We start from the raw sequence: 143,252 nt of genomic DNA, 5'->3' as shown, positions 1-143,252 counted from the left end.
CAGTGGTTGAGGGTCGACCTGTGAGCCAGGAGGTCACAGTTCGATTCCCAGTCAGGGCACATGCCCGGCTTTCAAGCTCGATCCCCAGTATGGGGGGTGTAGGAGGCAGCCAAGCAGTGATTTTCTCTCGTCATTGATGTTTCTATCTCCCTCTCCCTTCCTCTCTGAAATCAATAAAAATATATATTTTAAAAAATAAGTAAAATATATTTCATACCAAGGTAGGGGGAAATAACATAGCTGTTACGTAACTGATTGAACTTTGAGAGACACTGTATTATGGCAGGAACTCTTCATCAAAGCTGTGGCATCTCAGGGTCTTTGACGCAGAATCATGCAGAGCTCTGTAGTCTGGCCAGAATGGGACCCGTCTGGACTGTGTCATGCGGCCTGGGCAACACCAAGACAGGGAAGAAACGGGAGCGTGGCAAGTGCAGGTGACAGGGGCTGCATTCCCACTACTAGAGGCAGGTCTGAGGCTGCCGGATCCACCCCGGGACCCCCAACCCAACTAGATCGGGTCTCACCTGCGCGAGGGCACAGAGGACTGAGCCACAGAGCCGGAAAAGCCCGAGTCCTCAGGCCACGCGTCCTGCCTGCCTCCTGGCACAGCCCCCTCTCGCTAGGTCTGCTTCACCCTGGACACTGAACTTTGGCCTCTGCTTTCACCTCCCTCTCCCTGCTGCCCAGATTGCTAATGCTGACTGTCCATCTACCAAGCCCTCTGTGCCAAAAGCCAGTCTCCCAGGCACCTACCTGCCAGAATATACGAGGCTGTCCACCTGCAGGTCAGCACTGGCTCAGAGACTCTTCTGGAAGCTTCCTAGAGAGGCATTCATACTCCCAGGGTTACTTGGCCTTCAGCCCCTTGTCCTGGGTCAGATGCTGCATTGCCTGGGATGCCCATTTCTGACACAACAAACCCTACGTGGTTAGGAAAATGCGCGAAACTCCCAAATGTACAAGCTTGCCCTCCAATGTGTTTATCCAACGGGCCCAACATTTAGCTCTGAGGGTCTGAGGAAAGCTGGGGCACAGGAGGTGGCAGGGGTAGAATGGCAGAACCTCTCACTCGAGTTTGTCTCCTGGGGCCCTGCTGTTTTACCCGGTGTTTGGGTATTTGGGAATAAATTCTTCAAATTGCATGTTAATTACTGCATTTGCAGCATCTGTAACATCAGATATTTTCAGGAAATGTTACAGTTATAATTTCCAGATTAATAAAACTGGAGACAAAGTTGACCCAGTGGACATAATTTACTGTACTTTTCAGAAAGCTCTGATAAGACCCCTCATAAAAGGCTACTGAGAAAAATAAGCAACCATAAGATAGAAAGGAAAATTTGTAAATTACAGGATGCAAAAGCACTGAGGCCAGCACAGAGATTCACAGAGACCTGGTTGCGTTGGGTTGTTTACCTAAAATATATGGGCAATTGGTAGTGAAGAAATAAAAAAGTAATAGCCCTTGAGTTTCCATCTGATTGGCCTCGAAATTGTCCGACCCTGTAGAGAAATAAACTAAGTGGGCTCTGAGGGTGCCGCAGGGCCGGAGGCGGACTGCCTGTGAGTGAGGAAGCTGCCTGCGGGGTGGGCCAGGAGGAAATGTCTCTCTCTCTCTCTCTCTCTCTCTCTCTCTCTCTCTCTCTCTCTCTCTCTCCTGCAGGCTGGGAGGCAGGTCCAATCTGGTAGGAGTTTTATGGTCAAGCTCCAGATAAAGCCCCTCAGGAAACAGCACTTTGAGGAGGAATGATGAGCACACACAGAGAAAGACAGGAAAATCCCGGCCCATAAACGTGCCAAGCAGCCCCAGGGAGCCCTGGGAGCCCCGTGCTGCTGGCCTTCACACACGGGGGGCCAGCCTCCGGGACAACCCCGGGCCAGGCCAGCCGCCCTCCACTGCCTGCCACCGTGGGCTTGGGGGTGATGTTTAGACAGTCTGCTTTTTACTGACATGGCCGAAGCTCTCTCGGAAAGCCTCTTGCTGAGTAGCTGTGTGTGAACTCTGCCCAGCCACCAGCCAGCTCCTCTGGGGCCTGGTCAGGGGGCGACTGAGTGGCTGAGCTGGACTAGCACCCTCTCCTTGCCCCGCGGTGGATGCAGACCCAGCAGGTGGCCAGTGCAGTGAGAGACTTGCCACCATGAACTGTGTGACCAGAAACTCTCCAGAACACACCATCGTATTTTTTTTTGCCTGACAGTTTAAATTATTGGCCCATGTATGTCTCAGGGATTATGGGAAAAGATGAACTAATACTTTCATGGAAGGACCTGAAAATGGTTTTAGAAGTTAAACCATTAGGGTAACAATCTAATGTGACCATGTGGTAAACACAGGGAAGGGGGATTCTGTGTAGAAGTACTGAGTTAATAATAAAGCTTGACATTAATCGAGTGCCTGCTGTGTGCTGGGCAGGCACTGCTACACATTCCTGATCCCACTTACCCCTCGCAGAGACTTTCACGGAACGCGCTGTGCACACAGGGATGATGAGGCATAGAGAGGTTGAGGGACGGGCCCAAGGCCACGGGGTTCATTGGCAGAACCAGAATCTCAACTCGGTCAGTTAGATCCTAGAGCCTGCCCAGTGACCCACCTTTACTGGTCCCTTCACCCGTAGACTTCCACATACAGTGACATGTAACTAGGCCACAGGAGCAAACCTTACTTCACATGATGCAGGTACCTGCTTGGTGAAGTCCTACACCTCTCAATCCTCATTCCACTTGGTGATGTTGATGCAGTTATCACTATGCAGAAAGCTATGCAGATGGCTTAAATGGTTATTCTGGTCCAGACTTTTCTTTTCCTTCAGTAGACCACCCACTGCCCTCTGCAGATTACCCACAGATCCTCAAGTTCCCTGCCTAGCCAAAGCCCAGCGGCTTAGTTTTGGTCTGGTTCTGTTTTCTCTACAGTCCAAAGAGCTGATTGGAACAACTCCCTCATTAGGGTGATAGGTAAAATCAGGCTTTTTCAAGGTAAAATCCAGACCCACAGTAGTGCAAAACCAAGCCATCCTCCTAATGGTGGACATGTCATAGGGGATCTTAATCTTTTTAGGAGTGTTTCCAACTCCTCTGTGCCAACCTGTGTTTATTTCACTTTCATAAGTGAAGCACATTGTCGAGTGACTCCGGGGGTCTGGGAATTCAGCTTCATGCTAGTGCATGTGCAGGAGTACAGTGCGTATATCGTCCATCGTCTATAAGACTTAATTCTTTGGAGTGACCCTTTCCTTACACATTGGAGGTTTTCTGTGAGAAAATGTACCATTTTAATTTGTAGTTATTGTTGTTAATCCTCACCTGAGGATATTTTTCCTTTTTTTTTTTTTTTTTTTTTTTTTTTTTTTTAGAGAGAGTGGGATAGACAAGGGGAGACAGAGAGAGAGAAACATCAATGTGAGAGAGACACATCGATTGGTTGCCTCTCGCATGCATCGGATTGGGGCCAGGATGGAGCCTGCAACTCAGGTATATGCTCTTGACCAGAATCGAACCTGTGACTCTCAGTCCGTGGGCCAACGCTCTATCCACTGAGCCAAACCAGCTAGGGCCAAATTTAATTTAATGAAATAACATTAATGTCAATGACCAATTCTTGAATCTAATCACATAGTAAAAATTATATGTGCAGGTAAACTTCTCAAAGAAAGCAGCCCTCTTCCACCTTCATTATTCATCTTCTAGCATATGAAGCTGAAGCATGGATCTCCTAAATGGCCAAGTCTTCAGACCTGGGCTTATTTTTTGCTTGTTTCTCTTTGTTTTTGCTTAAGGCATTGGGTAGGCTACTCTACTTTGCAGCTGGACCGTCCTGGATGCATCATTGGTCTGAAACTAGGTCCAGTTCCCTTACAGCTGTAAATGGGCCGACCTTGGTTGGTGCTGTGCCGATCTTCATTGGTCTGTCTAGTTCTCTCTGTGTGTCTTTTCCTGTGTCTTTCTATGTATCTCTTGTCCCATTTCTCTACCTCCGGTTTCTCTTGCTTCCTTTGGGAAGTGTTAACAAGCTAATGTGGAGAGTTTTTACTGTGATAGGATAGAAAGAAGGATATCACCTATTAGCCCAAAAGACACAGCTCTTCGTGCTGATTGGAGATATTTTATTGGTATGTTTTTTCTATGTTTGCTAATCACACTCTGGTTCTGGTCTTTATGAGAGAAGACTTCTGGGTCTGAGGAGGAAATGTTTTTGCTAGCTAGGTTTGTAAAACCACCGAGCTTATTAAATACTAGCATGACTTGAAATGCTCAAAAGCTATAGTTCGTCTAAATATGCCACCGACCGGATGCATACACCTGGGGAGACATCCTGGGTTTGATGCAGCTGGTTGTTCTTTCCCACACTGAGGTAACGACATTCCTGCTCTCCCAGTGGGTCTTCACCGTGGAGCCCAATGACAAAATCAGGGTCAGAATGTTAGAAAGTGAGGCACTCCATCCAGTTTGCCATTTGGTAGGTGGAGAGTCCATGGCCCATATGCAAAAGGCTCAGCGCTCACTGGGGCGTCCAGCCCAGGTGTCCCCTCTGGCCCTCCGGCTCCAGGCGCACCTCAGTGGGCTCGATCCGAGCACAGATGTGCACTTGAGTCACCGATGGAAACATTTTGCTGGTGATATTCCTCTCTATCCCAGGAAGGCTGCGATCCTCAGTGAGCTGTGTGCATAATGTGCTCTAGGCTGTGTCTAAATGAGGTATTTCTCCAACCAAAGACTGACACATTCAGATGGTTTGCACCATATTTTTATATACTTAGAAACAGCTGGTTGATTGACTGAATTTTTAATTTTTCTCAGAATGTTTGATGTTGGGGAGATTGGGCCTTTAAAGTCCTCTGAGGAAAGAAAAGATTTATATAGAAGTTTCTTTTTCCATAAATATTTTATATTTCACTGAACGACTATGAGCAACAAATTACACGATTGATGAGATAATTTTTTTTGTTTTGCAGGGTCAGAGAGCTGTCCACTCCCACTTTGGGAACCTGCCCCTAAACCCTCTCCAGATTCAGGGGTCATCAACCCGCTATCACATTTTAGAATTGGTTTGCTGCTACCATATTTTGAATAAAAAAGCCTGGATATTCATCAAGATGCTATAATCACCTGACCTGCTAAACACAGGCCATTACTGATCTTTACACCTTGCACCTGATAGACACTCAGTATAGACATTAGTATATATTCCATCAATATTACATATTTATTAATTTTTAATATACTAAAATATCAACATATAATTAGTGTTACATAGAATATATATTCATAGAAATTAACATCTAATTAATAATATAAAAGACATTAAATTGAATTGAATGTCATTCCTCAGGGCAGACACATATGGACAAGGAAAATGTCTCAAAGAGCGACCAGGCCCCACGTGAGAAGGAGCTGGTACTTGCTGAATATGGAGGAGATTCCAAGTGTGGTGCGAATGCTTCACAGATGATTTCCTTTAATCTTCGCAAAGTCCTAGGGGGTGGAGCCCACTTTCTCCAGCTCTCCGAGAGGGACTCAATGTTCAGAGAGGTGAAGGCTCTCCCTCACGCTGCACAGCCATCGTCGAGGTAGCCTGAAAGTTAACCTAGGAGTCTAGCTCCAACGGCCAGGCCTTGACCCCTTTGTGTTCCCTCGATCCAGCTCTCTCCTAGGTCTCCAGTCATCATTTTGCCCTGTGCTGGAAGTTCTACCATTAGGCCTAGTTGCAGGATCAAAAAGCAGCTTTTGGCGTTGGCCTCAGGAAGGTCATGATAAACATATACCCACGTGGCCTGTTCCAGCTGGAACAGGTAGGGCAGGAATCTCCCTGGCTGTCACCCCCCAGGTGTGGAGGAACATATCGGATGGCTCAGTTGTTCCCTCACACGCTTGCCAAGGCCCAGCAGGTTAGAAATGATGGGCTCATAGCTTCTCAGAGTAGTTGAAAACACACTGAATCAGAAGGGCTCAGGAGACCCAATCGAGCCAGAGAATAACATCCAAGTGTTTGACACCATATACTTGGTACTTAGAAACATTCATAGGATGTTTCTGATATTGTACCATGGTCATGAGAGGAAGAAGGAAGGGAGGAAGGAGAATGCTGGGATTGGAGTCAGCCACAAGTTAGCACATGTGGAGGCCGCTGGCAACACTCAGGGTGCTCTCCACAGGTCAGGAGGAAAGGGCCTGGGCGTGCCATTCCCCCCCCCCCCCCCACCTGGGCCACCACGGTCCAGTGTCACCTCCCTCTACATAGCCCGTTTGACAAAATTCAAAACTCACAAGAAAAGATGAGTTAATAATGTTTGCTATATGTTAGCAGTATCTATTAATCAGACATGTCAAACTTCTTTACTTAGTCGTTAATTTTAAGTTGTAAACCAATTCAATTTAACAAGCATGGAGCTGGCACTTGCTATGTGTCCTCCTGTGTGGTAGCAACACCCAAGTGAGGACCAGCTACCTGCTGGGGAATTAGCTATGACGATGCCCCTTCAGTGTGGGCCAGGCTTAGAATTCCGGATCATCTTGGGACGAGGCTCTGAACAAAGGAGGGGACTCCACATGTGACAAAATGTCCAGGCTTCAAAGATGGGGTCCCAACAATTAACTCTGGTACTTTGGCCGAGTCACTTAACTCCTCTGACCTCATTAATTTTTGCACATACAGTTGAGGATTCAATGGGATCGTGAGTGGAAAACACTTAGTCTCTCGTTCCTAGAAGATGCCATTGGTACCCTAACAGCAGAAGAGGTGGGGCCCTGCTCCTTGAGTTCCACAACAGTCAAATGGAGCGAGGCCCCAGCACAGGTATCAGAAGCTGGGCTCATTTCTTTAAAATAAAAAGCATTATCATGATTTGATTGAAGGCTAACGACTAGAACAATTGAGAACACACGTTGCAGGCCTTTGCAGTATTAATGCACACAGGCCCCTCCCTCTTTCAGGGCCATAATTGGGGAAGAGCTGACTCCAAGCCTGTGGATCAGTGAGCGGGAGGGTGGTGGTGGAGGAGGAAGGAGGGAGGTCTCTTAGTCAAGATTGGCAGGTGTTAAAATACAAACCCCAACTTGGCTACTGTGACTCTCTGGAGAGAGGGCGGGTGGAGTGGCAAAGCCAAGCTGGAAACCCAGGACGCCGTCCGATGCCTCTCACAGCTATTCCCTCCAGACTTCCTTTTTCTCAGGGGGTGGGATCTACATAAGCATTTTCTAGAGTCCAGGAAACAAACCCGGCTTTGAAAGACATTTCACTTTTTTTGCCCATAATATGGGTCAGCGCCTTCCGAGATTCCTTGATCAACAACAAGACACGTGCTCGCAGCCTCTGAAAGCCGCCCAAGTCGCAGGGCAGCGAAGGCCGAGGCGATGGCAAAGCCTGGCCAGCCTGGCACCTCCGCGCCCTTTGTCCCGGACCCTTTTCATCCCCCCGCGTGGCCTAGTCAAAACCCCCGTGGGCTTCTTGATTTCTTGCACCACAGAAAGGAATCCGTTAGGCCTTTCTAATAAACCCTGCCCTGTGAAAAGTGTTTGATGTTTGCCCCCGAAAAGCCCGTGAAAATATGCCCGTTTCACACACATGGGAGGCTGCGCACAGAGGATGAAGGGGTGCTGCTCGGAGGAAAGGCGCCTTTTTCCAGGGCAGCGGAGGCACCACGCTTTTCCTATCTCAGAGGATGCGCCGCGGCGGGCAGCGCTTCCTTGCTGTCCGCACCCGCTCTCCACTCAGGACAAGCGGGCTCTGTCCAGCCTTTGCAACCCTACAAAAGACAGAAGTTAAATGATTTAAATACCCAACAAATAACTGTTACTCGGAATAAAAGGCTGTGCTTGTTAAGAGCGCTGCTTTTTAACACTGTTTTGTGTCTCTATTTACAGCCTGAGAATGCAGAGCTGCGCGTGCAGGGGGCGGGTCTGGGTGGCGGTGGCCTGGCGCTCCGCATTGGCACCGGGCAGCGCACCCGGCAGCGCACCGGGCAGCGCACCGGGCAGCGCAGGGCTGGGAAAGGCCTGTGGGTCGTCCCTGCCCCCGCATTCCACATGTGCTGGGCTGGGCTCTGGGGGGGGGGGGGGGGGGAGGCGGGGGGGGGGGTAGTACAGATCATAGGAGATTGTCTGCCTAAATTTGCGAATTCGAAGTTTCATTGCCAAGATATAGTGGAAGCATTCCACCTGGTCGTCTTGTTTAACCTCACAGGGAAAGTGGCCCCCACGCAAGTGCAGCCTGTGCTCCGTCTTCCAGGGGCTCTTCCACGGCGCACAGTCCCCGGTGCCCATGGAGCCGCCGCCCCCACCCCGGAGGCTCTCCCTCCTGTGCACGTGGCATCGCAGGGTGGCCGAGCTCCCAGTTCAGGATATTCTACCATTGGGTCAGGGACAGGCGTTTGTTGGGGATGTAGAGTTTAACCCTTCTGCTTAATGCCTCTGCCCATTAAGGACCGACATCATGCTTCTTTGTGTGAGAGCAGAGACGTGCGGCCCGCAGTTGTGTTCTGACTTCCTCTGTGAGCAGGTTTCCGGGTTCCCCTGACTGGCTCCGGGCTCACAGAGAAGCTCTGGGCTCGCAGAGAGAGAAGCTTGGGGCAGTGGACACACAGTCGCTGGGGGTGCTTAGGGAGCAGCAGGGTCCCTCAGGGTGACAAGACGAGTGCTGCCACCTCGCAGAATCAGAACAGGCAGACACGGGGCTCCTGGGCTTGCCACTCAAGCTCCGGGCGTCTCTTCGAGGTTCTGAGGTTCCTGGGCCTTGAACTCCCAAGTCCCCAGGCAGCCACTGTCCGGGTTGCTGTTCCATCGCTGCTCACCCGGGTGTTTGCTCCCAGTGGGTTCTTTGCAATCACCCTCAGAGGAACACATTTGGATGTTTGCCACTGTTCCAAACTGATGTCGAGTTTAATGTGTCCCACCCTTCAACTGTGCACTGTCTTTCCTGGCACCTCCCACAGTCCTCTCTGCCGGTCCTGCCAGAGGTGCCCTTCTGACTGGATGAGCAGGCCTCTGGCCCAGCCAGCCTGGCAGGGGGAGCGGTGTCCTCGCAGCAGGTGGAAGCCGAGCCCGAGGGTCGCCCAGTGGCTGCAGAGGGCTCCTTTCCAGCCTTTCCCTGCCCTTGTCCTGGCTCCGCGCCTAAGCTGCCGGCAAGCTGGGCAGTTCTGAGAAAGGATGCTCCGGGGACAGAGCTCGCCACAGCCCCGAGTCAATTCTGACTTCCTGTCTGTGGAGGGACAGACTTCCCTGTGGTCCTTCCCCTCAGTCCAAACCTGATGACCTTCGTTCCTAAAAGGTTGTGACAGGACAGGGCAACGTGCTGATTTTCTGACATCACACATATGACTGGCAGGGAGGGCCCTGGACATAAATGCATTGGAGGTAGAGAGTTGCATTTGTTAGCGACTTCCAGATGCTAACAGGTGAACTGGGCTGAGAGCGCGGAGCCGGCAGAATCCAGAGCAGCTGAGTAATCTTTCTGACTCACCTTTGCCAGATCTTTGCAAATGATAGCACATGGCACAGGGCTCCCACCGAGGGAAGACCACCCGCTCCAGCCCTGCCCAGTGACAAACCAGGGTGCCTCATGCCCAATTTTAGGGGGGAAATCAACCTGTCAGTGTGCAGCTCTTATGGCCCAAAGCTAGTCCAGGGTCTTCAACTGCTTCAAAAAGCCCCAAGGCCAAGGTCGAGGTAGGCCTGGGGCAGGGCGAGGCATGGCTGGTGCACTAGACATCAGGGGAACTCGCCCCTCTAACAGTCCTGGCTACTTGGGGTGGGCCTCTCACTGACCACAGGTCACAGTGCAGGCTCTTTTTCTTCAGTTCTGTCCCCTAGACCCATGGTCGGCAAACTGTGGCTCGCGAGCCACATGCGGCTCTTTGGCCCCTTGAGTGTGGCTCTTCCTAAGCCTTAGGAGTACCCTAATTAAGTTAATAACAATGTACCTACCTATATAGTTTAAGTTTAAAAAATTTGGCTCTCAAAAGAAATTTCAATCGTTGTACTGTTGATATTTAGCTCTGTTGACTAATGAGTTTACCGACCACTGGCCTAGGCCATCGAGGGGTAACCCTGCAAGTCTCCACAGCAAGCACCTGGTTGGAAACTGATGTGGGGATAATGGTCCCCTAGGACCTGCCCAGGTGCAGAACGGCATTTAGATGCTGTTATGTCTGGTATTTGATGTCCTTGCTTATACTACCTGTCATTTTCACCTGTTGTTTTGGTATTTAATTCTCATCCTCAATACACTTTGCAAAGCTTTCACTTTATTCTGTGGTATTTCTTCTTAGTTCTCTCCTAGAGCAAGATAGTCAAATTAAAATTTATAAAGAGGTGAAAAGAATCACATGAGAATGTATGCATAACTCTCAAAGCGCTTAGAATAGCAATTTGGTTCTGAATTCAGATTTTGAGTGTTTTAGTCACACAATGTCAGATGAAGATGGTGAAATTCACTGGATTTCTCAGACCATCCATGTGTGGGATCTTAAAGTCGGGACAAACACCATTTTTATTCCAATATTCACTCTATGGAGAGACTAGGTGAGGCCAAAGCCAGAAAAGAGTAAGTAAAAACATCCAGGTCTTCTTTCCAACTGAAAAGATTGTGCGTATTAAGTCAGGCGAAGTCTGAAATTTATAAACTCAGATAAGACTTGAAAATCATACAAACAAACAAATAAACAAAGCTTTCCCTTTGAAACACCATATATCTCTTAGAAACCCAATTCCTAACAGCAGATTTTATTTTATTTTATTTTATTTGGGGATGGAATGAAAGCAGACACTCAAGAAATGTGGTGGGTGCCGAAACCGGTTTGGCTCAGTGGATAGAGCGTCGGCCTGCGGACTGAAAGGTCCCGGGTTCGATTCCGGTCAAGGGCATGTACCTGGGTTGCGGGCACGTCCCCGGTGGGGGATGTGCAGGAGGCAGCTGATCGATGTCTCTCTCATCGATGTTTCTAACTCTCTATCTCTCTCCCTTCCTCTCTGTAAAAAATCAATAAAATATATTTTAAAAAAAAAAGAAAGAAATGTGGTGGGTTTATTAGTTTCCTGTGCTGCTCTATCAAGTGATCACAAAGTTGCTGACTTAACACAACAGAAATGGATTCTCTCGCCAGTCTAGATGACAGAACCCAAAATCAGCATCACTGGGTACAAACCAAGATGTTGGGAAGGCCTCACTCCCTCTGTGACTCTAGGGTAGCCTCTGCCCTTTGCCTCTTCCAACTTCGGGGGTTGCAGGCATTCATTGGCCATGGCTGCCTCACTCCACTTTAGGACTCCTTCTTCACATCACCTCTTCTTCTGAATCCTAACAGCAGATTTTTATCTGCTTTAATAAATCTTTTAGTGAGCCAATAACTCTACTAACTAGACAATAAGCAAGAGATCGACTTGCTTATTAGTTTTCTCATAAGTATGAATTTTTTTCTTCTTCTCCCATTTTCAAAGGGTGAAGAAAAGAAGAGCAATCCTGAGATGCAGTAGAGTGGAAGGAGCGCCAATAAGATAGTCGCAGATGTCCCAGGTGTGAGACACCTTAGGGCATGCCCATGCACACTAATTATAAAATAGAGGCCCGATGCACGAAATTCATGCTTGCCAGTACCAGCTTCCCTCTAGCACCTGGGACCCGGGCTTCCCTTGCAGCCCCAGTTTCGTCCATAAGGTCGTCCGGAAGGACATCGGGTCTAATGAGTATATTATGCTTTTATTATTATAGACTAGAGGCCTGGTGTACAAATTCATGCACTGGTGGGGTCCCTTGGCCTGGCCTGCGATTGGGACCTATCAGGGCTGACCGGCGGGCGGGAGGCGTGGAGGGAACCATGGGAGGTTGGCTGTGGCAGTGCACTGACCACCAGGGGGCAGCTCCTGTGTTCAGCATTTGCCCCCTGGTGTTCAATGCGAATCATAGCTACAATCCAGTCATCCAGTTGTGCAGTTGTCCGGTCATAACAGTCGCTTAGGCTTTTATATATATAGATTACTAGAGGCCCAGTGCATGAATTTGTGCATGGGTGTGGTCCCTCGGCCTGGTTGGCAATTGGGGCCAATGGGGACCATCTCAGCCAGTCCTAATTAGGGATAATTGGGGCCAGCTGGCCAGGTGGAGGACCACAGGAAGTTGGCCAGCCCTGGGAGGTTGGCTGTGGGAGTGCACTGACCACCAGGGGGCAGCTCCTGCATTGAGCTTCTGCCCCCTGGTGGTCAGTGTGCATCATAGCGACCAGTTGACCAGTCATTTTTTTGACCAGTCTTAACGGTCACTTAGGCTTTTATATATATAGATATTTTGTACAGATTGCACTCTGATGTATATGTATCATCTAACACACACACACACATATATATATATCTACTTATATAAAAACCATGGGTGGTGTTCATCATGTCCAGAACCTCCACAACCAAGCGGAAGGAGTCAGTCCTGCAGGCAGGGGTTGTCTTGGCAATGGCTGTGCCCTCCCCCAAGCTGTTTCCCGGAGCTGTTTCCTGTAAGGGCGGGATTTGAGGCAGGAACCCGCCCTTGGAGCGTGGAGGCATATCTTTCTAAAGTGTGCCGCGCCAGCACGGCCAGAGGTGAACCTGAGTGGGGGCGGCCGAAAGGCTTAGAAAAGACAGACAAGAGAATGAAAGCCAGGTCTTGGGGGGACGCTGCTTCTCTGAGAGACAGAGATCATGCCCACAGCCATGCCTTTATTTTATAGCAGATGCTACGAGGCAAAGTAAGGGCGTGACCAAGATGTTTACAACATTCTCCTGGGTTTCAATCCTACTCAACTACATGCACCTGAACTCTATCAAGCCTACATCACTCAGGCACGTGGGTCCATATGTTTGGAACATAGGTTCAAGTTTACAACTATAGCTGTTGGCTATAATTGTGCTGGGAGGGCCCTGACCTCTAAGCTGGGACTTGCACGTGGCAATGAGAGGACTGTGCCCTCTCATCAACCAAGGCTTGAACCTGTCCAAAACACTATAGCAGCTCCCCACATAAAGTTTTAATTCTGTTTCTTTGTTACTAATGTTGTGGCCCCACCCCATAACAAAGAAACAATTCTGGAGGATGGGGCCCAGGAATCAGGATTTCAAAAAGATTCCCAGGTGATTCTAGTGTGCAGCCAAGGTTGAGAACCACTGCTATAGATAATATTAAAAATATATCTAAACGTGCAATTCTTTGTCCAAAAAATGAGCATGTTCAAAAATTAAATGAAGAAAATTTGGATATACTTGATGGAGATTTTCACACATGTTTGACTGATGATTCCATTGATTCCACAGATGATGCTGAAAAGGAAAATTTTCCCGTCGAATTTCTTAATAGTATTACTCCTTCAGGAATGCCTTGTCATAAATTAAAATTGAAAGTGGGTGCAATCATCATACTATTGAGAAATCTCAATAGTAAATGGGGTCTTTGTAATGGTACCAGATTTATTATCAAAAGATTACGACCTGACATTATCGAAGCTGAAGTATTAACAGGATCTACAGAGGGAGAGGCTGTTCTGATTCCAAGAATTAATTTGTCCCCATCTGACACTGGCCTCCCATTTAAATTGATTCGACGACGGTTTCCCGTGATGCCAGCATTTGTGATGACTGTTAATAAATCACAAGGACAAACTCTAGACAAAGTAGGCATATCCCTACCTGAACCTGTTTTTTCACATGGTCAGTTATATGTTGCTTTCTCTCGAGTTTGAAGAGCATGTGATGTTACAGTTAAAGTTCTAAATACTTCATCACAAGGGAAATTAGTCAAGCACTCTGAAAGTGTTTTCACTCTTAATGTGGTGTACAAGGAGATATTAGAATAAGTTTAATCACTTTATCAGTCATTGTTTGCATCGCTGTTGTTTTTATATCATGTTTTTGTTGTTTTCATATCATGTTTTTGTTGTTTTCATATCATGTTTTGTCATTTTTATATCATGCCTCTGTTGTTGTTATATCCTTTTGTTACTATTTATTAATAAATTTATATATTATTTTCATATACATTTTACTAATTTCCTTTCATCTCTCACACTTCTATTATAGAGAAAGGGCAAATAGCAATATTAAAATATCTCTGCTAATTAATTCCCTTTTTAAAAAAATATATTTTATTGATTTTTTACAGAGAGGAAGGGAGAGGGATAGAGAGTTAGAAACATCAATGAGAGAGAAACATCAATCAGCTGCCTCCTGCACACTCCCCACTGGGGATGTGCCTGCAACCAAGGTACATGCCCTTGACCGGAATCAAACCTGGGACCCTTGAGTCCGCAGGCCGATGCTCTATCCAGTGAGCCAAACCGGTTAGGGCAATTAATTCCCTTTTAATGTGCATGAATTTTGTGCACCGGGCTACTAGTATATATATATATATATATATATATATATATATATATATATATATAGAGAGAGAGAGAGAGAGAGAGAGAGAGAGAGAGATGGAGACAGAGAAGGCAATTGAACTTTTGTGTAACAATTGTATATAAAAAGATCAGATATAAATAAAAGAAGATTCTATGGAAATAAACTGATATAAAATAAACTAAATGTGAAAGAAAAAAGTTATATGTGAAATAAACTAGTTGTCCTCCATCCTTTAAGAGTCTAAAGCATATAAGAAAGAATATTTTTACCCTATTAATGTAATAAGTTGTTTTTATGTACTCTTTTTTGCCTTATTGACTTTTTAGAGCATTTAAATGATAAACTGAGTCAAATTCTACAACCTCTGCTCAGGATAAAGGGCAGCCTGGTATTGGTTTCTCTGGTGGAACAGCACCCAACCCATTCCTCCCAGAGCAGATAAACCCTGCCCCAGGCCCTGGGCCTAGAGAAGCGGTGGGCCACGTGCCCACGGCCTCTGCCCTGGAGCACGGTAACGGCCACAGTTTGCAGAGGACTCGCCAAATATGCCCTGATCTCTGGGAGGGAAGAGGAGAGCAGAGCGGAGAGGTTTTCTTTCTCTGGCTCCGCAAGTTCCTCGGCATGGAGAGGCCAGCAGGTCAGGATGGATTCGATGGCACCGCCTGAAGAACCAAGAGTGGGCTTATGTGAACACTTTCAGGAAACAAATCAATGACACCAGCCACAGATACAAATGTGGCGCCATATCTCATGGGGAGTGTGGCCAGCCACCACGCATTCCTGGGAGCAAGCAGGCAATGTGAAGGTGTTGGGGACCCCTCCTCTATGACCCCTAGAACAACAGGTCTCTTATGGGCGTTCATGGTCTCCCTCCAGTCAGTCCCACTGAGTTCATCGTTTTGCAGACTACACTCCATCCAAGCACAGAACCTGGGAGTGGAGCCGACGGAGGCCTCTCCTCCCGGCTGCTGAGAGCGTGCTGTGTGCAGGAGGCAGGGAGCGGGAGGGTCTGGTGGGGTGTGCAGTGAACAGGTGGCCCCAAATCTATCTGTGTGGGGTGGAGTATGAATCTGAAAATATGCTCTGAAACTGAAATCTGAACCACATAAAGGAGGGACACGCTCTAAGGTAGTCTTCTCAAAAGTTCCCGAGCAAACCTCCCTGTCAGGAGTACCTGCGTGTGCGAGCACCAGAAGACGGGCGACAGGCGTGCTGGTCCCCCCACCCTCTCCACTCGCAAATGCACCAAAGTCTTGGTCTGAGGTGTTGATCATATGATAATGTTGTATGCTTTTGTATAATCATCCATGCTAGCTTTAACATAAATGTGTAGTTTGAAATTATCAGTTAAATTCCTTAACTGGTCCCTCAGAGAATCATGTAGTAAATTGCTGCTTCAGGAAGACACACTGTGACTTGTTTCTGTGACCCAGCCCTGGCCCCTGCACCCTCAGCAAGTCTGGTTTAACCAGAGTGGCCGCGGGCAGGCCTTCTGCCAAGAAACCAGCCCAGGCCACCATGGAGCAGGCTCCGCAGCCAGGGCCACCAAGCGCCCTCCTCCCCCCTACCCTTCCTTCACCCTCCCCCACCCCCCCCCCCCACCCGCTCCTCACCTCACGATCGATCGATCACCAAAGGACTGAGCAGCTAAAAAACTAAGACCTGAAGAAAAAGGGAAAACAAACAGCAAATTAAGTACAAGAAACACAAACGGGCACCTTTCTTGCCTCTTTCACTTGCTCTCACCTGAGGTCTGAGGTCCAGAGTTTTAGCTCAGGACTGGCCGGGCTTGCTGCCATTGCCCCCCTCTAGGGCCTGGTCTCCCGGACACCCAAAGAGGAAGAACTGTGGTCAGAGCCCACACATCTGGGACACAGAGCAGTGAATCTTGAGATCAAACAGCTCGTTTATCTTTGCGGAGTGGAGAGTCTCTTTCGTTTCTGGGCTCTGACATCCATTCCTTCCTATGGAGAGACCAGCAGATCAGGACGGATTTGATGTTGCTTTCTGAAGAGACAAGAGTGGACTTATGCCCTAGCCAGTTTGGCTCAGTGGATAGAGTGATGGCCTATGACCTGAAGGGTCCCTGGTTCGATTCCGGTCAAGGGCACATGCCCAGGTTGCAGACTCAATCCTCAATGGAGGGTGTGCAGGAGGCAGCTGATCGAGGATTCTTTCTCATCATTAATGTTTCTCTCTCCCCCTCTCCCTTCCTCTCTGAAATCAACATATACACTGAGTGGCCAGATTATTATGACCACCTGACATTTGTAGGCAAATTAGCTGTACACTGCGTTGTATGGGATATGCAAGCCGAAGGCCTGTTTAAATACCTTCGCTGTCTGTAGTTACCAAGATAAAATGTCTCCAATTCGCACAGGAACACACGGATTGGACAGTCGAGCATTGGGAAAAAGTCATGTGGTCCGATGAATCACGTTTCCAGTTGCATCATGCAGATGACAGAGTGAGAATTTGGCGGAAACAGCATGAAAGCATGCAACCCACATGCATGAGTACAACCCTTCAAGGTGGTGGGGGCAATGTTATGGTTTGGGGCATGTTTTCCTGGCATGATTTGGGCCCTTTAATTCATGTGGAACAACGTCTGAATAGCGCAACATACCTAAGTATCGTTGCTGATCAAGTTCATCCTATCATGTTGATGGCGTATCCCAATGGAGATGGCTTCTTCCAACAAGACAATGCGCCATGGCACGGTGCTCATATTGTGTAGGAGTGCTTTCAAGAGCATGAGGGAGACTTTACCTTGCTTAGGTGGCCCCCACCATCACCAGATCTCAATCCAATTGAGCATTTGTGGGACGAAGTTAAAAGAGCCATCAGGCAGCTGGTTCCACAATCATCAAATCTCACAGAACTGGACAGTGCTATTCATCAGGCATGGTGTTGGATTCCTCACATCACCTTTCAACATCTCGTGGAGTCAATGCCAAGAAGAATTGCCACAGTACTGAAAGCAAAAGATGGCCCAACGTAGTACTGATGGGGTGGTCATAATAATCTGGCCACTCAGCCGATATCCTACGTTCAAAGGCTGTTAAATCGCATTGTTTACCCATATCCTCAGGGGAAAAAATCACTTCTACTGTCGTGGTAAACAACCTGCTTCCCTATTTATAATGATCTGGCCCTCTGGCAACTTCAGTGCAAAATTATAGCTAATTTGCCTACAAATATCAGGTGGTCATAATAATTTGGCCACTCAGTGTATATATAAAGAAGGGACTTACATGAACACTTGCAGGGACGAAATCGAGGCAGCAGCAGGAAGTACAAAACAGCATCCGCACCTGGAACCCTCCTAGCACTGGATCTGCGGGGTCTGTTCCGTCAGGACATGGCAAGGATGGGGTTACTGGCAAACTGAACAGTCCCAGATGAAATGCCAACTCCGCTATCAGGGTCTCCTCAGTCCTGTATTCTATCAGGTGTAAAATAATGCTGAGTCACGCAGTGAGCACGACACTCACACGTGACTCCACTGTGGGCCAGGAAGAGGGCAGCCTTCCCTCAAAGGCACGATGCAGAGCCAGGCACCCAGCAGCCCTGACAACCTGGGGGCAGTGCAGAGCGTTCATTCCATTGCAGTCTATCCCGATATGTGCAGGTGGACAGCATGTCTATGGTAATATACACAATATGTCTGAGGTTTCCCTCTTCGTCACTGTGAAGAAATTGGCAGCAAGGATCCAGAATTCACTTAGTTGGAAATAATTCATCCTCAATTCCAGGACACACATTACAATTGAATTCAGCCTCTGAAATTTGAGTAAATTGCATGATTTTTTTTCCACTGTGACCTTTGGAACCTGGCTGATGAAGGGTGGGTCTGCAAGCACAGCCAGTCTGTCCTTACCTACACTGACCTGCTGGAACCCAGCGGTTCAGCCAGGCGCGGCTACTGATCAGCCAGGCTCTGGTTAATCTTTAGTGCTGAGAAGCTGCCAGATTTTTCAGCTGCCTGCACCCAGGTGCATGGAGGAACCTTTCCTTTCATCCTTGTCCTGTTTCACAAGGGCAGGAAGGACAGTCTCCTGTGGGAAGGGTCACTGAATAACTTAGAAAAGATTTGGTGACAGCAACTGAACTAGAGGCTGCAGAATCCCAGCCAGGAACACAGGCTCGCCTCCATCCAGTCGCCCCCAGCTCTCCCTCTGCTCTGAGACTGGGCTGGGACTGTTTAAGTAAGGGTGCACCAGTGTCAGCACACTCTACCCTCAGCGAAGATCCTCCGTACCGACTATCAAAACGCCCACATTAAGCGCGAGCCTGTCTGTGGTCCCTGGCTTCACGGGAAGGACATTTTGCAGGGTAACTGTGTGTTAAGGATACACTTTGACGATCTCCCGTGGCAGGGTCAGTTGGAGGGAGAGCTAATCACTCAATAAACAGAAAAAAGAGAGATGCTTATACTTAATAAGCCATTGCAAATGGAAAAAGCAAGCTCCTTCCCAACGTGATTCTCTCTAGAAACAAATGGCTTGGATCCAAGCACTACAAAGCCCTCTCAGAATACCGAGAGGCCTCCAGGCCCCAGCGCCCAGAACATAATCCTTCCGCATCTTCTTTCATATGGAAGTAGCTTCACCCAGGGAAGAGGAAATGATTGTGTGTGCGCTCACGCGCCTGTGTCACAGTAGTGATTTTTTCTTTTGTCTTAAGTTACAGAGCTCCTGATGTGCCACCCGTCCTTCTCTCTGGGGAGCAGACCAGCAATGAAAGGGGAGGGCCAGCCAGAGGCGTGAGCCCAGGTACTGGGAATCGCCTCCACAAACTCCCCCCCAAGGGATTCCCAGCCCCTTCCTCCATGGCCAGGAATCTCAACGAGCTAAACACCACAGAGTCAGCAGTTCAGCAAGAGGCACAGTTGGCCTGGTGGCAGAAGGGAGGTCGCGGTCTCTGCCAAGGCTTGCTGCTCTGGTTTCTCCCATCTCTGCCTGGTGCCAACCCTCCTGTCAGAGGAAAGAACCAGTGTGGTTCGGTGGCCAAGGAAAAGCTCAGGCTCGGAGCCTCAGCCACGACCCTGTCACCACAGTCCTTTCCACTTATCATCTTGTACCCACTCTGGATATTTTCACTTAAAATGTAGGAGGAAAGAAAACTAACCTGTTTCCCCAGGCTGGGATATAAAAAGAAAAAGAAAGGATACTAGAGCACTTTGTAAATATAGTACACATGACCAGTAAACAAGGCTGGCCTGGGGTGACCAGCAAATAGGGCCACGTAAGGAAGTGGAGGGGCGCTTTGTAGGTGAGAGAGCTCCCAAACTAGGGAATTCAGGGGGTAGAACGACAGCCCCTCTCCCCGCACTTGGACACTTGCTATTGCTCAGCCCCTTTCCAAAAAAAAGGGCTTTACAGATTTCTACCAGCCCACAGCCCATGTCTGGGACACTGGCTTCTCTTTCAATTGGAATAAATTAAAAAATCCAGGAAAAAGTCAAGCATGACTTTTTTCTCTGCTCTCTACTTAATGGAGGGTGACTCTCTGGTCTCCTTCTAGAAACAAAGAATGGAATAGGGCTCACTAATGTGACAGCCCCTCTATTTTCCAGCTTGCGATCAGAAAGAGAGGCCAAAACATGATCACCAAACAGTGTTAGTTCTGCATACCTTTCTGTCTTGGCCATTTCTCCTCTTTTCTAAACTCAAAAATTAAACATCAGAAATTTGAGATAATTGCCACTCTGCTAAAACCTGGCCTTATTAGTAGTATTTCATTATGTTTGTATATTTACACTTACAGAACTGTTTCAGCTCTGGCCCGTATGGCTCAGTTGGTTGGAGTGATGTCTCATACACCAGAAGGTGGTGGATTCGATTCCTAGTCAGGACACATACCTCGGTTGCAGGTTTGATCCCTGGTTAGGATCGTACAGGAGGCAACTGATCAATGTTTCTCTCTCACATTGATGTTTCTCTCTCTCTCTCTCAAATCAATTTTTTTAAATGTTTAAAGAAAAACTAGTTCAAAACCACAATTGTGTATCACCCCTTAGGCTATCATTTCAAAAAACAAAATGGAAAGTAACAAGTGTTGGTGAGGATGTGAAGACATTTGAACTATGATGCAATGCTAGTGGGAAAGCAAAATGGTGCAGCCACTGTAGAAAATGGTGTGGACGTTCCTCAAACAATTAAATGCAGAATTACCACAGGGTACAGCAAAGCTAACTCTGGGTGTGTATTCGAAAGAACTGATGGTAGGATCTCAAAGAGATGTGTGTTCATCACTTTCATGGCGGCATTAAAACAACAGCCCAAAGGTGGACACAACCCAAGGGCCCATCAATGGGTGAATGAATACCTAAAATGTGCTCGATATATACACTGGGATGTTATCAGGCCTTGAAAAGGAAGGAAATTCTGACACATACTACAACATGGATGAACCCTGAAAACAGGCTAAGTGAAATAAGCCAGACACGAAAGGACAAATGCCGCCTGATTCCGCTTATTTGAGGTCCCTAGAGTGCTCAAACTCAGAGAGAGAGAAAGCAGCAAGGCGGTCGCCAGGGGCTGCAGAGGGAGGAGGGGGAGGCGGTGTTTAATGAGTGCAGAGTTTCATTTTGGGAAGACGAAAATGTTCCGTGGATGGATGGTGGTGATGATTGTACAACATTGGGAGGGTAGCTAATGCCCCGAACTGTACCCTTAGGATGGCTAAGATAGTAAGTTTTACGTGTGTTTTAGCACAGTAAATTAATGTGTATGTCCGTCTTCATGTTCTACCTCAGAACATACTTGAGGGAGGAACAGGTATTCTCACCTCCATCCTGTAAACCCAGGAAGGCAGGGCAGAAGGCTCTCAGTCTCTCAGCTACTCTGGGTCCAGACTGGTGAGAGCACTGCTCTCCCCTGGCATCTAGACTCCAGCCCGGACACCTCAGGGGCATCGCCAGGCAACGACTGGCTGCCCACTGGCCTTTCCTGCTCCGGCCCTTTGTCTGGAGGGTGGAGGTCAGTCACCCATCCTTTTAGTCAACAACACAGACGCAGATGTTGGGACCCAGGGGGATGGGGGGGGGGTGGTTGGAGACACCAGACCTTCCGCCACCTTCCCAGGCTGCAGAGATGCCCTGAGCTGACAGGGGTGATGCCTGGATGTATATCTTCCATGACCACTGCCCGCACAGCGGCCTAGAACTTTGGCCGAAGGCCTGGGTCTCCTCAAGCTGCAGCTCACTTTCTGGGTAGGAGGGTCCCGGCCCTCCATCCCTTCCTGTGGCCCCGCCTTTGTCCTCCAGGGTGCACCACTGCCAGGCTCCTCCAAACAGCAGCTCCCAGTGTCCAGGGCAGCTCCCCAGAACCCGACCCCTCCCGCCCAGGAGATGCTGTCCGAGGCCACAGCGGGACCAGATCCCCCAATGGGCCTGGCATCCTCTGGACCCTTTTTGGGCTGCAGACCTCTTCATGAGGGGGCTCATCCTTCCGGAAGAAGTGCACCGCCTGGCGCTACTTAGGACTTTCCATCACAGGCCAAGAGAAACAAGAGAGCTTGAAGGACTCCAAGCCCTATAAGGCAGGTGCAAGAGCTTCTCTTCGGTGGCCTGGGGAACGCGGGAGGAAGGGCAGGGCAGGGGCTGGCCCAGCGGACAGACGGGCGCAGGTGGCAGGCTCCCGGCCCCTGGGAAGGCGGGCTTCGGGGAACCCCGGAGAGCCCGAGAGCGTGTACCTTCTGTGTGGGGCGCTGACCGGTCCCCGAGTGGGGGGAGTGGAGGAGGGTGCGGAGAGGCCCCTCCGCGGGACCGCGCCTCCTTGGTGCCAACCTCCACCCTGCGGCAACTTTGTGCTGCTCCCGTTAGATGGCGCCCGAGACTTTCTAACCACTTGTGCCAGAGCTCCCGCCCGGAACAAAAAGAGCCGCGGTGCAGAGTGTGTGACCGAGAGGGCTCCGTGTCGCCTGGCACCACGCGTGGCCTGGTCACGGGTGGGCCGCCCCGGCGAGGACGCGCTCCGCAAGGGCAGCCTGTGTCCCCCCACACCCTCCACCTCCGACCACCGCCAGCGCCGGGGGAAGCCGCAGTGGGCGCCCGCGGAGCCTCGGGCGTGGGGGGCCGGGCTCGGGGGCGCCCCGAGGCGAGAAGTGGGGCGCAGACAGGAGCCTGGCGCCCAGCAGCCCCTGTCTCCGCCTCGATCGACCGCCACAACCGGCTCACTTTCTAAGAGCGGGGCAGGTGCCGGAGTGATTGTTGTTTTAATTGTTCAAACGAAACCGTCGCTCGGGGCGAGGTTTGCTGAAGTTCGTGCGCGCGTGGGCTCCACACACAGGCCGCCTCGCTCGCTGTCCCGGGGCCGCTGGGCCTGGGGACCAAACAGACTCTAAGAACGGCACCCACCGCCGCAGGCCGGGAGCCTCGGCGCAAGACGCGGAGCTGGTTCGAAAACAGCTGTTCGGGGTTCAGGGAGCGCGCTCTCCCTCCTCCGCCAAGTTCATCGCTCCTTCCACTCCCTCCGGGAGAGCGGCGAGCGCTTGGGCCACCCGGTTCCCGGCCCCCTCGGCCGCACGGGGGTTCGGAGCGGGGCTGCGCGGGAGGCTGCGTCCCGGCCTCGAGGACGCGCGGAGCCGAGACCTCCTTTGTGCGTCCCGGCCCCGGGGCGGTGAACGTCCCCGCGGCGGTTCTCCTTTAAGAAAGTAGCGATCGCCATGAATATTTAATACCGAGGCGGCCGCGGGCGGAGGGGCGCCCACCGCCGGCGGCCCGCGCAGCGCCCGGTGCAGAGCCCGCGGGCGGGGGCCGGGCCGGCGGGCCGGACTCGGACGGGGGGTGGAGGCGGTCATTTCCCGAAGAAAGCGGAGGTCGCCGGGCTGGAGGATGTCTCGCCCCGACCGCCCTTCCTGGCCCCCGTTTTCTGCAAGAAGCGGGCCGGGGAGCTGAGAGCCCCACGTGTGCGCTCTTGGCGTGGATGGTTTGATAAAAGGTGGTTTCAAACGGTGCCTCGGCCGAGGCCTGCTTCCTGCCGGTGCAGAGTGGAAGGCCGTCTCCGGGTGAGTCCAGAGCGCCCGGGCCGCTGGAGCAGCGGGGCGAGGAGAGGGAGGGAGGCGCTCCCGTGGGTTCTGGAAGGGGCGCCGGGTGAGCGGGGCGGAGGGGAGCCGGGGCGGGGGTCGCGCAGTCCCCAGGGCCCTCCTCAGAGACCCGGCACCCTTCTCTCGCGCGGCTGACCCTCTTCCTGCGAAGGAATAAAGCGAATTTACTCAGATACTTGATTCCACGAGCGGCTCCGTTCCTTTGCTTTCGCATTGAGCGTCTCGCAGGCTTCCCTGTGAACAGCAGCCACGTGTCCCCAGTTCTATGACATGAAAAACATCCTAGGTGCGTTATGCTCCCTTCTGGATAGATGAAAACCTAGGCCTGTGCTGTTTATATTTAGATGGTTTCCCAAAAGCAGGGGAAATGTGTGAGACTTACTCTGCAGATGCAGCAAAAGTACCTTCCTTTCTGCTTGAAAAAGTTGTCTGCGGATGGCTTTCCCTTACTGATTCTGAACCACCTCTACCCCTCTCCCCGCCCCCCAAAAAAACCACCAAAAACTAAATCAGGTCATGAATAAAGCAACAGTCAGATCAAGCAATTAAATACCAATTATGACTATTAATGGCTTTATTACTAATGATTGGAGCTGAGGACTCCAAAATCACTTAAGGTAATCAAGCTGTTCTAAAGTTCTGCTACCCAAGATTTTTACAGCACTCCATCCCGAGAAGAGAGGTAGAAGATAGGGATGTTTTCGGGAGTTCTCCAGCAGGTATCCCAGGGTCAGTGTTGAATTTATTTATTTCAGTGAAGTTTATTACTACTTCGATAAACAGCGGAGTCTACACTGCTGGAGTGCCAAGTATGCAAAATGTAATTGATGATGGTGGTTACAGTGTATTTGGTTTGGATGCAGAATTGAGCTGGGGAAGGTACTTCTCCCTCCAAGTACCCTGGTAAAGCTGGAAACCTTGAGAGATTTTAAGGAAGTGTTTTAAATCTTCAGATGGGGTATATGGATAGCAAGACAGCCAGGAGGCGAGAAAGTGAGGGATGGTCAACTCTGGGAGCAAAGAGAAACCGGAACTTGGCCTCCACTTGAACAGCTCTTTTTGCTCCTGGGTTGAAATGGTTTTGGCCCTTGGCTGAGTGACTGAAAAGAAAAAGGTCCGTGAGAATAGTCTGGGTGTGGAGGTTACTGTGGCTGGATTTATTTATTACTGAAGATTCTTCACCACCCTGCCCTGCCTCTTTATTGACACCCCTTCTTATCCCAAGTGGAAACCCAAGCTCCATTCTGGGAAGGGAGGAGCACCCAGGCAGGAGCCACAGGGAGGGGTAGATTGCTGCTGGCAGCAGGAGAGCAGGGGGCAGCTCGCAGGGGCTCTGGTCACCAGCACATGCGATGCGGGCAGGCTAAGGCACCTGGCCATTCAGCTCAGGGCAGTCCCTCTGTTCATTGGCCCAGAGGTCAGCCCCTCCTAGTGCCTGTCAGGACACTGGGTGGGGTGGGGCAGTGAATTTCTCCTGTCTTGCTGGGGACATCTCTCATACCTCTGCTCCTGTACGGAAGCCTGCAGCAGCACCCCTCTGCTGCGATGTGCTTACCGGGCAGGATGGTGGTGTGCAGGCTGCATGGCAGAAACCTGAGCCGGTTGTGACAAGGGAGCTCCTCTGCTAAGCGGTGTAAAGTTTGGGTAGTTTCCGAGTGCTGGTGGCCCCTTCTCTTGGTCTGCAGCACGGCCCTCCCTCCCCACTGGTTTGTGAGAGTTAATTGTCCTTCGGTGAGGGCATCTCACACCTCAGCCAACGGTGCATCCGAGAAGGAATTCCCCACAGGTAACAGGAGGGCACAAGGAACACGCCGTGGACACCCGACGGGTGTTCTCACCTGGAAAACCTCACCTCGAGGAAATGGGCCTGGGGTTTCCCCCTTCTGTGCTTCCTGGGTACAAGCCTTTGTGCCTGGCCCCGCTGCCAGCAGCCTACCCGAGACCCTGCCTGCGGACCATAAAGCTACCACAGCCTCTTTGGGTGGCAGCCACCCCCAGAGTCAGATCTTAGCAGAACAGCTTCATATGTCAACAGCAAGTTCCCTGCCATCCCCAAGAACCCAGAGGGACTCTGAGAACAAATCCCCTGCCGAACCCGAGAACCCCGTGAGAGAGGGGCCAGGGGCTGGCACGCAGCTCCCATAAATCCCAGCAGTTTGGACCCTGCCTGCCACTGGGCCTGGCATAGGGGGAGGGTCGGGGCTTGGGAAGAGGGCTAAGAAAGTCCCCTGTGGCCCTTCCTTGGATCCACTGCAGACAAGCCCAAGGGCAGATACCTGTGCACGGGGCAGGGTGGGGTGGGAGCCACCAGGCCTCTCTGGCAGTTGCAGCCTCTGAGCTAAAAGCCCAGAGCTCTCCCAAAGGGCCCCTGCGAACTGCAGGCGTGGCCCAGAGCAGAAGGCCAGAGGCCATTTGTCCCTCAGACCCTCACCAGCCCCCCCACCTCTGTCGTGACCTGACAGAGGCCCACATCACCCAGTCTGAGAGGGCTTGCACTCAGGAAACCTGGGGGGCGGGGGGGGGGGGGGGGGGGCGGTGAGAGTTGGAGGCACGTTTCCCCCGCACAACTCTTTGGGAAATTGACATGTAAAGAGGAGAGCCAGGCCCTATCACTCTGACAGGGGCTCCGCCTGTCAGAAAACCTCCTACTTCCTGGTGGATTCCTGAGACCGGCCCCCAAGCAGCCGACACTGCACTTTGTTCAAGATGTCAGGTAAGCTGGGAGGAGTTTGATCTGCCCCCATCCAAGTAAATACAAGTGAATTTTGCTTCGTAAAAAGAAATGTATGGCTTTAAAGTTTCCCAGCCAGAATCCACGTAGTTTCCTCCAGGTCCCTTGTCAGCAACCACAGCCCTCTCCCCCTCCTTTTTCCATTCTTCTTTGTGGCCTAAGGTTGCATTTAGGAGGGTTGTTTGTGTGAGCAAGCCTCCCTCTCTCCACTCTCACCCCATCTCCCTGGATGCAGTTGCAGTTGGAAACCACACACACACAAACTCTTTTAAAATTTTCTGCTATTCTTCCTGACTAGAAGAGTTGACAAGACATAGACACATTAAGATGCATAAAGTACAGTGGACTGATCAGCCAAAATGCATCTCATTTGCACTTGTATATAGCCAGGCGTAGGCGTTTGTGTCACTCAGGGCCTCCAGCCCTCTCTGCCATGCTGGGCTGACTGGCTGGAATTTCTGAGAAGGGCCCAGTGCAGGGGCCATATGTGAGGTTGAGGTCGCAGCCCCAGCCCCAGTCCAGCCCAAGCCAGCAGGGTGGGGGTGTTGTGTGGAGGGGAGATCTGCAGACCTGGCCAGCTTTGGCAGACTGCTTTGAGCAATGCAGGGAGCTAGCAGCCTGGCTGGGTGGGCAGGCAGCTGGATACCCAGGTTTACAGCAACTCTGAGGGGCCTTCCCCTGGGCTGAGTTAAAGAAAGAGGACCATAAAGTAGTCCCTGACGACATATTATACCCACTTCCAACGCCTCTCCCAAAGTTTTGTTCTCTTCCCCCGGGTGCCTGGTGCAGGGCCACCTCTGCCTAGTGGGTTGCTCCCCCTACTCCTAGTCCTGAACTTTGACTCTAAGCTTCTCCTTCCCACAGAGGTCTGCACTGAGCCCTGCTCCTGGGCCCGGGTTCCCAGACCAATGTCTCTCTCACCAACTGGAGAGGCTCATGGGAGCTGCACCAGAGCCTTCGGGAACCCACTGGGCTGAGGGCGAAGTTAGGGGTCTCGGGGTGTTCTCCTTCACCACCCACCCATCATTCTCCTGCCTGGGTCTCAAGTCTTCCCATTCCCAGGTGCTGGGGTACCAATTCCTACCCACCAGCTGGAGGTAGGAGCTACATTCGGGTTCTGGCTCATGGCCAGGAGATGGGGTGCTGGGTAGAGGGTCCAGAGGAACCGGGGTCCTCCAAGAGCCTCAGCGGTGCCGGAGGAAGTGCCCTACTGGCTGCTGTGAGCGGCCACAGCGCATCCTAGGGTCATCCTTTCCACAGTGTCCTGCTTGTTTTCCTTGCAAAGGCCATGGTGACCCCTCCCACCAGCTCCCCACTTCTCCAGGGGACTTCCTCTCGCCCAGCAAGCAGGCTGGTGGCTTGCTCTTGGGCCTGCATCTCCAGGCCAGATTCAGCCCACGACTTTCCCAGGACAACCAAGGGCAAGTATGCTGCTCAACAAGACCACCACCTCCCCGGGTGGCGTCTGGACAACAGCCACTGACTAGGGCCTGAGGACCCAGACGCAGCCACCACCCACACCCAAGGTGGCCTGCAGGAGCGCTGGGCCCAGGCCGTGAGGCCAGGCAGCGAGCCCAGCACCATTGACAGCCGGGGCACGTCTATGCAACCCCAGGGAACAATCAACAGACTATGCCCTGAGAGCTGGTGACAGGCCTGTAAGGTGTGCGATCCTTTAAAGATCCTTGGTACTACTTTTGCATGAATCCTTTGTTACAGCTTTGTCAGCCTGCACGCCTTTAGCAGCTCCCCCTCCCAGGACTCTCCCCCCTCCTCATTTCCTTCCCACACCCCCAAAGCAGAGAGGGTCTGGCATAGGGAATCTGCCCAAATCAACTGCCCTGCTCCACATCCCCTCCTGCCAAGTGCTTGTGCCTGGGCACGCTCCCCCTTCGAGCTTGGGGCACACGAACAAGGGTTGCACTGCCTTCGCCATTTGGCGGGGTTCTCTGGGAAGAAAAGGCTTTCTGAATGTGACCCGGGGCAGTGGCTCCTGCTGCTGGTGAATGAGTAGCTCTCAGCCACAGGCAGTGACTGGGGTGGGCACAGCAGAGCACGTGGGGAGGGGGTAACCTGCCCTTGCACAGGAAGGCTTGCAGGATTCTTGCAGAAAGAGCAGGGTGAGGATAACACAGCTCTGAACTCACTTGGTTCCTAGTGGCTACAGGGCAGCCAGCTCCCACTGTTCTGGGGTGGATTGCATCCCCTTCGCAATTTAGGTCTGACTTCTCTACAGCCAAAGTACAGCCCTGGGCAGATGTTTGAAGGAAGATGCCTGGCACACAGGAGGTGCAAGTGACGGCTGTCTCCATGCACATAAGCTTAACATGCACTGTCAGACCCAGCTACACACAGCTACACATCTCCCATTAGTTTTCTATTTAATTTGTCTCCATTCCTCCTTCCTCAGCCTTGCTGCCTGCACACAGTCGTTTGGAGAAAGCTCCAGTGAGCAGCGCCCTGCAGAAGGCCTCTCTCTTATGTAACACACTCAGGGAGTCCTCAGTTACCATTTTGCTCCAAATCAGCTGACACAAGGGTTTCTGGCTGGGGTGGGCTGTGGGTATCAGGGTGTTACAAATGGGGTGCAGGCCTCATTCTCTGGGGGCTTTTATTTTCCTCCTTCAAGCCCCCATTCAAGAGCCAGGAACAAAGGGGATAGGTAACTGATCCATCTTTGGGTCTCCCTTCACTTCTACCCGCCTCCTGGGCAGCCCCTCTTCTTTGAAAAGTCGGGGAAAGCTTGTGGGACCAGGTACACGTGTAAATAGTGCTGACCTCGGCCAGCCCCTCGTCCCGAAAGGCAGGACGCCCATGTCAGGGGCAGGCTGTGCAGAGCCCTGGAGGGCTCACCTCTTCCATTCCCCCAGACCTCCCTGCATAGAGCCAGTGTGATCTCCCAGGAAGGCTCCCTGCTCAGCATGCCTCTTGTTAAAAACATCCAGGACAACTATGAAATACTTCTCAGGAGAGTTAATGACGTCTCTCAGGTTTGAAACATTCTTAAAGCCCTGTTAGGAAGAAATCATCCAGGAGTACAAAGTCTAGTCAGTAGGATCGCCTAAGCAAGTGTGAAAGGTTTCTCCTCCAAAAGGTTAATTAAAAATAGTTCGTAGGTGGTACTTGGTTCACGGATGGGTCTTTCCCTGCTGTAACTTAGGCATTCTCAAGAACACGCTAGGAAGACATTTATTTTCATTTTGTTAGTTCTTGGATGGTACTGTACTTTCTGATTAGACCTTTTTAATTTTTAAAACTCTGCTGGAGGGTTTTCAACTGTGAAAATGTAAATGAAAAATAGACTCTCCCTTTCAGACTCCCATAGGGTCGGTCAGAGTGAGTAAACCTGCCTGGCCCCCACTCACTTCTCCAAGTAGCCCTGTCTGAACTCAGGGAGAGTGATGGTGGCAGGTTTTGGCACCTTTAATGCTGGCACAAGGCGAGCTCTTTGAAATGAATATCTATCCTAGTGCAGTGTGCAGTGTTCCAGCCGACTAAATGGGCTTCCCTTCCGCCGGGAGGCAGTGGCAGTCCTGGGGGACAGAACGAATGTGATCTCCCAGGAAGCGTTTCCTCAGAACATCCTCTGTGCTTTTGTTTTTGTATTAAAAAGATGTTTTTGCTTTCCTCTCATTCCTCCACCTTACTCTGTAGCTACAACAATGGACAGCAGTTACCGTTTGTGTGTGTGTCATCTGTAAACTCGTGTCATGTTGGGACTCACAAAGCCCAGACATACTTCAGGTGTGTCCTGCGCTTCTGGCTCAGCGGGTCACCTGGAGACTCACAGTGGGGTCTGCCAGTTCCCTGGGACAGGTCTCTCCCCACAGTGCCCCTCTCCCAAGTGGCAGGGGAAGGGGGTTCCCTTGGAGAAAGCTCCCTGAATTAGAGGGGGCCAGACTCAGGTTAAGCAGGTAAGGGGTACTGGCTTAGCGTGGCCACTAGCAAGCCCAGAGCTCATTCTGTCCCCCTCAGCATGACTCCTTTCAGGAAGGGAGGCGGCAGCAACCTCTCCACGGACATTTTTGAAACTATGACAACTAAGTGAGTTTACGGGTAAAATTCTGGTGTAGCCCCAAACAACCCGGGTTATTTAAATTTGAGTTTATTCCACATGTGCACACAGGCATACGCACAAACACACGCCAACCAGGGGTAACTACCAGTGCATCCCCACTGGCCCGCTCTGGTAACAGCAACCACAACCAACAAACTTCTTTTCTGAAGAGTAAAAAGGGGGAAAAAACCCTCCATATCTTGTGAATGGTCATCTCATACTGCTTAACACCGGGAGACAGCACTGGCCAGACACCCTGCTGCTTTCCTAGGAACAGGTAAAGCAACCCCTCCTCTTCTCCCCCAAGACCCAGCTATTTTTAAAAGCTAAAATTTTTCTTTCCAAAGGGAGGAGAAGGAATGAATTCCATTAATGAGTTAGGTACCCGGAACCTGGCTTGTCTAGGGCCACTGTATCTGTAAATAAATGACTTCCTGTTTATTGCGTGCATTTTTGCTAAACAAACAACAGCAACCTGAACTCCAAGGCCTCTGGAGGATTTAATCCAGCAAATATTCCGACGTATGGTTTGATTTCCACTATTTTTGTTTTCTTTTGTGTGTACTCACTGGAGCCGGGCTGAGGGTCATCGTCCTTGGGCGTCCAGGCTGACTGGGGAGGAGTCACCTCCCAAGTTCTCCGGTTGCCACAGGGTGCTGGCCGCCCGGCCCGGAGGCGCCCTGGCAACGCCACTGGCCTCAACCTGGGGCGTCTCCGTTTTGCCCCAATCTTTCTAACGCTGACCACGCTGACCACGGCTCCGTGCAGCTCCCACCGCGAGGCCGCGTGCGAGGATCCTGTTGGCGCCGAACTGGGCCCACGCCCGCTCAGCACCCCGCGGGCCCGGCTCGCGTCCCTGGGCGGGGACGGGGCGCGGGAGGTGTCGTGCGCGGCCGGGCCCTGGCCGTCACCCCAGGGTTCCCTGGGAGCTCGAGTTTCCGTCCGCGGGGAGCGAAGGAGCACCCCCAGGCGCCTCGGGCTCCCCAGGGTGTGAGCAGCCAGCGGCCTCCGCCCGGCCCCGGCCCCGCAGGCGGGTTGGAGACCCCCACGCCCTCCCAAACGCGGCGACCCGCCGCGGGCCGGCCCTCGCTGACCTCGGCTGCCCCGCCGCTGAGCGGCAGCAAAGGGCTGGACCCTCATCCGGGCAGCGCGCCTCCTTCCCTGCGGAGACCGCGGGGAGAAACCCCAGGGGCCCTAGGGCGACCTGGGCGCCTCCGGGGGTCCCGCTCCTTCCCGACCGCGGGGTGGGTCCCAGAGCCGCAGGGAGCCCGGTGCGCAGCGGGAGGCCCGGCCCGGGGGGACAGCCCGGCGGGTACAGCGCGCCGGCGCCTGCAGTTCCCACCGCGCTCGGAGTGAGCGCACAGCCTCCGCGACCCGAGCCCCTCCGCCCGCCTCCCGCCTCCCGGCAACTTCCCACCGTCCGGCCCGCTCTCCCCTCCGCGCTCTGATTCCCTGGCCCCGGCTCAGGACGGCTCTGCCCCCCGCCCCCCAGTCTGCTGGCCCCCAGGCCCGAGCGTTCCCACGATTGGAACAACTGTTCTTGTTGGGCGGAGAGGCGAGCAGCACGGAGGCCGCGGGCCGAGGGGAGGCAGAAATGGTGGTGCAGACGGCTATTTCGACCTGTGTTTTAAAAAGTTTCATTGGACAATTATGGTAACCCCGCTAGAAAACTCCTTTAAAAAAAAAGATTTACTCCTGCTTCTGGAAAGCCGTTATTTTTCACATTGCTTTTAGGAAGATAGAGGAACAAAACATCGCGTTTCCAGCTATTTTGATCTGTAATTAAATGGCAGGATCGGTTTGTATTCTCCTACGGCTTTTACAGAAGTTGCAGTGATCCAAAGTCGGGCTGCTGTGTCAGAGTGGCATTTTTATTAATGAGAACACAAAAAGCTTGCATATTCTTAGCCCTGCTTGAATTTAGTTGCTAAGCAACCGCTGTATGGTAATTCATCCGCGAAATTTAAATCTTGGAGAAAGGATCTTGCGTTTTGCTGAATGGTCGCCACGAGGAAAACAACTTGTGGGACTGGCCAGCTGGCCCGGCGGGGATGCCACCCCACCGGCCAGGGCCCTCTGCAGCACCCTCCGCAGCACCCTCCGCCACTTGGACCTCCCATCTCCCCTGGAGGCAGGCCCAGCACCCGCGAGCCTTCTGCGTCCCCAGGGCTTCGGAGATCTGGCTGCCACTTTCCGCAGCCCCCACCCCCCGCACCCACAGACGCGCGTGTACAGACACACACACACGGTGCACACAGCGTGTCACCACGGGAAGGCCAGTCGCCCAGAGCCCTCCGAGGTCACTCCCAGAGCTGGCTCATCACAGAGCGCAGCCCCCAGCCCTCCAGAAGGCCAGGCTGCTGCCCTGGCCGGCAGTGACATCATGGCCTCCTGCTCGCCACGCGCGCCCACATTTCAGGATACTGGAACAAACACGGATGTGAAATCAAGAATGAAAGAGAGTAATCTAATTAATAGGCCATGAGCCAGGCTAACAAAATCAAAGAATCTGATTACACAAGTACCCCTCCTGCTATCTCCGCTGCCCCCACCCCTAGCATCTCTGCAAGCCTCCGCAGGACTTCCTTTCCTAGACTGGAAAGTTCAGGAGGCAAACCCAGAGCTCCCTGATTTCCTTACTGAAACCAAGATCAAGCCCAGGGCGGGCTCCACAGCCAGGTCACAGGGGAGTCCGTAGGCAAGGAACCGAGATGAGAAGAGACCACAGAGTTTGAAGAGCTGGCCCCACACTCCTTACCTCTCACTCTCAACACAACAACACCTGCACTGGCTGAGGCTTATGCTGTCAGTAACTGGACAAAGAGAGGGAGGCTTTTCACTCACAGCCATTTTAAGAAGACACTTTAAAAAATAACACAGCACAACTCGTTTTACTACATTACCTGGTTTCTGGGTCACCAATAACCTCAAAGTCTTAACTTCCTTTTAACACCTTCCCCAGCATGGTTGTCTGTGCACAGCCAGGGACTAGGTTGTATCGTGGATACATAGCATCTGTTTTAATCTGTCCAGTCAGCCACTGCATTTCATGAAAGAATTCTGTAATTTCTACCCTTCTGCCTTGAAAAAAACCAGGTCCACCTCCTAAATAATTAATTTCAAGTCTGTATCCAGTGCCAATACTTGTTGCATCCATTTGAGAGTTTGATTAATTGCCCTGGAACTTGGGCAAACTAAACTCCATGTGGAGAGAATGCGTCTGCCTTCAGTTTAGTTCTGAAAGCTACACATTATTGATGGATCTTACTCTATTTACATACAAATCGGTGCAAATATGCCCATCTCTTCAAATGCGTTTTGTATAAATATATAAAAGTGTCATTTTTGATTTAGCTTGAGCGGTTGATCATTTATTACAAAAATAAACGAATAAATACAACAATATATTGTTGCTTCCAACAAGATAAATACTTTTACAAATATATAATTTTAAAACAAATTTAATTGTTAAAATTATTTAAAATATTACACTTATCGATAAAACTATCAATAGTATATACTGCATTTAATATTAGAACCAATTATTCTCTGAATTTTGAAACCATTCATACAAAACATTATGAGCATGGTAGTGAGCAAACACTGGAGGCTACAAGGAAGCAGAGGGACTCTCTCAGATCAAGAATGAACAGTTCTGTTTGCGAACAAAGAAGCAGTCCTTGGCTAAGGACTAAAAAAAAAGGGCAGAGAAACAACAGCAAAACGACTATTTTACATACACCTTGAATGATTTATCGCCCAGACTTGCGGGGAAGATGGTTGGGTGAATGAGATGGCTGAGGCGTGGACCACAGGTCGGGAGCCACAGGAGTCTGCAGACTACCAGTGGGCCTAGTTTGGGATTAGCAAGATTGATAGGACAGAACTTTGTCACTTTCCTTTGGGTTGGGAGGGGAGGAGGGCTGGATTGAAATGGAGGAAACAAATGGCTACTTTACAAAGCACAAGACACTTGCTCTGCAAAGAAACACAATGACCAAATTCATTAAAAAGATCTGGTGATATATAACAATATTTTCATTATTTACGTGTATAACAATATCAGCCTAACACAAACCTCTCAGTTATAGCTGCTCTCTTTTGTTTTCCAACCATGAATTTCATTTTGTAGATACATTCAAAGGGTTGATTTTCAAAATATGGAGTGGCAGCTTAGCTCACTTTAAAAATGCAAAATAATGAAATAAAATGGTCTTGCTTTTCCAGCTTCTCCAATTAAAAGTTACTCTGTTACCCCTAAATCAGGACTTCTTCCAAAGTAATCAGCAAAGGTTGCTCTTTAATAGGAAACAGTGTGAAATCGAATGGTAGTTCTTTTGTTGTCAGCCAAATCAAGTAAGCAAATAGCTCCTAAAATTTTATACAGACCCACTGTCTAATCGACCACTGCCATTCCTGGTGGGGAAACAGGACTTCATCTCACGTGCCAGTGGTACCCATCATTAAAAACAGCCACACCCAATCCTCAGCTTTCCAATAAGGCCTTCTTGGCTTGCCCCTGTAGACCCTCAAGAACTGATGGAGTTTATATCCACTCAGGTTTTAAATTTGCTGGGCAGGGAGATTACAATAGCAAGAGAAAGAAGGAAACAAGAAAGCCAAGAAAAGTAAATCGTGGTTTCTTATTTTCATTTTTTCTTCTTTCTGTTTAATAAATATGGCCTTTTTCAGATTTCACAAATCAAAATGATTGTGATTTTTAGTACTATCTGGTGTTTAAAATAATGCAACCCAACACACGGCCATCTGGCTAGGCTTGATTTATGAAAGTGACACAGGGTCTGTCTGGAAGAAATAACTGCTCCTTGTTGCTCGCACAGTTTTCCGGGTTTTTTAACCCCTACATTGATATCTTAGGGGGAGGAAGTGAGGATGAGAGAAGGCAAAAAGTGAGTGACAGCTAAATGGGATTAGGGGGAAATTACCCTATAAAATCACTGCTTTATCACCCCAAATACTTTTAAAAAGTCCAGTGTGAAAGGACTCAACTAAGCAGAGTCTTTAGTACTCACAACCTGAGGCATCACACTTTCGCTTTCCCACATGGGAAATATTGATACATTGATGTGATAAATGTGACCGCTCTGCAGGATATATCTAAGGAGTGATCCAAAAGCTAAAACCCCAGGGTCAGTGAAGATACAGAATCACACTGGAGAAACACCAAAACACAGGCATGTAGACTTTTAGGTCTGAGCTGGTAATCACACCGAGGGTAAAGCAGTGTGGACCCAGTCAGGATTTTGGAACTCCATTCTTTCATTACAGAAACAAACAAACAAAACAAAACAAACCCTAAACCAGCTTAATAATTTAAACTTAATTACATACTATCAATGGAATAGTTGTAAGCTATTCTTCACAACTATTAGTCTTCAGAAAAAGAAGAAAGAAACGTAGCAATGTGGTGGGGGAGGAGAGGAAAAAGAGAGGCTAAACTTTGGAAAAGGGCTCTGTATTAACCATTAATAACCAGCTGGCACGTTTTTCACTGGTGATGTAATCCAATCTTTTGATAAAGATGATGAAGAACACAGGTATCTCCAAGAAAAGTAGTAAATACTCCCCTAAAAACATCCATTAAAATTACAGGAAAGGAAAAGACTGTGAAATTGACAGCTTACCAGGGAGTGCCGAGTAGTTAGAGCACTAGCAATTTCTGTCAAGCCTGTCCTTTACTCTAGATTCCCAAACACACCTTAGCGCCCCAGTGCTACTGGGCTTCCTCAGCGCTAGCACTCAAGGATATGCATTAGTAAAAAAATATTTTCCAACTATTTCTTCCCACACAGTGTTTATGCATCAGACACAGACTATTTCATTCTAACAAATTTATTTTCTCGATCAGCTCTTACGGAATCACTACTCAAATTAAATTACAATCAAATGATCACATCAAAAGATACCCTTATTACCTAACAACTGTCCATATTTTCATTTCATTTTGATTTGTGCTCGTCTGAAAAAAACACGTAATACAAGATCTGGGGAAAAATAAATTACCATTTTGCAGCAGTTCATAAGTATTCTGAATAAAATATTAAAAGAAGTCATTTAATGAAAATATAAAGCAAATATTTTTAGATCAGCAACGGATCTAACAATCTATATTGCCGTCTTTTGAAAAGTCTGTTTATTAAAACCTACCAAAAACACTGCTTGGAAATGGCAGTATTATAATCACAGCCGCAGCACCCATTCGATCAAAGTTGGCAACGGGTTGAGGAGCGAAGTCCAAGAAGTGCAGCGGCTGGTGCTCAGTCTTTCTAAATCCCTTTATGAGTCAGTCCAGAAATAAAAAATAAAAAATATTAATAAAAAATTATTAGCGGTGGAATCCTTAGGCATCCTCCGTCCCAGAGGCAGCCCTGGCGGCCGGGCTGCGGTGGGCCTCCCTCCATGCCCAGACTTCGGGCCCGCGCCGGCCCTGGGGGCCTCTCCCACTCCGCGACGGGTGAGCGGATGTCCCCTTCGCCCCGGCCCATCCCTCTGCTCCTTCGTGATGTTTTTATTTCCAAGGTTATTTGAAGGAAACGTGTTCTTTTGGCTTTGCTCTTCAGCTTGTTAATTTCAGAAGCTGTGGATATTATTTTTGCTGGAGACTGTTCTTTTTTTCTCCTTCCCGTTTCATAGTCAGTTTGTCCCCAAATGACTTCATATGGCCAAGAAGAGCTGGTTCCCGGCAGAGGCGTCCCTGATTCAGCCCGGTGCCTCTGCTGCTTTCAGAGGCTCCCAGGAACCAAGTCCCGGTCGGTCGGTCGGTCACTTTAGGCAGCCCTTTAGAGGGGGGGAAGGGGGCTTTTTTTTAAGGGGAGAAGGCGAGGCAGGTGCTAGGTGCTGTCCACCGTCGCCCTGGGGGCTTCTCAGGGTGGGCAAAACCTGGCGAGTGCAGTTTTGGTGCGCTAGGCCGCTTCACCCCCTTTTTTTTTAAAAAAAAAAAAAAAAAACAAGAACAAAAAACGAAACATCACCACAGTATAAATGCGATCCCAGGATCGCCCCCTTTTTCTCTTCCGGTTTTGCTTGTGTATACCGTTTGGGTGTTTATTATATTTTGTTTGTTTGGTCCCTCTTCTCTAGGACTCAGAAACCGTCTCGCCGGCCAGTCTCTCTCTTCTTTCCTCCAAGGGCGAGCATGCCTGTCTTTGGGCGGAGGGGAGGGCGGCGGACCGGCGGGGACCGGGCAGGCCGGGTGCGGGGTAGGCGCGGCGTTGGCGTTGGCGTTGGCGACTCTCCGGTCGCTGCGCCCCGGCCTTCACTGCACGCTGGTCTGCAGCCCGTGGTGCGGCGGCGGCGTGTCGGCGCTGACCGTGCCCACTTGCGAGTAGACATCGTCGGGCGTCTGCTGCTGGATCCCGGGCGGCGTCATGCGCTTCTCCTTCTGGCGCCGGTTGCAGAACCAAACGCGCACCACCTCCTTCTCGAGCTGCAGGCTGTCGGCCAGGTTGGTGATCTCCTGCGCCGAGGGCTTGGGGCACTTGAGGAAGTGGCTCTCGAGCGCGCCCTTGACGCTCACCTCGATAGAGGTCCGCTTCTTGCGCTTGCGGCCCTGCGCCGCGATCTTGTCGATGCTCGTGGGGCTGCCGGTGCTCGAGTCCGCCTCCTCCAGCCACTTGTTCAGCAGCGGCTTGAGCTTGCACATGTTCTTGAAGCTCAGCTGCAGGGCCTCGAAGCGGCAGATGGTGGTCTGCGAGAACACGTTGCCGTACAAGGTGCCCAGGGCCAGCCCCACGTCCGCCTGCGTGAAGCCCAGCTTGATGCGCCGCTGCTTGAACTGCTTGGCGAACTGCTCCAGGTCGTCGGACGTCGGCGTGTCCTCGTCCGAGTGCGGGTCGTGGCTGTTGAGTCCCGGCCCCGCGCCGCCGCCGTGGTGCGGAGGCCCCTGGGCGTGGTGCGGGTGCGGCGGGTGCGCGTGGTGGTGGTGATGGTGGTGGTGGTCCGCCAGCTCGGGGGTGTCCCCGCGCACCAGCCCCGGGTGGACCAGGCTCTGCGCGCCGCCGCCCGCGCCGCCGCCGCCTCCGGGCCCGGGGGGCGCGCTCAGCATGCCGTTCACCGTGAAGCCGCCGGGCTGCGAGTAGAGCAGGCTCTGCGGCGGCGGCTGCTGGCCTCCGGCCATGGACGGGAGGTGCGCGGCGGCTGCGGCGGCGGCGGCAGCGGCGGCGGCGGCGGCGGCGGCTCCCCAGCCCCCGGGGTGGCCCTGGTGCGGGGGCGGCGGTGGGGGCCCGAGGTGGGGGGGCCCGCGGTGGTGCAGCGCGGTGCCCGCGTGCAGGTCCTCGCGTCCGGCGCCGCCCTTCACGTCGGGGCCCTGCGGCGGCGGCGGCTGCGGCGGCTGCTGGGGGCTGCCGGCCATGCCCACGGCGCTGCCAGACCAGGGCGAGCTCGCCTCCACGGCGGCGGCGGCGGCAGCGGCGGCGGCGGCGGCGGCGTGGGGCAGGGCCGTGACCCACTGGTGCGCGTGGCTGAGCATATGGCCGCCGTTGCTGGCGGCCATGGCCCCCTGCATGAAGTCGCTCTGGACCATCTTGACGGAGGACGGGTCCCCTCGGTAGGCGCCGGAGGTCACAGCGGCGCTGCCGGGCTGCATGCCACCCCCGCCGCCCCCCGCGCCGCCGCCGCCCCCCCCGCCGCCGCCCCCGCCGCCGCCGGCTCCCGCCGCGTCCGAGTGGACAATGGAGCCGGCCGCCAGCAGGCTGTTCCCCGGCAGGTAGGGGTTAGAAGCCGCCGTGGCCATGCCGCTCCGCTCCCGCCACCCCACCGCCGCCACCACCGCCGCCGCCGCAGCAGCCGCGGCCGCCGCCGCTGCCGCCGCGCCCCCCGCTTCCCGCCTCCTTCCCTCACTCCTCCCCCGCCCCCGCCCCGGGCCCCAGTCGGCCCCCAGTCGGCCCGCCGCCTGGGCCGCCTCCTCCTCCGCCCCCGCCGCCGCCGCCGAGGCCCCCGGCTGGAGCAGCAAGGCCGCTCGGCAGGGCGCGGGGGTCGCGGGCCGGACTCTGGCAGCAGCAGCAGCGGCAGCAGCGCTGTGCAGAAGGGGGCTAGCTTCTCGGGGCGCGCTCCTAGGCCGCCCCCTTCACGGGGGGTCTTGGCCGCCCCCCAGCCCGGGCGCGTTCGGCTGGCTCCAGCGGGGCTCGCCGGGCCGGGCGCGGGCCTGCGCTCGGGCTCCCGGGCTGGTCTCGGGCTCCACTCCTCCTCCGGTCCCGGGAGCGCGGACTCGGCCGGGGCGCGGGGCTCGCTCCACCTGCTAAGTGGCGACTTCACAGGAGACAACAAAGAAAGAAGCCGCTCCTTTCTTCTTGCACCAAATTACGGATGACCCACAGCCAGCCGGCCTGCTCCTTCCCCGGCCGCTCTCCTCCCTCCTCAGGCACACATTTCGCTGCTCGTCCTCGGCAGCAGGAAAACTTTTGGAGTCCTTGAAGGCGGGGCGGTGCTGGCTGCCGGCGCGTGCGGAGCGGAGAGCGGGCTCCTGCTCTCCCTTCGGGTCCGCGGCTCAAGTTTTGTCCTGTCCTAGGAAAACTTCCTGCGATGCTGCATGTCTCTGCAGTTGCTACTGCCGGGGCTCTTGGTTGCCTCTGAAACAAGAGTCCTTTTCCATCCTCCTCGCAACAGCCACCGTTTGATGCGACATCTTTCCTTTTGGGCAGAAATGAGGAAACAAATATAACAAGGAAAAACACTGAACAGGAGAAAAAATGAGGTCGAACGACTGTTACCTTGTTGCTGAAGGTTGGGGTTGGTGTTTTATTTTTTTCCCAGCAGTTGTCTGGAGGAGGAGGAAGAGGAGGAGGAGGAGGAGGAAGAGTGCATTGGTGGAGATGGAGGGGTGTGTGTGCATATAGGGGATCCTTGGTACACAACCAACTCCAGTGGGCACGCTGTGCGGCTCGTAGGGTGCACGGCTGGCGCTGGCGCGGGCGCGGGCCGTGCGGAGCGGAGTTGCAGCGGGCGCTCGCTCGCGCCCTGGTTTGCGCGCTCTCTTCCTCCCTCACTTTCCCTCTTCCTCCCGCTCCGCTTTCGCCCGCCCGCCCGCCGGCGCTCGATCTGACAGTTCGCTCTGCGTCCCTCCCTCTCTGAGCGGGGACTGTCGAATGTTTACCCTCCGCCGCGAGCGCGCACCCACCACCACACTTTCCCAAATACAAGGAAGTCGAGCACCAGGGCCCCCGCTGATTGGCTACCTGCTGGGTGATTGGCAGGCCCGGAATGACTGGCTCCGGACGCGAGGCCCCCCTTCCGGCCGTTCCGATTGGTTGCTTTTTAATTTAGGCAGCGCGTCGTCGACGCTGGAAAGCGGCGGTCCCCCAGGCTCCCGCCCCCTCGCCACTTTCTCCGCCCCGCCCCTCTCCCGCCACCCCTTCCGCCACATCTTAACTCTTAGTGTCCGGCCGAGTGGTAGGCGTACCCTCCGCGGCTCGGGGCGTTCGCTGCAGGCCTGGCAGGAGGGAAGGAACGGGGAGAGAAAAGGGACCGAGGGGGGCAGGATCAGAGGGAAACAAAGAGGGAAATCCATGCAATACAGCCACCAGCCCACTCCACCCAGGACTGCGTCGCGTTGCAGCCCTCGCGCCCCCTTCCACCCCGCAGACTTGGGAAGCGCCCGGCGAGGGTGCACCCTTCGAGCTAATACCTATAGACAGAGGTGTCCCCAGTGGTTTCAAAGTTTCCTCTTTCCGTCGCCAGCCGGCCCCGGTCTCCGTCTCAGCGAGGGTGGGAAAGGGGAGCTCGCAGCGCCCAGAGCTCGGGTCGCGGCCAGGCTTCTTGGAAATCCGCCACCGCAACTTTCCGCAGTGGCTGCAAGCCGGAGGAGGCCCCCTTTGTCTAAGGTCTCGGATGCCGTCGTCTGGGGAACCTTCAGCCGGGGATCCGCGCAGTGCCTGCGCGTGCGGGACAGACCGCTCGCCGCCGCCGTGGCGCTCGCCCCCACTCCTCGCTCCCCTCCCTCCGCCCTCCCCCTTCCTTCTCCGGGTCAGGCAGGTAGCTGGCGAGACCTGGTGATTTTGGAGGGAGCGGGTCGGCGGAGCCGGGCGAAGTGTTTGAAAAGCAGCCAGGCCGGCCTTTCCCCATAGATACATCGCGAGTGTATCCCGTCCGAACGGCCGTAGGATTCGCCGCTGCCGCAGGGCCGGCCTGGCGCACCGGGATGCACTCGCCGCGCCTGCCGCTTACCTGCGTGTGCGCACTGTGTGTGTGATTTCATGTGGCTATTATGGCGGGTGTGCTTGCTGGCTATTCTTAGGCACGGTGGTGCTTTCTTTCTTTTCTGTCTCCAAAGGGTTTGTGTAGTGGATGGGGCTGGCGGCGACAAACGCTTTCCCGGCCCCAGCCGGGCTGAAAGGGTTAAGGGGGACGGGCGGGGGAGTGCAAGGGGTAGGCTGGAGAGCCGGGGGTGGGGAACGCGACCAAGCGGAAACGCTGCACAGAGGAACCTCGGCGAACCGAGCAAAAAGAGAAAGTGGCAACGAAAACAAGGGCAAATTGAACCGTCCTCGGGGATTTCCAATGAACCAACCCAACTCGGACATTCAATAAATACACCGTTCCTAATGAGTGTGTGCGCGCGTGCAACCCGCACCCCAGCTCTGCGGCGCGCCCGCCTGCGCCGGCCTCCCCAGCTCGCTCCCGCGGCGGGCGCCCGGCCGCCGCCCTGGACCTGGATGCTCCCGTTCAATTGGGAACGGGCCGTCCTTCCACCCGGGAGTGGTTCCTCTGCTGGGCTTAGGCAGGTGAACTCAGGTCAATCCAGAGCCCCGCCGCGGCCACGCAGCCTGTGCGTGATGTCCGAGTAACAGTGGACGCCGCAGGATTTGTGCAGGATCTCGTCCAGCTCTTGCTTGCGCGGGGAGAGATACCGGCGTAGGTAGGTTTCAGCGAAGCCATTATTGCGAAGGTATAGATGTGAAAAGCAGCAGAAACCAAACCCCCAACAGCACGGATTTCCCCTCCGCGTCCCCCCAAGGTCCCCTTTTCTATTTATGTGTGCGCATATGTACATATAAAAGATGGAACACAGATTTCATTGAATAAATCTGAGGTCTCCAGGTGCAGACGTCTGCAGGGTCGGTGCCAGCACCCCGTGTTTCCCTTTCCTGCCGATTTTGCTTGGATCCGGCTCAAAAACCCAGAGTCTCGTGGTTTTGTTTACACTGAATGGGGAGGATAGGAACAGAGCCATGGGCCGTCTTTCATTAATATACAGTGAGGATTTTGTCTAAATTACTGCTATGAATTTCACAGTACACGCTTTCAAAAGCAGTCTCAGGTGGCCTGATGAAACGCGATAGCGCCTCTGCAAACAGATCCGCTTTCTTTCTCCTCCAGGAGGGCGTGCGTGCTGTGGGAAGCCCCCCGAACGAACGCAGCGCTCCTCCGGCAGAGAAATACACTGCTACTCTGAGGTTCGTCCCCGCTGTCCCCCCTTTTCTCCTACTTAGTTCTCCAGTCGCTCCCGAGCCTCCCCCAGCCTCACTCCACTGGCCCCCTCCCTCTGCGAGTGTGATTGTTTTGTCTGGAAAAAAAAATCCAAAGTATATAACAAGGGGAGAACAGTTAGTGCTGATTTTCATTTGCATACATTTTCATATATTTTGGTGAAAATAATAGACTAGTGGAGAGCTGGGCTCGGAGGAGTCAGTGTGAAGGGAAGGCTAAGGATGCATCGTTCTGGGGAGTTGAGAATATGCCTTCACCGCCTCCAGTCACTTGATTGAAAAAAAAAATCTCTTATTTTAAAATCTAACCCTGGAAGTTTGTTGGGTAAGTGTTTTTCATCTTCTCTCCCTGCTTTCTCTTTCCCTGCCCCTTCTTTGGGCGTGTGAATGCTCGGGTCGGTTTGGGAGCTTGTTCTCATTGCTTGGGACCAGAGAGGGTTCACAGAGTGATCATTTGCAGTAGGAGAGGGAAGTGTGCTGGGGGGGGGGGGGGGGTAAAAACCACCCAGCCCTGCTAAAATATTATATAAAAAGACGCACTCATTCCAAAGCTCCCGCAGCAAGGCACTTTGGGGGTGGGGGAGAGCGCTATCAGTTTTAATTGTTGATTGTGACGGGGCAAAGGGCCCTAGAAAAGAAGCGCGTATAAAGCGCGCAGTATCATAAACATTTCTTGTTTGGAGAATTAAAAATAAAAAAAGAGGACCAGAGGGAGAGAACTACCCTTTCTGTAGCCCGTGCTGTGGGGTGAACTGTGTGCCTGCTTGGGACTGGGGTGAGGGGATTCCTGCTGGGAACAGGGGTGGAGTGGAGGGGGTTCCGCAAGGGAGGGCAAAGGGCTGGAGATGGAGGAAGCAGGGGAGGAAGAAGAGGCAGGAAGTCCCGCACCGGGGTTAGAACCACCGCAGGGAGCTGGCGGCTGTGCAGCTCCCAGCTTCTGGTGAAGCGTTGGTCAGCAGAGGGTGATCAATCAAAACTAAGCAGGGCACCCTACCCTTTACTGCCAAAGGCTGGAGCTGGAGCATTGAACGCTGGGTTTTACTCTCTTTCTCATATTTGACAGTCGGCCTGGCCCCCTCCTAGCCACAGCCCCGGGGTTTTGTAAAAATTAAGGGTGCAGTTACTTGCTAGATGCAGTTAATTAGATAAATATGGCTGGAGGAAATGGCTAGGCCGGTTCCAAGCCGGAGGGGGCACCTTACCTTTGAGAAATAGGCTGGAGGGAATTCTCAAAGCTTCTTGGTTTTGTTCTTTTGAAAGGAAGCCTTGCCTGGGTGGCGAGGGGGGTAGCGTCAAATGGCTAGAATTTTATTGCACTTTTGTATCCAGAACACCTTGTGATTTAAAATTTGTAGTTTCTTTGGCAACAGTTGATGCCAAATCAATGAAATGGTTTGTAAGGAGGGAGGGAGAGGTTGCAATTGGGGAGAGGGCTAAGATCCGCCGGGTTTCCACTCCTTGTTTACTGCTTGGCAGCCTCGCTTTTGACTGGGGTTAACTCTCTGTGCTCCATTGGACCAGATGCCATATAGAGCTGCTCCCTGAAGATCATTTGTTTCCTTGATGGGGAACATTTCTGAGCAGAGCATATTGGTTGCCATAGAGAAAGAAATAAAAGGAAGAACACTAGTCACATTAAGCTATATGTTTGTGCACTGGGCTTTAGATAAAAGGGCCTTGGTTCAGCCGCGGAGAAGCCAGGCTAGAGATCTCTAGCGCCACGAAGACTAGCTTTACTTTGTTTTGGACTTTTACAGTTGAAACATATAAGCTAATTTTATTGGTGGTTGTTAATTTTATATGACACGGTTTACTGAACAAAATAAACTTTGGAAGTGCTCAGGAGTCGCACTAGGGACTTGTCAGCAGGGGGCGCACTGACTCGCTGTAGCTGGTACTGAGTAAAATGTAGCCGTTTCCAAAGCAAATCTGCTCATTCAAACTTGCCAAAGGAGCAAACCTTTCTGTGCAAATTCACCACGACGAGTGAATTCACTGCATAACACAGGGTTTTAAATACGAGTACAATGACTTCCCCATCTCCCACCCATCCATGTCTGTGAAATGGCCTGAAAGAAACAGTTAAAAAAAAAAAAAAAAAGGATTCGTCCATTTCTCTCAGTGAAGTGTACATAGGGCTGGAAAACAGATTGGGCTGTGAAAGCAAAAAACCCTTAAAATTATTAAAGGTATGTAATAAGCTACTTTAGGAGCAACCATTCAGGTTGCAGACTTGGGGAAGCAGTCAGGAAAATAAAATGCATCCTAAGGCATGAACGATTAAATAATGAATGCTCTTCAACTTGATACATGCTTTGACTTCTAAGTAAAACTCAAGATCCTGGAGATTTAGTCAAGGCGTCGGTGATCTCTTTTACTTGATTTTATATTTAATGGCTGCTTTAATCTTGGTACCTCCTATGGCTATGGGAAGATTTTGGATTTGTCTTTGAAGGGCTTGTTGGGGAAAAGAAACGACAAAATAGTCGTTGGTTAGAGGTAAGTGGGAGCTTGAAACTTCTTAGCAAAATATTACTTAACACAGTTGAAGAAAATTTTTATACAGTACCAGGTTTCTGCCCCAGAGAGCTTTAGCTATCGCCGATGAAGATGGAACTGTATTTTGGATAGGATAAAAAAAGATTCGTGAAAAACTTCTAAAACCGTGAAGAGCAAATTCTGACCGGTTTTGAGCAATTAGTTTGTTGCTGACAATTTTCCCAAGGAGATTTAGAGAGCACCACTAAGAAAGGGAAGCCGTGAGTGACTGGAAGTGAGAAGCTAGCGTCCACAGTTCAGCAGTTCGAGGCACCTGTGACTGCCACAGCCTGTTAGGAGGGGGCCCGGACACGAGGTTCCCTGGAAGAGGGGAAAGATGCCCTTTTCTAACTCAGCCCCAAGATCAACCAGCTGCCGCCACGAGCTTTCCTTTGAAACTAAGTTTGAAAAGTCCAGATTTGGCTTTACGTGGTGTTCAATCTAGGAGGTTTGAAAGATTTTTGGGAGTAATATAAGCAAAGGAGACACTTTAAAAAGCATTTTAATTCTGTTGTTTTCATCTGTGAGCTCTCACATTTAGACTTAGAAAATGCACTGTCAGGTTTGTACTAATAAAACAAAGTGGAAAATTGAGGAAACTGTAATTTGAGCCCAAACATTGCTTTTTCTTCAGTTCTCTGGACAAAAGACTTCTGGGGGAAACCCACATGAACTGGACAAACGCCTCAAAGCTCTACCATACTTTGCATGCCTGCGCCGCTAAATGCATTTATCAATTATTATGGAGAAAGAGAACTTTTCTATTTAGCCAGACATTTTGCAAAACACTAGTTAAGCAGTCATTGTATATACATATTTAAACATACTTATTTTTGTATCACTTTTCACGAAATCTGTGACTGTTACTATTTTGGCAGCTACTTACTTTTCTGTTTTGCAAAAGTACTTACCCCCCACCCCACCGCAAAAAAAAAGTTTGCTCCTCATATCTATAGTCTTAGGTTACCTAAAATGAAAGAAATAGGAAATAGTGATTCTGAGTAAAGCAACAAGTTAACTTGAGAACTGATATATTATATATTAGAAACCGCTAGCATTCTGTAATGATTTGGAGGTGGAAACGATTGAGCTGGGTATATGAATTAAGATTCAAAGTGCCGGGCAAAGCTACAGACTTAATTGTTGGGGCTGGGGACCTGCTTTTGCCAAATGGGAGAATGAAGAACATTACCTGGGTCAAATGCACAAAACACAAAGTGGGTACTTACTCATGTGCCTCCATTTGAGAATGACAAGGTGCTGGGTGCGTGGAGGGGCAGAAGCACGCTTGCCATGATCATTTACAAATTAAAATGTGCAGCATCCTCACAGCCCGCAGCATGTGCTGTCTACAAAGGGAAGGGCTTCTCCGCGGTAGCTTTTGGGTGGAAGGGGTGTGTGTCTTCTCACAGTGGAGGGTTTCTTGGTCGGGCTGAGAGTTTTGAAGCATGCAGTGGTCCCCCCAGTTCTCTGTATCGCGTTGGTCACTAGTTTATCTGATCTGTAGGGAAGGAGCAAGCGCTTAGTTATTTAGATGGGTTCGAAGGAGCAGTTGTAAATTCAGACACTAGTTTCTCACCCTAATGTAAGAAGTTTTACTTCTGATTCTTCTAGGACAGCTTTAGCTGGATTGAGAAGGTGTGATAAGTTGGCTGTGGAGTGCCTGCTTCTGAAACAACCCGTTTCCAACAGTTCGCCCCTCTAGCTGCATGTGTGCACCGCCAGGCCTGTGAATGAAAGCCCCCAGCCGCTGGGGAAGCCAGAGCTGGCACCGCGTGACAGACTATTCTTGCCTGTCCCCCTCACCTCCACACCTCACCCCCCATCATAATGGTCTTCTTCGAATTTACATTCATAGGGCCCATCTGACTGACCAGAGTGATGATAATGATTTATTAACAAAAACATGTGGGCATGTCCTCGCCAGAAAAATACTCCAAGGTCAGTTTGGTGTGTGTGAGTGTGTCTGTCTGTGTTTTAAAAAACACAACCAGAAATATTAACGCAGCTTTGCCAGAGAGGTGGTTGGATCTCTTGAGGACACCAACCATTCCCTGTGGGCTAGATGGCGGCTCCTTCCCAGGTGGGAACAGGATGGTCTCATGCTGTAGAAGAGGCCTTGTGTCACATTATGAAAAGACAACCTTTTACATTGGCACCTGTGTTTTTATTATACTTTTAAAGATTTAAACTTAGCTATTGTCTGTGACGCTGGGCACAGGTTGCGGCTTACCAGGCTGAAGGCTGCTCTTTTGAGCACCCCCCCCCCAAATGGTGCTTGTGTGGGTTGCTGAGGCCCCCCATTCACTGTCCTGCTCCCGTCCTAGGCCCACCCTGGACTGGTCAGCTTGAGGGGGGTCTTCAAGAGAGTGTGGCTATTTTGTTCACTTTAAAAATACAGTATCAATATACATGGATACTTGATACTCCAAATACTGCATGGTTTGCAGCAATACAATTTCAGCTCTAAAATATCTGGTGAAGAGACCTTGGTGTAGAACTCAATGACCTTGCTCTTGCCCCTGGGCTTGGCAGTCCCAAGTTGAAAGCTATGTGTCCCTGTTTGCCTTGAACACTCACCCCTCCTCCCATATTTTCTGGTTTTTCGATAAGCCCACAGGGAGGCTTCCAGGCTTGAGTGGTGGCGCCTGACAGAGGGCAGCTCTCATTCAGTTTTATGTCCGGGTGCATAAAGCCCCCGGAAGCGAAGGCCTGTATTGCTGGGAGGGCGTTGGTTGTGTTCTCTTCATTTTTAATTCGCATCGCAAAAACAAACAAAATTTCACTCAGAAAAACTGGCTATTAAAGTGTCCTAACTTCGGAAACACGAAGACTGCCCTGCAAGGCTCTGGCAAGTGATTCCTCAAGTCGGATTGGAACTTCCCCTAGAAAGGCTGGCCTTGGGGGCCGCACTCAGGCCTCAGTCCCGCAGCGGAGGGGCCTCCTGCGAGAAACCTCCCCCGAATAGGCGGCGGCTTGTGGGGCCTCGGGCACCCCCACTTCCTCAAATCGCATTGTTTTATTTAGAGCGCGGCTCAAACCCAAAATTCAGAGGGCCCATTGCTCCTCTTTTCTCCCCCAGCCTAGGCACGCAGGGCGGCCTTCGGAAGTGGAATCGGCATTGCTTTTCAGTGGAAAAGAATAATAGAAATAAATGAAAAAAAAAAGGCAAAAGGAGAAGGGATAAGATAAAAGGAATGAGGTGGAGAAAAGAGCAGGGAGAGATGGAGGAGACGGGACAGAAAGGGACAAGGAAGAGCGAGCTGCGGTGCGAGGCCGCCAGGGTAACCGCCGAGTCACCCCAGCAGGTCACTGTGTCCACAGGCGCCAGATGTCGCGGGCGGGAGGACCGGGCGGGTCGCAGCCCGGCGTCCGGGCGGCCTTCGTGTCCGGCCTTCGGAGCGCGGACTGGGCGCGGCGCCTCGGGCCCACGCTGACCCGGCGCGGGGCGGGCCGCGGGCTCGCGCGGGGGGCTTTGTTCCGGCGGAGCCGCAGGACCCCGCGCTCCGCCGCGTCCCCGCCTCCGGAGCTGGGGACGGTGGGGGTGGGGACTGCAGGACGGGCGCCGGGACCGGAGGGGTGTTGCGGGGAGCCTCCGAGCCTGGGCTTTCGTTCCTTCGCGCCTTTTCGTCACAGAACCTTCTCCCTTCGGGAGGAGGCGAGGATGCGCGGGAGGAGGGACGCGGAGAGCCCTCCCCTCCGCGCTCAGCCGGTCAGGGGGGTGCGGCGCTCCGCGCGGCCCGCGGTGGGCACTGTGCGCGCGGACGCGTGCCCGAGGCGGGCGGTGAGTTCCGTCCCAGGTTCGAGGTTTCTGGACGAGGTTTGGTAGCTGCAGGGCGTCCCAGGCCGGTGCCCGGTTATTCCGATCTGCTCTCGAGGTGCTTTGGGGCCGCGGGTGGGCGCTGTGGACGCGCCCTGGGTCCGGGGCTCCTCGCTGAGAGCGCGCAGATCCCCGTCGTGGAGGCGGTGGCAGGGGACAAAGAGGCGCACACTGGAGCGAGCAGAGGGCAGGCGGGCCGGGCACCCACGCGCGCTGCCGCCCAGGGCTCCTCCCGCGGGGCCGGCGCCTGGGGAAGTCCGCCGCTCGCAGCGCCCGCTCACCCCTCTCGCCACTGCGCTCAGCAACGCGTGTCACCTTCCCCCGCCGCCCCCAAAGGTGTGGGCAGATTGCAAGAGTTGCTGCTCTGTTATTGTTGGTCAAACAGGCCCTTTCTCTTGGGAGAGGGGCGCGGGGCATGTGGCGGATCCCGGGCAAGGATTATATTAATCAAAGCATTATTTCCCCAGAGAAGCCGAGCACAAATCAGAGTAAATCCTAATAAAATTGGATCGTGGAGAAACGGTACGCTTTCAGTAATCTGTGCTGCCTGATAAAAATCTCACGTTTATAAGATGTGGGTTTAAAAGAAAACCCCGCACACCTCTGGCCTGGGGTGGCTGCTGGGTCGGGATCAGGACGGGGTCAGTCACCACCCACAGCTCAGCTGAAATTCCGGAGGGAGAAAGGGACGCGGACACCCTGGGTGGAGGTTCCGCAAAATCAGGTTGACGCCAAAGGCACTGTTGGCCCTGGGCGCCCCCTCCCCCGAGTGTCTGCAGGGCCCCTGCCCTGGATCGAGTCCCCTTAGGCGCCTGTGGGGAGCGAACCCTGCTTCTCTGGGAACGTAGCCCCCATTTTCCTCCCCCCAGTAAGGCTGCAGGGTGGGCAAGTCCCCGTGGATGGGGGCGCAGAGCCCACCCAAAGGGCAAGGGCTGGGTGCCCGGCGCGGAGGGGGCAGATTCCCAGATCTTCCCAGGCCCCAGCCCTCGTCCCTCCGCATCCGCGGGGCCGGGTCGTGGACGGCCTCGGGCCCCTTGGCCAAGGAGGGGCGTGCGTTTGGGGATGAAGCTGGGGACGCGAGGCGGCAGCTCGCAGGTGAGACTTCTGGCACTTTCGGGTAGTAGTCCCCGACAGGAAGCAAACTTCATCTGCCTTCCACCCCCCAGTTGCGCTGCGCTGTGAGGACAGAAAAGCAAGGCTCCCCGTCCCCGACCCCAGAGCAGAGGTTGAGCCAGCAGCCGGGAGGCAGCTGAGGCCTCTTGCAGCGGCCGAGACCGGAAAGCGACGCCCCTCGGTCCCTGGAGGGTGACAGGTGTGACCACCGTCCCCACATGGCTGCGCACCAGCCTCGGGACTCCGCCTGACCTTTCTGAGAGGCGCAGAGACAGCCCACTTCGGTCCGGGTCCCCCGCCGGCCCCTCCTCTGCGCCGGGGCCGGCGGCAGGTCCCCACCGGGCGCCAACCCGTCGGCGCCCCCTGCAGGCTAGCGCCAGAGGAGCCCGCGCGCCGTCCCGGGTCGTGCGGGGCCGCCTGGGCTCCCGCGCCGCCCGCGTCCTGGCCCCACCAGCGCGCACCCACCCCCGCGCCGCGGGCCTTTCCGAACGGGACCTCCCAGCGGCGGGAGAGCGGTAGGTGCCGGCAGAGTCCCAGCGGGCGGCGCGGGGAGCGGTGCAGCGGCGTCACCCCTCCTCGGACCCTGTCCGCCTTGGGTCCCCGCTGCGTTCCCGCCCACTCTCGGGTCCGAGCCGGGCAGCCCCCGCTGGTGCCCGCGGCCGCGCGCCTCGTCCCCTGTCCGCGGGCTCTGGAGCTACGGCAGCCGCGCCAGGCGCTCACGGGGCTGGGCCGCCGCACCTCCGGCGAGCGCACCTCGGAGGGGCCACTTCCCCTGGAGTCCGGCGAGGACGGAGGCTGGGAGCAGTGTGCGTGTGCGAGTGGGGGCGGGGGCGGGTGTGCGGGTGAGTGCAGTGCGCGCAAAGGGCAGGGCAGGCGTGCAACAGCGCGCTCCGGTGCCGGAGTCACCTTTTTAGCCTTCGGATCCGAATCTTCAACCCTAGAACTTATTCCACCCGCCCCCATCTCCTCCTCCTCTATTCTCTGTAAGTGCGTCTTTTCCCACCTGCATCCCATCTGCTTCCCAAAGAGGTCCCTCTTGTGGTCCCGGGACATTCTTGGACACCCAGACTCACGTGAGCGAGGGTAAGGCTGAAAGGGACAGTATTCCAGAGAAATGCCACTGAGAGCTTTTCCCTCGTCCAGCCTGCTCCTTAGACCACATTCCCCCACAGGGAGACCGCGTTTCAGGGCCTGGAATATCTGCTTCCTCCGTCTTGGCCTTAAAAATCGCTTGCATGGAGGTCGTTTTTATTTTGGGGGGCAGAGGAAGGCGGCAGGAGCCAGCTAAAATCGCTTTGGGAGTCTCTTTGGCTGCCCTCTTGTGTGCCACTGCCCCAGCCCCTTTCCAATGCGCTCGCTCCTTTTCAGTTGTGAAATTTGGAAGGGGGGAGTGACGACACCCACACCTTTTCAGTTCTGAAATAATGACTCCCTTTCCCTCCAGTCTTGATTTCCATAATTTCATTACAAAACGGCTGTCAGTTATCTCTTTGGAAAAGGGAAAGCGGACTAGCAGGAGAAAATTTGGGCCGAATGAAGTTCCTCCTTTTGAAAACTTTAACCAGGCCCACCTGGACTGCTCACCTCTCAAGGGGAAAGCAGGGCAGAGAGAATTCAGGAAAAGGTGACATAGTTACATTCTGGGGAATATGAACCCAACTGCCAAGTTGTGTTTTTGATAACATGAGATCCTAAAAAGATCTTTATACTTTTAGTTGTCCCCTTGGGGCCCTAATGTTTGCATCTGAGGATTTTCAATAACTTAGAAATACTAGTGGCATGTATTTTGTGTTTCTTGGACTGATTAATGTTAGACGGTTCTACTATTAGCCACGATTCCTTAAAAGACCTCTTTAAAGTCCTGGACACCGCTCTCAGTACAATTTGCAGACATTCACCTCAAGAGACCATCGCCAGCTAATATGCCGGTCGAACTTTGACCAGGCCCTTCCATAAGATGATTTGTAGACAGCTAAAGTTTAATAAAGAATGTCAATGATAAAATGTTAATGTTTAAATAGATGAGCTTTTGTTTTTAGAATCTAAGTTTGGCTTTTCTTTGAATTGTTTATCCAGCCGTTTTCCCACAGGCCTTCCTGAAGGAAGGGAAGGATGGAGGGGAGGATCACTCATTTACTTAGGGCATATGTGAGCATAAGGTTATCAAACTAGCCTTTTGGAAAACAGCAAATAAATAAACCTTGTCTATAAACACCCATCTCTGTGGCTGTGAAAAAAAGAAAAACCGAATGATTTTCACGAAACAGTTAACGAAAATAGTGTATGGCAGCCCTCAGGCTCCTCCTCTTCCTTCAGGGTAGCACCCTTTGGTAATATACACATATTTATACATGATGTAAATATACATATGCACAGGGTAGATGTTTATGTACATAACATAATGAAATAATATACATACCCAACTGAATTCATTTGCATATAAAAACCCATGTGTAATATACCAAACTTCTGCAATTAACAATATATTCTACGTCTTAAGAGAAGAATGAATTTATCTTAATATTGACGTGAACTTCAAAATTTCTTTTGAAATCTGAATTGTGCCAACTGTACGTGACACCAAAAAATTGATAAATAATATATGCCTCGTATTAATATTTTAAGCACATCCCATTTAAAAGTATTGTGAACTTAAATAACTTGTTTTATATAAAATAAAAGGGCATCATACTTTGAATGCACATTTAAATATGCACATTCTATCAAAATCCAGGGTTTATTTTTTTTGCCTTTTTCTCCTCGAAAATTAAATACTGTTGAAATTAAATTAAAATTAAATTCTGAATGTGGTAACAAAAAACATTAATTTTATTTTTCCATTCTACTATGTAGGAAACATTTTTAAGTAGTTAATTTTATGGGCCTCTATATCATTAAAATACATTCAGGAGTTTAGTGATAATTCAAAATGTAAAAAGAAATTGAAGCACGTATTTATCATTGAAATGATGTATAATATGGGATGACATGTTACTTGTTTCTTGTTTAGTTTTTTAAGTCTTTCATTTTCAAAGGCTTTTTTTGTTTTGTTAAAATAAGAATTCATTTTGGGTTAAAATGAATACATTGGCAAGAATCCAATGCTCAGTTTGGCTGAGCAAATGTAGATAAACGTTATAATTGAATGTTATACCTTAACAGCTATTTGTCCTAGTTGATAAAGGAATCAAAAAGTAAAGTTTTGAACTGTTCTTGAAAACCACAATAGGCGCTCTCTCACGTAATGGGACTTACTTTTATTATAAGATTATTTTGTTGACTTTTCTATATTTATGTAAATGTATATTTCCTTACTGAAAAATCATATACAATATTTATGGTAGCATTTATTCCCATATGTAATCTATTGGTTATTGATTTCAGAGACAGTATTTGAAAGACTGATGACTCACTCTAAATATTAGTGATGAGCTTGTAAAAATTAAAATCAATTTTAGGCTCAACTGCTTTTTTGAGGTTTGTTTCTTAATCTCTTAAAATGCTTGAAGTTAAAACCATGGAAATACAAGTGAAAGTCTTTAAAAAGACTATAACTTGGAAAGAGGTGAAAACATTTTATTCTAGATGGGCTTTAAAGTCAACTGCAAAAATAAGTTAGTCTTCTATTTTAGGAAGTTTTCCATGTGATGGTGTGCTGTGACTTAAGGAAACACAGGCTATATAACGATTTGCACAATATTCATTCAAAAATTTGGATGAAGAATTGAAATGTAAAATAATCTTTTTGTCGATTTAATTAATGAAGGGGGTAAAGGCCTATTTTAGTAGGCTCAAGTTACAGACATAGAAAGATTTGTATGAATAAATATTTTGGCATTCTGTAGCCTGCAAGCAGACAGAAGTATAATGTAGCAAATAAGACTCCCCAGAACGTAGGCATCCAAGATTCAATTTCATTTAAAAATTTGGCAGTTAAAGAAAACAAGGAAAAATGCTTATTAACTCAGGGCAACTGTAAAATGTTGACAGATTTCAAGTTTCATATCTAACTAAGCCCAGAAAACTGCTGGGAAGTTGGAGTAAAAGTTATTCTGTCAAACCATTTTTCATAGTGAATTATCATTTCAATACTCTCACATTTAAACTCCAACTTTATAGACTACCCATTCCCCTGTCCTCCTTCTCTCCTCTCCTCTCCTCTCCTCTCCTCTCCTCTCCTCTCCTCTCCTCTCCTCTCCTCTCCTCTCCTCTCCTCTCCTCTCCTCTCCTCTCCTCTCCTCTCCTCTCCTCTCCTCTCCTCTCCTCTCCTCTTCTCTTCTCGTCTTTCTTTCTTTTAGTCTCAAGTCTGTAAGCAGTTGGGTGAGGCTAGTTCAGTGAGGTTCAGAGAGACATCATGGGGGAGGTCAGTTTTAAACCTCAGTGTTTAGACATTATCAGTGCCACATCGAGTTGAGATGTATCTGTTCTCTCAAAATGTTTATTTTCTTCCCTCATCCAACTACTAGTGCCTTTTAATGAGAGAATCAGGCCATATCTACTAAAAGCAAAATAAATTGGAGAACTGAATTATTTGGAGAACTCAGGCCTTGCTGCTTTCTCTTCCATCGACATGTTAAGAAGAGAAAGATGGACGTGGTGAAATTGGAATAATCTAGATTGGCTATCTATAGTGATTCCGTTTGTGAGAGAGCAACTCATTCTATAAGCTATTGCGTGACTCCACATTCTCCCAGGGTTATGAGAGATAAAACACCTGAATGGACCTCCAGTTGAGACCTTTACCAGATTTAAATAAAGAGAGTTAAGGGGCCTGACTTGCCAGGTTGGGCTGAGTACAGTGATTAAAGTTAGTAGATAATTGTTCACCTTTCTACTTAGCCCCACGAGAGGAGCCATACACACACATTATAAAATACTTTAAATTAATATTAAACAGTCCAACTGGGATTCCTAAGTTATTTACATTTAGCAATAGATTAAAATGTTAACATTATACATTTAATGAGTGGGAATCTTGGCTGCCTTGTATTCTCTGACTTGGAAATGGTAGTTGAACACATTTTCAAGGATCTTTCAGGGAGGACAGTTTTCTCGGTGTAATTTGGTGAATTGAAAGATACAATCCTTTTGCTTCCTGTCGGGGACAAAGATCCAGAGAATAAGAGAGGACAATGTTATCAGTTGTAGGTGGCTCTTAGACCCAGACACGCGTTTAAAGTAGTCTTTGGTAGAGTAGGATGAGAGTAAGCATGATTTGGGTGTAGTCTAAAGATTATTAGTAAACATTAATTACAGGCAATTTTTAAAAAGCTATCTAGTTGCACCTAGAACGAACCATATTAATAGGCTTTCCTTTTGCATATATTTCTGGAAAAATATGTCAGTACATTTTGCATTCATCTAATTAAACAGCTGAAGTATTATTCTAACACAAAGCATGAATACTCGAAGAACAAATAAATTGTATGCCAGATAAAAAGGAAATATTGCTGACTTCATATTTGCTGTAATTCTGGGAAGGAGTGTCCAGGTGAAATCTACTGACTGGGGCTCTTCCCCAGAGCGGCCAGAGGTGGCCTCTGAAGATGGTTCGCTATTCACTAGACCCAGAAAAACCCACGAAATCATGCAAATCAAGAGGCTCAGGTCTTTGTGTTCATTTTAAGAACAGTCCTGAAACTGCCCAGGCCATCAAGGGCATGTTCGAAAAGCCACCAAGTATCTGAAGGAGGCCCCTTTGAAGAAGCAATGTGTGCCATTCTGTCATTACAGTATGGAGCTGGTAGGTGTGCCCAGGTGAACGTGGGCTGGACACAGGGTCGGTGGCCCAAAAGGAGTGCTGAGTGTTTGCTGCACGTGCTTGAAAACGCCGAGAGCAATGCTGAACGTCAGGGTTTAGATGAGACTCTCTGGTGGTTGAGCACATTCAGGTGAACAAAGCTCCCAAGATGCAACATAGAACCTACACAGCCCTTGGGCAGATTAACCTGTCCATGAGCTCTCCCTGCCACACAGAGCTGCTCCTCACTGAAAAGGAGCCATTTGTTCCTAAACCAGAAGAGGAGGGTGCACAGAAGAAAAAGATACCCCAGAGGAAACTGAAGAAACAAAAACTGATAGCCCGGGAGTAAATTCAGCATAAAATAAATCTAATAAAAGTAAAAGCAGAAAAAAACAACAACAACAACCCACTACTGACTGGGAATACTTTATATTTAAAAAATTGTTTTATTATACCAACAGAAATTATGTTCTTTGTATTAATCTTAGAAAAAGTGAGGTAATCTTTTGGAATTTTTAATGATTTCTGATTTAAGATGCACATAGAAATAGGGAAGTACCTGATAGCTTTAATGTTTGCTCGCATAGAAATTGAACAGATAGAAAGATTTAATGAATAAATGAATGAAAGATGTTTAACAAGTGGGAAGTTAGACTGAAGATTTTACTTTTGCTGGTTACAACTGTTAGTTATCCTACACTATTTTTTTTTTTTAATTTGAGCCTTCATAAACTTACCCAATATGAAATTTTTACAGAATTGCTACTTATTCTTCACTCTAGGCCCTTTTCAATAAATTGATGCCATCCACTGAAGATTTATGGCAAAACAAGGTAATAGACTTATTATTAGGAAGTTCTCCCATCATAAGAATTTACAAGATTTTTTGGAAATAATACCTACAGAGCAATTTATTTTGCTTCTTTCCTTTCTCATTTTAGAGTTATGGCCTAACTCTTGAAGTTGGCTGTTGATCACGGTACAGGCTGGTGAGAGGTAGCCATGTAATTTCTTTATCTTTCACCTGCAAATTACACACATTATTTTGCAGCTCAAAATAAGCATTGGCACTGAGTTGCATTCAGTGAGTGTCTTTCACAGCATTAGTACAGAACTGAGGTACAAAAGAATATTAATCTAATACATTCCAAAATTCAAATACTTGTGATTAATAAGCATTATTATCTATAAATAAGGCCCTAATGATACTTTGGCAGTGTTGTAAACACAAGAATCAGAGGCAATTATTGTCATTATTGTTCGGCAAGTACTTCCATGAATACCAAATGGGTATTGCTGTCCAGCTACTTGGCAACTAGGTTCCTATAAAGAAACAGATGTTGGCCAATCAGGACTGGCTGCTATTAACTGCCCTTAGCCCCACATGCAGAATCCTTGAAGAAAGAAAAAGAAACCCAAGACATTAGAAACAGTTTTGACATGATCTTTAAAAACTGCCCTTTATAATAAATATAAAGCTTCTTGAAAATAATGCTGTTTAAAATACTGACTTTGGTGAATTGGCTCCATTAGCAACCATTGTGTGAGCTGGAAGCAAAGGTCTCATTTATGAGGCTGTAGACCCAGTGTGATGATGAGATGCCCTTGAAGTCAAATCAGTGGACAACAAAAACTAGATCGCGGCCGCACGGGTAGTCCTTTAGAGAGCATGGATGTGGCCACATCTTCATCTTTTTTTCCTTCCTCAGGCCACCCAGAGCTCGCTCATTCCTGCCTATTAAATGGGACTAGCCTACCAGGCCCAGCTCCAACACCGGGTGTGTGTGTGTGTGTGTGTGTGTGTGTGTGTGTGTTGGGTGTGGAAGTTGCTGCAGTGCAAGTTAAAGCAAGTGCCTCACGCTCATAGAAAACTGGCCACAGGCCCCTGGCCACACACTTACTTTGTGCTCTGTGTCTTAGAGCCAGGGCAGACCAGCTTTGCCTGTGTCAATGAGCAGATCTTCGCTTGCAGTCTTAGTAAATGCAATGGCATTGGTAACAGCTAATGTGGTTTTGTGGAGAAAAAAATGTTTCATATACATTTTCCTAAGGGATAGGTGCCTTAAGCATTGAATACAAATTTATTGTCTATTTTTAAAATTTTCTTGTGCTAAAATCTTATGCTTTAAATGTCACATGTCTGTACGGGGGTTGAGAAAGCATTGAATTGGTTTCCCAAGACTTTGGGGAGGAGGAGTGGGTGGCGTGGGGTAAGTGATGTTGAGAAGAAACAACCTCTTTGCCAACCACTGTTGTTGGCTCTCAATTCTAGTGGGCCATGTTCTTTATGGAGAATGAGTTGTTAAGTGGGACATACCTATTGGAGGTGAGTGAGATTGCCTAGTATGGACTCCTCCCCCCCCACCCCCCTCACCCAACAGACATCTCTTTATCATCACTTTAAGTTTGACGGGATTGTCCCTTTTATCCCCAGAGAACCAAAACCGAAGGGATTCCTGGGAGGGGAACCAGAGGGAGGCTCTGAGATTTTCCTCCAGCTCCTTCTGAACATACTCTTGCCACCTCAACCTGAACTTTGTCATGGGAACAAGGTAGCCACACTCAGGGCAGGCAGCTGGACTCCAAAGCCGTGTCCGACAGGGGCAGTGGGGCTTTCATCTGGACCCTCTCCTCTCTCTTCCCTGAATGGGCTGGAAGGAGAACAGTCCACTGGTGCCATCTCTGGGTCTGGGGAGGTCAGAAAAGTGAACTCTTCCAAGCAAAGCTTTTCTCATTCTCATGCCTACTGACTCAAAAGAGAATTTCTATAACAACAACAAAGATAACAATAATCACAATGACACAGTATTACTGAAGACCTGCTATGATTAGGTATGAAAACATGTGCCATGTGGACGTTGTCCTGTGTGAGCCTTTAAGCACCCTTTGAAGTTCTGCTCGCACCCTGGTTTGACAGATGAGTCACCCGAGGCATCTGAGGACTAAGTCACCATGTGGTGGTGGCATCCACATGGAACCTTGGTCCTATCTCTTAGAGACAATGTGCTTTTCAAAACAAATTTAAATGTTTTTTATTTCTTTTTAGAGAGGAAGGGAGAAGGAGAGAGAGATAGAAACACCGATGAGAAACAAACATCTATACTCTCTACTGGGGGTTGAGCCCACAACCGGGCATGTGCTCTGACTGGGAGTCAAACCAGGGACCTCTTGGTTCTTGGGTTGACACTCAATCACTGAGCTACACTAACAAGGTGAAAATGTGCTGTTTTTATTTTATTTATTTTAGAGAAAGAAAGAGAGGGAGATAGATAGATAGATAGATAGATAGATAGATAGATAGACATCCCTGACCAGGGATCAAACCTACAACCTCTTATGAGAATGATGTTCTAACCAACTGAGCTATCCTGGCGAGGGCAAGACAATGTGCATTTAATAGCACTGCTTTACTGTTTTCCAAACGTTGGAGGCCCCTGCTGCTTTCTCCCCTTTAGGGACACTCGTGCTAGCTGGCAAAGCAGCCATGTGATATTTGTGAGTGCAGTGCCCTGCTAGTCTTATTCACAACAATATCGCCAAGGCTCCCAGGCTTGCTTACCCACTGTATCACAGTCAGCCCCATGGCCCAGCCCTCTGAGCTGCTGAGAGCAGGAACTGGCTCACCATGCTAACCTGAAACGATGAACACAATTTGGTCTGGACGATCAATTTCCACTGAAGTAGAGCAAGTTACAGGGCCTCAGAAAGCGCATGTGTGCACAGCTACAAACTCCTGCGTTAAGTATACACGCGGTAGTTGCCAGCTCCGCTGATAGGAGCGCCCTGGGAGGCACGGCCTCTGAGCAGGGTGGCTACTGACTCTGGTGGGACCGCCTGGGGGCTGCTTCCGCTGGTTCACTCCTCAGGTGCTCAGCTCACCAACACCTTTGCAGAAACGTGTGACACCTTCGCAGCCATGGCCAGGGCCACTGCCTTATTTGGGGGCCCAGGATAAAACAGTGCTGTGGGTAGGAGTGCTGTGAGGTTACGTGGGCTCCTCACAATGCTGGGGAGGGGCAGGGTGTGCAAATGCCGGTTCCCAGACGGAGGGAGCCAAGGCTTTGCTCGGGTCTGAGAGGAGAGTCAGTTGTGCTACTTTGAGAAACATGGGTTCTCCACTCACAGCCGGTGCCCCAAAGGGGAGTAAACCTCAATGACGATTTCTCAAAATGAAATCATTGCTGCCACTCACTCCTAAAGAGCAAAATGTTATCTGTAAAAATCAAAATGAAAAGGTTACTTGGCTCCCAGCAAAATGACTCTCACCCATTAATTAATTAGTTATTAATGAATTAATATGCTGACTCACTGCAAGAAACCAGGGCAGTTTATAGTAACCCACGACAGAGAAAAACCACGGTGGAGAGGGAGCCGGTAAACCAGAGGCGGCTGACACATGCCCTCGGTGCTGCCCTCTCGGGGAGAGGCCAGAGCGCACAGTGGCCCAGGACGGGTTTACTCTCTTTGTAGCAAAAACATAAAAAAAATTAAAAAAGGGTTTTACAATAAGCTATCAATGTTAACTTTTATTTAAAAAGCCACAGTTTTCAAGATGAACTGTCAATTACATCTGACTTGAATATATTTCCCAAATACCTTTGATGTATCTAACCTCAATGAAAATGTTCTGAGAGGAACTTACTAGGACATCTTTTGTACTAAAAATAAAAAAGTGGATCTTGAGTCCATCAGAATTTAATATTAAAGAAACAGCATGATGATATTCTGTGACAATTTTTAATGCTAACAGTTGGCATTTTACTGCCTATATTTACTTCCCATAAGATAATTTGACAGCTTCTTCCCAATATGTCCCAGGAAATCAATAAATTATGTTTTACTGTTTCTTCTCCTTCTTTTGTTTAGGTAGTTAAGAAGACAGTATAGAGAGCTCAGCACAGTTCCTTGCATTCAGGGCATGTGAATCCATACACTGAGCCACAGCTAACTCAGCGATTGTTGTTTCATGTCGCTCTTACGGTATCAGTTTTCTCATCTGTTGAATCAGGGTCTGGGATTTAGTTGATTTTTAAATTGCCTCTAGTCATAAAATTCTGTGCTTTGAATTTTCTGTCATCGAGGGAATCCATTAATGTAAGCATGATTTTTAAATATCTAGCTCTATTTTATTTGAGATAGAACTTACATGTGAAGAAGAACACAGGGCATTCTGTTATGCGGTGTAAATCAATAAAATGAAAATGTATCCATTGACAACATTTGTATTTTCACCTAATACGGAGCTGTGCCATCTCTTTGAATACAATGCACTTTTATGCCCCATTAAAGCATGCTTGACGTAACTTTCAACTACTTGCAAATGCTGAGAAGTTGAAAAACATAACATTTACAAAAGATACATCTGGTGCATATTTATATGACTTTGGATAAGGAATCATTTAAATACTGCTGAGCCATCTCCATATTAGGAGAAAAGATATTCCATGTCTATGTGAACTCACTAGTAAAATACATGGAGGTTTAAATTTCTACTATGCATTTCTTAACTTGACACATGTTAAAAATATGGAAATATTGATCAGGGCTTAAGTTATGTGAGTTGTTGAAATTGCTTCTTCCCTGAAGTTTATAGATTACATCATTAAAGCTAGTGTAGATTTAAGTTTTGAAAAGGGTTAAAAGTAGTACTTTCTATTCGAATAGAGGCTTTTTCAGGGGCAGAAATTCTTAATCTGGGGTTTATGGGCCCGTGAAGCCACAGAGGTGAGCCCACAGAGGTGAGCTTGGGCTCCGTGACCTCCTGAGTTTATTTGCAAACATTTGTGTACGTCTATATGCATATGGGTGTTTTTTCCGGAGAAGACCTAACTCACATCAGTATCTTAAAGAGGTTTATGACCCTGGAGGAGTGGGAAGACTTGGACCATAGGAAGTACTTGGGCTTTCCCCTTACTAGTCAGTCGTCTAACCGACATTCTGCAGTGCCTACCTCTGCAGGCCTCACCTGTGAAACACAAGGGCTGCACGAGGACTTCCCTAGTCCCGAGTCAGAACCTCACCTCCATCTCCTCCATACTTAAGCCACCAACACCCTCAGTGTTGCCCTACTGACTGCCTTCGCTGTTAGGTTGCTCCTGCACAGTTTCTGTGCAGAGTAGGGACTGGGTCATGCGGGAAGCGTGCAGGAAGCAGCACCCTGGACACTGCGCCCCCTCTGGAATGCATGTGGTGTAGCATCTGAAACAGAGCTGACACCCTCCGGCTCATACACACTTGAATGAATGTTACAGGCCGTGCTTTAAGCTGAGAAACGTAAGAAAACCAAGGCGAAGGACGCTCTGTTCCTCACTGTGTAGAAGGGAAAAAAGACAGCCATGTAAGTTAAGGCGTTCGCATCTCCTTGTCAATTTCTTATCTGTTGTCAGCTTGAATGATTTCTAAATCAGAAGAATGCTGAAGATCTGTTTTCCCATCACTTCTGAGTCTAAGGAATTTGGCGCTGGAGTTCTGAGCCAGGAAACAGCCCTGTTTTGAATTCAGAGGCTCTACTGCTGAGCGCAGATGCCAGGCTGATGATAGGCTCAGCGTGAGACTTTCACTCTGGGGGTCAGAGCGGGCCGTGGGGTGGGCAGATGAAGAGGTGCAGCGTGGCCGGGAGTCTTCAGGTGCAGGGCAGGCTTCGGGGACGTGGTCAGCGAGGAGAGACCCGCCGTTATTAAGTAGACTGTTGTAGCGGGCACTACTGGCCTCAGGGTGTGAGGAATCTCTGAATTTCTGTATATTTGACTTGGTGTAGCTTCAACATCTACCCGGCTTTCTAAGGGTTTCGCTTCCCAGTTCCTATGGAGTCATATGGACCCACCTCTCAAGTGATCTGACCCATTGTGAAGAAGGTGGTATCTGAGAGGACCGAGTGGGGGGTGTTCCCAGGATTCTTTTCCGAGCCCTTCAGGTCGGCCATGTCAGTGCGGCAGCAGCGGGACGGGACTACCCGGCACCACACTGCAAACCAGCCCAGCCTCAGGCAGGCGCCACCCCCTGGGCGTCCTTCTCTCGCCCCCAGCCATGTTCTGTATTGCAGATCCGGTAGAACTCTTCCAATACACCGAGAGGTGGAACTTCTTCTGACTTCCAATCCCCGTGAGACTATATTCCTGGGAGGTGGCTTGAAAGGGTCCTATAGCTGAGCTGTCAGCTGTCGTGACCTCCATAAGAAACGACTTAAATCCCATACAGTCTGATGGACTGGCCATGCCGGGACATTTGACAACATTGGGATTGGTTTATTAGTAATTCATACTTCTAATAGTAGACAGAACTCTTTACAACCAATTGGAATGACAAAAACAAATAAATAAAAAGACGCAATTAAGGATCGAGACTGTCACAGAGCAAATTTTGATGAGGAATGAAAACAAAAGTATATATTTTTTTTCTAAATGACCATCACAGCGTGCTCCAAAGCCTTATCGAAACCAGACATGCATCCAGCACAGGGGGTTCCCCATGCGATTACATTATTGATCTGCCTCTTCCCGTTACTCACCTTGATGGAAACCGCAAGATACCTTGACTCAGCTTGAGTGCCACATAATGCCTCGGGTGGGAGGTCAGAGTAAACCTGGCTAGTGGTGTTGTGTTTTCACTTTGGGAGAAGGGGAAGAAAGGATTGCCAGCTTTTGATGCCATTTGCCTCTGTTGGGAGAGCTGTCTACTGCGTCTCCCAACCCACCCAGCAATTCAGGCTTGGTAACGACATTGAGCTTTCTACCCAGAGTGTCCTCGTGGGAAACCCGTCTAGCACACTGAGAAAGCAACCGCCATAAACGGAATGTCATGCCACTGATAATTCTAGCTGGTTTAGATTAGCTATCGCTCCTTCAGTCAACAATACACCTGTTTACTATTTGACTTCAGTATCGTAATGACTTTGGAAGAAGAAACGAAATAAGTGTGTTAAAAGCTCCTTAGGAAAAAACAGTCTCACAGGTCAAAAGTGTTCACCTTCCCAGTGAATCTGCAGAGATTGTAAGACATCCATGGGAGGGCAGGTGAGAAAGAAACAAACAAAAGAAAGATTTCTGATCCTTTTTGGCAGTCTCCTTATTCAGATTTTCAAGTCCCTTCCCGGAGGCCCTGGTGTTCCCGTTATATTTGACATTCATTATTTTGACTTGAAAACAAACACCATTTATTTGTCAAGATAAGTGTTTGGTTGAGTAGTAGTATCAGCCCTGGAACTGGGGATGACACTCTACCTTGGAGACCTGACACACCTGCCTGGGTGAGAACTGAGACCCCTCTACTCGGCTTACTGTCTGGGCTCAGCCTAGAGAATCCTTGCTTAGCTCTCTTGAACTTCTATATGTTAACTTCATTAATTAATTTTTTATGTGACTTCTAAGGCAGTTTTACTAAATAAAAATGAAACAAAATAGATGAAAAAAACCCAGATGTTCTGCCACCTTGCTGCCCTCCAGCGAAGGCATCATTTAGAAAACCCTCCATAGGCGTCATTTAGAAAACATGACCACGACATCACAAAAATGACCCAGGGCAGTTTGGAAACTACATTCTTACGTGCTGGGCTGGAAAATATTATCATTTGATACATAGAAACATTTCTTCTTTTTTTTAACCAGTTGTTTTGAGACCAGTATAGAAGGTCTTAAATGTACTCTTTCCTCAAGTCATCAACCAGGAAGGTTTTTCTGATGAAACAGATCACTAAAAGGTCAGGGAAAGTGCTTTTAAAGATAAAATTCTCCATAATAAAAGGCATGAGCAATTAAATCATCCAAGTAATGTGGCATGGGCTATTAAATTATCTCTTCAACTTGGGGACCAATGGGTGAACATGCACTACGCAGTTCTGAGTTTTCATATTATAGATCCAGAATTTAAGAAAAGCCATTTTGCTAATAATTTGCTATGAGGAAGCAGTGCAAATTAATTTTCACATTGAGGAACGCCCATCATGTATCTATGTTCTTAAACAGCTGGCCTGTTTGGACCGAAATGAGTGATACTCAGCTATACATTTCAGTGAAGTTGGTAAACCAGTTAACTCAGTAAACTGGGTGAAGCAGGGCTAGATTTTAAAACATGAATTGAATGGCACGAGTATGTTGAAAATCCAGAATGCCGTGAGAACATTTGGACATATCCCCCAAGACGAGGAACTTCTTGTGATGCCATTTGCAAAGAAGTGAAGGAAGAGATTGCAAACTTTTTTTTGGTAATTATCTGTGATGAATGTGCGACTATGGAAATGTAAAGTAGGAAAGTAATTGGGGGAAAAGACTGAACTATAAATCTGGAGGTTTGCAACAAAAATATGTTTAGAAACCTGCATATGTTTTGAATATTAAAAGGCAAGGCATTTCTTTCTCTCGCTGTGGTTATATTCTTAGCCGAGCCAGGTGACGTGGCCCCGGGTGACGTGGCCCTGTCGCTTCTGGTGCCTGTGTCAGCCTGTTTCTCAGGAGACAGTATGTGTTTCCTTCTCACAGAAATAATTTTGACCATTTCAAACTGCTTAATTTTAGTGTTTTTTTTCACCCCCAATTTGGTCTTTGGATTTCCCCCCCTTTTGTCTTGTTTTCCCTTTTAAGGTCTAACGTCACTTCCCACAAATCTTTCCACATTTACTCTCTGGCCCCCCTTTCCCTCTAGGATATTTTCTCTGCCCCATCAATGAATTTCCCTGTCACTATGGACTCTCCTTTCCCTGTATCACCCTTATCTTTCCCTGGTCTCTTTGCTTTTTGGCTACAATAGGTTGTCTTCTTCCTGTAGAGACTTCCCCAGCTAGTGGACATTTGAACCAATGTTTGTTAACAGGCAGCTAACTTCCATAAATTTTCACTGAATTTCACGTTGGCCTTCCCTCTCCCAGTCTCCCTCTCTTCCGGACGGGCACAGCCCTGTGTTTTTCTCCTCACCGCCTGTCTGCATCCTTTTGTCTGGTGTCTGTGCTTCCATCTAAGATCTCTAGGCTGAGAGCTCGGCCGGCAGCTTTGCTCGGGCAGTTTAGTGCCTTCTTCTCATCAGCCAAATGCTCGGCACCTGCACACGCAGCCTTTTTGGTCCAGACGTGGCTGGTCGCAGGGAGGCCCCTCAGATAGAGGTGGCCCTGTATGCGTTGACTCAATGGACAGTCAGGGTTCTGGCCGGGCTCTCCACGTGCCCGTTTGCGTCACCCTGGATAGACCGCTGACTGCCCTGCACCTCTCTGTTCTCTCGGAGATAACAACTCCCAACTCTAAGGGTTTTGTGTAAATTTTGTACTTGAGATATTTCCAGCAAGTGTTCATTCCCTCTGTACTTCCCTACATAGAGTCCTCAGGAGACTAAACGCGGTTCGACACAGCAGACGCAGAGGGCGCCGTGGAGGTGAGGTGCTGGAAATCAGGCCACTAATACAGCACTGCCCGAGGCAAGCACACTGACCTCGCCCGTTTCTTCCTGCACAGTTACCTGGGGCCCGGTGGGGGCCCCGCCCCGCAGCAGGCAGCGGAGCCTCTCTCCTCTCCGGCCACTGCCACCATGGGATTGACTTGGGAGGAAAGCAATGCCCAGTAGACAGCCACATGGATATTAGGGAAGTGATAGCTGGTGAGAGATCATCCGGAGTGTGGAAAATCAGACCATTCAGCCTCACAGAAAGAGGAAATTTATGTTTCGTTCCTAGTCCCGAGAAAAGAAAACCTTCCCTTTTCTTTCCTCTTTGTTGTTGTTGGCAAGACACTGTAAGACGGCAACTTGCCTGTAAGGCACACGGGGCCAAATTCTCAAAGAACCTCTGTGCTTGGCCTGTTAGGTTTTTGTGCAGAGCTGCAGTCTGGGCGGGTGGGGGAGGTGAGGGGAGGGGAGGTGGGCGCAGGTGGGCCCTTCACAGTCACCACCTCACTTGGAATGTGATCATGTACTGACTGTGTGAGATTTGGTTTTCCTAAAAGTAGAGCTCCTTACGGCGGCTGATCCCTGGCACAGTGCAGTCTTAAGTGAACAGCTCTGAGGATGACAAGGAACCCGGACCTGTCTGCTGGGCAGTGGGAGCGAGAGGCTTGTTGTTTGAAACAAAACTTAGAGGAGCACTCCAAATGATCCCGCGGTCCGTGTGGAACGAATGGGTGCTCAGTTCTTGCAGGTCATGGCGCAGCTCTTTCCCAGTACTTTTGTCGAAAGTAGACCTTCGCTAGGGAATGGTTGATGTCTCCGAGGCAGTGATTAGGCAATAGAGAGACTTGTGGTTCCTGTTTCTTCTCAGAAAGACCTAGATCCCTTCTTTCTGATGTGATGACTCATGACTTTAAACCCCTGGTTTTGGTTACTTGCCACCTGTATCTATTAGAATCGAGAAGGTTAGGCTGGGGTAGCAAATAGCCATTAAAACTTCAGTGGCTTCAAATAACAGCTGTTTACTTCCTGATTCTACTGTGTGTCCACGTGGGTCAGAAGGGGTGTCTGCTGCTTTAGACAGTGGGGGACTCAGGATGGTTAGCCTGCTCTGCACACCTGCGGGAAGGGAGTATGGCGAGGCTTGTCCTGGCTCTTAAGGCTTCCGCCCAGAAGTGACACCTGCCATTTCTCACATATCACCGGTCGAAACAGTCACATGACTATGCCTAATGTCAAAGTCATTGGGGACACTCTATCCTTCTGTGAGCCTGGAAGGAGGAGAGAGACGTATTTAATAAACTGCCTATGACTACCTCATTACTCATTAAACGCAACCACGCAGGTTGCTTACAGTAACTTGCACCAGCAGCAGCAGAACTTCTCTGGCCCAGACATTCATGAGCATTGGTGAAAAGTGTTGTCACATGTCTCCACAGCAGTCCCCGGGGAAGTGAATGTTCTACATCCTGGGAACTTGGTGATACAGAAGGTTCAAGGACTATTGATACTTTAAATACTTTCAGTGACAATGATTATGATGAAAATAATAATGAAGCATAAAAACTCAGCCACAGAAAGAAGTACATCCCTTCAGCAGTTGCTTTAACTCCATTTTTTGGCCTTTCTTTTGAAAGTACCTTTCAAGTCTTAATCAAACAACGACATCTTTGTGATCAAATTAATCAACATTTGGCAGATATGGAAATTAAGACTAAGAGAAGATAGGTAGAGTAGACTTTTCACATCTCAAATACATAAGTTAAAGTGTTTAATTCAATTTTGAGCAATTGGACTGTAACCACCCGTACCACCTATCAACACCTATCACCACCACCACCACCATCACCATCACCACCACCACCATCACCAGCACCACCATCACCATTATCATCACATCCAGCACCATCACCACCATCACTACCATCATCACCATCATCAACACCATCACTATCACCATCACCATCACCACCACCATCATCACCACCACCATCACCATCACCACCATCACCATCACCACCATCACCACCATCATCATCACATCCAGCACCATCACCACCATCACCATCACCACCATCACCACCACCACCACCACTACCACCATCACTACCACCACCCCCACCACCGTCACACTACTGTCACCACCACTGTCACCCTTACTACCATCACCACCACCCCCACCACTGTCACACTACTGTCACCACCACTGTCACCCTTACTACCATCACCACCATCACTACCACCATCACCATCACCATCACTAGTACTTTCATTACTGCCACTATCATTATAAACACACACATGTGTGATCCATATACTATTTTTTTTCAGATCATCATGGAGACCAGAAAACGAGGTAAGATTTTTAGCAATTGTTTCTTTTTTTCTACATATTGCATAATCCAGGAATTAAGAAAGTCAGGGGAGAAAAGTGGCAACTTAGAAATGTCTTGGAGACTGGGTTTGCACTAAACCTATCTTTCTCCTTCTTCGATTTTTTTCCATTTGAATTTTCTTCCTGTGGTGCGCTCTCCTTTAAACTCGGAAGAGAACCAGAGATAAAAAAAAAAAAAAAATGACACACTCTATGACGTCATGACCTTCAGGTCCCAGAAAGGGTCTGTGTATTATGGCGGCATGCCCTTTAACTCGACGTGCCCTTTTGAAGTGCCCAGGTGTGGCCAGGATTACCAAAGCTAGGGCAGTTTTTCCTGCCGAACTCTGCTCAGCCGCCATCGGGGGAAGCTTGACGGACCAGTCCAAAATGAAGTGGCACCATGAGCCAGGGAATCAGAATAACTCGACAGGTTGCAATCTGCAGGTCCCACCTCAGGAACCCATCGGTCTGCTCTGATTTGGGTGTGATGCGCTCGGCCTCTGGGAACAGTGTTCGGAGCAGGCATCCTGAGGGGATTTTCAGTGCCTCCTGAGCTTAGAGATCAGGTTCTGTCCTGACCTCTGGCATGGACCTCACCCAGGGCCTGTGTAGGTTTAACAAACCTTTGAAAGCCTCCAGGCATTTGTGTCTTTAACCCCCCTTGCTGGCTGAGGTAATGGTGCAGAGCTAAAGCCCTAGAGCTTAATTCCCCCCACCCCCAATATTAACAAAACAAGGATATTATTAAATTACCAATCCTGGCTCCAATTGGATATTTGCCAAGAATTCACTGCTTCCATCTCATATAATATGTTTTATTTTTCTTTTGGGCATTTGTTTTCTGAGTCAGTTTACTTCTTTGTGGTTCCTTAATTACCGAATGGAATTCTCTCCTTCTTTCATCCTTCATCATTAGGGGAAAAATACAAAATCATTTTCTGGCAAGAAATAAATATCTTAAAATGAAAGACAATATTTAGTGACCAAAAAAATCCCCCAAGAGTACCACATTTCTGATGAATCAGACTGGAAGCGATTAAGGGCTCATTGCATTAAAACAATGAGCACTCACATCCTGCCCTTCATTGTCATACGACAATCAAACCTTCTCTTTTAAGCAAGTTGGGGGCTGCTTCTCAAATCCTTTAAGTGAGCCGTAGATGAGTGCATTGGCATGGTTTGAGGAATAACATAGAGGAAATTAAAAATGTTTATTTTATTGAACTAATATTCCCTTCTGGAGATTAGAGTGGCAAATCCAGCCCACAACTCTAAGACAGATACAATTCAACAATTTAGTTTCTATTTATCCTAACTGTCAACTTGAACTTGAGTAGAAGTTTTAAGTTGCAACTTATAAAATGCTTATAAGCCTGTTCCTTCAATATAAAATGGGGTTGTCTCAGATTGTATTTTCAGATAAAAATATACTTAGTCTGATTTTATTTGAATTGTGGAATTTTTTATAGATTCAAAATTTGAAATTCCTGAGAATCCTTAGGTTGACCAAAATGTTGGTATGTTGTAGGGAATTATGATGCGAATATCAGATATTTTGATCATGCCAATTTGGAAAGCTCCTTATGCAGTATCTTAAATGTGTTTCATAAAAAACATTTATTTTTATTATTATTTTAAAAACTTATCTTTGTTGTTGAGATGTCCTCCATTTCCCCCCTTACCCTCTTCTACCTGGCTCCTGCCCCACCCCAGGCCTTCCCTGCACTATTGTCTGTACCCGTGGGTTATGCATAGATGCATACAAGTATAAGAAAACATTTTTAAAGGCATTATTTAGAAATCAGGGCTAGCTATTTTCATTTTAAGCAGCTACCTCTTAGCTATTTGAATCAGTGCACTATTTTAGCTTGGTTGTGGTCAGTGTAATCCTAACTGTAGGACTTCATTTTCATTTGAGATTTATAAAGGAAGGGCAGACACATTCCACAAACAGCCATGCTTTTCTCAGGAGGCGGGTAGTAGCGACAGCAGTTAAGTTTCCATAAGTCGCTCCTATGTTCCAGGCGATAGATAAAGAATTTTCCGTCATTATTTCATGTGAAGACAGTTACTGTTTTACATTTTACAGGTGAGGAAACTGACAACTCAAAGAAGATGCCTAACTTTCCACAGGCCCTGTGGCACGTGGCAGAACTGGGGTGCTCCTGAGACGCAGGCTGGTCTCGCCCCCAGCGGTGATGGGTTTCTCTCACAAAAAGCAGCGGCGAGGGTATTGAAAGATGGTCTTCAAGTTCCTGGGACAGAAGGTGATACATGCAAAATGCAAGGGTAGATTCTCTTCCTTTTCCACTTCACAGAAATTCTCCTGCAGAGCAGCCCTGAGGTTGCAAGCCGCTTCTTCATGGGCCCACGCTCAGCTCAGTTCCTAGGGCGCCTCTCACAGGGTTCTTTCCTCAAGATTACAAAGACTGGGAACCTAGCCCATTACTAATATTTTTAAAAAGTTATTCTGGCTCTTTCAGGGCCATATCAGTTTCAAAGATCGCTGTCAGGGTGGGAGCAACTGGAGCTGACATAGCCTCAGAGCGGAAACTGTTCTTTAGAGCTGAAAAGTCAGTGGAATATTCATAGAAATGTAATATGAGCACAGGATACCGAGTCAGTGTCAAAACTTTGTTCCAAACCATATTTGCTATTTCTAAAGCCGGCCGGCTCCTTGGGGACGGCTGGGCTCAGGGAAGAGGGTGGGGTGGAGCGGGTGGCAGCAAGCCTAGAGCCAGGCTGCGGGGCGGGTCTCCTCTCCCCAAGGGAGGCAGGGGTCTCTCTCCACAGGAATTAGGGTTCTGAGGATGGGGAGGGGGACGGGGTCTGGCCCTTCCCTCTCTAACAGGGCCATCTCTGGCTAACTATGAAAACCTTTCCTTCATGTTGCCACACGGGTTTTGTGCCTGATTTTGAAATAGAAACTATGGTGGAATCAATATGAAAATCACTGTGCAGTGCTTTGCAAGCCCAGAAATGACACCATTTGCTTTTTCCTTGAAAGTCTCCTGCTCAGGATATCGCTAAAAATCCATGGCAGTACAGACCCCAAGGAGTAGCATCTTCAGATGCCAAAATTATGTCTTCAAGGCAACCAAAGGGATCATCTGCAGATGACCTAGATTTCTTTTCAGGAATGAACAAATCTCTCTCATTTCCCCCATGAGGAGCTCGACTCATTTGTAGTTAATCTAAGAATTAACATTTAGCAATGACTGCTTCAGTGCTGTGGGAGAGATGGGTGCCTGTGGCTCAGCTGATTGGAACCCTGTGACCAGGAGGACTGGTTCACTCCCTGGGTCCCCTCCCACCTCCAGCCAGGCCTCCAGCCAACACTGGTCACAGGCGGCCTTCGCTTCGGGGAGGAATTTCCTGTGGGAAAACCAACGGGACCCTGGAGTGCCACGCTTCCAAGCTTGCAAGTTAAGGGGATGATCACCCAGGAAGAGTAGGAGGCCCACGCTTATCCAAGGGACAGACTCAGAGGGACACTTTGGGGCGGGGTTGTGTTTTCACTAATCACTTAGATATGAGATGGATCATTTTGGGCCTGCCAATTACTGTCTGTAGTCTTATAACCCATGGGACCGATCCATTTCTCCCACAGCCAGGCCACTGCAGCCAATTGTCTCAAGTTGGTCAGAGACACAGTAGCTATGAGCTTCAAGAGCACCCGTGAATCTCACTCTGTGCGTTCTCTCCAGTGTCCACTCTCAGAAAACACTTTTTCAGATCCAGGTCCCTCCCAGGCAAGGTCTCTCCAGAATGACCAGATGTATTGGTGCCCTCTGAGGCCCCTTTTGGGTTCAGGGGAGAGAATGCCTAAGAGCTCCCCTTATACCTGATGTGTTCACCGTTCCCCCCCTGCCCCCGGCCCTGGCTCTCTACATTCACCAAGAACGCCTGCTCCATGGCATAGGCCACCTCTTTTTATACTTCAGTTTTAAAAAAAGTTAATTACTGGATCCTTATCACTCAGAAGAATGCTTTGTATATGGTAGGAGTTCACTAAATATTTGTTGGAAGAATGAGTGAGTGGATGAAAGAATCAAATGTAGAACTGATTCCACTGAGACAAAGGCAATTTTTCAAATGTTATCATTTTCTTATTTTTCCCTTTACAAAATTATGCATGCTTATTGAAAATAATTTAGAAGATAGAGGTGAGCAGAAATTAAGAAAATAAAACCACCCATAATATCATCACTTGGACATAGCCTTTCTTGACATTTGGGGATGTGTTATATTTATATTTATATGCATCTCTATTATGTATGACTTAGGGACTTAAACAATAAGTATTATTGTGTAATTGTTTTTACTTATATCAGAAAGTTTTGAAATATAGTATGGACTCTTCACATTATTTTAAATTTTTTTCAGAGCATTTTATTGCATGACTTCAACTTAATCAGTCACATATTACAGTGTCCTTGCAGCTGAACTTTCTCCCTAGCTTTGTTGATCTCCTTGGGATAAATTCCTACAAGAGGAACTGCATGCTCCATGGTCTTCTAGTTCACTCCATGTTGGCAAGCTTTCGGTCAGAGCTGTGCCCCCATGTGCGCACTCCTACCTGGAACGACCTAATGTACTGCCCCTCTCCTTGCTCAACAGGCCGTATTATCATTCTTTTAAATATTTGTTAATTCATAGGCAAAGAGTATATCAATGTTCTTATGCTTTGTATTTTTTAAAATATGTTTTTTAAAATTGATTTTTAGAGAGAGAGAAACAGAGAAGGAAAGAGACAGAAACATTGATTGGCTGCCTCCTGCACACCCCCTACTGGGCATGTGCCCTGCACTGGCATGGAACAGCTGGTCTGTTGGTGCATGGGACGACGCTCAGTCCACTGAGCCACACCGGCTGGGCGCATTCCTTTTATTAACAGTAAAACAGTGATTTTTCATGTGGTGATTTTAATGTTTTCTTTGCAAATTGCCTGTTAATATCTTTTAAGGCCCATATAGTTTGGGGATCAACATACTTCCCCTCTCTATTTCATAGGGCTGTTGTAAGAATTAGGTGAAGTAATCTATTTGTATATGTTTGAAACCTACAAGGCAATACACAGGTGTGTTGAGGTAGTTTGTGACCTGGTAGGGTGAGGGTCAGTAGTAACAGGCACTTGCAGACAGATGGGCTAAGTAAATGCTACCAAGCAAAGGCATAGGTTAGCTTTAAGGAGGAGGGCTGGGGAGAGGCACCTGTAGAGAAAGGGAAATAGGCCTTGCCTGGAGATTTGTTATTTTGAGAAAGTCACTGGAAATAGACAAGGTCAGAAATAATACAGGGGCTGTCAGGCTTGAAATTTGAGCCAATTAGAAGCAAGGAAGCAAGGGGGCAGGAGGAATGGGAAACCAGTCCACCCGGGTGGTCTGTGCTCTGGGGGTGGGGTGCAGGGAGAGGGGAAAAGGCCTCCCTGAAATGTCCCCAAACCAGCAACTGAGAAGAGAAAACAGCAGCAGTGTCACTCCTCAGAGGACTCACTTGAATTCCAGGGTGACTATGCAGATGTGTTTAAGACAGAAAGGGAAGCTGATGTCCTGACACAGGTGTGGTCCTCGGGCCAGGCTCACCTGTGCTCTCCTGGAAGTCCTGGAGTAACCATACCTGGAAAGGCAAGCAAGATACAGAGATGGGTGGTGATTAAATAAGATAAAATGCTGTCCTAAAATTCCTCACTCGTGTAAAATTTTACACAACATAATTTTATATTCATATGTATTCACATATGATTATAAATGAATACATTATGCATATATTACATTATATCTATAATAATAAAAGCATAATATGCAAATCGACCGAACGGCCGAACAGTGGAACAGTGGAACGACCGTCTGGATGACCACGCTATGACATCCACTGGCGCCAGGCCAGCCAAGGTGGGTGCAATGCGCTTGGTCAGGGGCCCCGCCATTGCCCCATGATCGCCCCGCAGAGGGAGGCCCAGGCCACTGGCCAGCAGGGCGATCAATCAGGGGGCTCCATGATTGCCCCAAAGAGGGAGACCCAGGCTACCCCACGGCGGTGCTGCGGCGGCTGGGCAGGTCCTCCTCTGTGGGGGTGATCCATTGCAGAGCCCCGGCTGGGTGGCCAGGGCCTATTTCTTTGGGGCAATCCATCACGAAGTCCCTGCCTGGTGGGTGAGGCATACCTCTTTGGGGCGATCGATCGTGGAGCCCCATGATCGATCGCCCCGTAGAGGGAGGTTCAGGCAACCTGGCCAGCAGCGCTGCGGTGGGTGAGCAGGGCCTCCCTCTGGGGGGCAATTGATCATGGGGCTCCCAGACTGTGAGAGGGCACAGGCCGCGCTGAGGAACACTCCCCCCCCCCCCCCCCCGCATGAATTTTATGCACCGGGCCTCTAGTCTATATATATAAAAGCCTAAGAGACCATTATGACCAAATGACCCGAACAACTGGAGTGACCGCTTGACCAGTCACTATGACACTCACTGACCACCAAGGGGCAGACGCTTAATGCAGGAGCTGTCCCCTGGTGGTCAGTGCACTCCCACAGCTGGAGCGCCACTCAGTCGGAAGTCAGGCTCACAGCTGGCAAGTACAGCTGTGGTGGCAGGAGTCTCTCCGGCCTCTGCAGCAGTGCTACCAAGTGAGCGGTGGCGGGCGGTGACGAGCGGTGGCAGGCACAGCAGGCTGGGGTGAGCAGGAGTGGCGCAGTGCCTGGCCCCCGCTTGGGCTCCTCTCCATCTGCCTGCCGTTTAATGCTACATCCCTTGTACCTCATAAGCCTGCAGTTACAATCTCTGGAGTAACCAGGATGAGCCTGATATCACCACTGGACTCCTGGAACTCTGCCTAGGGCATCGAGATCAAATCTCATCCCTTACCAATTGCCCCAGAGCTACAGAGGAAGGCAGCAATATGACAGTGGCCACAAGGTGGCGACTGACAATGGGGGTAAAAGTCAAAGAGAGATGAACCTGAAGGGTGAGGGCGTGGGCAACAGAGCACCCGGGTCCTCCAAGATCCCCAACTTTGAATTGTTCACCTCTGAATGTCTCTTATCTGGCTCCAAGCGGTGCAAAGCATCAGCATGGCCCAAGGTGTCCACTGGGGACCTCCCGGCCGGCAAGGTGCGACCCAGGCCGCAGAAGGGACATTTGGAAATATGTTTTCAGGAAGCTGCAGGGGGAGGACAGACTCTCCACGCGAATTCCCAGTAGCTCAAGGGAGTGGAAACTCCCTGGGCAGCTGGGCTCCTGATTTCCTTTCAATGTGCATGAATCCGTGCACAGGGTCTCTAGTAATTATATAAGTAACATGAATACAGGCATGGTACTGAGGTGGGACAGGGACAAAGAATCATCTTTGCTTTTGTTCACATTTTTAAGTGTTGTGCTTGTTACAACTAGTATATGTTACTTCTCTAATTTGAAAATGATCCAATATTTAAGACCAACAATGATGTCCACGTGGTACCTGCGCTCCCCAGGCTGCGGTGCGGGTGGGATGGCTCAGCCGCAGGCGCCGAAGTTCTGGGCTGTCACTGGGGCCCCAGCTCAGACAGAGGCCCCAGGAAGCACGTAAGATTCACTCATGGGCCCACAGGGCACCGGCCATCACCACCCACCGCACCTGTAGGATGGAAAGCAGTGCCTCCGTGGCGGCAGGACCTGGCAGCAGGCAGGATGTTCACCAGGCCAGGAGTGCGCAGGCCTACCCTCCCGGTCAGGCTCCGCACCTGGTGGGGGTGGGGTGGGAGGGAGGAGGCTGGGCTAATGCCAGAAAGCATTGGAGCTGGGGTGGGGGCGGGGGAGGAAAAGTGAGAACTCCTCCTCCGGTCAAGGGCTGCAGCAGAGCATCTGACTGGGCTTGTGTTCTTTCACAGCAGGTGAAGCTGTTAGGCAACGTGGTTTGCGTGTCCTCCCTTGCCAGGCCTGTGCTGGGCTTGGGGACCAAAGGAGGGGACAGGATGATCCTGACTTTCTGGAGCCCACAGCTGAGCTGCGGCGGGAGCGGGAGCGTCACGGTGATGTGGCAGCAGAGGCAGTGGAAGGAGCCTGCCAGAGGCCCTGTGAGCCAAACCAGGAGGGAAGAGCTGGCGCCATCGGTGAACACCAGGCCCTGGACGGAGACTCCGTGGACTCCAGCTCGAACTTTCCCAGGAGCGCTCAGAGCCGAGCGGTGGGGAGCTGGTCTGGACACGGTCCGAGAGGCCAGCAGGCATGGGGCATGCCAGGCCTCAGCGTGGTGCATGTTTAGGAGTTCGCTGTTGCCCTACGTATGGAGGCCAGTGCGTGTGCTCAGAAAGCCAACATCAGGCGGCGGAGGCTGAGCCTCAACTCAGCGTGTGTCAGGGTTTGTTGAGTGAGTGCAAAGTCTGTTTTAAAAGGCGATGTTCCATGCTCAGAACACATCTTACTTGATTTTTAAACTCTGGTTTTGACTTCTATCACACAAAACATCCTTCATGTAGTATAATTTTCTCAGAAAGACCGCGTCACAATGATGAGAACACAGTCCCAAGTCTGGCGCTGAGCACCGTGCCTGGAGTCACAGCAAAGGTTAATGAGATGCCCTGCTGCAGGGGTCGCGGGAAGCGCTGTTACACACGGTCATGTCCCACCTTTGGCATCACCCAGCACACCAGGCTGAGCTGGCGGCACCGGCTGTCTCCCTGCTGAGGGTGGCGGAGAAGTGGGAAGACCTGGCGGCCCCGCGAGCAGTCCCAGGAGCAGGGCCTCTATCCCAGTGAGCTGTGGGCCCAGGGCCGACGGTGGCCGCCGTGGCACAGGGAGCCTTGTGGTTCCTGGGCCTCAGGGGCTCCTGTTGCCGGCGTGGTGGGACAGGAAGGAGCCCCTGGCCGGAGAAGGAGGCCCTGGCCGGGGTCTGCGCCCCAGGGAGATAGGGAACAGCCCGTGGATCTCACTCTGTGGCCCTGAATCCCACACCTGATGAGGCTCCCAAGTGTCGAGGAGCCTGAGGTGGTCAGTGGAAAGTTCCCTGTTCTCCCCCCATTCCAACAGTTAATGACGTGGAGCTGTAAGGATTTTGCAGGCGTCACCTCTCCGTAGATTAGCATTTGGGTCCTTTGTCAACCTGGATCCCTTACCTGTTCTCCTCCTCTTCCTTGAACTTGCATCCAATGAGCCTGCTGCGGTCACTAGAATCACCTTTGTTGTCTGCGGTTCAGAGAGCCATGTTAGCATTTGGGACACACACGTGGCATTCAGACTCGCTCGTGTAGATCTGCGTTTCCTCTCAGAATCCCACAGACTGTTCTTGGGGCAAAACCATTCCTTTGCAACTTAATTATCAGCACATGGAATACAGTATTCCCTGTCTGAGCTGGAATGGAAGGAACCCATGATCTTTGAGTCCTAGCTCTTCAGAAAAATGGCAGCTGCCGCCAGATGTGAACTGGACACTTGAAATTGGCAAACAGCTGGGAGTTAGTGCGAGGGAGAGAAATGGACATAGGCTTGGGGCTGGGTACAGGTGGGTTCCGGATCAGCTCTGCACTTACTGATGTGGGACTTCTGAATAGACACTTTTCGTGATCACTCTGAGACCTGTTTCTCCATCTTTAAAATGGGGTGGTGCAGAAGCAAGCTCATGGAGTGTTGGTGACGATTCACAGAGGGGAACTGAAATGTCTGGCACACAAGGGACACACAAGAAACATTAGTTTCTATGACCCTCTACAGTCAATAAGCTAATGAATCCTCCCCAAATAGCTTCTCCTCTAATTTAGAGTAGAATCCCACTCATTTTCACCACGGGACACCCGGAAGGATGTTAGGGTCCTTTGTTTGGTTTGTGGTGAGTTGACTTTGCACTTTAAAAGGGAAAGAAGGAAACCTGTGGTACCTCAAACAATGAGCCTTTTCAAAGCCTGCATTGGACTCCCATTTCAAAGAATATTCTTATTAACATACTTTCTTATAAATAGAACACTACTCATCAAATATTCATAAGCCATGGCCCGAGAAGCCAGTGCAGCGCCGGGCCAGCCTAGGACATCTCCTGTGCCCCGTGGGGTGGCGGAGGCCGGGGAGCCGGGGGGCTTGTGGCCTGGTTTGGGGGCTCTGGCATGAGCCTGTCCTGGCCTGGTTCCTCCCGGCGCTGGGCCTCTTCTGGAGCCTGTCGGACTCCCACGCAGCCGGCTCTGTAGGCGACTCCCTTTGAAGTCCACGGGAGCTCTTTGATGCAAGAAAGAGTCAGGCCTGATGTACAAGGGGGAATAGTGGTGCTTCTCACCCCAAATATTTGCTCTTTAGCCCAGAAAGTACGGTTTTATTATTAAATAACCGCCCCCCCCCCCCCCAAGAAATCCCACCATCTACCTCCCAAGCTCCACCGTCCATTCGCTGGGGAAGTGATGCGCCTGCTAATTGCCTGGGAGTTTAATTAAGCAGCAGATGCGGACAACGCAGGCTCTGTTTTTACTTTAAACACATCAGTAAAACAAACATTCTCAATTCCAGGGCAACTTGCTAAATAAAAAATAAACATTACTATCCTTTGAAATATCACTCATCGAGTGTGATAATTTTGAAAAATATCTCTATTACAGATAGTTGCAGATATTTTTGGTTGGAAATGCAATCGCCAATTGAGCACAAATCTGCAATTTGTAGACAGGTTAAGTAAATTATATCACTCACTGTCTTTTTTTTTTTTTTTTCCAGTGGCTTTAAAAGTTAAAGTAATTTGCAAAGAAAATGCTCAATTTGAATTGGTTTGTAATATCTGTTAATGATCTTTTAAAAACCCCACTTATTCACAACTCTGTCCCTGAGGGAACTCGGTGAGCGATCAGAAAAATGTCTGAAGTCTGAGGTGTCATTAGCTAGTATTTCTTTGAAATAAAAAGCCCTAAAAATAAATTATACAAGGTACACAAGTGCACAGGACAATCACCTTGATGAATGATCTCGGTGTTTTTCTTTCCTAAAAATGCGCCTTTGAAATTCAAGCTGCTAAATGTTTTCGGAATTACCTCAGGGTAGGCATACCTGCTCTGTTTATTTCACACATATATTGAGACCACCCATATATTTCTGGGTTGTCGATGCAAAAACAGTTGTGTGAGGAACAATTTTGACGCTATTCATTGTGTTTCCTTTGGAAACGCAAGGCGTTGCCTGAATACAGGCCTACAGGTGTTACCACCCCGAAGTAAAACAAGAGCCCGGTTCAGTGCAGCCCCTGCACCCCCAGGCCAGGTGCTGGGCGGAGGTGCAGACGCTGCGAAGCCCCTCCGATGGGCCAATATTAGGTAGCAGAGCTGTGAAACGCTACACCAAAGCGAGCCTTCCTTCCTGGCCCCAGCCAGCCATGGTCGGGCCTGGAGGCTGGGGAGCCTTTGTAAGACAATATTGGTCCGAGTAACTGAAGATGCCTGTTTGGCTACTGTAAATACTATAAATAGCTTCTTCTTTTTTTTTTTTTTTGAGGGAGGAGTTGGATTTTACTAACCCATTGGCTACAGGTTAATTATACTTTTCATAAGACAGCATTTCCTTGTAGCCAGTCTAAATTTATCTTTAATCCTTCTTTATATAATAAGGCGAGGCCCTTCATTGTCATTATTTCACACATTGGGCCTTCAACTTTTCTTTTTCCTCCTCACACATTACTCACCTCTCAGCGAAACTGCAAAGGGGGCCAGTGACATTCATTTTCACCCCAGGGGAGGGCAGCCTCTTAGCACAGCCGACCTGCCATCCTGTGTGGTTCTTTCTCTCTTCTGCTCTGTAAGCGACGTCCGGGGAGCCAGCTGAGCACAGGAAACAGCCACTGACCGATTTTCATGAAGATCTTCTGTGGTATGTTCTGTGCAAGCCCTCCATTTACTTCACGTCAGAAATAGAAATCAACATTTGAAACTTGTTTTCAAGCGTTACTGGGCTCCAGGATTGCGAAGAGCAGAAACTTGGACTTGATGCCTTCCCTGCACATCCTGCAACCACCGGGGCAAGGAGAACTGAGCCAGCACTCCCGTGGCTGGGATGGCCTCCCCTTCCGAGTAACCACTGTCCTGATTTCTGACGCCAGAGCTTTGTTTTGTTTTGAGCGGCTTATAAATGGAGTCCTAAGGTAGGTGCTCTTTTGTCTGGTTTGAGTCTGTCAACATTATGCTTGTGAGTTGTGCTTGTGCTGTTGGGTGTAATGATAGTATGTTTTCCTTCTGCTGTGTCAATAATGTACCACAGCTTACCTATTTCACCCTTGACCGGCATTTGGGTTGTTTTCAGTTCTCGGCTGTTTAGACAGTGTGGTGGGCAACTCCCCCGCAAGCCTTTGGAGGGTGTGTGCGTGCAATTCCGTTGGGCTCGTTGACTGCCCGGGAGCCCACTGAGTTGCACTGTGTGACTGCGCTCAGCTGTAAGAGTGTCAAATAGCTTTCTAAGAAACTTGTGTCCATTCCACTCCCCCCAGCAGTGGGCAGAAGGCAGGCTGCTCTACATCCTTGTTGACATCTGATGTTCTCAGTCTTTTTTATTTTGGTCTTTTTGGTGGTTTGGAGTTGAATCTCATTATGGGTTTAATTTGACTTCCAGGTTATTAATAAGTTGAGCATCTTTCATGTATATTGGCCATTTGGCTATTTTGTGAATGGGCTTTTCAAGTGTCTTGTTAATTTATCTATTGTATTGTTCATCTTACTGATTTGTAGGAGATATTTACATAATCTGGATATAATCCTTTTTTTAGATATATTTATTGCAAGTATCATATATCAACCTGAGCTTGACTTTTCACTCTTTATGGTATCTTTGGATGAACAGAATATTTTTAATTTTAATGTCATCTAATTTTCCAATTTTTCTTTATAGGTAGTGCTTTCTATGTACTTTTTAAGAGAAATTTGCGGTCATGGAAATATCCTCTTACATTATTTTCTGGAAGCTTTATGGTTTCTTCTCTTCCATTTACATCTATATATTACTTATTGCAGTGGTTCTCAACCTTCCTAATGCCGTGACCCTTTAATACAGTTCCTCATGTTGTGGTGACTCCCAACCATAGAATTATTTTCGTTGCTACTTCATAACTGTAATTTTGCTACTGTTATGAATTGTAATGTAAATATCTGATATGCAGGATGTATTTTCAGGGGTCGCAACCCACAGGTTGAGAACCACTGATAGGTTACATTTTATTTACTTATAGATTATAGATTATATCTATAATCCAGTGACATTGATTTTGTATATGATGTGAGGTTGGGATCAAGTTTTTTCCCCCCCAAGATACCTACTTACCTTATACCATTAATGGAAAAGATTTCCTTTCCCCAGTGTTCTGAAGTGAGACTTTTGTCATAAATTAAGTACTCACTTATTTGTAGAATGATCATATGACTTTTCTCCCTTATTCTGTTAGTGTGGTGAATTATTCAATAGGCTTTTGAATGCTAAACCAATCTTTTTTTTTAATACATATTTTTATTGATTTCAGAGAGGAAGGGAGAGGGAGAGAGAGTCAGAAACATCAATAATGAGAAAGAATCATTGATCAGCTGCTTCCTGCATGCCCCCCCCCTGGGGATTGAGCCCACAACCCAGGCATGTGCCCTTGACCGGAATCAAACCTGGGAGCCTTCAGGCCTCAGGCCAAGGCTCTATCTACTGAGCCAAACCACCTAGGGCGTTAACCCAATCTTGAATTTCTGGACTAAACCCAACTTGGGTGTGATGTATTATTTACTGAATGTATTACTGAATGTTTTGATAATATTTACAACACACGTATGAATGAAATTTACCTGTAATTTCCCTTTAGTGTAATGACCCTGTCAGGTGTATTATGAAGGTTTAGCTGGTACATAAAATCGGTAGAGACGTATCCTCTTTATATTCTTTAAAAGCAAAAATATAAATGAGTCTAATGTAAATATGGTAATTAAAAAATATATAGCTTTTCTTAAGTATATTAGTCAGGGTTCTCCAGAGAAACAGAGCCAAGAGGATAGATATAGGTATGAGGAGATTTATTGCAGGAGTTGGTTAGCACAATTACAGAGGCGGGGAGTCCCATGATATGCTGTCTGCAGGCTGGAGAACCAGGGACACTGGTGGTATAACTGAGTGCAAGTCTGAAGGCCTGAGGATAGCGGGCTGGGGGGCGGGGGTGGGGTGATCAGGCTGTGCGGTGGGGAGATAGAATCAGTCCTGGTTGGATTCTGAGGGCCCAAGAACCAGAAGATTTGATGTTCAAGGGCAGGAGAAAATGAATATCCCGCTTAAGCAAAGAGAGAAAATGCACACTTTCTCAGCCTTTCTGATCTGTCCAGGCCTTCTGTGTATGTCATGATGCCCAACACACTGGGGAGGCCATCTGCACTCAGTCCACCAGCTTAACTGCCAGCCTCCTCCAGAGCAACCTCCCAGACACACCAGGAATAATGCTTAACAGCTACCTGGGCATCGCCGAACCCAGTCAAGTTGACAGAAAATTAACCCTCACAGTCAGTATTCACCATATTTCTTTCGTTCCAGGCTTCTGTTTATTTTGACTTAGACTTACAGCAGGAAACTGTTTCTGTGTGAGTTTTGCAGAGGAACGTCAGTACAAGTTGCACTCTATTCTAGGAGTTTTCACATGGCATGCAGCAGTCTGCTCGTGGGCCCAGCTGAGATTTCTGCTGCATCTCAATCCTGGAACCCATGATCAAGGCCCAACTGGGTTTAAGGAGAACCTAGAAGAGGGGGAGCTTTGTGGACATATGACAAGCATTCAGTTGAAACACTTCCTCCCCACTGAGAATCTCCAAAGCCAATTTCATTTCCAACTTTTGACCACTTCATTCACTGTTCCATAGAGGTTCTCCTTCAACACTGTAATCTCATACCTCACCCCATCTCTCCATTCCTACTTCACCTCTCGCCTGGGCTGTGGCATGTGTGGGACACCGAGTCTCCATTTCTTCCTCTTGTCAGCATTCCAAGCACTGAAAATGAAAAATTGCCCATTAGTCCCTGTGGAAAACTAGTGGTTCTGCATTGCTTTACAAGATGCAGCCAAGGCTCATGGATGTGGTGCCCAAGTTCTTGGCCAGCTGTCTTCTGCTTCCCACTCCAGCCTGTTCTCTGCCCCGCTCCAACCTTCAGCTTCATCACCCAGCAGCTCCATCTGCTCGCAGTTCCCGTATCACCTGGGATTGTTGGTGTCCCAGCTTTTGCGTATGCTGCTCTTTCTTCCTGGAACAGACTACCCATGTCTTTCTCCTGGATAATCCATTCTTTAACGATCAGCTCAGCCCAGATCCCTGGGCTGTGGTCTTCTTTCTGCCCGTCTCTGTCTCTGTGATCAGACTGGGAACTCCTTGCAGGGAAAGTATAGGTTGTAGTCATCCAGGAGTGTCCATAACTTGCTGTGTGCTGGTGGACAACAGGTGCTAAAAGACACTTACAAATTCAAACAGAAGGAACAACGTCGACTAGTTGACTAGTTTGAATTTCACTCCATCTCTTTTTGAAAGCTTGAGATGAGATAAAAAGGCCACAATGTCACGCATGACCAGAGCGAGGCAGGAAGACAAAGGCTATGGACAGTCGGCAGGTACAACCTCTTCCTATGTGACTAAACCCAGTTCAGGTGATTAAAAGTCTCTATGGTGGAATCTGCTTTTTGTAGAATAGATGAGTAACAAGGCTTTTCTATAAAGATGGATTCTTCCAGAGAAATACATCTGAACAATTTACTCTAAAATTTAAATGAAAAATAATCATATTTAAAGGGTGAATTGACTAATATCCTTCTTTTCTGTGATTAATAAAAGAGTTTACACAGAAGCTCTGTAAGAAATCGTGTGAGAGATTCAGGAGGATCATTAAAGCCTCTACTAGACATTCACTTTCACATTGTAAAATTGGCTATACTGTCAGAATGATATCACATAAAAATGGAGTTTCTGGGCTCTTACATATGAATGGGTTTTAGTTGCACAGTGGTGCCATTCATTTTATTTGGACCATTTATTGCAAGTACATTCTAAATTTGGCCTTAATTATTTTTCCTTTCACAAAAATATTTTGTGGGATCTTTTTGAGCCCTGGCTACTTCCTTCTTGCCCCTTAAAACAGAATCCAGGAGCATTCTAATTAAAATAATTGCTTAGTTTCTTTTAGCTAGATTCATGCAGTGATTAGCATAATGCATGGATGGGTGCCATGGGTGCTTGAGAAACAAAATGAAAAGTGGTTGTGTAGCTGTACATGCAAAAGGTTCCGTGGTGCCAGGCACATTGTCTCCTTTGAGTCGGCGATTCAGGGAGGCCTTCAGTGGAGCGGGCCCTCAGGCCCCACTAGAAGACTGTTGAGTGAAATAAGTGTCCTATTCTCTTATTAGGTTTGCAGAAAACTTGGTGCGATTGGAAGAGAGCCCTGCTAGCTGGGTATGGCACAAAGGCCTGGGGTCCGGCTCAATCTCTGCCCTGCTTTGTCTTTCAGAAGAATTGCAGTCGAGGGGAATTGCTCCAGGTTCCCTCTGCAGGGGGGTCTTAATCAGAGGCCGGGGGAGGAAGAGGGATAACCATGCCTGGGTAGATGTGTTAATGAAGAGTTGCTGAGACCCTGCCTCTAAAAGGAAGTGTTAATGTTTTTGACTTCAAGACTTTTCTCAGAGTTATTGCAGCCCAAGGGTTTGGCAAACAAAGGCCCATAGGCTAAATCTAACCTGCTGCCAGCTTTTGTAAATAAAGATTTATTGGAACGCAGCTGCCCCATTTGTTTGTGTATTGTCTACTTGGGCGTTTGTGCAGCAGTGACAGAGACCCCGTGGCCTGCAGAGCCTATAAGGTTTCATCTCTGGCGCTCTACAGAAAATGCTTGCTGACTCCCAATGTGGTTCACCAGTTCAGAGTGTACTAAGTGCCCTGTCCATGCTGGGCATCTATTTGCAGGATTTTTACCGTGGCCCTCCTTTGATGAGGACCTTGGTAATGTGCAGTGCGATGGGTGTCCAGTGCAGGTGTACAGATAGCAGGAAGTGAGAAGGGTTGGAGGTAAGTAAGAAGGATTCGAGGCAAGAAGTCATGGTTTGAGAAAGGTTCTGCCGTTATGGTCTCAGTGGCAAGTAATTGATCAAGGCTGGGCTCTGGCTTTGTCTGTTTCCTGGAGGAGAAGGTGTGGACATGGCTGGAACTTCTCACCTTATTAACTATTAACTATTCAAGGTCAACATTGTGGACCTCTGCTTCCAGACTAAAAGATGGGCACCCTTTGCCACTAGTTGGTGGTTGGGAAGGTCAAGTGAGAGAATATAAGCCCAAGTATTTTTTAAACCATAAGTTGCTACATTCGTAGTATAGAGAATATCTAGAAAACATTAGAATAAGGTCTACTTGGCATGTGAAAAATGAGACTCAGATAGCCTATCCAAGATTAAATAGTAAGTCAACATAAGAGTTGAAAGCTAGGTCTCCTGGTTTTAGTCACTGCTCTTCCAGTATACTACATGCTTCTCTGCATCATGCTTCTTCCCATGGTTTCAGAAACGCTCAGTTCTTTAGTTCATTAATCCATTCATTCACTCACCATTCAACATTATTTAAGAGCCTGCTATGAACTGGAAAAAGAGATAAATTTTCCAGGGAGTCTGATAACTATGTAAAGACAAGTTGGAAGACAGAACAATTTTTTTGTGTGTATTTTTTAAAATTCTATTTTATTGTTTAAAGTATTACCGGTAGTAGTACTATCTGTATTACAGATAGTCTCCTTTTTTCCCCCCATTGACCTTCCCCCAGCCTCCCCCACCCCCCAGCACATGCCCTCACCCCACCCCAGCAGTGTCTTGTGTCCATTGGTTATGCTTATATGCATGCATACAAGTCCTTCTGTTGATCTCTTACATGCCCCCGCCCCCAACAACACTCCCCAGCCTTCCCACTGTAATTTGACAGTCTGTTTGATGCTTCTCTGACTCTGTATCTATTTTTGTTCATCAGGTTATAATGGTCTTTATTATCCATAAGTGAGTGAGATCATATGGTGTTTTTCTTTCACTTCCTGGCTTATTTCACTTAGCATAATGCTCTCCAGTTCCATCCATGCTGCTGCAAATGGTAAGAATTCCTTCTTTTTTACACCAGTGTAGTATTCCATTGTGAATATGTACCATAGTTTTCTAATTCACTCATCTGTTGATGGGCATTTAGGTTGTTTCCAATCTTGGCTATTGTAAATTGTGTTGCTATGAACATAGGGGTGCATATATCCTTTCTGATAGGTGTTTCTGTTTTCTTGGGATATATTCCTAGAAGTAGTATTACTGGGTCAAATGGCAGTTCCATTTTTAAATTTTTGAGGAAACGCCACACTGTTTTCCACAATGGCTGCACCAGTCTGCATTCCCACCAGCAGTGAAGGAGGGATCTTTTTTCTCCACATCGTCTCCAGCACATAAGATACATCCTTTTGCATGTATCTGACCAAATTTGTCGATTTGTTGATGATAGCCATTCTGACAGGTGTGAGGTGGTACCTCATTGTTGTTTTGATTTGCATCTCTTGGATGATTAGTGACTTTGAGCATGTTTTCATGTGTCTCTTGGCTTTCTGAGTGTCCTCTTTTGAAAAGATTCTATTTAGGTCCTTTGCCCATTTTTTGATTGGATTATTTTCCTTTTGTGGAGTTGTATGAGTTCCCTGGAGATTAAACCCTTATCGGAGATAACATTGACAAATATGTTCTCCCATGCAGTGGGCTTTCTTGTTGTTTTGTTGATGGTTCCTTTTGTTATGCAGAAGCTTTTTATTTTGATGTAATCCCATTTGTTTATTTTCTCCTTAGTCTCTCTTGTCCTAGGATCTGTGTCTGTAAAGATATTGCTACAACATATGTCTGCAATTTTGCTGCCTATGGAGTCTTGCAGAATTTTTATGGTTTCCCATCTTACATTCAAGTCCTTTAGCCATTTTGAGTTTGTTTTTGTGTATGGTGTAAGTTGGTGATATAGTTTCATTTTTTTGCATGTATCTGACCAAATTTCCCAGCACCATTTATTAAAGAGGCTGTTTTGGCTCCATATTATGTTCTTGCATCCTTTGTCAAATATTAATTGAGTATAATGGCTTGGGTCAATTTCTGGGTCCTCTATTCTGTTCCATTATTCTCTGTCTGTTCTTGTGCCAGTACCAGGCAGTTTTGAGAACCGTGGCTTGGTAATATAGTTTGATGTCTGGTATTGTGATCCCCCCAACTTTGTTCTTCTTTCTCAGGATAGCTGTGGCTATTCAGGGTCTTTTTTTATTCCAGATGAATTTTTGGAGAGTTTGTTCTAGATCTTTGAAATATGCCATTGGTATTTTAATAAGTATTGCATTGAATCTATAGATTGCGTTAGGTAGTATGGACATTTTAATGATGTTGATTCCACCAATCCATGAACATGGTATGCTCTTCCATTTTTTTATGTCTTCCTCTATCTCTTTTTTTTAATGTCCTGTAATTTTTCGAGTACAGGTCTTTTACACCCTTGGTTCAGTTTATTCCTAGGTATCTTAATTTTTTTGTTGCAATGGTAAATGGGATTTTTTTTTCATTTCTTTTTCTGTGAGTTCATTATTGGTGTATAAAAATGCCATAGATTTCTGGGTGTTAATTTTGTATCCTGTTACATTGCCATATTCATTTATTAGGTCTAGTAGTTTTTTGATGGAGTCTTTGGGGTTTTCTATGTATAATATCATGTCATCTGCAAATAAGGACAGTTTTACTTCTTCTTTTCCAATTTGGGTGCCTTTTATTTTTTTCTTCCATCTGATCACTATGGCTAGTACTTCTAGTACTATGTCAAACAGGAGTGGTGAAAGTGGGCATCCTTGTCTTGTTCCTGTTCTTAGGGGAAATGGATTTAGTTTTTGCCAATTGAGTATGATTTTGGCTGTAGGTTTGTCATATAGGGCTTTTATTATGTTGAGGTATTCCCACTTTATTATCCCTCTATTCCCACTTTGCTGAGAGTTTTTATCAAGAAAGGGTGTTGTATTTTGTCAAATGCTTTTTCTTCATCGATTGATAGGATTATGTGATTTTTGTCTCTCAGTTTGTTTATGTGATGTATCACATTTATTGATTTGTGGATATTGAACCACCCTTGCATCCCTGGAATAAATCCCACTTGGTCATGGTGTAGGATCTTTCTAATGTATTGCTGAATCCAATTTGCTAGTATTTTGTTGAGGATTTTAGCATCTATGTTCATCAAGGATATTGGCCTGTAGTTCTCTTTTTTTTGTGTGTGTGGTGTCTTTATCTGGTTTTGGGATTAGGGTAATGCTGGCTTCATAAAAAGAGCTTGGAAGTATGCCTTCCTCTAGAATTTTTTGGAATAGTCTGAGGAGGATAGGTTTTAGTTCTTCTTTGAATGCTTGGTAAAACCCCCCTGTAAAGCCATCCAAACCAGGGCTTTTATTTGCTGGAAGATTTTTGATCACTGTTTCAATTTCTTCGGTAGTTATCAACCTATTCAGGTTTTTTGACTCTTCTTGGTTGAGTTTTAGGAGCTTGTATTTTTCTAAGAATATGTCCATTTCATCTAGGTTGTCCATTTTGTTGAAATAGAGTTGTTCATAGTATTTTTTAATAATCGTTTGTATTTCTGTGGGATCGGTTGTTATTTTACCTCGTTCATTTCTGATTTTGTTTATTTGGGTCCTTTTTCTTTGCTTCTTGGTGAGCCTGGACAGAGGTTCATCAATCTTGTTTATCCTTTCAAAGAACCAGCTCTTGGTTTTGTTGATCTTTTGTATTGTTTTTTGGTCTCTATGTCATTTATCTCCACTCTGATCTTTATTATTTTCTTCCTTCTGCTTACGCTGGGCTTTTCTTGTTGCTCTCTTTCTAACTTTTTGAGTTGTAGGGCTAGACAATTTATTACCATTGTTTCTCATTTTTTTGAGGCAGGCCTGTAGAGCTATGAACTTCCCTCTCAAGACTGCTTTCACTGTGTCCCATAGATTTTGGATTGTTGTGTTTTCATTGTCGTTTGTTGCCATGATGCTTTTTATTTCTTCTTTGATTTCTCTGGTAACCCAGTCATTGTTTAATAGTATGCTACTTAGCCTCCAGGTGTTTGATTTTTTTATTGTTTTTATTGTAGTTGATTTCTAGTTTTATGCCATTGTGGTCTGAGATGGTACTTGATATGATTTATATCTTCTTGAATTTGAAGAGACTTTGCCTGTGACTAAATATATGGTCTATCTTTGAAAATGACCCATGTGCACTTGAGAAGAATGTATATTCTGTGTCTTTGGGGTGAAATGTTCTGAAGATGTCAATTAATTCCATCTGATCTAGTGAGTCATTTAGAATTGATGCTTCTTTGCTGATTTTTTGTTTAGAGGATTTGTCCAATGGTGATAGTGGAGTATTAAAGTCCCCTACTATGACTGTATTGCTATCAATCTCTCTCTTGATATCCTCCAAAAGTTTTTTTATGTATTTGGGTGCTCCTGTATTGGGTGCATATATGTTTACCAGAGTTATATTTTCTTGTTGGATTGCTCCCTTTAGTATAATGAAGTGGCCTTCCTTATCTCTTGTTATGTCCTTCACTTTGAGATCCAATTTGTCCAATATAAGTATTGCTACCCCAGCTTTTCTTTTCATTTCCATTCACCTGAAAAATCTTTTTCCATCCCTTCACCATCAGTCTGTGTGAGTCCTTTTTTCTGAGGTGGGTTTCCTGTAGACAGCAGATATATGGGTCATGTTTTCTTATCCACTCAGCTACCCTATGTCTTTTGATTGGGGCATTTAATCCATTTACATTTAAAGTTATTTTTGATAGGTACTTGTTTGTCACCATTTTTATTCTTTACTCCTGTGTTCCTTCTTCGTTTCACATTTCTTCTTTTTACAGCAGATCCTTTAGCATTTCTTGCATTGCTGGTTTGGTGGTAATAAACTCCCTTAGTCCTTTTTTGTCTGTAAAGCTCCTGATTTCACCCTCAATTTTGATTGATAGCCTTTCTTTGTATAGTATACTTGGATTCAGACCCTTCCTTTGCATGACTTTGTAAATTTCATCCCATTCCCTTCTTGCCTGATGTGTTTCTGTTGAGAAATCAGTCACTAGTCTGATGGGGGATCCTTTGTAGGTAACTTTCTGTCTCTCTCTGGCCGCTTTTAAGATTCTTATTTTGTCATTGGTGTTTGCCAATTTAACTATAATGTGCCTTGGCATCGGTCTTTTGGGGTTCATTTTGTTTGGGACTCTGTGAGCTTCTTGGATTTGTTTGAGTTTTTTCTGCCCTATATCAGGGAAGTTTTCTGTCATTATTTCTTTAAACAGGTTTTCTATCCCTTGCTGGGTTTCCTCTCCTTCTGGCACCCCTATTATGCAGATGTTGTTTCATTTTGCATTGTCCCAAAGTTCCCTTAGGCTCTCCTCCTGTTTTTTAAGTTTTTTAAAAAAATATTTTTATTGATTTTTTTTTTTTTTTTTACAGAGTGGAAGGGAAAGGGATAAAGAGTTAGACACATCAATGAGAGAGAAACATCTATCAGCTGCCTCCTGCACACCCCCCACCGGGGATATGCCCACAACCAAGGTACATGCCCTTGACCGAAATTGAACCTGGGACCCTTCAGTCTGCATGCCGATGCTCCAACCACTGAGCCAAACTGGTCAGGGCTAAGTTTTTTTTTCTAGATGCTGCTCTGCTTGGGTATTTTTTCCTACCATGTCTTCTAGCTCACTGATGTGGCCCTCTGCTTCTTCTAGTCTACTGTTGATGCTTTCTACTTAGTTCTTTATAGCAGTGATGTCATTTTTCATTTCTTCTTGGTTCTTCTTAATTTCCTCTTGGTTCTCACACATATTGTTGAATTTGTCTTCCATTCTTTTCAGCCAGCTTATGACCATTTCTCTGAATTCTTTCTCTGACATATTGCTTGCCTCCTTTTCATTTACTTCCTTTTCTGGTGATTCCTCTTTTTCTTTCATTTGTGGGCTGTTTCTTTGTTTCCCCATGATCTCTCTTCTCTGGGTGTCTGGTTATGTAGCCCTCTCTCTTCTGTGTTGATTTAAAGGCATAAAATACAACACAACAAGGCACAACACACAAGGCACTGAACACAAATGTATTCACGATACTAATAACCCCAAATAAAGGTGACCACCTGAGAAAAGAGAATTAGGGGATAAGAAAAGAAAAAAAAAAAGGTGCAAAAATGATATTGAGAAAAGGAAAAAAAGTAAGTGAGAGAAGAAAGAGAATAAAAAATAAGGGGGGAAACTATTTATATGGGGAGAAAACTCTAGTAGAACAACAACTAACCCCTAAAAATGCAAACAACAAACACCCAGAGATGAATGCAAACTACAAACAACAACTAATAACAAGTGAGGAGAGGAAAAACAGAAGCAAAAAATAAAGACAAAAACAAAACAAAAAATGGAAACAATCTCACAAACAAGCAAAAAAAAAAAAACCCCAACAACAATCTAATCAACAATCAAGCAAACAAGAACAACAGGACAGAGAGAAAGCAAGGCAAAAATAAAACAAAATAAAACAAAAAAACCTAGTACAAAAAACAAAACCAAAACAAAAAAAATAATAACAACTACAGAAAAAACAAAAAAAGGGAAGAGAGAAAAAAAATTTGATAGTGAAGAAGGTGAAGAGAGGTGTGTATGGACTTGGAGCAGGAGATCAGAAATTAGATTTATATAAGTAGGATGAACTTTTAACAGGTGGTAAAAAGAAGGAATGGGGAAAATCTAATGCAAGAATAGAGTAAGAGAACAGGACAAAAAAGGGGGAAAAGTGAGGGATGGAGTGTTGGCATAAAGGTAAATTTGAGATAGAGTAAAATGATGCTAAAGGAAAAATAAAAATAGAATGTAGAACATTAACCCCAAAATAAAATAAAGAGAAAATAAAATGACACTTAAAAAAAGTTACAATAGTAATAGTAATAATACTAATTAAAAATAAAAATATAATAATTAAAAAGGTAAAATCAAGTGAGGAAAAAAAAGAAAAAAATAGTTTTTTAAGTAAAAGGTGAAAAAATAAAAATGTGCTTCAGTGAAGGTCATTCACTTCTTCTACTCTTCTGTTGCACATGCCCTTTTCCTGTCAGGTATTCAGGACAGTATTGAAGTTCCCTATGATACACTGCTCCTCCGTGTTGTGAACCACAGTCCTGATTTTAAAGCAGGCAGTATTTCTTTGTTTCCCAGACTGCTTTTATTTGTGTTTACAGAAGAGTCAATTTGTGATTCAGCCCCTGGGTGGCAGTGTTTCTGGATTGACCTCCGGGGCTATAAATCCTCTCCAGCCAGTATTTAGGTTTTGTTTTCCCTATTGCACTTAATACTGGTTTGGGGGAATCGACTGCCCCAGAACTGGTTCCCTGATCGTTAATTTCTACTCTGATCCCAGGTTCCACAAAAACAATTTTCCCCTGTAGTCTCTGTGAGTGTCCCTAATTGGGTGATCCTATGTATTGGGTTTAGTAATCAAAAGCAAGGATTTAAAGAGAAAAAAAGAGCTAGAGTAAGTACGTGAGCTCGCAACTTTTACTGTCCAGCTCTGCACGCAATTCTCCAAAAGTCTCTTCCGCACGTCCTCTCTCCCCTGGCACTAAGCAGCTGGCACACTGGTAAAATCCAAGGCTGCCTTTTTGTGCCCAGTCCAGCTATGGGCTGACTTTTAGAGTTCCCTTCTGCCAGCAGCCCCGCGGATCCCCTTCTACACTCGCGGATCATGCTGGCCCCAACGGCCGTGGACTTTGTGGGGCGCAGACTTCCCCCATGCACGATCCTCTCTCCAACCTGGATTGCAGACCTCACCTTTCCCTAGGCAAAATCTGACCTTTCCGTGAGGAGGAGCAGGGCTCATCCGAGTCCACGTATTCACGCTGCTTGAGATCGGTATTCCTGGTTCGTAGCTGGTCCCTGGGTGTCATGGTTGCAGGGTTCCTGCATGTATACGCTTCTGATAACAGCCACACTCCCCTTCAAGATGGCGCGGTCTCCGTGGCAGTGGAGGCTGCCTGGTTAGGGGAGCCCGATCTGGCAGTCTCCAACAGTCCCCTGGAGTATAGCTATTGCTCACCCACAAATTTACACTCTCCATACGTCCACACCCTCTCCTTTCGTTCTCTCACTCACACACTATCTTGCAGTCTGCCTTCCCGTCAGCAGCCATCCTCTTCTCCTCTTAGAACAATTTTGTTCTCAAACCCCTCTGGCTGGAATCCTCCAGAAATATATAGATTTTCCTTTTGATTTCTCCCATGCTGCTCAAGGAGTTGGCCATTATTTATGAAATGAAACAGGAGAGAGTAGGTGGGATGGGAAGGGGAGAGCAATCCTGCCACTCAACAAAATGTTGCTTGACATGCTGTTTTAGGTAGCGTGTTGTGTGTGAGTGTGTGTATGTGTGTGTGTGTGTGTGTGTGTGTGTGCATGCACCCATCTGTATGTGTACATACCATGAAAGGGAAAAGAAGGAGAGACACTGAAATGTTGATAGCAGATTGTACCAACAATTAATCAAGGTTTGGGAAATTTGAAAGTTACGATTTTTGTGCATAGAGTCCAAGGGAATTCTTTCAGAAAAAAATTTCAGATAGGAATTATCCAATTAAATGACAAATCTTAAAGAAGCCAGATGTGAACTTGCTTCACCATACTGTTAATTACAATCTCCATTCAGGATGTATTTGTTCAGTGAGTTTTCTTGAATACTGAATTTGCCTTCTCATGGTAGGAGAGCTGAAACTCTTAAGTTTTTCACTGTTTTTGGTATTTCCCTTTTAACAGTGAAGTTTGCCAATATTTTCTTATATTCAATGTCAGTGGCTACTGGTTCTCTTCAGGTTTATCTGGGAATCTAAAAGTCATATGATTTTCTGAAACAAGGGTGCCAATCAAGTTGCCCCATAAAAAAACAACCTTCCAGACTCTTCAATTTTACAATTGTCACCTGCAAAGACCTCTGAGAGGCTACAGTAGAAAATCTTGCTTTATTCTCCTCTTTCCCCCATGTAAGTTGGCTACAGTCATCTGGGTGGCGTCATCTGGATCTGCAATTTATCCACAAAGCTGTGCTACTTCTCAGATATGCCAGGACCGGGACGCTGCTGTTTTAAGAAATGTAATTTTCTCAGCTCACAGGAAGTATATTCATGGCAGGACTTAGTGTGTTACAGGAACTTTTCATCTGTAAGAAATTTGTAAGCATTAACTCATTTATTTAACTTTCCTCTAATAGAGTGAATATTCTTCCATTGACTGTGGGAAAACCCTTCTTTTACTAATTCCAATCTTTAGCAGGTATTCTACTGGAAAAGTGTCACCATGCTGCAAATGTTTTGTAGAAGGGAAAGACAATTTTCAACATGGTGTAAAATTTTGCTGAAATAGTGAAATAGATGACCTCCGCTGCCTCAGTGTATATTTTTAAGTGATTCAGCAATGCTCTGAAAATGTAGGAACTGCTATTGTAACACCACTACTATCTACCATCACTGTGTGCAGTGTTCTTAATAGTTTACATGTATTACTTGGGGTTTTCCAGAAAGGAGAGCTTGAGGGAAACCTCATGGCTGTCTCTTCAGGGAAAGTTCACGCCAAGAGTGGGGGAGTTGGAGGAAGGGGAGTGAGGCAGAAGTAACAGGAGCAAGACAAGGCTGTGTGACGGTGTGGTCCCAACTTGGCAGGAGGTGGAACAGCTCGCCCAATCCTCTGGACTGACTGTGGGCCTGCGAAGAAACGTCTGCATCCTAGTTCCTCGAACCTGTGACCATTCCCTTATATGCCAGTCTTTGCTGATGTGATTAGGGTTTTGAGATGCAGTGATTAGCTTGGATTATCTGTGTAGGTCTTAAACCCTATTTCAGAGAGGAAGGGAGAGGGAGAGAGAGAGAGAGAAACATCAATGATGAGAGAGGATCATTGATCAGCTGCCTCATGAACATCTCATACTGGGGATCAAGCCCACAACCCAGGCATGTGCCCTGACCTGGAATGTAACTGTGACCTCCTGATTCATAGGTTGATGCTCAATTGTTGAGACACACTGGCCGGGCATAAGTGTCTTTATAAAGAGAAAGAGGCAGCTTTGATCACAGAGGCAGTGGTAAGAGAGGTGTAGTCACAAGCCCAGGAAGGTCAGCTGTTACCAGGAGCTGCAGGAGCCGAGGACTGGCCCCCAGAGCTCTGGGGGAGCACACCTCCCCCCCACTCCACCGCCACCTTGCTGAGGACCTGCAGTACTGATTGCAAACTCTGGTCTCCAGAGCTGTGGATAACGCATTTCTGTGCTTAAGCCCCCACATTTGTGGTGATTCGTTACACAAGCAACCCACACAGACACCATCCTCTCAGCATGAACTATTAGGTCTCAGGATAGACTGGTTGGGGAGGGAGAGGAAGTGGGGAAAAGAATTTATGTGCCAGTTCTAACCTGTGATTAGCCTACGGATTTCCTGATGGGGCATGGGCACCCTTCCCTTCCCCTCTAACCGCCACTGCGTGTGGCTGGCCCTGAGTGTGGCTGGCCACGGAACAGGCTGCATTGGCTGTGCCCTATGAAGTCTGTTGTGTAGACACGGGGGTGAAACAAGGAGGGGACAGTCCAGAGCAGTGTGACCAAGCCCCCCTGAGAGGTGGCATGTGAGGGGGTCTGAAACCATGGTCCCCTTGGCCCACCCCGTCTGGGACACTGAGCTTCGGGCTCAGCGTGGCTCAGGGTGTACGTCTCTCTCAGAGGCAGGAGCTGGCATGTCTGCCATCACGGGGCCCATGCTTCCTGCACATGAAATAAGGCTCATTCTTACACATGAACGCTCTCTCCAAATACCCGAAGACAGCTTTTATCCTTTCTTCCCATCAGGCCAGGCGCTCCCCATTTCCTCAACTCTGGCCTTGCGAGGCGTTTGTCCTTGTGGCTGGTGTGTCCCACCCGCTTGTGGGGACACAAAGCTGCACCGATCCCCAGGCCTGGTCTGCTCAAGCCCACGGCAGCCTTGCCTCCTTGGCTGTTATATCATCATGTAGCCAGAGGGTATTTGAATTTAATGTAAAGTTTGGCAAGTGCACCATTTTCAGTTGTACTGCACACAGTGTTGATGGAAGTGCCCTGTCCTTACCCTGGGCACAGGGGAGTGTGTGTTAATACCCAAGGTGTCCTAAGAGCCCCCAAATAATTCACCGGGTTGCAACTGGTGCTACCACATGGCAGAAATCAGAACGCCAACCCACATCACGGCACACAGATTTCCAATTTTATTCATAATCAAGGTCAACGGGTGAATCCTACAGGGTAGTACCCATCAGCCATGCCAACTGAGATAGGCTTTTAGCCGTCCTGCCCTACCTCTGCCCTCCTTCCACAAAATGGCCCATCAACTTGCCAATCCACAACCAAACCCAGTTCTTCGGCTGGAGACCTCCCAGCAGACCGCCCCCGCCCCGCTATCTCTCGGCAGCATGGATTTGGGTCTGTCTCTGGTCCAATCCAAGCCTCTGGGAACTTCTGCAAGAAGAAGGGCCATTGCTGTGGACTAAATGGGCCAGTCTGCTCGGCACCGTGCATCCTTGTGTCTCCTCTTCACAGCAGCTCTGCAAGGGACATAGGAGTGTACAGATAAAGAGCTGTCTTACAGGAAAGAAATTAAGGGTCGGTTTGAAGTCACTTTCCAAGGTCGCTATGTAGCAGACCCCAGGTTCTGATTCTGGCAGCTGACTTCCTGCTCCACCTGGTGGCAGACTGCTTTTGAAGCGTAAGAGAGGGATGGGACCAGGGCCGGGGACCTCTACAGAAGGACCCATCGAGCCTTCGGGCCCCAAGGAGCTGGTAGCACCCAGTCTACAGGCAGTGGCTCAGCTCTGTAGGTTCTCTCTGGGTGACGGGGTCTCCTCGTATCACACAGGCAGGCCCAGCCTCCACAGTTCACACACATGGGCATGTTTTTTTAAAAAAATATATTTTATTATTGATTTATTACTGAGAGGAATGGAGAGGGATAGAGAGTTAGAAACATCAATGAGAGAGAAACATCGATCAGCTGCCTCCTGCACACTCCCTACTGGGTATGTGTCCGCAACCAAGGTACATGCCCTTGACCAGAATCGAACCTGGGACCCTTGAGTCCGCAGGCCAATGCTCTATCCACTGAGCCAAACCTGTTAGGGCATGAGCGTGTTTTTGTTTGCTTGTTTCTTTGACCCATCTGGTCACTGAGTGCCCTCTGGGTGTCCTGGGCCATGTGCAGGCCATGTGTAGGCCATGCAGCCTGTGAGTAGGGGTATGAACGGAAGCCCTCAGTGCCTGCTTTGTTGAATCTGGTTTATGTGGAGGAACTAATAGCATTTGAACTTCTCTGGGCTCTCTTCCCAGACCCTTAGGTTCTTGAATCTGGGTGGTAAGTATTTTATGAAACATTATGCAACATTTACATTTAGTTTCTCTTTTCACCTTTACCTCATTCAAGCACCAGGCCAGTGCCTACTTTGGGAGAAGGAAATGGCAGTGATAAATGAGTCTTCTCCTGGCTGTGGAAGATTTCCTAAGCTGACACCCTCAATCCCCTCTTTATCCCTCTGCTAACCGCAGTGGGGGCTCGAAAGCTACAGCTCACTTTCCAGACTACCCTCCACATTGGAGCAGGCCGATGTCCCCAGCGCTGACTGGGGTCTGCTGTAGCCACTTTCCTTTCCGGTTTCCTCTTGCTCAGATGAGGGGACAACTGCCTTGCTGAGTGGTGGCCTGGCTGGAGAGAGGAAGAGCCTGGGTCTAGGACTGCATGTCTGAGCTGTGCCAGACTTTCTGTTGTGTCCCATGATAAACCCGTGTTTGGTCAAGCCTCCGCTGCTGGGTTTCTGGGGTGGTGGTCCACGTGTAGGCCTTACCCAGGATCTGGCTTTGATTTGCTGTAGCTTTGGATCTTAGGAGGACAGAAGGGCCCTAGGACCCAGCGAAAGAATTGAGAGACCGAGTCTGTGGGGACATCTCACAGTCATGATGGTGAGTGTGGAGGGAGATCTGTCCTGGTTCTCTGGACACCTGGGAAGGCGCCAGGGGTGAGACAAGAGCGTGCCCAGGGCAAACTGATGTCTGGGAACCAGGTGGGGGGACTGAGTAACATCTCAGAGCTTGACGAGTAGACATGTGACATCAAACACAAGTCTTAGAACTAAAGATCCCACAACTTGGTCATGACTTAGGGGAAGGTGAGACCCTAAGACTGAGTTTCTGCCACCCTTGAAGAATGCTTTTAAATAGGCATTATAATGGCTCATAAAAATGTGTATTTTTAGTCTACCTGAGTTGTGGACCAAGATTTATTTGTATTAGGATGGTTAGAACACAGAGAAGCAGTCTTCGAAAGACTTAAGGGCTGAGTTGCATGAGGGAGGCCCTTAGGCGGTCCTGTCCACCCACTCGGGCGGGGCCTGCCCAGGTCAAGGTCACAGGGCTGCGGTTTGGGGGTGGGGGGGTGGGGCGGGGGGTGGAGTGGTGCTGCTGGAGGCCAGTTTCCAGGATCTCAAAGCTGTCCTCTGCGACTGACCCCTCTTCTCACAACCTGTGAAGTGCTTCTCAGTTCCAGGGCTGGTCCCCACCCCCCCTCCCGGGTAGATTTGGGGTGAAGACCTGGGGAGGGTGGGCAGGGAAGGGTGTTGTCCTTCTGTGTTCCTGGGGAGGCTGCTGAATACACTGAGGTGGGGGGAGGAGGGGGGAAGGAGCTGAGCCAACCGGTTTTATGTTGGAGATGATGATAATGACGCCAGATCATTTCCTGCCTTTTGTAAACCCACCGCTTTTCTGACTTTCTACTCAGTTAGATTCAGTCTCTCCAGCAGCAGGTACTGGTCTCAGAGTGGGCTGCCTGCTTTGCTGACCCTCCAGCACCTAATAGCCATGCGACCTTGGGCACGTCGCTTCATGTAGGTCTGCGTTGCCTGTGGGAGGAGCCGAGGTGGAGGGCACAGGCCTCGGCACAGGCTGGGCCAGCACCCATCAGTGATCAGTGATCAGCCATCAGCCGGGCCTGACCTTCCCCACCCCCCCCCCCCCCCTCCGGCACCACGGCCTGGAGACCAGCCCTATTGTTCCCAGGAGCCAGCGGGCAGGTCTCTATAAAGGGGCTATATCACCAGGCACAGATCTGACACCTCCTCCACCAAGAGTAGTGAGCAGCAAGTCCCCTTGACAGCTCTGCCCAGGCCGTGTTGGCCTTACTTCTCGCGTCTTGTTTGAGAGGAGGACGCCTGTGTTTCCTCGAACTCTCATCAGTGACCCCCACGCAGGAACCTCTTCACCCCGGCAGGGCCTTCCCCAAGTGGCTGAATTGTACTGAGGGTTAGACTCCCCATCAGAAAGTCAAGTGGAATAAACCTTTAGAAAGAAAACTCCTAACTGAATCATTTATAGTTACACTTTATTTCCTTGGTTCACTTCTAACAGTGACCTACTGATGATTATCCTTCTCCTCCTCGTGGTCCTCACAGTAGGGGAACCCCCCCCCCCGCCTCCCCCCCCACCTCCCCCCCCCGTCCCCCCCCCCCCCCCCTGCAGGGACGGCTGGTTTCCCTCTATTGCAGAAGACTGTTCCCAGGCGCTCCTTCCCTCATTCATGCGCCCAGACCGCACTTCCAGGGACAGAGACGGACGTACCGGATTAAACTACCTGTTGTTTTAAACCCATTTTCACAGAGACTTTTCCTGAGATAGACATTTAATGGCACAAAACATTACAAATTATATCTGTCAGTAGTTTCCGCTGTTGTATTTGTGTAGCGTGTGTGTGTGTGTGTGTGTGTGTGTGAGTGTGTGTGTGCGCGTGCGCGCTAACCCAGGGATCCCTTGTGAGGATCAATGTGTCTTCAAAAATGTGAAACAATTGCAGCTTCAAAAAACAAGGCAGGGCATGCATTTTACTGAGCAGTTAAGCAAATCGCAGTCACAGTGTGTAAAACACCAAATATACAAATTACATTAAAATGAAAAAGTACAAGAAAACAGTGTTAACCAAAGGCTCTCTCCCTGAGTGACAGACTCTCCAGGTGGTGGGCGGCTCAGCAGGTCTCTCCCAGGGAATTTTTCTAATGTTTTTGCATCAGCAGCGCCTGGGGAACAGGCCTGATGCAGACACCCCAGTCCTCGGCCACCACTGTCGGCAGAACCTCCATTAATCTTTGAGCTCTTTGCCCCCACTTTACCTACAGAATAATGCCTTCCCCAGAATTTCACAAAAATCAATGGTGGAGTTAATTGAAATCTGGATCCCTTAACGTTTTCTCTTTATTAAGTGATTGCTTGGTTTCTGAAAAGTGGGGTTTGACTCAAAGGAAGGCTTTAACGGAGGGTGAGTGGGTTGGTAAGAGAGAAAGTAGAGGTAGGTAATTTCCCAGATAACTGAAAGATGCTGTTGACATTTAGGATTTTATTTCCTTTGAAGTCCTACATTGGGGCTTAAGGCATGAGAGGAATGACCAGGGCATTTCCAAGGCCCAGCCACTGCTCTGTGTCCCGGGAAAGGGCGGGGCATGCCCTTTCCTCCCAGGGCCAGAGAAAGCAAGAGGGAGAGGGGAGCAGGGAGCGGGGGAGGCCTCATTGACCGCTGGGAGGTGGCCGGCGCCTTTATTTTAATGCCTCCCCCCTTTCTGACCATCAAGGCATTCATATCCTAGGACCTCGGGCCTGTCATTGGCTTAGTAGCAGCAGTACTTTTGTATTCAAGCATTTTATAACCTGCACAGTAAACTCGACTTCACTAGATTCTCACAGCAACTTGCTGAGAAAATGGGGCTGGCATTTTCATCTTTACTTTGTAGAAGAAGAAACCGAGGCTTGAGTGGTTTGGAATTTTCCCAGGACATCCCAGCCAGGGATGGTACAGGGTGCTTACAGGTTCTGGCTTTAGGGGAAGAGAGAGTGGGTCGAGGGCCAGGCATTTTCTTGATGGAGCTCCGGATGGCGGGCTGGACCGGCTCACCGCAGCCAGGGGCACCCAGGCGGCATCCCTCAGCACCCTCAGCGGTGCCCACCCACCCCGGGCACTGCAATTCCGAGTGCTGGTCCGACTCTCATCCGGTAGCTTCCCACCCTCTCAGACCACGGACTCCAAAGGCATCTGGTCGCGCTTTGCGAGGGAGGAAACGTAGCGGCTGGCTCCCCAGCCCTGCACTCAGGGGCCTGGTTATCCTCCTCCCGATCTGGCTTCCACGGCTCCAAATGGGATCCGTTTGCTAATTAGTTAATGTCATTACCTGTCATCAAATCCAGACCATGTTGGCTTCTAAAACCTGCCGTGGCCCAGAAACCCACAGCTGACATCTCTCCACTGCTTAGCAGAGTTTCTTTGATGAGCCAGGCCACTCTCCCTTCATTCCTAGACCGCGGTCTGAAAATTAGGAGAAAGATGTATTTCTTGTATTTTTAAAGCCAATTCAAAATTCTTCTGTCTGCTTTCTAAAACCTTTCTTCACTCCCAGCAAAGCATAAATATAAGTTTTCCAGCAAATCTTACACCCATCATACTCTCCTTATTCTGTTGCTATATTTTGTTTTGGGCAGAATGGCCCAAATAGGAACCAGCTTACCCTCGCAGACACCGTTACGGACTGTTCTTACCAGCGATGACATGCTGCTTGTCCCGCTATTTACTTTGTTAAGTGCTGGGCAAGTGGTTCTCTTCCCTCTCCTCTCCGGTCATCCCACAGATGCGCTCTGAGTGACTGGCGAGCAGGTGCTGCGGCCCAGCGGGGACCAGGCCAGCCGACACCCGCTCCTCCGCTGGCTTCTGTTCTAGGGGTGGTGGTCAGCGGGCAGAGCGTGGAGGGTCCGGTGTACAGTGTGTGGCTGCATTTGCCCGGGGCCCGCTCTCCTCTTGCACCTGCTGCGTGCAGCCCGGGGAGGAAGTCAGTGAAGGTGGCATCAATGTCTCCTTTGCCCTTGGGGTCTGGCTGGGTCGGGAGCCAGAAACTGAGGCGCGGGGCAGTGAGCTCAGGGTGCCGATCTGCGGTCCCTCCTGGTGGCCCGAGGGTGACATGGCTGCTTCTCTGTCCGTGGGAATCACCCTTCGCAGTGCCTCTTCCAGCCAGCGTGGGGACCGCTCACCACAGTTAGGTTTCCTTCACCCTGACTACAGTTCTGCAAACAGAGCCCAGGCCCTCATGGCCTCCCCAGTCCCTGCGTGACAGCCATCTGCTTGTCACCGGGACCCAGGCTGGAGGCAATGCATGGAGAAATGCACTTCTCCCAGGCCCGTTATCGCCACACTGTTGTCACCCGCACGGCTTTGGGATAAATGTCAGCAGGCTTCAGGCTGCATTGCTCCCTGTGACTCGGTCACTTCTTGCTACCCCACGCAGTTCACTACCATCGCCCATCAGAGAGCGGGGCACCGCCTCGCAGGCTCTCTGAAGGCAGCAGCTGATCTGTGATGACTAGCTAACCCTCAGCACCCAGTGCAGTGTGTGTGTGCGTGTGTGTGCACATATGTGCATGTGTGCATGTGCATGTGTGCGCATGTACGTGTGTGCGTGTGTGTGTGAGTGACAAAGATCTGCTCCTTCACAGACCAGTTCAGCAAGCTGCCAACAGCCTCAGGAAGGTGCCCTGGCCCCAGTGTGGTCCCCGAGACGCTCCCCACCCAGCCCTGGCTCTGTGCTCAGCCCCCCATGGGGAAGTCCCACTCAGGAATCATCTCGAAGCCTTCTCTGGTTTCATCTGTTTGAAGAAGGGGGGGGGAGGGTCTTAATTTTTTCCTAAAGGTTATAATTTCAATTAAACATTTTTCTTAGTTATGAAAGAAATGCACGTTGACATAGGGAACAGGAAATCCAGAAGTTCAAATATCCACCTAACTCTCCTACCTTAGCCCTGCGGGTGTGGGGACACATCCAGGGAGCTCATCTCGGGGAAGCACGCCTGGGTGTCTCCAGGCCCCTCCGTCCACGGGCTGCCTGTGTGCACCTCGCCCGAGCCCACCTGCCCCTTAGGCCATGCTGAGCCTTCCTCACCGCCTGCAGCCCCGTGGACCTAGCTCCATGCGTCGCAGCTCATGGCATCCTCCTCAGGGTCTGGAGTGCGCCCCACGCTTCTCACTTCCTTCTGGGAGCCTCTCGGGCGCCCTCGGGCAGGAGGCTTGGCTCCTGTGGAGTGTGGCGGCTGACGCCATGGCCCCTAGAGACGGCTGTGTGCGTCAGGCCACGCAGGGCTTCCTGTCCAAAACGCCCTTGAAATGCAGTCCCCAGTCCCCTTGCTGATAGGGGTGACAAGGAAAGGACAGCGTCATAGCCTCATCACCTGACGGCACTTGCAAGGTAGCTCCCCTCAGAGCCAGCACTGAGCTTGTGTGGATGTCAGCCACATGGGGGGATGTGGGGACAAGAGCCACGCGTGGACGGCATTCTTGTGAGTTTTTTTTCTGTAATCGATGAACTGAGCATAATATTCTTCATCTGATAGTGCACTCAGAGGCATTCACTGTAAGTCTGAGTTAAAGCCTCGGTCTCCAGCAGCCCGTCAGAGAAAGAAACAGTCAGGCCGAAAGGTACCCCAGGAAGCAGTGGGAAGAGAGCGGGCGCAGCATGAACGAGCTATTTAGCTTTTCTTGGAAAATGGCGTGATTCTCAGAGGACCGGGAGGCTGAGCATTCCCCAGATTTTTGTCAGGCGCATGTGCCAGCCCACAGAGTGCTGGCACCCCACACAGAGCGTCTGGACTGGGTTCAACCTCAGTCATTCAGGTGTTTGTGGCGTAGAATAAACACCACCCAGAAGGCAGCATCCTGAGTTACCAGAAGTTCCCGTGTGTAATGTCATTTTAGGCAGCGTTTCCAGCTTCCTCCGCACAGGGATAGTAAGTTAGTCATTCCGTTCAATAACAGGGTGTTTTTTTTTTTTCTATTTAAAAAAGAAATTCGAGTCAATCAATGTTTGGGACTAATCTGCCTAATTTATTTTCCAGGTCATGGGGCTACACCCGATAGCTCAGTGCATCGCGTGGAGTGGATGCGCCGCTGTCCCCGGAGTTGGGTGTCAGGAGCTACGGAGCCCGGCGTGGCATTTACCACTTTCAGAGCTGGCCGCCTGGCCGAGGAGACGGGACAAGGACTCGGGAAGCAATCCCTGTAGCTGCTAAACTGGGATTGTGCTGAGGACACCAAAGAGGCTGCCCTCTGGCTCCTCCCTTCAGACTGGAGCAGCGGGTACTGCGCTCACCTGCTTTGTGCACGTCCTTCTCTCACAGCGAGTGAGGAGCTGAATGGGAACATTTAGATGCAAAAACAAAAATGCGTTTGGATGTTTCTGGGCTCCAGAGCCAGCAAGGAAGGAAGGATTGGGCTTGTGGTGTCGGTGCCCAGGTGGGGCACTCCCTGCCCCCGAGGCCGGCCGCCCCCTCCGGCGCCCACAGTGCTGTAGGGCGGTGGGGATCCTGGGCCAGAGGTCTTGGTCTTCCCATCCAAGATAGAGTCTGCACAAGGCTCCGCACCCAGACAGCCCTAGGAAACTTCCTACTAAGAGAGGCGTCTAGAAACCTGTGGCGGACAGCCAGCTTCCCCAAAGCCCCTTTCACTTGCTCCTTAGACATGAAGCCAACTAGCTAGAGACTCTACTTCAGGACAGAGACTAAGTTATTGCCTCTGAAATGTGAGTAGAAGTGATATGTGCAGCTTCTACTTCCTGTTTTAACTGGAAATCGCTCTTCCTAGACTTCCTGTGGTCTGGGACCTGGATGTGCCGGTGACGCCATTAAACCAGGCAGCGGAGCAGACGAGCAGCCCTGGAGGCAGGTCTGGCCTCTTCTTCTGGGAGAAACAGGCCAGCCCGCAGCCGGGCCAGCTCCAGGGCGTTCCGAGAAAGGGAAGGCAGTCCAGTCTTGAGAGCCACTGTATTTTGGGATCTGTTGGATCAAAGAGCAAAGTTTTTTACCTTGAAAAATATAGACCATGTCTGGGCGTGGAAGTAGAGCACTGGCTGCAAGTCAGTAGCTCGCACCCCTTCATCCTCCCCTGCTGTCCTTCCTCCCGCACATGTTTATTGAGCATCCACTCTGTCTGAGCAACATGAAGCTGCCGGTGATGGTAAGCAACAGAGCCATGGCCCTCTCCTCCTGAAGCCGGCATCCTCGTAGGGCAGACAGACAGAAACAAGCAGGCAGACTAATTAAAACACCCACAGACCTGCTTTCTGGAGAAAGAACTGGGAAAAGGTAACAATTTCTTTCCACAGGCTACAGTAGTCCTGGCAGGGGAGGCTGGGAAAATGTACAAAAAATCACAGCAGAATTTCTCTAATCACGTAGTATTTGAATTCAATGAAAAATAATAAGTCTCAGGAGTTTTAAGAGTTAGGAAGCGGGTTTCTGAGGCATCATGCTGTCCACTTCCGAGCATGCTGGAAACGCTGGTTTGGAGGTTAGTGGTGCTGTCATCCAGGCAACACCTGGAGTGTGGGTTGTGGGTGAGCTGTTGAAAGGGGTCTCCCCGAGCCCCCGCACACTGCAGTTCTGTGGGCTGTGAGTGGTGTGGCCTTGGGAATTTCTGGTTTAGAGATAGTAAAGCAGGAAATTGAAATATTTTAATTCATAAAACTTCCCAGACCATTAAAGCTACCTATTCTGAAGCAAGTGAGGTCCATATTGAAGAACCACGATTTTATTCCATATTAATTTTTCTAAGTGAGATTTTGGATCTTATGAAGCAATATCCTGACTCCTTTTGAAATATCTATTAACAAGCAAGTTGTTTCTGGAACGAAACGATACGGTTTTCAGACTGCAGATGTCAATGGGTTTTCTTTCTAAGGTTCCCTTTCCCCTCGGCTTAAGTGAGATGTAAGTGACATATCACACCGTGAAAGCGTAGGTGTACAATATGTGGACTTGATACACACATCGTGCAGATTTCTAAGGATTTTAACACTGATCTCAGAAGTAGGAAATTTTATTTCTCTCTCTATTCTTTTGACTGAGAAGAAGAGATGGCGGGGTTTGAAACAGTCCACGGTGAGGATATTGTCAGACTCCCCTTTGTTGGGTTGGTTTTCTGCGTATCTAAGAAATCTAACAAGGGTCCAGGTTTCAGCTTTTGCACATCAGGAAATGGTTAGTGTGCCCCAGTCTCGCCTTACAGACCTGCTGAGGACGGAAACCTTCCCTTCTCTTCCCTTCCCCCCGCCCCTCCCCCCATCCATCTCTCACCCGAAAGGGTCTCTCTCGCCCAGAGGGTTCCCTGGGAATCAGGGTATGCTTGGCTGCCCCTGGAGAATGGCCGCCCATCAGCGCAGCTGCTCCCCCGTCGCCAGGAGTCAGGCTCTCCTGGGGCAGGAGCAGGCAAGAGGGAAGTGTGGGTCAGCCATGGCTGGATTTCCCGTGGCCAGGGTGCCTTGTATGTGCTCTCCTCCTCTGCTCCACAAGGGCCTGTGAGGGGCCTGGGCAGTCCCATCAAAGGGGCTGGCCTAGAGCCAAAGCTTGACTTCTCCCTGCACGGCTCGGCCAGGAGCTGCCGGTTCTCAGGGCTCCATTTCTGTCTGCTGAAACCGATAGGGAAGGTTAATGAGATTAGCATGGCCAAGCACCCGGGCTCCTGGGGAGGAGCAGCCAGGGATGAGCTGCCGCTGCGGAAACTCTGGCCAGGCCACGGCAGCTGGGAAACGCAATTGTTTTCAGTAAACCATTCGGAATGGCACTCAGGGCGAGCCTCACCAGTGCTGCCCCTTAAACGCTGCTGAGGCCACGAACGAATGAATGAATGTCTTATTTAATTTGCTTCCGATTTTTCACCAGCTTGGTCCAGTACTTGCTGCCTTTCCAAATATATAGTGATTAAGTTTCCTGGGGTAGGTCCGGTTTATGATAAAATGTGGTAAAATAAAGCAATAGTCAAGTACAAAAACTGCACCCTGCATCAAGCTTAAAGATGAAATATCTTTTTGGATGGAGATTTCCTGAATAAAATATTGCTGAGAAAAGTGGAGGAGATGGCAGTGTGTGTGTGTGTGTGTGTGTGCGCGCGCGCGTGCTTAGGAGTATTTAAAAATGCAATGTAAGCCAAAAGAGGAAGAAATTTGGGTAGATCTATAAAAGCACCACAATTTATGAGAGTTTAGAAGGCAGTTTCTTTTTAAGGGGCAGGTTCCTAATTTCCCACATGCAAGCATGGGAATTGAATAGTAAATCCTTCTCTCGCAGACAAGACCCTGAAAAGAGGAATGAAAAAGAGTTACTGTTCCGTTTCCATTCATGTCCCTTGAAAGCCGTGGCTGTGGAGCTGCCTGGCACACACAGCCTGGGTTTCAAAGCTGCCGGATGACTTCTCAGAAATGATCTATTGTGGCGCTTTGTTTCGTCCGGGTCGCCCTCGTTTTGTTCTGGGGGCCGCCTCGCTCTTCTGCCACGGCCATCAATCCCCCGTCACTCCCCCTTCACTCCCCCATTCAGAGGCGCAGCGGCCAGGGAGGGGAGGGGCGGCAGGGCGGGGAGCTCACCTGGCCTGGGCCTCGCAGGCAGGACCGTGGAAGGAGGGGCGCTCTGGCCCCAGGAGTTGGAAGGAGCTTTTCTCACACTTGAGAGTCTGGCTGAGCTGCTCACTGGAGGACCTGGGGCTGCCAGCCTGTGTCGCCTGCCAATGAGCCGCCCTTATTTTTCAGTTTTGATTGGATTCACTCACTTGAGCTGGGTATCTAGGCTCCTTGTGGGTTAAGGGTTGTCAGACTGGGACTAAATGGCAAAGGATACGAATTGTAAAAATGAAAATGAAATCCGAAATCTCTCGTTTGGTTAGTACCTCAAATTTGATTTCCACCCTGTGTTCTGTCCAGGAAATCTCCTGTTCAGTTAGATTTTCAGTAGGAACGATGCTCCCTTTCCCTCCCTCTGCCCTGGGCATCACTTGTTGTTAACAGTGTGAGGGGACTGTCCACAAGTCCCAGGGGGTTCCTGTGACATGGGGGGCCAAGGGGGTAGCAATCATGTCCCAAACATCAGCAGCTTGACATTCCTGCTGCTCTTCCCACTGCACAAGTGGGGGTGCACCTCTCAGAAGGAGGTGTTGGCTCCTGTGATGATTCCCCTGAAGACGAGTCAGTCCTAGGGCTGTACCTGCCTCCGGGGCCCAGGGAGCGGAGCCCCGGCTGCCTGCCAGGACATGTCCTATCCTGCCATGCCCTCAGGGAGAGGCTGAGGCCGCACACACACACACATGCACTCACACCACACACACTCACCTATGTATGCACACACATGCACACACACGCACACACAGGCACACACACGCAGGGCAGCAAAACATTTTCAAAATTTAACTGAATAATAAAAGTCAGGAATGAAATGTTTGAACACATTGTGGTTCGCTCCAGCCTCCACGGTCATTTGAGCTGTGTGACTGCAGGCAAATTAGCTGACTTACCAGCTTCCATTTTGTTGTGACGAAGTGAATCGGTGGGGCTAGGTCAGTGCTTCTCAGAACCGGCTGGACTTCAGGTCACTGAGTGGACTTAAAGAGCGGTAATTGCAGGCCCTCACCCCCAGAGATGCAGCAGGCGTGGGGCCAGGTCCAGCTTTCATTTTTAACGAGTTCCCAGGTGATGCTGCTGCTGGTCCAGGGACCACATTTGCGACGGTCTTCAGATGAACTTCTGGGTCTGATGCAGCCAGCAAAGCCAGCCCTTCCCTCAGGGGATGAGGTGGAGGAGTTGGTGGGTTGACTGAAGCTATAGTAAAGTTTTCATGTTTAAATTTGACTGGAAAATGATTCACCAGGGTGTCACAACCCTTCACTTTTTTTGACAGCATATTTGCATGTTGGGTTGACACATATAGTTTAAAGACACATCTCAATTACAAGATGTGGTCCAGATAGCTGCCCTTGTGGGGACAGAGGCGGCTGCTAAACTCTGAGCAATTACTTGAAATTAGACTTGTCAAGTTTGTTTAGGGTGACCAGGCAAGTGCATACAGCGACCTAGTGTCACTCTTCCTGGAGAGTTTTGTAATGATTTTGCATATCAGTCAAACTATTCAAATACTAATGCTGCCTTCATCACCATTCTAGTCAGATGTCATTTCTAGAAGCCCCGGGGGATTTGCATCCCTTAATTATTCTTCAATACCCAAACCAAGCATCTTTAATTGGTGTAAATTGGACAGTGTTACAATGCAAACAAGGAGAGGGCGCACTGATCAATGATTCTGTGCGTGTCTATTGGAAAGTCCTTGCTATCAGATCAAGTAACAAATCCTTACCTCCGGTTGCTTCAGTGGAAACGCCAGCTCATGGAGACTCCAAACCTGGGTCTGCTTGTCATCACAATTCGGAAGCTTGAACTAGGCTAGTAAGCTGTGATTCCAAAATATCAACTTTTAGGGAAAGGATTAAAAATCATCCCAAGGTATAGAAATGTTGAATCACTTATATTCTACACCTGAAACTACTCTAATAAATGTAATATTGTATACCAACTATAATTAAATACAAATTTAAAAATCCAGTCATAAAGATACTCAGTTCCAATGCCAGAAACGATATCTAGGAGCCCTTTTTGAGAACTTAACTAGATATATAAATGTCTAATCACCACATTGTACACTTGAAACTCACATGATATTGTATGTCATCTGTAATTGAAAAGTTAAAAGAAAATAACAAAGGGAGCACTCAGCTGGAGACAAAGTGTTTCTATCCTCTGGAGATTCAGTCTGTCTCTCAATTTCTTAATTAGAAACAATATAAAATTTTGGTTAATTTGTGAAGCCATTCTTTCTCATGGTTTTTTGTTTGTTTGTTTCTGATAGTGTATGATCCACTTAATCATATATCCAACCTGTGGTCACGTAACATGAAACAGGTATTCCCTTCTCCTTTCGTGTGATTGAAAAACTCCAATCATGGCCCTTCTAGTAAGTGTGTCACACTCACTTTTCCCTCTGTCTTATCAACTCCTTCACACTGACTATTTATTCCTGGGGTGGGAAGAAAAGGAAGCACAGGCCCATCACACACCCCAGATCTGACGTCTTCAGCTCCCTGGGCTCAGAAAACTATGTTCTGATGTTCTCATGTGTAGGAGCCATGCCTGTTCATTTTTAATCTATCTGATTTTTGACAAAATTGGCTGGTTATCACAGGGAAACTTTCAAGTTGATTTGCGTTTAGAGCAGTCCAGGGCAGAACACTTAAAATGAGTGGTGAGGAGGAGTGAGGGAGCTGTCAGCTTTCTGGACAATCTTTGTTCACTGGCTTGGATTTAAAGGGGAGCCTTTGGTTTGGATTTAAAGGGGAGCCTTTGGTGGGGAAGCTCATTTGAGTAGCCTGTCTCCACAGGCTGGGCTGTGATGTATACACATCCAGTAGAATGCACTGCTTAGTTTTCAATGATCTGGCCAAGGGTGTTGAGGACCTTGGGGTAAACTTTCTGAAGACTTTGGGGACATGGTGGACCCCAGAGTCACCTGTGGAGCCCAGCTGGATGGATGCAGACAGAGCTGACGCCCCATGGCCATCTTCCTGCACCGCCTCGGCAGGTCTCACAAGCCGGAATATCACCCTGAATATAAAGCACACTGATGCCGGGAAGACAAAGCCCATCGGTGTTTCTCTGTATGTGTCAACTCTGAGAGTCCATAACAAAGAGCAGACTTGAGAACGGGTGCAGCGGTGCTCTGTCCTCCATATTTCTGAGGGACCCTTCAGAGTCTGCAGTGGTGTGGCTCTATCATCTGTTTTATCTTTGTCACCTTTTCTTTCATGGCCACTGTACCTGGCCTTCCTCTGCCCTGCGATGGGCACACTGAATTTGAGAGTAAATTTCTTGGTTCTGATTTTTGCTTTTCCCCTTTGAAAGCATGTTACCTCTCTGGGTTTCATTTTCATCATCTGCCAAGTGAAGCAGTCAAATTTGGTGAACTCTCAGATCCCTTTGAGACCTAACAGGTGACGAGTTATTTTCTCCAATGCCAACTCCCATGAAAGTCAAGGGAAAGGAGCCCACGTTCTATTTCTTTGGAGCCCATGGTCTGATTCATAGAAACAGGCATCTAAATCAGCCTTCCAAAACTTTAATGTGCATCCAGGCTGCCTGGGATCATGTGAACTGGAAGATTCTGGAATTGCGAAAAGGAAGGTTCCGGCTCCGTGGGTCTGGGTGGGGCTCAGACCCTGCTTTTCTGACAGCTCTCAGGTGATGCGGCAAGACTTGGAGTGACAAGACCTCAGACACTGGGGAAGTGAGGCCCAGGGGTGGTGTGCTTTGCTCCGAGAGGGAGCCCTGGCTCAGAGTGCACACTTACAGCTGACATTGCTTTTGAGTAAAGGAGCACTGAGGGAAGGGCAGAGAGGGAGGGGTCAGCTGTGGACTCCTGGTCCTCAGTCATAACTCTCCTCGACAACTCCCATTTGACTTCTGATTGGATGGGAAGGCTGCACCACAAAATGGGCCTCTTGCTCACTGGGCCTTGTGGCCCTGAGATCTCAGGGGAGGCGCTGGTGGGGAAGCAGGTGCCCCGGCCCCCTTAGTCCTGGCTCCTGACCCATCGCAGAGGCCACAGCGCTCAAGCACATGCTCTTACACACTTTCAGTTTCTCTTTGATGTCCATTTCACTGCAAATTACTTAGTGGCAATGAAGGGTGCCACACAGCATGACTATGGCTTTAAAAATCAACATTTTATGGAAGGAGCACCGGTCTGAGGGTGACTCTATGGGTGTAATTCTGGCTGGCTCACTGACTGGGGCCCAGAATGGCACCTTCAAATGCTCTGAGCTCTTCGAAAGGATAGCTTTCCCAGCCTCTTTGTTGCGGGAGACAATGTTCCTGAAGGTCCTGTAGAAGCAGCAGCAGGTGGGATGCATGTGAGTTTGTGTTTTGCTGTTCCAGGGATGGCCCTCCATGGAGGCCAGAGTCCACACCTGTGCTTCTCTCATCCCCAGGCCCCTCTCACCTCTGAGCACAGAGCAGGACATTTCTCTCTCTCTTGCACATGCACACACACATGTGGGCTTTCACATGTAATCTATTTTTAGCACAGAGTTTCCCAGACTTTACTGATAAGAATAACCCTGGCCCCCCTGAGCTGCAGGTCTGGGCTGGGAACTGGGGCACTCCTGCCACCCTCTTTCTCTCTATCTTTTAAAAGAGTATCCTTGATTTTTATTCCCAGAGACATTTAGGAAACAGTGTTTAGCATTGGGTTTCCCAGTTGGCTGCCCTTTGGATCACCTGGAAAGCTTTCATAGGTCCCTGTGTCCAGGCTGCACCCCAGACCAGAAAGTCTGGGAGGGGGCCAGGCAGTAGTAACCTTTAACGTCCCCAGAGGGACTCCCACACACAGTGGGGTTAAGCACCTCTGTTGTGGTTTCCAGGGGCTCGTCTAGCCCAGGGGGGAAGCCGGGAAGCCCAAAGCCTTGTCGGTAGGCCATTGATTCTGCCACATGAGTGCACAGTAGGGCCATCCAGGCCCCGTGTGAAAATCCTGCTGCCCAGGTCACATTTGATGCCAATGAGGCCAGAATGTCTTGGAATGGAAGCTGCCTCCACAGTTTTTTAAGGTTCCAGGTGGTCCCAGTTGCAGCTCAGATTGCACCTGAGTGTAAACTTTAATGATGACCCATTGGGCCCGTGCCCTCCTCGCTGCTGCTACTGGGGACCTGCTGCTTATCACCCTTATTTCCTGAATTACCCCGAGGCCATGGCGAGGCCTCTGGCCTTCACAGAGACCCCTCAGCACCAGGCCGGAGGCGCCTCTGTCCTCGCCGCTGCTCTCCTCCCCTCCCACAGACACCCAGACACCCAGTAGGAGAGCGGTTTTCATAGCGTACAGTGCTTTTCTTAATAGAGGTGAAATTCACGTAACATAAAATTAACCACTTTAAAGTGTACAATTTAGAGCAGTGGTTCTCAACCTTCCTAATGCTGCGACCCTTTAATACAGCTCCTCATGTTGTGGTGACCCCCAACCATAAAATTATTTTCGTTGCTACTTCATAACTGTAATTTTGCTACTGTTATGATTCATAATGTAAATATCTGATATGCAGGATGTATTATTGTTACAAATTGAACATAATTAAAGCATAGTGATTAATCACAAAAACAATATGTAATTATATATGTGTTTTCTGCTGGTCTTAGGCGACCCCTGTGAAAGGGTTGTTCGACCCCCACAGGGGTCGCGACCCACAGGTTGAGAACCGCTGATTTAGAGGCATTTAGAACCGCTGCCCCCCTGAGTTATGTTTCTCTAATTTCAAAACTTTTTTATTAACCAAGAAAAACACAACATGCCTATTAATTCCTCCCCATTTCCCTTCCCATAGCCCCCGACAACCACTAGTCTGAGCTTTGTCTGGATGGACGCCCTCCTGGGCATTTCACATCAGCGGAATCCTACAACATGTGGCCGCTGTGTCTTCTTTCACGTCCCAGGATGTCCTCAAGGCGCGTCTGCAGATCCCTTCCTTTGCAATGCCGAGTAATCCTCCATTGCACCTCCATTGCCTGTATTTTTCTAAATAAAGTTTTCACCAACATAGCCACGCCCACGAAGTCTCCTGCTATTTGTTGCTGCTTTCCCCGCGTCAACGCTGGAGTCCAGGAGCAGTGACAGAGGACATGTTCCCTATTTGCCTCTCACGGAAACTGTCTGCTGGGCTGGCTCTACATCATCCTTCTGGGAAACCTTGTTATGATACTACGTGTGGGAAATTAGTTTCAACACAGTTTATTTTTAATAGTGATGTGATTTAAAGTTCAGGTGGAGGAGCAAAAGTGACAGGAAGGTGGTGACAATTTTGAACGAATGGTGGTGGGGAAAGACTGCCCTGCGAGGTAGGGCAGCACATCAGAGGGTGAGATGCTGGGTGCTGGGTGCCGGGTGCCGGGTGCCGGGTGCCGGGTGCCGGGTGCCGGGTGCCGGGTGCTGGGTGCTGGGTGCTGGGTGCTGGGTGCCGGGTGCTGGGTGCTGGGTGCCGGTGCCGTAGGCGGGTCCGAGGCCTGGGGAGGGAGCCGGCAGGAGCCATGCTGCAGGCCGCGCGGAGGAGCTGGCTGCTGGGCCGAGTGGAAGCTCTGGGACACCAGCCGTGTGGCTGCGAAGCGGGTTCCCTCCACTCCTTCGAGAAGACGTCCAGAGGAACAAAATATTGAAATATGTAAAAAAAGACACTAAAATATCAGAAGAAAATGTGGATGGCTATCTTAACAATATTGTAGCAGAAAGATTCTTTTAAGCTTGATGAAAGATGATATAAAGCCAAAAATTGACTAATTTAATAAAACTGGGTAACATGTAAAATTTTATATGGCAAAAGCAGTATAAGTAAAGATTAAAAGATAGGACCAAATTAACCTGGGGGATGTATTTTTTTTTTTTGTTATAGACAAATGGCTAATGTCTCTAATAATAAGAACTCTGGCAAATGAGTGAGAATCTGAACAGTACAAAATTAAGTCCTTACTTATTATGGGAAAATACAAGGTGTCCCAAAAAAATGTATGCACACTTTGAATAATTATTAATTTCAATGGATTGAATCTGAGAAAAAGAAACATTTGAATTAATTATTCAAAGCCTATATACATTTTTTGGGATACCCTGTATACAAACTAGCAATAATGCAATAAATGCAAAGGGTTGGAAAGCATGATACCGTGCATGTTCAACCTTGTAAATAATTAATGCAAATATAATGTAAATTTAAATAAGATGTCATTTTTGCAATTTGATTGAAAGAGGTTGAGGATCCCCTGTGACAGGGAGAGTGGAGAGAAAGTACTCTCTAATGTGTATTCAGTATTTCTGGAGGGGTATCTGGTGGTGGTACATACAGATCATATTTTTATTTTTATTTTTAAAAAATGTTATTTATTACATTGTTTGGGGTGACATTGGTCAACATGAACATATAGGTTTCAGTGTGGGTTTCTATGCTGTAAAATCGGTATATTGCACCATGTGCCCACCACCCAGAGTCACAACTTCTCCTGTCACCTCACATTAGGACTCCCGTCTCTGTCCCCCACCTCCCTCCCTCTGGCGACCACCACTCTGCTGCTTGTGTTCATGAGTTCCAGTTTTATATCCCACATATGAGTGAAATCATGTGGTTCTTAGCTTTTCCTGACTGCCTTATTTCATGGAGCATAATGTTCTCAAGGCCCATCCATGTTGTTGCAAATGGTGCTATTTCATCCTTTCTTATGGCTGAGTAGTACTCCATTGTGTATATGGGCCACGTCCTCTATCGCAAGGCATTTTGGTTGTTTCCATGTATTGGCCACCGTGAATAATGCTGCAGTGAACACAGGGGTGCATATATCTTTGTGAATATGTGATTTTGAGTTTTTCAGGTATATACCCAGCAGTGGGATTGGTGGGTCATATGGTAGCTCTATTCTTAATTTTTTGAGGAATCGCCAGACTGCTTTCCATACTGGTTGTACATCTACATTCCCACCAGCAGTGAATGAGGGTTCCCTTTTTCCACAACCTCTCCGACACTTGTTATTGCTTGTCTTGTTGATAAGGGCACTCTAACAGGTGTGAAGTGGTATCTCACTGTAGTTTTGATTTGCATTTCCCTAATTGCCAATGAGGTTGAACATCTTTCCATATATCTATTGGCTATTCGTATGTCTTCTTGGGAGAGGCATATTTTCAGGTCCTCTGCCCACTTTTTGATTGGATTGTTTGTTTGTTTGGTGTTGAGTTTTATGAGTTCTTTATATATTTAGAACATTAAACCTTTGTCGGCGCTACTGTATGCAAACATCATCTCCCATCTGGTTGGCTGCCTGTTTGTTTTGTTGTCCATTCAGATCACATTTTTAAATGTAATCATCTTTGACCCAGTGACTTGACCCTTGGACTTCTTATTTTAATCCTCAACCAAGGATGTGTTTTTATTGATTTTTAGAGGGATATTGAGAGAGAGGGAGACATCAGTGTGAGAGAGACACATTGATGGTTGCCTCCCAGATAAGCACCAACAAGGGTACCAAACCCAACCAGCAACTCCCATCTAGGAATCGAACTTGAAACCTCCTGAGGCATGGGGCGGCGCTCCAACCAACTGAGCCACCTGGCCATGACGGCACCTTGGACATTTAACAAATGTAAAATTAACATAAAGATGCACCCTGTGGACCCCATGAGTGAACGCTGGCACCATAAACAACAGAAAGAGAAAAAAATATGCTCCTGGCTGCAGGGAAAAGCTGGAAACCATCTCAATTCTCATCAGTAGGTTCTTTATTTTTAAAAACACTTTATTGAGGTTTGACTGACTTGTAAAATCTGTATGTATTTAATGTGTACAACTTGATGAGTTTGGGGATAAGTATATACCCGTGAAACCATCACCAACATCAAGGCCATCAACATATCCATCACCCCTCAAAGTATCCTCCCATACCTTCATTATTATTTTATTTATTATTGTTTTGTGTGGTAAAAACACTTAACATAAGATCTACCCAGTAGCACATTGTAAGTACACAATTCAGAATTGTTAGCTAGCGGCACTGTGCTGTGTAGTGGGTCTCAGAATTTTATTATCTTACATGAGCTTCATACCCTTTGCACATCTCCCTGCCAGCATGATTTGATAAAAAAAGTTGTGATTATCTATATAATGGATTTCCAAGAAGCCATTGTAAATGAAGAAGACTTTCCAACATGAATATAGATTCTAAGCTCTTTATCAAGCTTGGAATTATGTTTGTCTTCCTGGGTCCATTAAGGTGCAAAATAAAGCACCTAGCAGCCATCCTCATGAAATGATGGCTATGACATACTTTAACATTTTTTACTTATTTTTTTACTAGCAACATTACACTTAACATTATAGCAATTAAGACTTGAAACATATAAACCCATGTTTTAAAAGCATAGACTTGAGTTTGTGTGTGATGTGCATATATGTGTGTGCACATATTTGTGTACCTGTGCATATGTGTGCATGTGTTTGTATGTCTGTGCACTGTGTGCATGTGTGCCTGTCAGTGTGAGGTCCCTGGAGAGCCCAGCATCCAGCTGAGGATGCTACCACACCTTAGCCCCCCAGAGAAGTGGCTGTTCCTCAGAGGACAGATTCAGGGGGCTAATCAATCAAGTAAGGACATACACTCTGTCTCCCTGAGGATAAAACCTGCCTGCAGGGACTCCTTTGTCTTCCAGATGGGACAGCATGGGATGTGAATGCCAAGGACAAGCACAGAGAAGACTGGTAACACTTCCATTTGGCAACAGACCCCGCAATCCTTACTGAACCCTTTGGAAGTTCTGGCCTTCCATTTCCTGTCCTTCAGGAGTATTCCCCCTCCTCTGCTCCTTTGAAATGAATTCCCCTGGTAACTGTGCCCTGCCTGCCCACCCATCTTCACTCTGTCTCCCTGTTCCTTCCTTCATATTGGTCTGGTACAAAAGGGAATGGGTACCCGCAAATGCCTGGTGCTGTTGGTCCTCTGACAGCTACAGGAGTTTATTTATGTTTTAATTTTTTAAAAATATGTTTTTATTGATTTTAGAGAGAGCAGGGGAGAGGGATAGAGAGATAGAAACACTGATGAGAGAGAAACATCAATCCTCTGCCTCCTGCACGCCTCCTACTGGGGATGGAGCCCACAACCCTGGGCATGTGCCGTGACCAGGAACCAAACCAGTGACCTCTTGGTGCATGGACAATGCTCAACCACTGAGCCACATAGGCCAGGGCTACAGGAGTTTATTAAAGGGTAGGTTGCCTAAGAGCAGTGATCACCAAACTTTATTTGATTGCTCACCCTTTCACTAAAACATTTTGGGCATAATCTCTTAATACATACTTATTGATTGGTTGATTAGTACTATTTTACTAATAGATTATATACATGATGAAATATACATAAAAGTGAAAACTCAAAATGATGACATTTAAAATAATATGTGGAAGTTCCAATATTTTCTCCCCCCATCCCAGGGGGGTCCGTTTGTGGCCAGTAGACCAGGGGTGGAGAAAGCTCTTTATGTCTAACTGTGGAGGCTGTCGGGCACTACAATCTCTTTCCCTCCTCAAGGGCCAGGCTCTGCCACAGGGACCTGCCTGGCCCAAGCTGCCCCTGGCCTTCTGGGAACCCCGGACACGAGGCGCTGCAGCTAAGGATCGGAGGGATTCTTTTCTCTTGCAGTTTCTTTCACGCCCTTCCTTCCCTTGAAGGCCCCACTGCTGCCCTTTGAGCTGCACATGTGCTCCCTCTGCATGTTCTGATTCTCGGTGAGGACTCAGACTTGGCCAACCGCGTCTTAAGCTAGGGCAGCTCGGGCGCCTCTCCGGCCTGGTGGGCAGGTCCCTGTCGGGCAGCTTTGCTTGCTCAGCCGCCGTGGACACGGGCGGCTGTGCCTCTCCTAGCGCAAGGCTGGCTTGTAGCTGTCCAGGTGGGTGGCGGTCTTACAGAATCGTCCAGGATCTCAAGGACTCGTACCGACGCTTAAAGACACAGGAAAGCACGGACTCGGAGACACAGCGAGCGATCTTTGTGCCGGGAGCGCACACTGGTGGGAGCCGCTCGAGGCAGTGCTGCGGGCAGGTTCCCTGGCCTCCCCCTCCCAGCACCCAGGGCGGTGCCCGCAGAGGAAAAGCCTACGGAACGGGCGGTGATGCACGTTTTTTCTCGGATCGGTACCAATGATGAGACCTCTTCCATGTCGTGCTTTGCTTGGGGTCTGAAGAAACATTTTAATTCACACTCAGGTTGTTTTCTTCCAAACTCGGAGGAGCGGCGTGGGGAAGCCAGGGCTCGGGTGTCATGCACACGCTCATGATTTACTCAAATGGAACAGGGGGCCATGGGCCAGAAATGGCCTCAAGTCTGTTCTAAAAGCTCCTCTACCTGGCGCCCGGGGGCCTTGCTGTCCCCAGAGGGAGGCCTGGCTTCTTCCTGGGACTCGATTTCGTCATTAGGCTTTTTTCTCATATCTCTGGACACACGTGTTTCCTGCTGCTTTTCCCTCGGCTTCAAATCTCTTAGTTCCTCCTTACCCTGCCCCCAACTTACTCCACAAGTGAACTTTCCATCACAGCCCCATTCCCCTTCTAAAAGAAATACAAAATTAAACAATATTCTTATTGTGGTGAAAAACAAAGTTTACCATCTTAACTGTTTTTAATGGTACAGCTGATTAGGGTTAAGGAGACTTACATGGCTGTGAACAGATCTCCAGGGCCTGCAAGTCTACAGCCATGAAACAGCTACACTTCTCTCCTCGCCAAACCCCTTGCCACCACCGTTCTCCTGTCTGTGTTCACGAGTCGGATTACTTTAGACATCGCATATGAGTGGGATCATGGAGTACTTGTCCTTTTGTGCTAGCATCTCTCACTCAAGGTTCTCAAGATTCACCTAGAGCAGTGATGGCGAACCTATGACACGCGTGTCAGAGGTGACACTCGAACTCATTTTTTGGTTGATTTTTCTTTGTTAAATGGCATTTAAATATATAAAATAAATATAAAAAATATAAATCTTTGTTTTACTATGGTTGCAAATATCAAAAAATTTCTATATGTGACACTGCACCAGAGTTAAGTTAGGGTTTTTCAAAATGCTGACACGCCGAGCTCAAAAGGTTCGCCATCACTGACCTAGAGCATGTGACACAATTTTTCTCCTTTTAAAGTTGAATAATATTTCATTGGATGCATATGCCTCATTTTCTTTATCCATTCATCTTTTGATGGACAGTGGGTTTCTTCCACCCCTTGGCTACTGTGGATAATGCTTCTATGAACATATGTATTTCTTTGAGACCCTGCATTAGATTCTTTTTGGATATACACCTAGAAGTGGCAACGCTGGATCATATGGTAGTTCTACTTTTTTTTTTTAAAAACTGCCATACAGTTTTCCAATTTTATAATTCCATCAAGAATGCACAAAGGTTTCTTGCCAACACTTGTAATTTTCTATGTTTTGATAGTAGCCAAATGGGTGTGAAATGATATCTTATTGTATTTTTAATTTTTTGAGGAATCTCCATACAGTTTTCCATACTGGTTGTACTATTTTATAATCCTACCAACATGAACAAGGGTTTCAATTTCTTCACATCCTCACCAATGCTTGCTATTTTCTGTTTAAATTTTTTTATACTACCCATGCTGAGGGGCATTAGGTGATATTTCATTGTGTTTTTTTTTTTAAAAATTAAATTGATTGGGGTAATGTTAGTTAATGACATTCTATAATTTTCAGGAGTATCTCATATCTTTGTACTCCATAGTATGCTCACCACCCAAAGTCTAGTTGCCATTTATTACAATAAATTTGACCCTCTTCTCCAACTTTGCCCTCCTTTGACCCCCTTCCCCTCCAGTAACCACCATTTTCTTGTCTGTGTCTATGAGTTGGTGTACATTTGCTATGTTAGTCCATTTGTTACTTTTTGTTTTATAATCCACATATGAACGAAATCATATGGCTTTTATCCTTTTCTGTCTTACTTATTTTACTTAGCATAATACACTCAAGATCCATCCATGTTGCTATAAATAGCAATATTTCATCTTTTTTATGGCAGAGTAGTATTCCATTATATGTGTTGTGTGTGTGTGTTGTGCACCGGTGGAGTCCCTCAGCCTGGCCTGCACCCTCTCACAATCCAGGACCCCTCAGGGGATGTTGGACTGCCGGTTTCAGCCTGATTCCTGCAAACCAGGCCAAGGGACCCCACCAGTGCATGAATCCATGCACCAGGCCTCTACTATGCATATAAGATCTTTGGTTAATCTTTTCCCACCCCTCTCCCCTTCCCTCTGAGATTCACCAGTCTGTTCCATGTTTCCATGCCTGTGCGTTGAGCACCTGCCCCCTGGTGGTCAGTGCACATCATAGCTACCAGTTGAATGGTTGAATGGTTGTTTAGGCTTTTATATATATGGATTTTTATTTTTATTGATTTCACAGAGGACAGGAGAGAGAGAGATAGAAACATCAAAGATGACAGAGAATCATGGATTGCCTCCTGCACGTCACCCACTGGGGATTGAGCCTGCAACCTAGGCATGTGCCCTTGACCAGAATCGAACCCAAGACACTTCAGCCCACAGGTCAATGCTCTATTCACTGAGTCAAACCAGCTAGGGCTGTGCCACATCTTTATCCAATCATTTGTCAATGAACACTTAAGGTTGTTTGCATATCTTGGCTATTGTAAATAATGCTGCAATGAACATAGGGGTATATATATCTTTACAAATAAATATTTTTATGCTTTTCAGGTAAAAACCCGAAAGAGGAATTGCTGGATCATATGGTAGTTCTAGTCTTAATATTTTTTAAAATATATTTTATTGATTTTTTTACAGAGAGGAAGGGAGAGGAATAGAGAGTTAGAAACATTGATGAGAGAGAAACATCAATCAGCTGCCTCCTGCACACCTTCTACTGGGGATGTGCCCACAACCCAAGTACATGCCCTTGACCGGAATCGAACCTGGGACCTTTCAGTTCGCAGGCCGATGCTCTATCCACTGAGCCAAACCGGTTAGGGCAATTCTTAATATTTTGACCAATCTCATATTGTTTTACATAGTGGCTGCACTAATTTACATTCCCAGTACCAGTGTATGAGGGTTCCCTTTCCTCCACAACCTCTCCAAGACTTGTTATTTCTTTTTTTGTTGATAGTAGCCATTCTAACTGGTGTGAGATGATAGATATCTCATTGTAATTTTGATTTGTAGTTCCCTAATAACTAGTGATGTTGAACATCTTTTCATAAGTCTGTTGGGCATTTGTATGTTTTCCTTGGAAAATTGCCTGTTCAAGTCCTCTGACCATTTTTATTATATATTTTATTTATTTATTTATTTATTTATTTATTTATTTAATCCTCACCTGAGGATATTTTTCCATTGAATTTTAGGGAGAGTGGAAGAGAGACGGAAAGACAGAGAGAAACATCAATGTGAGAGAAACACATTGATTGGTTGCCTCTGCATGAACACTGACCAGGGCCCAGGCCAGGGAGGAATATACAAACAAGGTACGTGCCCTTGACTGGAATCTCACCTGGGACCCTTTAGTCTGCAGGCTGGCGCTCTATCCACTGAGCCAAACTGGCTAGGGCCTCTGCCCATTTTTAAACTTAATTTTGTTGTTGTTGAGTTGCATGAATTCTTTATATACTTTGGTCAGTGGGGTTTTGATTCAAATTTATCTAATAATTATTGGTGTAGAGAATATTTTCATGTTTGCCATTTGCATATCTTCTTTGAAGAAATGTCTATTCAAGTTCTTTGCCCATTTTTTTTTTTTGATTGGTTTTGTTTTTGAGTTGTAGGAGTTCTTTATATATTCCGGATATTAATCCCTTATCAGGTATTTTCCCCTGTAGATTGCCTTTTCACACAATTGAGTGTGTTTCCTTTGATGCTCAGAACTTTTAAAGTTTGATGTAGTCCCATGTATCTATTTTTGTTATCTGTGCTTTTGGTGTGTCTAAGGAATCATTGCCAAATCCAGTGTCATGAAGCTTTTCCTCTATGGTTTCTTCTAGAAATTTTCTAGTTTTTGGGTGTATATTTAGGCCTTTAACCCTTTCCGGTCCAACGTGGAGGCTGACTCGACAGACCAGGTGCTAGGAGCAGGTCCAACGTCGAGGCTGAGACACTGCAAACCAGTTCAACAGTCAATCCCGTCAATTAATTTGGACCAGACTGTTTGAATTCCAAAAATAAAATTGGACCACAAAGAGTTAATTCATCTTTAGTTAATTTTTATGTATATTGTGAAATAAGGGTTGAACTTCATTATCTTTCATGTGGATATCTAGTTTTCTCATCACCATTTGCTGAAGAAACTGTCCTATCTCCTTTGAGTGGTCTTGGCATGTTTTAGAAGGTCATGCAACCATGAGAGCTTATTTTTGGGCTCTCTAACATGTCTGTCTTTATGTCAGTACCATATGGTTTTCATTACTGTCGTTTTGTAATATGTTGTTTTTTTTTTTAATCCTCACCTGAGGATATTTTTTCCATTGATCTTTAGAGAGAGTGGAAGGAAGGGAGAGAGACAGAGAGAAGCATTGATGTGAGAGAGACACATCAATTGGTTACCTCTTGCTCATGCCCCGACCTGGGCTGGGGATTGAGCCTGCAACTAAGGTATGTGCCCTTGACCAGAATCAAACCTGGGACTCTTCTGTCTGCAGGCCAATGCTCTAACCACTTAGCTAAACTGGCAAGGGCTATAATATGTTTTGAAATCAGGAAGTGTAAGTCCTCAAACTTTTTTTCTCTCTTGTCAAAATAGTTTTGGCTATTTAGGATCTATTGAGATAACATATAGATTTTAGAATTGTTTTTTATTTCTGAAAAAAATATCTTTGGGATTTGGTAGGAATTGGGTTGAATCTGTAGATTATAGATAGTATTGACCTCTTACCAATATTGTCTTCAAATTCATGAACAATGGAATCCCTTTCCATTTGTTTGTGTCTTCCTTTTTTTTGAGAGAGAGAGATTTGCCAGTGGCAATTTTTTTCTTTTAATCTCTATTGTTGAAAGTATTACATAGGTCCTTCTTTTTCTCCCATTAACCTCTTCCAGCCCTCTCCTATTCTCCCTCCCTGTCCCCGAAGGCCCTCCACTACCCTATTGACTATGTCCACAGGTTATGCATATATACACACAAGTTCATTGGTTGGTCTCTCCCCCAGCCCCCATCCTCCCCTGCCTTCCCTCTGAGGTTCAACAGTCTGTTCATGTCTCTAAGACTCTGGATCTACTAGTATTTTTTATGATCAGTTTATTTGGTTCATTAGATTCCACATATGAGTGAGATTATGTGACCTTTCTCTGACTGGCTTATTTCACTCAGCATAATATTCTCCAGGTCCATCCATGCTGTTGCAAATGGTAAGAGTTCTTTCCTTTTTATTCGCACATAGTATTCCATTGTGTAAATGTACCATGTTTTTGTTTTTTAATTTAATTTTATTGTTTAAAGTATTACAAATAGTTATACATATGTCTCCTTTTTCCCCCCATTGACGTCCCCCCGGCCTCCCCTACCCCCCGGCACATGCCCTCACCTCCCACCCCCAGTGTCTTGCGTACATTGGTTATGCTTATATGCATGCATACATGTCCTTTCATTGATATATTAGCCCCCCCCCCCCCCACCAACACTCTCCTGCCTTCCCACTGTAGTTTGACAGTCTGTTCAATACTTCTTTGCCTCTGTATCTATTTTTGTTCATAAGTTTATAATGTTCATTATATTCCACATATGAGTGAGATCATGTGATTTTTTTCTTTCACTGACTGGCTTATTTCACTTAGCATAATGCTCCCCAGTTCCATCCATGCTGTTGCAAATGGTAAGAATTCCTTCTTTTTTTACAGCAGCGTAGTATTCCATTGTGTAGATGTACCAGAGTTTTCTAATCCACTCATCTGCTGATGGGCATTTAGACTGTTTCCAAATCTTACTTATTGTAAATTGTGCTGCTATGAACATAGGGGTGCATATATTCTTTCTGATTGGTGTTTCTGTTTTCTTGGGATATATTCCTAGAAGCGGGTCAAATGGCAGTTCCATTTTTAATTTTTTGAGGAAACGCCATACTGTTTTCCACAATGGCTGCACCAGTCTGCATTCCCACCAGCAGTGCAAGAGGGATCCTTTTTCTCCACATCCTCACCAGCACTTGTCATTTGTTGATTTGTTGATGATAGCCATTCTGACAGGTGTGAGATGGTACCTCATTGTTGTTTTGATTTACATCTCTCAGATGATTAGTGACTTTGAGCATGTTTTCATATGTCTTTTGGATTTCTGTATGTCCTCTTTTGAAAAGTGTCTGTTTAGGTCCTTTGCCCATTTTTTGATTGGATTACTTATCTTCCTTTTGTTAAGTTGACTTCCCTGTAAATGTTGGAGATTAAACTTTATCAGAGATAACATTGGCAAATATGTTCTCCCATGCAGTGGGCTTTCTTGTTGTTTTGTTGATGGTTTCTTTTGATGTGCAGAAGCTTTTTACTTTGATGTAGTCCCATTTTATTTATTTTCTCCTTAGTTTCCATTGCCCGTAGGCGTTGTATTGGTAAAGATATTGCTATGAAAAATGTCTGCTATTTTGGTGCCTATGGCTTCTTCTAAGATTTTTATGGTTTCCCATCTTATGTTTAAGTCCTTTATCCATTTTGAGTTTATTTTTGTGTAAGGTGTAAGTTGGTGATCTAATTTCATTTTTTGCAAGTATCTGTCCAATTTTCCCAACACCATTTATTGAAGAGACTGTCTTGACTCCATTGTATGGTCTTGCCTATTTGTCAAATATTAATTGAGCCATGTGGTTTGGGTTGATTTCTGGGTTCTCTATTATATTCCATTGATCTATATGTCTGTTCTTGTGCCAGTACTAGACAGTTATAAGAACAGTGGCTTTGTAATACAGCTTAATATTTGGTATTGAGATCCCACCTACTTTGTTCTTCTTCCTCAGGATTGCTGCAGCTATTCGGGGTCTTTTTTTATTCCAGATGAATTTTTGGAGAGCTCATTCTAGATCTGTGATATATACTGTTGGTATTTTAATGGGGAGTGCATTGAATCTATAGATTTTTTGGGTAGTATGGACATTTTAATGATGTTGATTCTACCAATCCATGAACACGGTATGTTTTTCCATTTGTTTCTGTCTTCCTCTATCTCTTTTTTCAGTGTCCTGTAGTTTTCTGAGTACAGGTCTTTTACCTCCTTAGTTAAGTTTATTCCTAGGTATCTTAAGTCTTTTGGTGCAATGGTAAATGGAATTGTATTTTAAATCTCTCTTTCTGTAAGTTCACTATGGTGTATAAAAATGACATAGATTTCTTGGCGTTAATTTTGTATCCTGCTACATTGACAAATCCATTTATTAAGTCTAATAGTTTTTGATGGAGTCTTTGGAGTTTTCTATGTACAGTATCATGTCATCTGTGAATAATGACAATTTTACTTCTTCTTTTCCAATTTGGATGCCTTTTCTTTCTTCTTCTTGTCTTATTGCTATCGCTAGCACTTCCAGTACTATGTCAAACAGGAGTGGTGAAAGTGGGCATCTCTGTCTCATTCCTGTTCTTAGGGGAAATGTTTTAGTTTTTGCCAATTGAGTATGATGTTGGCTGTAGGTTTGTCATATAAGGCTTTTATTATGTTGAGGTATGACCCTTCTATTCCCACTTTGCTGAGAGTTTTTATCAGGAAAGGGTGTTGGACTTTGTCAAATGCCTTTTCTGCATCAATTGATATGATTTTTTGATTTTTGTCTCTCAATTTGTTTATGTGATGTATCACGTTTATTGATTTGCAGATATTTTACCAGCCTTGCATCCCTGGAATAAATCCCACTTGGTCATGGTGTATGATTTTTCTAATGTAATGCTGGATCTGGTTTGCTAGAATTTTCTTGAGGATTTTAGCATCTATATTTAGTAGGGATATTGGCCTGTAATTCTCTTTCTTTGTAGTGTCTTTATCTGGTTTTGCAATTAGGGTAATGCTGGCTTCATAGAAAGAGCTTTGAAGTGTGCCTTCCTCTTGAATTTTTTGCAATAGTCTGAGAAGGGTTGGTTTTAGTTCTTCTTTGAATGTTTGGTAAAACTCCCCTGTGAAGCCATCTGGTCCAGGGATTTTGTTTGCTGGAAGCTTTTTGATTACTGTTTCAATTTCATCAGTAGTTGTCTGCCTATTCAAGTTTTTTCATTCTTCCTGATTGAGTTTTGGAAGCTTGTACTTTTCTAGCAATATGTCCATTTCATCAAGGTTGTCCAGTTTGTTGGAGTAGAGTTGTTTGTAGTATTTTTTTTTTTTTTTTTTTTTACAATCCTTTGTATATCTGTGGGGTCAGTTGCTACTTCACCTCTTTCATTTCTGATTTTGTTTATTTGGGTCCTCTCTCTTTGTTTCTTGGTGAGCCTGGATAAAGGTTCATCAATCTTGTTTATCCTTTCAAAGAATCAGCTCTTGGTTTCATTGATCTTTTGTATTGTGTGTGTGTGTGTGTGTCTGTGTGTACGTGTGTGTGTGTTTTGTCTCTATTTTGTTTATTTTTGCTCTGATCTTTGTCATTTATTTCCTTCTGGTTACTGTGGGCTTTTCTTGTTGCTTTCTTTCTAATTATTTAAGTTGCAAGGTTAGATAATTTATTACCATTTTTTCTTGTTTTTTTTTTGAGGTAGGTCTGTAGAGCTATGAATTTCCCTCTCAGGACTGCTTTCATTGTGTCCCATAGATTTTGTATTGTTGTGTTTTCATTGTCATTTGTTTTCAGGATGCTTTTTATTTCTTCTTTGATCTCTTTGGTAATCCAATCATTTTTAATAGCATGCTATTTAGCCTCCAAGTGTTTGATTTTTTTCATTGTTTTTATTGTAGTTGATTTCTCATTTTATGCCATTGTGATCTGAGAAGATGCTTGTTATGATTTCTATCTTTTTGAATTTGAAGAGACTTTGCCTGTGTCCCAATATGATGTCTATCTTTGAAAATGTCCATGTGCACTTGAGAAGAATGTATATTCTGTAGCTTTGGGGTGAAATGTTCTGAAGATGTCAATTAATTTCATCTGATGTAGTGAGTAATTTAGGATTGCTGTTTCTTTGTTGATATTTTGTTTAGAGGATTTATCCAGTGGTGTCAGTGGGGTATTAAAGTCACCTACTATGATTGTATTGCTGATCTATTTCTTGATATGTTCCAGAAGTTGTTTTATGTATTTGTGTTCTCCTATATTGGGTGAATATATGTTTACCAGAGTTATATCCTCTTGTTGAATTGCTCCCTTTAGTATTATGAAGTGGCCATCCTTATCTCTTGTTATGGCCTTTACTTTGAGGTTTGTTTTGTCAGATATAAGTGTTGCAACCCAAGCTTTTTTCTCATTTCCATTTGCCTGAAAAATTTTTTCCCTATCCCTTCACTATCAGTCTGTGTGAATCTTTTGTTCTGAAATGGGTCTCTTGCAGACAGCAAATATATGAGTCATGTTTTCTTATTCATTCAGCTACCCTATATCTTTTGATTGGATCATTTAATCCATTTATGTTTTATTTTATTATTAATAAGTACTTGTTTGTTGCCATTTTTATTCTTATGTTTGTGTTCCTTCTTTCCTTTCTGTTTCTTCTTTTTACAGCAGTTCCTTTAGCATTTCTTGTATTGCTGGCTTGGTGGTAATAAATTCTCTTAGCCCCCTCCCCCATTTTTTTTGTGAAGCTCCTCATTCACCTTCAATTTTGAATGATAGCCTTGCTGGGTATAGTATTCTTGGATTCAGTCCCTTGCTTTGCATCACTTTGTATATTTCATTCCATTCCCTTCTGGCCTGGTGTGTTTCTGTTGAGAAATTAGTTGATATTCTAATGAGAGATCCCTTGTAGGTAACTTTCTGTCTCTTTGTGGCAGCCTTTAAGATTCTTACTTTGTTGTTGATGTTTGCCAATTTAATTATGATGTGTCTTGGTGTTGGTCTTTTCGGGTTCATCTTGTTTGGGACTCCATGTGCTTCTTGGTCTTGCATGGTTTTTTTCTTGCCAACATCAGGGAAGTTTTCTGTCATTATTTCTTCAAACAGGTTTTCTATTCCTTGCTCCACTTCCTCTCCTTCTGGTATCCCTATTATGTGGATGTTGTTTCATGTTGTGTTGTCCCAAAGCTCCCTTAGGCTCTCCTCCTGCTTTTTAAGTTTTCTTTCCACTTGCTGCTGTGTTTGTGTGTTTTTTCCTACCTTGTCTTCTACTTCACTGATGTGGTCCTCAGACTTTTCTAGTCTACTGTTTAAACCTTCCATTGTGTTCTTTACTGCAGCTATGTCATTCTTCATTTCCTCTTGGTTTCTTTTCATGTTGTTGACATTCTCATTCAGTTCTTGTAATTCTCATTGATTTGTGTGTATTTGTTATCCAGCCGGTTGAGCATCCTTATAACCATTACTCTGAATTCTTTCTCTGAGATGTTACTTGCCTCCATTTCATTTAATTCCCTTTCTGGTGATTCTTTTTTTTCTTTCCTTTGGGGATTGTTTTTTTGTCTCCCCACTTTTTGCTATAATGTTTTAATTGTTTCTGTGTCTTAGATCCAACTGCTTTGCTACCCAGGTTCTTTTGGGGGTGGTGCTACTGGTGCATTCTTTCAGTTCTCCTGGGTTTTGTGATCTAGTGGAGATCCCTACTTGAGCTATTTGGGTTCTTTTGATGTAGTTGGATCTTGAATGTTAGTTTCTTATTCATGGATGAAGTCTTGTTATGGGTTGGCAATGTAACTCACTCCCGGCTTTGTTGTGCAAGCGGTTTTGGATGTGATCCTGGTTCTGGCTCTTGTGGAAAAGATTGTCTGAGGTCTCACTGGTATGTGCTCCCTGTGGGTTCCCAGAGTCCACGACCTGGGAGGAAGAGGTCTCGGGGCCTGAGGCTCAGGTACTGTGACTTTGGCCAGTGTGGTGTGACTCTTGCTGGAATAGTGTCACTCTGCAACTCACTATGAGGGTCCTGGAGCCGTGTCAGTGGGGGGCATGTGTCTCATCTGTGATTGAGGCAGTGGGACTCTGGCCAAAGTGATTTCCCTCTCTGAATCACAAGGGGGTTCAGGATCCAGCAGCTGGGGATGTGGGAATCTTGGAGACTGTGGCTGAAACAATGTGACCTTGTCCAGAGAGGCAAGTCCTCAGTAACTCACCAAGCTGTCCAGAGGTAGGTAGCCAGGAAGGGGATGTCGTGGATCCTGCTGAGGGAGCTGTGCGCACTTGGTTGGAGAGGCACTCACCCAATGGCTGATCACAGAGGGGCCCAGGTGCCATCTGCAAGAGGTGTGCACTTGTGGGGCCCACACACTAGATTGGAGAGATTGTGGTGTGCCTCTGGCCTCGTGGAGGGAGAAGTCCCAGTTTCTGCTTCAGGGGATGTGCACCCTTGTTGGATATGCTCACCCAGTGGTTGCTTACAGAGGTGCCCAGGAGCTGTCTGCTGGGGCAGTGGGCTCAGGAGGCCCGGGTGCTGGAGCGGTGCTACTGTGGGGACTGGATGTCAGCAGCTGGGGTTGTGCCTTGCGACAGCTCAGAGAAGCACCCAGGAGCCGCCTGCCGGGGCAGCAATCTCAGGGGGCTTGTGCACTGGATCGGTGCGACTGCAGTGACCGGAGGTCAGCAGCCAAGGAAGGGGAAGTCCAAGTTTCTGCTACTGGGGCATTGTGCCCTCAGTTGGATACAAGTGCCCCTAGTGGCAGCTCACAGAGGCACCCAGGAGCTGCCTTTGGGGCAGTGGGCTCAGGAGGCCTTCGCACTGGGAAGGCGCAGCTTAGGTGTCCGGAGATTGGCTGCTGGGGAGGGGGAAGTCGCACTTAATGCTGTGGGAGCTATGCACCCTTGGAGGTGGACATCCTAGGGTCTACAGGTTTGCGGTTGGGGCAGCAGGATTTTGGCTGGAGTGGCTGCAGGGTCGCAGGCAGTGTCCAAGGCCTGTCTGGGTGGTGGTGCGGATGAGTTCCTAGCAGAGGCCACTCTCCCCTTCAAGATGGCGTGGGTTCTGTGCCTGAGCCCCACAGCCTGGGGAGTGCCCACACTAGTGGTAGGTGCTCCCTGTCCAGGAGAGCCTGGTCTATCAACCCCTGCTACTCCTGCTGGATTTAACTGTCCCTCACTCACTCACACACCACACACATCCACACACTCTCCTTTCACCCCCTCACTCACTCATACCCTCTTCCTCACCTCTGTCCTGCTAGCTGCCATCTTCTGGAACTTAAGGCCATTTTATCAATGCTTTATTTATAGATGTAATTGATTCCATTCAGAGAAATGCCTGAAGAATTAGATCATAAAACAACAATAACATGGAACAAAGTTGTACGAACATAAAGCATGAGAAAGGTCTTGTCCTCTCTGATATTTGTGATTCCCATGCTCTGGTTTTTGGAAAGGCCATGAGTAGGTAGAATTGAGTGTAGAAAACAAGGGAGCAGCACACGATTGATCACAAAATGCTGTCTTACCACAATTATTTTCTAAATACTGCCATAATTACACTTAACTGTTATTAGTTATATATCACAGTGATGCTAATGAAAATGACATGTCTAAAAGGGAAAATTTACATAAAGCTCTGTATTGGAGGGCCATAAAAGCTATCCGGCAAAAAATTCAAAACTTCAGATTTCTAATTAAGTAATTGGCAATTGGATCTATTTTACTTTTTTATGTTGAGAGGTAATATTTTTAGGATCAAAAGCCTTTCCCACTCATGAATGTTAAAGTAATAAATAAGCATCTGCCTAAAACGATTATTTTGTGGGTAAAATAGTTCAGTCTTTGTACCAGTGTTATAAAATTCTGGTTTTAATAATCCAAAGTTAAGGGGCCTACACAGAATTTCTTGTGAGAAACACACACAGAAATCTAGTATCTTATAACATTACTCAGACTTCATGTTTTAATTCTATTTTTAGTAAACTTGATTATTAGTAGACATCATGGAACTGGGAAGCCTTGGTCAGTATGTAGTAAATAATTTATCATTACTTACAGCACTAGAAACTCCTTATCTCTTGAAAAAAGGGTTAGAAAAGTGAAATACACAGGATAGCCCCAACTTCCTGTTGTTTTTTTCTTTCTGAAATTGCAGGCAAATAAGAACCGACCAGATTCTCTGAGGAAGTATGGGTAACCCATTCTACTCTCCTGTGTGAACTCAGGTCTTCTGCCCTTCTGATGCTGCTTGTGGCCTTCTGAGACCACCGAGGAACTCCGAGCATGCCATTCTTTGTCACAAGCTCACCGTACTCCTTATTTTATGTGGCCAACCTATAGGAGTATCAAATTTATCTTCAAAATCCTGGCCTTGTGGTTTTAAAAACCTCCAAAATGAATTTTTCTGGAACAGCTCTTTAAGACCTCAGCTTGGCTTGTCTGACCCCCAAGGGTGATTATTGGCAGGATAATCCCTTAAGGGTGTCAAGCTCCATCTTCTTTCACATTAGGTGCAAGCTCTTCTTTGGCAACAGTGTGTCTGTGGTACAGCCACTGTGATCACATCCAAAAAGAAGAGATGGGGTTTGACTGGTAGAAGGATAAACACACAAATAGGACTGATCCAAAGGGAGAGAATGAGTGCCAGTATCTGAACACTCATGTGTAATATGAACTTAATGATAACACATGTATATGGAGCCTCATCACTACTGAAAACCATGGGCTGCGTAGCTCAGAAAGTGAAATGGGGGTGTCTAGGATCACACAAAGCACCCCAAAGCCCTTGTCAGGCTCTTGCCCAATATCTGTTCAATTAGCATTACCTTCCAGGACTTCCGTTGACATGGGGAAGTGAGGGAGATGAGCTCCCTGCTGCTTCAGGAACTCTCGATTCATATGTTTCCTGACCGTGACAGCTTGGAACACAGTATCCACCTGAGCACAACAAGGTCTAGTCAGTCACCGGTCAATTAACCCAGTTCAGGAAGTGGGTAAGAGGCTGGTAGGGGTGGCAAGTGACATCCAGTCCTCTCCCATAGTGTGTGTGACTCTGTTTCTCCCCCGACAGCTGAGCTTCCGGCATGAAGATGCTGAGTCCCCCTAACATTCAGTGGCACATTTGGCTGAAAGGGGGACATCTGGGGAGGCTTCCTGTAGCAATCTCTAGAGGCTGAATGAGTTATACAGGCTTCACAAACTGGGTTGAGTAGACAATGAAATATTTATTGTGATTCTTCCTCTCTTTTTTGAAGTTCAAAATTCCTTGTCATCCCTGGGCTGAAGCCTGCGTGCGTGAGAGGAATTCACAATTAAGCCAGCAGTGGCCTGCTACCACTTACTGATGACCTCCACCTGCAGCAGGCAGAAGGCAAGTGATCGTATCTGCATCCATGCAGATGGCTTTCTCCCAATAAAGCAGGAATGTCCATGAGACAAAAGAAAGCAATCCAAAAACAGCTTTTGTGATTGTCTTTTATTAGCTCTTGGTGTATGAAATATTTTCTTCAATGGGTGAAAACAGAGACAAATAATTAGGCATACAAATATTTCCAGCAACCAATAATCAGCACTGATGACAGAGAAAGAGGAAGTTTGTTCATCAGGGTATAAGATGAGTCCTGCTTTGGACCCGCTGACCTGTTCATCCCCCAACTGCTGCCATTCCCCAAGTGATCCCATGCCGCAGTGGAACCTCTGTGGTGTTCCCAAACCTGACCAGATGGCTTCCTCCTCCTTGACTTTATACCTGCTACGTGCTCCTAACTTTGCTCTTTGGGCAACCTCCTGTATATCTCCTCAGCGGAACCCATCTTCCGTCCTCACCTCCTCCTTGATACCTTTCTGAACAACCCACCTTCCACCACAACCTTTGCTGAGAAAGCCATCTCTCCTTTTGGCTCCCATTTCATACTATTTATTTCTTTAAAATGTAACTGTTCTCCTTTCACCAGCCACAGACATTTAGTTAGTGGCTCTCCTGTAGTAGTTCCTGCTTAGATGTTGAGAATATAGACACCGTCCCTTGGGGCTCATGTTCTAGTTGAGGAGAAAGATAATAAACATTCATATAAAAATGATGCCAGGTAGTGCAGTGATATGTAGAGGTTTCTCTCATGGGTACTGGGGAATCTAACATAGGGTGGGGCATTCGCATAGTAGGTGTCAGTAGATGTTGAATGAATGAGCAAATGAAAGGAGCATTTAGTGTACTTCTAACTATGTCCCCAATCTTCCCAGCACTGGAGGATATAAAAGAAATAAAAGCTCATTTTACTTGGCTTTACAATTGGAAAGATTTCTCAAAGAGTATCTTTGGGACACTATTAGTGGTAATAAAGAATTTTCCCTCCAAATAGAATTCAGCAAGCAATTTCCAGATACGGGAACATGAACATCTTCTGCCTGTCAATGGACTCATCATTGGAATAGATCTCCCACAGACACGTAAAAATGACACTTCTCTTCTACAGGTTTCTATTTCTATTAGATTCTGTGACATATGATTTAGAACAAACATTTGTAGTCTATATTTGGTAAAAAGTCTGATTCCATCAAGTAAATAAAGCTTAGAAAAAGTAATTTTATTTCTTTGCTCAACTAAATCCATTAAGACTAATACAAGTAGAACTGAGGACAAAGGGCATTTAAAATGAAAAGTGAGACCCATTGCGCACTTGCATTTTAAAATTAATTACTGCCTCATTATTCACCAGTAGAAGCATAAATTAAGCAAATAAAACTTAAGAGTAAGCTTTGGGACATCCACAGGACTCTCCCCTCAAGACTGGATTGTCACATGGTTCAGTGTAATGCTTTATTTTTGTTGTCTTTCGCATGAGGAAAGAGAGAAGAATGGAAATGGAGCCACATGGAAATGAAACAGAGACTCCAGTGAGAGAGACGGGCACAGGTAGGTACTTTTAGTTTCCCCTGAAAGTGTGAGAAGGTGACAACCAATAAAGAATGCTGGGGCCAAGGAGCTGCTTTGAAAGCCTTACTGAAGTTGCCCTTCCATGAATATTAAGTGAAAGTCCATGACCCCAACATGGAATGAGAAGGTGAGAAATGCAGTTCAGCATGAGGCTGCCATTCACCTTGCTGTGTGCAGGTAGGATTGACTAACTTGAGTATCTGCTCCGCCTGTTTCCCTTACCCCATGTCAGTGGAGCTCTCGGCATCTAGCACAGCTGGGATATTTTTTCTGTCACATACTCAGGCATACATTGTTGGTGATCTCTCTCAAAAGCTTATGAAACAACACAAAGATGCTAAATCACACACAGCTCCAAATCTCAGTGACGTAAATGAACTGCCATCTATGCTCATGCTTCCTGGACTGACGTGAGCTGTGGCCCAGCTGACCTAGGCTGGGTGCAGCCAGGCAGGTCTTCTCCAGGTGCTCTCTGCAGGTGCCTGGGCCAGTTAGACAGCTCTGCTTTAAGCTGCAGGTTGAGTGCAGGTCTGTTTCACTTGTCTCTCATTCTGCACAGATCAGCTGAGGGAATACCAGGGGTCCTCAAACTTTTTAAACAGGGGGCCAGTTCACTGTCCCTCAGACCGTTGGAGGGCCGGACTATAGTTTAAAAAAAAAACCTATGAACAAATTCCTATGCACACTGCACATACCTTATTTTGAAGTAAAAAACCAAAACGGGAACAAATACAATATTTGTATTTGCATGTGGCCCGCGGGCTGTAGTTTGAGGACCCCTGGAATAGACTGTCTGGCTCATGGTCTTTGCAAGGCAGATGTGGAAGTTCTTAGAGGAGTGGGTGTAAACGTGCAATGCCTTATGGACTAGGATCCAGATTGGTATATGGGTGTGTCTGCCCACCATTCATTGGCCAACAGAAGTCCCTTGGTCAAGGTCAACATCAGTGGGATAAGAGAGTAAATGCACCCCATGAAGGTCAGTATGTACTTGTGTTGGGGAGGGGAGGAGACTGAAAAATAAATCTGAAAAATAGTGTAATTTACCATGACTATTTATACTTAAAAGAAAACCTTTATTTTCTGGTTTGGGCCTCTACACATGAATTATTTAAAGTTTGCCTTCTCCACGCCTGAGCTGGTTAATTATAAGTATGTTAGATTAGCCAGAATGATCGTCTTCAATAAGGCAGGTACCTGGAAGACTTGGAAAAATCTGCGGAGGGACTCTGCAGCCGCAGCCGCAGCCACGCAGCTCAGCTGAGTCTTCACCTTGCTGTTTGAAGAAGGGGCTTGTGGGTGGGTCTGCAGCTCTGATCTGGCTTCGAAGCCATGCGTCGAGCTGCCTAAAACAGACCAGACAGGCAGGAATTCCGCCTCAGCAGATGTGCGCATGACTTCACTGCTCACATTCCAGTATCACCTCTCCCTGTCACCAACTGGCAACCCACAGCAAAGGATGTTTTTCTGATCATTTTGTGCTCATTAAATGCAGCTGTCACAACAGTGGATGCAAGGATACGAGCAAAACTTTCCTGCCATGTCAAAATAAAGCTAAAAAGCTTTTTTTGAAAAGATCCAAAACCTTTGAAGCCTATTCTCAAGGAATATTGGAAATACATGTATCACCTTTGCTGTTGACAATAGAAATGTTCCATTGCAACACAAATTAAATCTCTTCCCAGAATAAAGAAGCATCAGTCATCAAAATTTTGCAGCAGAAAGCGTTTGGCCAACCAGCTGGGGTTCGATTTTACTATTCTTGGGTCTGAGTGACCTGTTGGTTCCACATTCACTGGACTGGTTGACCCCTGCAAATGGTGTTAGTGGGGTGGAGTAGTTCCCTGACTCTTGTCAGAATGATATGCACAGACATCTACTCCACACCTCATTAGAGACGTAAAAGAAACAAATGAAGAAGGGTTAACACAGACCCACTGCATTCCACTCTCTGGGTGGAGGTGAAGGCCTTCCAGGATGTGGTGTAGTGATCAGAATCCATTTTACCAACCCATAGACCTGCAGGAAACAGGAGAAAGGACTGCAATCAGTGTTGTGTTTCTTGATGCAGCACCTCCTGAACTCTCCTGTGTTTACTGTCAGTCTTGACTGCTTGACTGGCTCAGAAGCCGACCCTGGCGCTCTCCTCTGAGAAGCCTGTCAGTTTCCCCTGGGCTGGGTGATGGGTCATTGCTGTGCTCGCTCAGACCCACTGCCCATCTCAATTCTGATCACAGTGGTGATCACTCCCTCCCTATTGTGGCATCATCTGCTCACACATCCCCATGAGCCTGGGAGTTTGAGAGTAAGGACTGGTTTTTATCATCATATGTTTGGCCTTAACAGGGTAATGCAGAAATTGGGATAAAAAATGGAGAAGAACAGAAGGGAGGAAAGAAGAGAGAAAGGTGATCAATGGCATCAGACAATTTCAAGCGTTGAGTGGGCATGTCTTGCAGCCAGATGTTGCCTGTGCATACCAGGTAGCGCAGATAAAGCTCTCTGCCTCCCCTCCTCCACCTCTGGCTCCTGGCACAGAGGCGGTGATAATTGATTAAGACAAGCACTTGTATCCTGTGTGAGTGTATCAGTCAGGGTCCAGCCCGGGAAAATCTACCTCACTTGATATTTGTAAGCTAGCTATTTCCTACCTCTCCATCTCCACCTAAGTTCCCCTTTGGATAGGGCCTAAAGGGAGCAGGAGAATGCGGCTGGCCATAAACAAAGAAGAGCCAGGACAATGGCTTGGTGACCGGCACCATGAGAGCCAAGTGTCTGAGCGGCTCAGGTACCTCTTCAATCACATCTTGTGCATCACAGCTAAATGATGCGACGCTGGCCGCACAAGTTCTGGGGCCTGCTGCTCACCTCCGCCTCGCCCTGTGGTCTTCTGATGTGGGGCGACGTCACAGGTGACTGCAAGGAGAAAACTAGGAGACTGAGATGCTATCTCCACCTTGATGCCACACGGTGAGAACACCACGGGCCTGAGAGATGATGAATGTAAGGAATTGTGGGGAAAACCTAGAACCGCCTAGTGTTTTAGTTCCCGTGCGAGGCACTGACTGCACATCTGAAAAGAATGTAAAGGAAAAGACTGAGGGTCAGAGAGCACAGAGACCTGCGTGTTTCATGTCTGAGGTGAGCCCACCTGGGAGCAGGGGCCCATCATCTCTACCTTCTCTTACAAAGTGAATGATTCACTTACTTACTGGTTGCTTCGTCTAGACAGAAGTACATTCTGACTGGATGTCCTTACTAATTTGAATTTATTTGATCTGCTTTATAAAATCTTATCAACAAATCAGGAAGCCTTGGTGGTGTGCCTGCATGTGCCAGGCACCTGTGCCAGGAATCTTTGCCAGGAACACCTGTCCCCGCTGGTGCTGTGGCTGCTCTGTCTCTTCTTCCGAGGACTCAGCTTGAGTGTCCCTCCAAGAAGCTGTCCTTAGAGATCCCGTCTGGAAGTTGGCCTTGTCTTCTCTATCATTTCTTGTCTTAGGCCTTGTTATTTTCTCTGCCTAACACTGCTTATATATAATTAATTTATTGGCCTGTTTTATTATTTGTTTTCTCCTCCCAAAGGGCAGGGCCAGTGTTCATATCCTGAGGTCAGCACAGTGCCTGGCACATCACAGAAATGACTTATGAGCATGACTAAATAGATATGCATGATGCATAGTGTAACATTAAATACGATCTACTCCTTTTTCTCAAAGAGTTTATAATATTGGGAGGAGCCATATACACAAGTAAGGAACAAAACACGACATTGCAAGACAATTCCTTTTTAGAGTGACAGCAATAACCCGGACAGAAGGGCGGTGGGTGATCTTGGCAACCTTGAGGGTGGGTTCCATTGTTCAGGTGAGGAGGTTGAGCAGAGAAGACAGTGGGTTTGTGGTGGAAACAGGACCAGCATCTACCAACTTCTGAACAATGCTCGCCCCACTCACTTGATTTTGGACCTCCAGCCAAGATGAGTGAGTGTGTCTGAGTGTGCATGAGCATGTGTGTGGGTGCGTGTGGAAGTGTGTGTGTGTATGTGTGTGTGTGTGTGTGTGTGGCCTCAGCCTGAATCCACAGGTAATTTTGGTATCATGGAGGGCCTGGCCGGTCTGAGGCAAACCTCACTGGGTACCTTCTGGTCTGTCTCATTTTGTCTCCAGCCCTGGCTGCTCCCTAAAGCCAAGCTGACCGCACTCCGCCCCCCCCTCCCCCGTGCCTCTGTCATTGTCAGGGAGCGACAGCAGCTTGCACCCATTCCAGGCAGCACAGACAGCATTTAGTCATGTTGTACATGCCTCTCTTAACAGTGCTGTGCATGTACCTTTAATTTTGTGGAGAATTCAGTATAATGGGAAACGTTTTTGAGTTTTTACTGAAACTCCAGAGAATAACCCAGAAGCGCTCTGGGATGAGGCAAAACCAAGACTGGCTCTCAGAGAGCTAAGGGGCCTGCCCACCCTGGATTGGCGGTCTGTGAAGGAGCTGGCTGAGGGGGTGAAGGCAGGCCCCCCTCCCCAGGAGGCAGGCGTTAGGATGTGTTTTTCATTAATGAATGTTTCAGAAAGTGCACCCACTGCCCCCAATTCCCTTCTTTGAAAGATGGAAACTTTAATGTGCAGTTAATTAAACGTTATGTTGATTTGCAAGCCCTGAGCTCGCAGAGGCCTCGGGGAGGTGGACGCAAACTTGGAAATCAAACAACGGGAGGACGGCTCTCCCCCGTCTGACCACAGAACAGGCGGCACTGTTTGCTCCAGAGCCTGGGGGGCGGTCATGGCGTCCCTGTGGCCACGACAGCGTTCTGGGCCTGGTGGGCGCCTGGTGTGTTTACAGTGAGGAGGACCAGACCCCAGCTCTGGGAGGGGGGAGTGGCCCAGTCCCACCTGCTCGGTGCTGCCTGCTCTCAGAGAATTGCCCTAGTAAGTACTTCAGCACTTCGGACTGAGAGGAGCTGGCCGTGTTGTGATTCTTTGCAAACTGCTGCAGGCCTCGTGGCAGTCACGGGGGAGCAGGCCAGAGGCTGAGGCGGGCTCGCGTCAAGTCCATTCCCCTCTGGGCACCCGCAAGGGCCCTCTGAGGAAATGAGGGAGAAGGGGCTTGGAGGAGATCTGCTGCAGGGCGGGAGGCTGGGCGGGAGGCTGGGCGGGGAAGGGGTAGCGCCGTGCATGGGAAGAGGCGTTGCGTGTCCAGCTGCCTTCCCTGATCCCTGCTCCCTGCTCTGTGTGGAGATGCGGAATGTCGTCAACTGCTTCAGAGCTTGTTCTCACAAGAGCAACTCGGGCTTGTTCCAGACAGCGCACCTGTTAGCAGGGACAAACTCGTCATCCGTGTGGCTCTGGCTAAAGGCACAGCTTCTGCAGTTACCCTGTGTCAGTGAGCAGGATGCTGCCACCTGCCACTTTGCTCAGCCCTCAGGCCCGGGAAAACAGGGCACCTCTACCTACCATTAAAGCAGGGCCTTAGCATCTTGGCCAGCTCCCTCCCCGCAGCTCTTCTGCATGGTCATCCTGTCAGGACCGGGCTGGAGAAGGTCCCAGGCTGACTTGGGAAAGTGTTGGCAGTGCCGCTACATTCCTATTATGAATAAAAATTTTAAACATCAGCTGATAAACATATTTTTTTCACACTGAATTCATCAGGAATACATTAACATTTTCTAAAAGGTAAAGACAGGAAAAAATTCAAGAATCAAAAGGAGAACACTGGGATGTATTTGGCCATTAGGATCCCTGCTTCCATCCGCTCATTTCATGAGCCAGAACGTCACCCCTGCAGCTGACGCTCGGGAGCGAGCTGTGGAGGGTAGCGCCGTGCAGAGGGGAGGCGCCGCGTGTCAGAGCCACTCACCCGAGCAGGGAGTCTGGATGGGACTCAGCGCAGACAGCAGAGGGCCTGTGGGAGGATCCAGGCAAAACAGGCTTCACCGCATCAGTTCCGAGCATGTGTGGAGGCAGCAGCCAGGCCTGCGGTGGCACATGGCGGAGCTGGTACAGGCCCAGAATCTCAGGCCCCCGCAGGAGGGTGAGCCTGGCTTCGTCCTTTGCCCGTCGTCAGGGGGACCAGTGGCACAGGCAGCGTGTGGAGAGATCACCAGGAAAGTGAAATCGCATCCATGCGTGTGCCAAGACCAAAGCTGCTGCTGGGCTCCGGCAGTTGGCAGGTGCCACTGTCTCCTTCTGTGATAATAACTGTTCCTAAATTAGGGAAATTATGAATGGAGCCCAAACCCATCTGCTTCAGATTCCAGCATGGTGACGTTTCATAGTAAACAGCAATGGCAACAACGGTGACAAAATCACCGCAATGCTTATTGCAAGAGTGACCCCATTCTTAAACGATGGACACTTAGCCTTGTTCTGGTAACATCCTGCAACCAGCAAGTGTCTTGGCTAAAACTTTTAACATGTCAAACGCGTACATCAAGTTTTATACTGGAAGAGACAGGAAGGACAGCGGCCGCTTGAGCGCATGCTCTTTTTTCATCCCTCTCCTGCTTATCTGACCAGAATGCTTCGGTGGGGCCTCCCTGAGAGCCAGCCCGTGCTCACCCGGGACAGAAAGTGCCCCCTGCCTTCCAGGAATCGGCCTTGCAGGGAGGACGGAGACTTACAGCTAAGCTGCCAAGAGACGTCGGCTTTTGTTAAGCGGCCACCCTGAAGGGAGTGAGAAATCCTTGCAATTGGCCCATAAAATTAGGGGGGACTTACACCTAAGTGACACTGAGGCGGGATGAAGGGGGAGAGGGCCTCGCCTTTGGCCCCTCCCTCCCGGTGGACACTTTTGGCTTGGTTGCTTCCCAGATGTCTACAAATGGTGGACCTCTTCAAGCCACAGCTTCCTCATTCATGAAACAGGGGGCAATGCCTCCTCCCATGATGCTTTGAGACTTCAATGAGAAATTTGATAGAAAGAATATGCCAGGCCCCTAGGGCAGGGCTTGCTCAGATGGTGGCAATTTGTGCTTCTGGGGGGACTGGAGCCCAAAAAGGAAATCTGGGTCCCAGTCCCCCAGCTGAGAGCCGGCTTGGCAAGGCGGCACCCAGGGCCTGTGCGGGGCACTGGCGGTCTTCAGCAGGGAAGGCACTCCTGGATTCGTGTTGCATAAAGAACAGTTGGAAGCATTTTGGTAAATCATGGGGAGGGCAGGGTGGAGGACAGTGAGCTGCCTGCTGCAAGACTAGGAAAGAGGTGACTGGGACCAACTGGACACGCCGTTCTGAATGTCCATCTTGAGTTGGACTGGGAGAGGGACGAGTGGATTGTGACGCATTTGGAAAGTAAAACAGGCAGGACTGAGAAGAGAGACAAAGAGACAGGGAGAGAGAGGGAGATTGGGGAAGGAGAGAGGGTCAGAGCTAGGGAATGAAAGAGAGAAAGAGGTGGAGAGCGAGCGAGAGGGAGTTGGGGGAGATGTTGATGATGAGGTTGATGGTGGTGAGACTGAGACGAAGAATACAGCAAGGAGGGCTGAGTGGCGAGGGTGTGAGGAGGGGCGCCACCTCCGGGTCAGAAGCACTGGGGCAGGCACAGACAGCAGTGCTGACCCCAGCAGACGGGCTCCCTGTCCTCACTGCACTTACAGTCAGTGAGGAGCTCTTGGTCTGAAAGCCTTTCCTCTGACTGTGGCCTGAGGGGTTCAACCTCTTGCTAGAGGCATCCAGCCAGGCAGGGGGTTGCGATGTGAGGGTAAGAGGCTTATCCCTGGAGTCCAGCTGCTCTGCCTTCTGCTGGCACTTCTCCTGGTCTTGGCTTAAAGCTCTCAGAAGAACAGCTCCAGGTTCTCCCACAAAAAAGTGTTCCTTGGGAAATGCAAAGAATATGGCGTTGCTGAAGTGACGAGGTGTCACTATTTCTTCATAGGCTGGTGCAGAATCTTTAGTGATCTAAAGCAATGATTTCTGTGATGGGTGGTGTCATTCCTTTGCAGGGAGCATTCCTTGAGCTCTCTGCATGGGAGGGCTTGGGCTGGAGGCTGTCCAGTACTGTCTTTCATCCAACCCTCTGCCCCCACAAGAGCCTATGAGGGCAGGAAGGATTTGAGAGTCTCTGTGTTATAAGTAGGGGCACCTTGAGCTCAGAGGTTAAATAACCTGGTGACACAGCTAGGTATGATTGGAGATGATTTTGAATCCTGATCTTTGGATTCTGAAAATAAAGCTCATTATGGTATAACTAGGGGCCCAGTGCACAAATTTGTGCACCTTGAAAGGAACTGTGGACCATAAGGCTGTGTTGGGCACAGGGGTGGGTCTCAGCCCATCCTCTGAGCCCCCAT

General features: G+C 47.8%; 1 protein-coding gene and 3 long non-coding RNA genes across 7 annotated transcripts; 1 reads left to right on the top strand and 3 right to left on the bottom strand.

The window, feature by feature from the left end:
* Window positions 1–14,470: 14,470 nt before the first annotated feature.
* LOC139020144 (uncharacterized) lies at window positions 14,471–17,793 on the bottom strand. 2 transcript variants are annotated; one of them, XR_011473198.1, is made up of 4 exons: window positions 17,613–17,793; window positions 16,105–16,322; window positions 15,972–16,020; window positions 14,471–15,020 (listed from the first exon to the last, which is right to left on the bottom strand). It is a non-coding gene; the product is annotated as an uncharacterized lncRNA (long non-coding RNA). The 2 variants fall into 2 exon arrangements; XR_011473199.1 differs by lacking the exon at window positions 17,613–17,793 and adding an exon at window positions 16,985–17,275.
* A 5,270-nt stretch (window positions 17,794–23,063) lies between these two features.
* Window positions 23,064–114,429, top strand: LOC139020143 (uncharacterized). 3 transcript variants are annotated; one of them, XR_011473196.1, is made up of 6 exons: window positions 23,064–23,370; window positions 68,548–68,572; window positions 70,683–70,860; window positions 76,458–80,671; window positions 104,524–105,768; window positions 113,870–114,429. It is a non-coding gene; the product is annotated as an uncharacterized lncRNA (long non-coding RNA). The 3 variants fall into 3 exon arrangements; XR_011473197.1 differs by lacking the exons at window positions 23,064–23,370; window positions 68,548–68,572 and adding an exon at window positions 50,515–50,626; XR_011473195.1 differs by lacking the exon at window positions 23,064–23,370 and having other exon boundaries at window positions 68,185–68,572.
* POU3F3 (POU class 3 homeobox 3) lies at window positions 33,596–38,949 on the bottom strand. The gene has a single exon (XM_070429838.1). It carries the CDS (start codon window positions 38,947–38,949, stop codon window positions 37,474–37,476), a length of 1,476 nt encoding a protein of 491 aa, XP_070285939.1. The 3' UTR covers window positions 33,596–37,473.
* On the bottom strand, window positions 40,571–41,495 carry LOC139020145 (uncharacterized). Its single transcript, XR_011473200.1, has 3 exons — window positions 41,379–41,495; window positions 40,840–41,086; window positions 40,571–40,644 (listed from the first exon to the last, which is right to left on the bottom strand). It is a non-coding gene; the product is annotated as an uncharacterized lncRNA (long non-coding RNA).
* Window positions 114,430–143,252: the final 28,823 nt, after the last annotated feature.

Source organism: Myotis yumanensis, unplaced genomic scaffold (genome assembly GCF_028538775.1).
Source record: "Myotis yumanensis isolate MYYU_CA2020_CCGP unplaced genomic scaffold, mMyoYum1.0.hap1 SCAF_11, whole genome shotgun sequence".
NCBI lineage: Eukaryota > Metazoa > Chordata > Mammalia > Chiroptera > Vespertilionidae > Myotis > Myotis yumanensis.
Note: the sequence above shows the minus strand (reverse complement) of the source record. Positions and strands in the feature narration are given on the sequence as shown.

What these genes read in the sequence shown, in the direction of transcription:
- POU3F3 (XM_070429838.1), bottom strand. Translation starts at nt 38,949, where the DNA reads ATGGCCACGGCGGCTTCTAACCCCTACCTGCCGGGGAACAGCCTGCTG.